This window comes from Cololabis saira, chromosome 17, assembly GCF_033807715.1.
Source record: "Cololabis saira isolate AMF1-May2022 chromosome 17, fColSai1.1, whole genome shotgun sequence".
In the NCBI taxonomy this organism is placed as follows: Eukaryota; Metazoa; Chordata; class Actinopteri; order Beloniformes; family Belonidae; genus Cololabis; species Cololabis saira.
The window spans coordinates 13,543,960-13,688,138 of record NC_084603.1 but is presented as its reverse complement, the minus strand read 5'-3'; the positions used below and the strand labels follow the sequence as shown (position 1 = coordinate 13,688,138).

The 144,179-nt window shown below is 43.8% G+C and overlaps 1 protein-coding gene across 1 annotated transcript; it reads right to left on the bottom strand.

Annotated features, from left to right (window-relative positions):
* Positions 1-54,267: 54,267 nt before the first annotated feature.
* slc30a6 (solute carrier family 30 member 6) lies at positions 54,268-135,964 on the bottom strand. Its single transcript, XM_061745453.1, is given in 16 exon segments — positions 54,268-55,787; positions 55,789-55,940; positions 59,365-59,433; positions 59,569-59,616; positions 59,703-59,805; positions 60,399-60,518; positions 67,950-67,998; positions 72,053-72,147; positions 75,643-75,678; positions 78,586-78,666; positions 85,759-85,824; positions 86,629-86,671; positions 115,316-115,400; positions 129,730-129,816; positions 131,650-131,696; positions 135,774-135,964. Coding segments are annotated over 16 exon segments (1,641 nt in total). The 5' UTR covers positions 135,958-135,964; the 3' UTR covers positions 54,268-55,411.
* Positions 135,965-144,179: the final 8,215 nt, after the last annotated feature.

Genomic DNA, 144,179 nt, shown 5'->3' with positions numbered 1-144,179 from the left:
AGCCAAATCCTCTGACTGCAATTTTTGGAATTGCTCCAGACTTGGATTTGCCCAAAAGCTAAACTCGGGGTTCTGGCTTTTGCTTCCTTATTGGCTCGACGAGGTATCACACTTAAATGGAAGGAGTTTATACCTCCTTCTGTCTCACATTGGCTTAGATAAATAATGTTATGCATGAATGTGGAGAAGATTTGATATACTATCCAAGGATCAGAGAATACATTTTACAGATTGTGGTGCCCCTTCTTGGAATTTTTTGAGAAACGCACAACGGTGCTTTTTGAGTAGCTTCACCCCCCCCCCCCCCCCTTTTTAATTTTTTTTTAAATTTTATTTATTTTTTCTAAATCTACTTAATTATTTATCTATAATTAGATGGGGGCTGATAAGGGGGAAAAAAATCTTCCTCATGTAAAGTTATTGTTTTATTCATGACTTTTCATTAATAAAAAGACCTCTGAAAGAACCGGTGTTTCAATTCCTTGGAATCGTTTGGAAATTTTGCAAACGATTCTCTTTTCGATTCCAGTGGGAAGGAATGACGTCATCAAGTACGTTGCATAAGTCAGCAGTCGATAGTATAGATGGCGCCCAAGTGATCAAACGCTGGACAGTCCGGTAACATTTAACATCCGGTAACACAAAAATGAATAACAAAATAACAAAAGTAAATACAAAATGATTAATACAACAAAGGTATAATACACATAGGCATGTACCTATGGACATGTGTATGTATGTGTGTGTATATAGGTATGTATATGCGTATGTATTTGTCTACACCTTTTAGTCCTTGGTTTTTAGTTAAAATTGTATATATATATATATATATATATATATATATATATATATATATATACATATATATATATATATATATATATACATATACATATACATATATATATATATATATATATATATATATATATATATATATATATATATATATATACCAAAACATTATATTTTTTTGTATTACACTGATGATTTACACCTGTACTTTGGGTTATTTGTGTTGTGGAAATTGAAAGGACCAATAAACTAAACTAAAACATTTCAGTAAAATAGATGACAACAACATACTAGCCAAGTCAATATTTCATCAAAGGGAGGAAATACTACCAACATGCAATAACAATCAATCAATGTCGCATTTTCAATCGTCTCCGGACCGACGTCAGTAACTCTCAACCCAGCAGCAACAACATTAGCATGTCCTTGGCTCACTCCATGTTACTGCAGGTAACTAATTGACGAACATGCTAGCGCCATTTGCCTCATTGATGTCCTTTTTCCCCAAATGAGAATTGATAAGGGAATCGATTAAGAACCGAAAAGTTAAGCAGAATCGAAAATGGAATTGGAATGTAAAAATCGTATCAATTCCCATCCCTAGTCTCTTCATGACCAGGTTGTTGGTTCAACCCCTGATGAACACATGACACGGTTAACTCCACCCATGGAGACGTCACCCTCAGGTTTGTCCTTGGTCCGGGTCGATTTCTGGGTGTCTCACCACCAGGAACGGCCCGTAAAAGTGGCCTTCAGGAACCTTAAACCTGCAGGTGCTCTGGTTGGCCGACAGAACTACGTTCCACCCTCTAACGGTAACATAAATCATGTGACCACAACTCATTCGAACCGTTTGGACCAGAGACATTTGGTGAAGTTGTAGACTACAAGAAAACAATTATAGATGGACCGGTTGTTCAGTCCTGGTCTTGTTGGTGTACTACGCCAGTTTAGAGGTCGATAAATGCAAGTAGCATCCATTGGTTTCTTCGTCTCTTTATCGTTTTGCCGGATTCTTCATTTTTGTCTCGTTTTCGAGGTTCCCGGTCCACCCAACTCAAATCACAAGTTTATCCGAGACCGGCTACTGAAATTCATGCCACAAGTGGGCCAAGTCTGGCCCGTTAAACGAATGCTCGGACACTTCTGGCCCACTGAGCACTTCACAAAGGTAGCCTCGATTAGGCCCACCATTACCCCTTACTACCACCAAACTGGTTCCAGTGCTGGCTCAGGACCAGTGCTGGTTCTGGTTCACAACTCGTTCAACTAGGAACCAGCTGAGAACCGGTTGCGTCAGTTGCGTTGCTGCGTTTGTGGGAAAGTTGAAGCAACAACAAGGTATTTGCTCTAATAGAGGTTCTGCATTGACGTCACTTCCCCACTGGACCAGCCCCCTTACTCGCACTGAGTGGCAAAAACTGCTGCAACTAGTGGAGAAGACGGGGTAACAGACGATTATCGGCTTAAATTAAAGGCAGTTGGACTTGACAGTGACCCGTACAGTTACCCCAAGAACAAGTGGTCCATGGACATAAATATTTGGTACAGTTACCAAGAACCAGTGGTCCATGGACATTAATATTTGGTACAGTTACCAAGAACCAGTGGTCCATGGACATTAATATTTGGTACAGTTACCAAGAACCAGTGGTCCATGGACATTAATATTTGGTAGTTACCCAAAGAACCAGTGGTCCATGGACATTAATATTTGGTACAGTTACCAAGAACCAGTGGTCCATGGACATTAATATTTGGCCACGAATCGAGTTTCCTGATATTTATATGTACTTAATTTCTACGCCGGGGAAATACACGAAGCAAAGCTTGAAGGCATAAAAAAGTCTTGACGCTTGGTCCGACTTCAAGGCAGGATTTGTTGGCGAAATTAAAGTGATGAGGACACCGAACTTTATGATTTGACCGTTTAACGTTAGCTACCCAAAAATCCAACATTACCTGATACAAAATGGGAACCGCAAATCCACGTTTCGGTGCCTGGAATCCAGTTGTTTCTGTGAATTGCAGCGATCCATTTGTCTCTCTTAAGCTTCTTTTTCAGCAGTCTGTAAAACGATAACTCCGATTTCTTGCTAAATCTATGAGTACAGGCGATTGCACAACAGCTCTTTCCCAGTTGCTCAAACTGAAAGTTTACGCTGCCACTCAGTCTTTCTGCCACTCAGTGGGCATAACCCGCTCTGAAGTTGCATTTGTGATGTAATGCGCATTGCCTCTATCGGTTCCTCCGAGATCACTGCTGATGTCTTCCTCTCTTAGCATTGTGTTACCACACCAAACATCTGCCCTTTGCTGCCCCCGGCTAACGATTAAAGAGCCTTTAATGAGCAGAACCTGGCTCCAGCCTTCCCTCTTAACGCCCAACAGCAGCAGTAACGAGCTATTTAGGGCTGAATGGTGTCATCTTTGGTATTTACATCATTTTTAAAAGAGATTATCCTCCGCGGTGTCCTGACATGTACAACCTGATGACTGAACGGGGGGGGGGTTCTTTGGTTTTCCCATGACTATATGCCTCAGCAGAGGGGGATTATCAGCATATATACCGCTGCATTAGATCACAGATTAGTTATCCATATCATCACAGTGTGGTAATCTGGCCTCTGATTCGTCTTGGTCGGGAGGTTTGGGGTTTAAAGCCCTGCCTGTCCTTGTTCTAGCGATCACTCCGCAGGGGATTTGTCCCGGGCAGGTCGGCCGTCACGCCTTGTCAGGCCTCCGTGTCGACTTTCCTCCGGCTCTGTTGTTGTTTCCACTGAGCCGTGTCTCGTGGGGGGGCTGCAGGTTCAAACCCCCCCCACACTCAGGGGTCCTTACGGCCCTCGGGGGGGTCAAGTTGAACACACAAAACTACATGAAACAAATACTTGACCGTAAGTGGTTTAGACGAGCTGGAACCAGGAGCTGGAACCAGGTTCCAGCTCCAGGTTCCAGTTCCAGTTCTCCTCCTGGTTCTTTCGTTCCAGAAGGCTCATACACTGTAAAACCTGATAAGTTAGTTGAACTCAAACAGTTTGAGGATTGCCTAAAACCATTTAAGTTTATTAACTCAAACAATTCAAGTGTAAAAAAATATTCCATTGAGGTTCAAGTAACTTAAATATTTATTGTTATGGTAACTTGGTTAAATAAATTGGATAGTACCATTTCATTCAGTGAACTGAACTTAAAACTAATACGTATTATACACTCATATGTAGTATTTCCTTCAGACTTATTTAAAAAGTGTTGATTGTATTCATTTGCATCAAGCCAGACTAACTTAATTGAATCTTCTTTACATAAGTGTTAGCACTTACGTTCAAGTTACTCAGTTTTATTCCTCTAAATTAAATTATCACATTCTAGTGGTCACAACTTCTAGCTCCTCAATTCATTTTAGGAAACCGATTGCCTTAAACCATTTTAGTTGTCATAACTTAAATAACTCAACTTTAAGTTGCTTTAACACAAAACAAACACAGACATCTTATACCAGCTTCAAACATTTATTTAATTCAATTTTGAGTTATCTTAACTGATGGCAATGAGTGACCACAACTTTTTCCAAAGTTTAAGTTATTTCAACTTACTTCTGTTATTAAGATGTACTGTTAGGTTTTACAGGAGACATCACAAGAGTTTTGACTTTGTTGTTTTATCTAATCAATCTATTGCACTGCAGCCTATTCCAGTTGCTATTTACTGAATGTGTTTTCATGTGATGTATTCTGTTTTTGATCTACTTGAACTACTTTTACTTCAATAGAGACTGTTGAATAAAACACTTATTATTCAGCAATTATTCAGCATATTTCCTGTTATTACTAATGTATTTGAAATAAAAATTGTAATTATTCAGCATATTTCCTGTCATTACTAATGTTGTCAAGTGGCACAACTGATGTCAGGTGGTGCGACCATATAAAATTTTCATTTAAACCAATACATAATAGGTTAAAATGAACAAATGGTTGATAACTATGATGTGAATAGCTATTGTATTAAATGCATTCATTTGTATGTTTGTATAATTATTTTTCTGTCTTTAGATATAAAATTGGACGCTAAAGATACTAAATACCTGGCCACTGGAATGCAATAATATAAAAATATTGTAAATACAAAACACAACGACAAAATAATAATGTGTTGGGCATTGTAGACACTCTAAGGGATGCTTGCCAAAAATTTCACTTAGAATAAATAGTAGTAAAATATATTTTTACAAATATTTGGTTGCGCCACCTGACATTTAATGGGCAGTGAAGTTAAAAATACATTCAAAAAATGAATTTAAACACTTTGAAATGTTATTTAAGAAATGAGACTTGTTTAAATACATTGTTCCAGATTTAAAAATATACATTACATCCATTTTGAACAGACTTTTTAAAAATACCTTTTTGGAAGCCTTATTTGTCATTGGCCCACATACATACACATACACACATATACATACACATGTCCATAGGTACATGCCTATGTGTATTATACATTTGTCTTATATGTATTAATCATTTTGTATTTATAGGTGCTTTTGAATTGTAATAACGTGCTACACATTTTCATTTCTGTATCTAAGCTGTTCCACAGATTAACTCCTGTCACTGAGATGCATCGTTGTTTAACATTGGTTCTTGCCTTTGTTTTCATGAACATATATATATTTAGTTTAAACGGTGGGTTCAATCCCTCCACCTGCTGCCGGAACGACACTTGAAACGAGTACTAACGAAGACACAAGGAGCGCCGGAGCGCCGACATGACAAACTTCACTGAGCTTCGTCCTCCTCACTCTAATATCAACTTTGATTCATTATTTTTGATTTATACTTTTATTTATCTAATTTTATTTAAAGATTTATCCACATGGCTCATTTGCAGAATTCCCACGTGCCCCACACTTTGCATACCAGGTCACCTCGGTGACATCCACATGGAGCCTAAAGATTTGGGGAGGATTTTCTTTCTTTTATCTCTAAAAAAGTCAAATCTTTTTTTGTTTTAGGTTTCTGAAAATGTAAAATTCTTCAGTGGCCCCAATCCTCTTCCATATAGACGAATCCGGCGACCGGTTTGTGTGCGCCGCCATCTTGCGGCGGCGCCATCGCTGCGGTGGCAGGTGTCAATCTGCCACCGCAGCGCTGTTATTGTAACCTGCTCTACAGCATCATTATAGCTGGATTGATGATGTTAGACAGTGGCCTTCCATAAATAATGAAGGTATCTTAAATTAATGCTGATGTTAATTTATAAATAATGATTTGTTTGAGCGATAAGCAGGAAAGAATAGAGGAATAGGGAGATAAGGGAGTGTATGATTAAACACTGTAATATAGCTCTCTCCACCTCCTCTCCTTACGAGGCACGTCTGCACAATTAAATATTACCTGTTTATGTTTTGTTTTATTTTACGTATCCAAGAATATTTTATTGATCGCCTGGCGTCCGATGACGAAAAAAAACGCAATTACAGGTCTCTAATTGAAGGGCAGAACTATCTCAGCTCCGGATGATACAGAATACATACATACATAACCCCAATCTGCAGATAAAACTAGTTTGTTGAGGAAAAAATATCAACTCTATTTGTAGCTGCAGAAGAAAAAAATTATCTCACGAGGAAAAGAAAAATATTGCTCACGCCATCGGAGCCTCTTCAGCATAAAAAAAAGAAAAGAGAAGTAAGAGTAATAAAAAAGATGTAGGCTACTGTATGTTGTTATATTATACTAATTTATTGAAACACATGGCGAGTCAAACATTTACCAAAGCAGCTGCCAAACACTAAACAAGGTAGTAAGACGGTGGTTCTGCAGAACTGCGGCAGTAAATCCTCATCGGAGCTTCATTCTTTAGTAGTGATTTCATATGAACCCAAACCGTTAATAATCATTATTTTCTCCATATACCGCTCCCTGGCTTCCTTGTTTAAGGTATCCAGGTAAATTCCAGTTCCTTTCCAGCAGTTTAACATCTTTTTTTGCGTTCCGTCTGTTCACTTGGTGAAACAGAAAAGTAGTTTTGAAAGTCCCTCCCGTCTTCATTCACTATCAAAACAAATGCACGTGACGGGACAGGAGTGTTCCGATGATACAAATACATTAAGAGAGCCTGGCAGGGAGCGGAGTAATAGATCCATACGTATATATGTCTATGGGCTGGAGCGGAGGAGCGCAGCCGCCACCGCAGTAATGGCGGCCGCTCGACTTCCGGGTTTCGCCGGATTCGTCTATAGTATTTAAGTTGAAAAGAAAACTGAAATCATGCGGGCAATCCTAAGTACCCCCAAGTTACATGCCGTCATGAGGTTTTAGTCGCCAGATACTTAGATGCCGCTATGATCAGTTGATATTTATGAAATAAGACATAAAATAAAATAGCTTTATATGGTAAACAAATGAAAATAAATGACCAGCTATGTTCATAATGACATAAAAACATGATTATTTAGAAACTGTTTAAGACGATGTGCACCATCGATCAGGTCAAGCTACGTTTCATCCATTGGCGGGAATATTAACAGAATGAATAGAGTGACGGAGAAAGGGGGCCCCGAGGGACGACTGACGTCAACAACAAAATAATGGATCTGCTTTAGATGCTGCAACGACAACGACATCAGAACCCCCCTCACGGGGCCCTTTCCAAGTCGTCACTGGCTAGTTGATAGTAGGGGGGCCCCGACAGACGACTGATATTGCTCCATATCATCGACACAACTTGAAACCCCCGTAGTCACTGCAATGACAGCCAGGAACCTCCCTAATGAGGCCCCATTACTAGCCAGCATCATGTGCAGCAAAATTCACAATTTGAAAAAAAGAAGCAAACATATCCCTCTGGACACACGAAAAGAAGAAAAACAAGAAGAGGATGGAAAGAAAGAAGGTGACATTGGTAAGAATGTGTAAGTTACGTCTGTTACATTATAAAAAAGTTGTGCTGCTAGCAGCCTGACCCTGCGTTCACACTGAAAGCGTCAAAAATCTCCCGACGCCAGCATCTCGCTGTTTGGAGCGTTCACACTGAAAGCGGCATGTACTGTCGACGCCTGCAGTGGGCGGGGCTAAAGCTGCAGTGGGCGGGGCTTCAGTTTCCTATTTCACCATAGATCACACTTTGGGACGCCTTCTTTATATTTTAGCGTTATTTCCACGTAGATAAGAGTGAGTTTGATGCTCCTTAACAAGTTTGGTCCGCGGATCAACATCAACCGCGAGAGCTCTTGCTCCCGGTGAACCATAAATCCGCCTAGGCTGATTTATGGTTCCGTGTCACACCGTACCGCGACCCTACGCCGTTGGCTACGCCGTCGATTTAACGCGGAACCATAATTCAGGCGAAGCTGCAGTCTGTCTGCGGTGAACACTGATACACCGGGTCGGAGCGGATTTGGTCATGATGTTTAACCTGTGTTTTGTGATTAATAAGCACGGTTTTTAATTATTTTTCGTTGGATCAATGTAGCACATAAAATAGTTCGGAGTCCATCCAGCTCCTCACCCATCAGATACGTGTTTCACATGAGCAGTTCAGGTAAAAACGGCAGTCAAATCAGCAAAAATGTCAGTTTGCTGGATTAAATATATTAATTCCTGATAAAATAAGTTTGTTAGTGCACAGCTATGCTCATGTATGCATGTGAATGAGTGTATGTTTGTGTGTACATGAAAGTACAATCTGCATTGAGGCTTCTCGCTTCGGGAATCCCGGTCTGTGATTGGACGCTGCCTCAGCGTCTCCGCTGCTCATTTGCATAAAGTTCAGATTTTTCAACTTCAAATTGACGCGCCGCTCCCCCCGCCCCCGCCGGTCCCGCCGCTGCCCGACGCGCGTTTTCATAGACAATGAATGGCAGCCGGTAGCAGTGTGAACGCAGGGTGACACTTTATCCCAAACTCCCATCATTCACCAAGTTTACTGCATTAAAGTTGTGTAAAGTGAATTCAGTGAATTTTTCTAAACACATTCACAGCCACATAATAAGTTACTGTTTGTGTAAAGTTTGCACTAAGATAGTTATGTTATTTATTTATATGTTTATTGTTTAATAAAAGATTTGTGGTCCTGGACTTCATTCATCATGATTCTGGGGGGCCCCATGGTCCCTCCTGCCCAGGGTCCCCAGGCGGTCTAGAAACACCCCTGCTGTCAGTGCTCAGGATTCCAGGGAATCGAACCGGGAACCTCGTCACTAGGAGCCGCCATCTGTTAACTTAGAGTCTGACGTGACTTTTGCTCTTCTGCTTTTGTTGGGTCTTTGTTGAGTCTGTCGTCAAGACGCCGGCTGGCAGGGATTCCTCCGGCCCTGCGACCGTCCCGGTGTAGGAGAACCAGCTCATCAGAGCCTCCAGCTGAGGCCGCTCCGGTCTCGGACCGCTGCTGATGATGAGGGAAACCGCTGACAGGCGCTGCGCGGCGAATGGAAACATCCTCCCTCCCGTTGGTGCTTCTACCCTTCCTCCTCTCGTCTTCCTCATTTCCATAAAAGTGACTTCACTGGTGGATGTGTGTTGATGGTCTGTTAAGAAGAGACGAATCACTGCAGACGAGTTTCCAAACGGCGGCTTCCGACCTGCGAACGGCGCTCCGCCTCCGGGGGGAACCGCTAAACAGCGATGCTGCAGATGTTTTCTCTGAGTCCTAAAACTGAACGATGTTTTATTCACAGAAGAAGACAGGAAACCGTCTAAACTAGGCCTGTGTTGAAGAAAAATCGATTTTCCGATTCTAAATCGATTCTCATATTATTTCCTAAAATTTGTATGTCTAAAGATCGATTTTTTTTTCATCATTACACTACAACTTTTGGTATTTTTTTGTTAATGTCCAAAAAAGGAATGTTTTGTTGGACACGAGAATAACTGGTGCCATGTTTTTGCCTTTAAATATGTTTAAAGGTATGAAAACATTAAAGTTTTCAGTTATAATTGCATACATTGTCTATATTTCATTACTTTATATACTGTCTTGGGGTTACATTTGCATAAATTGCTAAAAATCAAATTCTCGAAATAGACCAAAAATGGAAAAAATGTAAACGGAATGTGGAAAAAATTAAAACCGATTTCATCCGTCTCTGTTTGCTGCCCTGGATCTGTTTGGTAATTCTGACCCACATGATGTTTCTGAAAGCAGTTCTATCAGCATTCTGGGAGCTGATTGGTCCTCACAGCATCATTAGCTGCCAATACTTGCTGTTGAATCTCAATATAATACTAGTATTAACATGTTGCAGAACTACAGTCATATAATTCATGCAACAGCTCAAAAAAATTATTAATAACACTAACCCAAATCAATATCGAATCGAATCGGATCGAATCAAATCTTGACATTTGAATCTTTGTGGCGCTGTAGCGTCTTCTCTTCGTTTAACGACAGAACTTGAACATCTGGAAGTGAGGAGACCAGTTGACCCGGTCTGATGGAGGACTGCGATCCTGGATCTTTTGTACTTTTCCTGTTATGATGCTCCCAGTGTTTTGTGTTGGTGAAGGTTCTGGACAGCAGGCGGGTTAGTTGAGCACCTGGACTCATCTGATATGAAGTCCTGCTTTTAAGGATCCAGTATTCAGTCCGTACGTTTACATGCACTAACAGAACATCAAATTGTTGCCTGAATCCAACCGATATTGAAGTTTCAAAAGCCGTGTACACACCTGTAGTGGAACCCAACTGAAGCTCTTGAGTTAGTGCCAGATAATGCGTCCTAATCCGAGTTATTCCGGCATGTACACACTCCACACTTAGCCGAGCTAACGACCCTCCCTTCCTGGAAGTGACGAGCCGCGAAAGCAGGAATAACCGTCACAGCATCACAACAACCCGGTGACACAATAAGAAGATAAGGGAGACTTTGCTGCACCTTACATGATCAGCTTAGTATGTACGATATTTACAAAGCTGCTGCATCGTTAGCTCCATTTTTCACTATGTTGTTGTCCTCCTTAACGCTTTTTTACTTATTGTACCGGAAGAATGGCAATGCAAAAGTGCGCGTGGCGCCACCTAGTGAGGCGGAGTCAAACGCACCTCAATCAATAATAAATTGTCTTTTCACGCATGTTTACTTGGATTTCTGTGAAACTCCAGTTCGGTTCATGGCTAGGGTCGGATACAATGTCCCACAGGATTTGGTGCTAGGGTCGGCTACGGTGTCCCACAGGGTTCAGTGCTAGGGCCAAACTTGTTCAGTTTATACATGCAGCCACTGAGAAGTATAATCCAGAATCACGGCATCAATGTTCATCGCTACGCTGATGATACGCAGCTCTATATATCTATGCAGATGAAACAAAACCCTTAGCTAAACTTCAGGCATGTCTTAGGGACATCAAGGACTGGATGTCTTCCACTAGTCCATTATTTTTGGTCCCAAACACCTCAGGAAGAGATTAGAGGGTGTTGTGATGACCTCCAGTACAACTGTGAGAAACCTTGGAGTTATTTTGATCAGGAATTGTGGTTTAAACCCGTATATTAATCAGGTTTGTGAGACAGCGTTTTTCCATCTCCATAATATCTCAAAGATTAGGAACATCCTCTCGCAGAGTGATGCTAATTCAGGCGTTTGCTATAGAGCTACGCTGCAGGGGGACACCAACATGAAGTATTTCATAACCATCATTGTTTTCGATTGTTCTTGTAGTTTGTTGTGGGGGGGATAAAAGTCCGGAGTGACGGCAGGAAGCCCCGCAGGAGCAAAGAAGGAGGAGGAGTCGGACGTCTCGGTGAAGAAATGCAACAACAAACAAAAAGTATCTTCCCAATGAGGCAGAAAGAAGAGAAACACCTCTGCAGAAAACAACCGCTCGTTCTGGCGACTGACGCGTACGTTCTGATCCGATCTCAGATTAGATGTTGAACTATAAACTATAAACTGTAAATACGACGAACAGAAGCGGAGCGTGTGAATGACGATGGTACAAGACATCTGTCTTCAACATTTGCTCTAAAACGTGTAAATCTCATAAACACTGGAACACAGATAAGCTATCAGACGCTGAACGAGAAGTTCATCTTTCAACCACTTCATGAAAAATATCAGCTCATTTTTAATTTGATGGAATCAAAACTTCTGTTTCTGAATGACTCAACACGTCCAGAGACATGCAACTCTGTCCGAGACCAGGACTAGGTCCACTAACGCAGGTTAAAGCTCAAACATGTGAAGAAGAAGATGCGGAAGGTTTGGGCACCTTTCAGACGTCTGGCCCCATCCAGACATCTTCTTCAGGGAAGGTCCTGCATCTTTCAGCAAGACGTTGCTGAACCACATACTGGAATAGAGTCCAGGGGCCGGATTCACAAAACATTCTTAAGAAAAAATCTTCTTAAGTGTCATTTTTTTCTTAAGTTCAGTCTTAAGAAGAAAAAAGAGAAGAAGTCATTCTCCAAAAAAGTTCTTAAGTATTTTCTCAACTTTCTTCTTAAGTTTCTTCTTAAGAAAAAATGGTATTCTTGAAATAAAAGTTCTCAAATTTGTTCTTGACTTTTTTCTTAACTTTAAGACAACCTTGAGCTGTCTTAAAATTTCTTCTGTGAAAAGGTAATAACAATAATAATAATAATAATAATAATAATAATAATAAGCCTCTAATATCACCATTTTCAAAACATTTTAGACAAGTTTAGACTAGTAGGTCATAGTTTGAGCATATACTTTGTAATTAATTACACAAAGAGCCTGTTAACTGTTTGTTAGCATGTTAGTTAGCGTGGTAGTTAATTATTATTAATTTTCCCCAATAGTATGTTTTTTTCACACATTAATCTCATCCACCATAACCTTGAAAAGTTCCTGCATCTCTTTTTCTCCTTCTCCATGTTTAATGAGTGACTGACGGTTAATACACAAACTACCTATAAATGTTGTTTGTTGGCGCGTGCAATGCAATGACATATTTTAAGAAGTTCTTATGTAGGAAAAATAAGAAATTCGTAAGAAATGACAGTTCTTAAGACGGTTCCTAAGAAAATATTGAGGAATTGCACTTAAGAACTTTCTTATGAACTTCTTAATTTTAGATCTTAAGACATTTCTTAAGATCGTTCTTAAGAACATATTGGTGAATCCGGCCCCAGGTCCTGAACCGAGCTTCCTGCAGTCCAGACCTTCAACCGCTATGGTTCCTACATCCTGGTCACGGGATCTCCAGATCATTGCACCCTGATTTGAACCCCCTTCGCGGAGCTTCAGTCGTCCCGACCATTCACATATTTAAATGAATGAAAATCTGGTTGTTGTTGTTGTTTTCACAGCGGTTCTCTCACATTCTTCCGGTTTACTGGAGCAGAAGATAAATAAATCCCCTGCAGTATTTATTGGTGTAAATTATGAAACATTGTCCCTGTGATGTACAGCTCTGTTGTCCCCAAACAACCCAGAATGCATCACACCCAGGCCTCCTCTGGCTCCCACCAGGAGATTAATCGGGTTCATCTTTCCTCCTGTTTTCCCCAGAACCGTCCCCGTGAGTCCGGCTGGTCCGGTCTGCCTTCGTCTTTATCCGCCGCCCTCTGTTGTCTCCGTAGTTCCCTCCTGATTGGAAACAGCTCTAATCTCACGACCCTTGAGACCGACGGCACGTTTCTTCTGCCCCTGCGGCCGGTAATCCACACGAGAGGTCCGACTGCCCCCGACGGCTTAACGCTGAACGCAGAAACCTCTTAAGTGCGACGCTGGGCTCCGCTAATGTGGGAAATAAAGGATTACGTGTTTCCTCTGCAGAGTCGGGAGGCCGCGAGCCGCACGTTTGATCTCGGCGTAACTGCTGAATACAGCTGGTAGAGTTCTACCGCCGCTCTTTGTTCGGGCTCGCGGAGAACATTAACACCTGACCTGGAGGTGCAAATCCCACAGAGACTAATGTCTGAGTCACGCGGATTTACAAACACGATACGATGCCGCGGACGGTGCAGATGCGCTCTCGTTTTGCTGAAACCAGGTCTGCGAATCAGGCGAGATCTACAGAGACGAATGATTTGACGTGGTTGAGCTGCAAAAGGACGATGGGGGAGGGTTTAAAATCAGGGGGGTTCAGATTCGGATTCAACACATCTGAGCGAAAAGATCGAAGACACATCGAAGTTCACGAGTCTCCGACAGGAAATCCATGTAAGAGCGCCACGGTGGGACCCTGACACCCCTTTTCCACCAAACCGGTTCCAGTGCTGGTTCTGGTTCACAACTCGTTCAACTTCTGAACCAGCTGAGAACCGGTTTGTTTTTCCTCAGATCGGGTGCTAACAGGAGCCACGTCATTACATCACTGCAAACGTCACTTACGTCGTTGCATTTGCGTGAAAGTTGAAGCAACAACAAGGTATTTGCTCTAATAGGACTTGGTCCATGTAGCACCTCCGTGGACACATCTCTAAAAGACAGGTTGTCTCCTCCTCAGACCACTGCTATCATTATCTGCGGGAATTTTACACATCGTCTCCCAAAGAGTCCGATGGTAAAAATCTAACCTTTCTGTGCAAATTATGTCCACCAGCGCTTAGAAAACAAGTCCGAGCGTCTGCCTCGTCAACTTCAAATTTGAAACGTCATGTAGAGTTAAAGCATCCGTCCAGTGTGAGAAAATATCTTCAAATCCTTGATAATCAAAAAAAGTAATCAGGAAAGACCAAGAAGACCCAACAGCCCCAAACGACCCCAGTCCCACTGCTGAACCTTCAGGGGTTTGATTTCCCAGCAACTGGTAGACAAACTGATAATGGACTACATTTTTGGAGATTTACAGCCTCTGAATAAAGTTGAGAAGCCACTAGGACAAAACATGATTGTATACAGTGAACAGTTTTAGGATAGGGGGCGTTTTTTTTGTACTTCTGACCTAAAAATATTGAAATGAACTGAATTTGAACTAGTTCAAAGTGAAGATGGTGAACTATGAACGTGAACTATTCATTTTTAAACTATGTGAACTGAACTTTGAATTAGTTCATGAGAAGTATGAACTTGCACAACACTGGTACTCTGATTAGTGTGTAACATCTCCTCGCTGTCTTAGTGAGGACGGGGTGATTATTGGACGGCCAGTCCTGCAGCCAAGCATTAATATCACCATCTGCGCCGCAGGGAATTACTGAGGTTTACTGATCTTTACGGGATTTTCAGAGTTGTTTCCTGTAAACACAACCTAACACTGAAACGGTGAGCTCTGGGTTCGTGCTGCTGCTGCGGTCCGGGCGGTCGGTCGATGTTGCGGTGTTTCTGGGACGCAGTTGCAGTCGTGTTTCCAGAACCTGGCTACAGAGATCTGCTGGAGGCGAATGCAGTAAAACTAATCAGCTGGCAGCAGATTAGAGGCCGTCCACGCTCCATAGCAGCTCCTGAAAACATGTCAGCGCTGAAGTCGACTTTATGACAGTGAACCCGTAAATAAACCGGTCCTCTGCTGAAACACTCAACATTTGAAATCCCTCAACAGTTAAGGAGAAATAAGAGACGTTTCCTGTTAAATTAATAAATTATTAGTAGGAAAATTCCTTCTTTGATTTGATTTTATCCAGTGTTGTTGTCACTGACACAGCTCTGGTGTGCAAGTCGCCAATAAACAAACAGAGCAACGACCGTTTGATGTAAAAGTATTACGGATCAATAAATTGGTAAATGTCATTATTAAACAATAATAATGAGAATGTAAAAGCTAAAAACACAGAATCAAATGGGTTCTAGTCAAATCAGGTTTCTTATTCTGATGCAATCCAGAAAGTGGTGAAATGAACAATTTCTCTACCGACCACCAGGGTCTGGATCCAGACCTGCCAACGGCTACTCATCACTTTAGCTTCTGTGTAGACATATAGATTTATATTTACATGAGAACATGTTCTGTTGTGTTGTTACTAACAGGCCGCTAAGACCACTTTTGGGTTGGCCTGGAAGGGTCAGCAGACAAGGCTTAGCTCAGAGCAGCTTGCGCTCACGAGCGTCATTGATACGCGGCAGTCACCACCCCTGAGACGGGAGGTCCTGTCATACTCCTTTTCCACCAAACCGGTTCCAGAGCTGGTTCGAGACCAGTTCTGGTTCTGGTTCACAACTCGTTCAACTTGTGAACCAGCTGAGAACCGGTTTGCTTTTCCACAGCTCGGGGTGCTAAGAAGCGCCACGTCAGATACGTTGCTGCGTTGGCGTGAAAGTTGCAGCAACAACAAGGTATCTGCTCTAATAGAACTTGGTCCACGTAGCTCCTCCGTGGACACATCTCTAAAAGACAGGTTGTCTCCTCCTCAGACCCATGATGCTTTGCTGCATCCAGATTAATTCTTATTTGAAAATGTCTCCGTCTCCGACGTGACACCAACTGAATAAATGCCGAATGGAACAGTGGACTGAATAGAGGATCATCTCCAGACAGTTTGTTAATGTTACTATTATTGTTATTCTAATCTATAACTTGTTTGCAGTATTGCTTTGTTTTAGTGCTGTCCAACGATTAAAATTCTTAATCTTAATTAATCCATGATTTCTGTAATTAACTGCGATTAATCGCATATTTATTGCATATTTATTCACACATTTTGTGCTGTTCTAAATTACCTCAAGGTATTTTTTTAATGTTTTTAATACTGTTAACAAAATGAGAAAGGGCAAGCTGCTTTATGCCAATGTTTATTCAACTTTCCACAAAAAAATCTTTTGAATGTAACATTCCTTCATAAATGCAAACACAATGTAGTCCCCAACTTTACACTTGGAAATCCTAACTTAAGATTCACTTTTTGAAAGTGAACTTGCTGTTCAAAAGTCGCTTTTCATTCTCCATCTTTCAGTTCACCAGACTTTTCCTCGAACTACGGGTGCCGTCGAGCGCCTGAAATGATATGCACCTTTTTTTTTTCTTTTTTTTTTTTAATCGTGTGCGTTAAAAAAAATGTCGGCGTTAAGAGAACGTTAAGTTAACGCGTCGTTAACGCACTAACTTGGACAGCCCTACTTTGTTTATTTACATGTGAAAACATAATAAAAATTTAAGTTATAAAAAAAAAAAAAGTCTCCGTCTCCCAGTTTTGCTGTTGCCGTTGGTCTTAATAACTCCTTCTGCTTACGTAAGTGGTTCTTTCCTCTAGTCCAGCAAAGATTTGGTGCTACCTTGGAACCGGTTCTTCTGGCCCGGAGACAGTTCTTTGTCAGTGGAAACAGAAAACCCAGTTCCAAACTCAGCACTGGCCCAGAACCAGAACCAGAACCAGAACCAGAACCAGCCCTGGAGGCGGTTTGGTGGAAAAGGGTTTATCGCAGATGTTCGCCGGCACCAGTTCCTCCGGTTTGGATCAGCCGAAGGAGCTGGGAGCAACAGTGGATCATTTCAAGACCTGTTCAAGTGGAAGTCTCCTAGGACCGTCAATCAGTCCACAACTGGACCAGCAAACGGTACCTGGATGTTCCCTAACTGGACCTGCAGGGACCGTTCAGGAACCAGTTTATAGCATAAATCTGAAGCTCGCCACCTTCTGTTGCTCAAATCAGAACAAGTTATGATTTTCATGCAGAACAGATGTGTTTATACCGTCAACAGCTGGTTTTTACAGTCCGCCTGAAACTGACAAATTATCAGCGGGCCGGGTGGGGGGACGGGGGGGTGGGGGGCGCTGATGATGAGCATCTGGAAACCATGACAATCAGGGAGCAGGAAGGACTCAATCAATGACACGAGATACACTGAAACAGACACTATCAACGTTCACTCACCCCTGATGTTTAGAGAGTTTTACATTAGAAAAACACATGGAAACACCGGGGGGGTTCCTGGCCTTCGTCCAATCACAGCTCATCATTTACAGTCTGCATAGATAATAATAACAACTAAGAGCAGGAGATCAGTTTCACGGGACAAACCACTTCAACAGCAGAAGACGATGCCTATGATCCCGGGACCGAGGTCGTCCAGTGCCCCCCGCTAGTCTCCCCGCGGGTCTCCCAGACGAGCTTGATGCCCCTCACCCAGACCGGAGTCCCCCCAAGAAGGTGTGGGGCCTCGGGGAAGGGCTTGTGGGCACCTGGTGGCTGGGCCTTGACCGAGGGGGCCGGCTGGGCTCGGGGCCAACGGGTCACGCAGGTCAGGTGTCCATTTTTATATATAACTTTATTTATAAGATTTTTCAAAAAATTTTTAAGACAAACAACCCTACATATATCCCACCCTCCCCAGTTCCCACATACAAAGAAGATAATAGCAGTAAAACATAATATGTAAACAAGGAAGAAAAAAATAAAAATAAAAATAAAATAAAATAAAAAAAATAAAATATAATAAAGTACACTAATAAAATAACATTAGTAATAATGATGCTAAAATAAATAAATAGATGAATAACACATGGACGGTTAAGGGTTACACATTAGTCCAGTTGAGGGTTTCCACAAATCCGAGTAACACTGTAAACATGACCAAAATAATACTAAGCTACATCATCGAAACACAGCGTAAGGACGAATTCTAAAAAAGGGGACCAGGCTTTTATACATTTTTGGCGAGATTTGAATCTGCTGTATCTGAGCTTTTCTAAAGGTATAAAAGATATCACATCTTTGACCCATTCTGTGAATGTTGGGGTTTTGTCCGATTTCCAATTGCGCAGGATAAGTCTCTGGGCTAGAGAAGAAAGTGCAATAAAATTGGCTTGAGGAGGTAACTGGTGCACCATCCGTAGGAACTCTAAATATAGCAGTCATAGGGTTGGGTTCAATAATTATATGACAAATGGTCGAGAAAGCATGGGTGTCCATTTTTTATACCTACTTTATCCTTTGCAGGGTCACGGGTAAGGATTGGAATTCCATTTTCGATTCTGTTTAACGATTCGATTTTTTATCGATTCTCATTTGGAAAAAAGGAGAAAAACAGGTCAATTAGCATCAACTTTGTTTTATATCTTTGAACAAAAAAATACAAGTGAGGTCTTAAGATGCCCCCAGCCTTGGGCTCCTCGATGGTACCAGGGGGTCCCCACAAAATGATTTGTAATATAAAATATGTATTTAATATAAAATAATAATAATAAAATAAATATTCTTCTGTAGAAATTAACTAAATACAACAAATTATTCTGTGGCAATTACACAAGAATGTCCAGTAACATGTTCAACACCACAAACTTAGTCACTGCTTGGTGACATTCATCTATTCTGGCCTGATTCTCTTCCCTGCCTTGATGAAAGGAGAATCTAGCGGTAGATTCTCTCTTCTTCTCCATAGATGAGCTGACAAGCTACAGCTGTCCGCCGGAGCGCCCGGCTCGTCCTCGTGGCCACATGAAATGTCCACATTGCAAGTATTGTCGCCCTGTTGTCATCCTTTTTGGTAAAATGTAACCAAACTTTCGAGCGTTTATGCTGCTTTGTCCCCATGTTTTCCTGCTGGGCGCGAATGCGCACGTTGCATAACTACGCAACGTGCGTGGTGACGTCATTCGAATCGCGACCACTGGAATCAATAAGGGAATCGTTTGCAAAAAAGGCAAACGGTTCCAAGGAATTGAAACCCTGGGAACCGGTTCTCAACAAGAACCCGTTCTCGATTCCCATCCCTAGTCACGGGGGTCTGCTGGAGCCTATCCCAGCTAATTACAGGTGAGAGGCAGGTCCATCCTGGACAGGTCACCAGTCCATCGCAGGGCCACATATACAACCATACATACTCACCATCATACCTACAGGCAAATTATAATCATCAAATGGTCCGGGAATGCCAGCCTGTTGCCAACTTCTGGCAACAGGTTGCAACTACATTATCCTCGATAACAGTACAGAATATTCCAGTAAACCCTCAAACAATTATTTCAAATAATTTATCCACAATTAATGCTTCACTATGTCAAAAACTAATTTTGTTTGCTGGCCTTACAGCAGCAAAAAAGATAATAGCAGTAAGATGGAAACCACCAGACACGCTTAACATCTCCCATTGGTATTTCACTTTTCTTGATATTATCTATCTGGAAATATCTTTAGCCTGAATCCATAATGTAAAACAATAAAATATTTTATTTTGGTATATGGCAGCAGATCAAATTAAAGCCAAACTTGAAAGATGTATTTAAATTGATAAGACTACCTTGTTGTAGCTATCCTTGTCCAGTTTTTGATATTATTATGTTTTGCCTTTGTTTTATTTTGTTTGTTTGTTTTTTATTGTTGTATTATCTTATTTTTTCTGTTTTCCTTATTATTAATTATAAATTGTTGTCATCGAATGCTTAGGTCCGAGGGGTGGGTTTGGAAGGGGGAATGTTTGTTTGACATCATTGTGGATGCCACCGTTTATAATAAAAAAAAAATAAATATAAATAAAAACATTTGATCACAAAAACAAATCATCAATTAACCTATAATCCATGTTTTTGGACTGTGGGAGGAAACCGGCGTAACCGGAAGGAACCCTTGCAAGCACGGGGAGAACATGCAAACTCCACACAGAAAGACTGCTGCCAGGCCAGGGAGTTGAACCGGGAACCTTCTTGCCGTGAGGCAACAGTGCTAACCGCCAAGCCCTGCACTCATTTCAGGGGCTGGGAAAAAAAAACAAGCAAGAGACCCGTTTCGGAGAGCCGACTCTCTTAGATCTATGAGAGCTACAACGACTTTAACTCTGCTAACATTCCCTGAACCTTTAATGGTCGGTGATCATGAGGACAGTCAGCGAGGCCTCTGCCAACCTCACCTCCAACTTAACCTTATTACCAACCGTATCTGTAGCCCTACATGACATGTTTAAGTCCCATCTGATGCTCCTCGACACAACGTGGTCGAGGAACATCCAAGTGATGGCGGTCAGCCTCCAGAACCTCCTGATCTACGCCGAGAAACTTGATATTTTTGGTGAAATTATTAAACTATTCTATACTTTTAAATGTCTACCTTTGAAAATGAAAAAAATTATATATAATATAAAATAATAATAATAATCTTGCAGCCTAAAATTAAGAAAAATAAAAAAAACAAAAATAAAATGAGAATAAAAACAAAAAAAAACACTTCCTTGATGCCACGCTGGCATATGCATCCCACTTTTTTAACCTTTGAGAGGGCCAGGCGGAGCCCGATCAGTAGTGTTTGACTTCAAGTGCAGTTTGATGTTATAAAAAATGACCATGTGAGTCTACGAATAATTTAAAGTCTTAAATTTAACCCTTTATGACCGGCTGGAGTGCCGGCGCTCCCGTTTGCCTATTGATTTTCAAAATGTATGTACAATTACAACCAAATTAAACAGAGCAATCATTCTTTTTGTATGTTAAACAGGAAGAGTTTCACTTACACATCTTGTATTTAGTGTGTCCCAGAGTTTTAATCCATTAAATCGTTTGGAAAAATCACATAATAATCCAGTAAAATTGCGGAAATCTTTATAATTGACATTGCGGGTTATTTATAGATCAGGTACGTGTTCACAGCACGTCCTACGATGACATACGTTGACACGTACATCATCAAGTTGTCAGCGTGTCATCAGGTTGGATTTTTTCACGCCACACAAAGGGAGGTGACGTCATTCCCCCGGGAAACTAGTTGGTTTGAATTTGTGCTCTTGTTCGTGGTTTTTATCAGAGATTTTCACGAAAGATTACTCAGCGACACACACACCATACACACACTACACACTCACTATACAAGCCCACACAAATACATATTATGGATCCATCCACCAAAGTCTGTGCGTGCGAAACGTTATACCGTGAGCGAAGCAGAGTTCAGCGCCTGATGAGACGCGATATCTAAATGCGATATATAAAATGATATATCTCAAAAACTAAAGTATGAATTCATTCCAAATTCATTTCCTGTAGTTTGAAAGGCTTTGACAGTTTTGAGGAATCTAGCTATGGGATTTCTGTATTTAGAAAAATGGGTGCAATTAAAAAACGATTTCCATTTTTTGGGTAGTTATTAGCACTTTTTAGCAATTTATTTAGTTAGTATGGACTTGTAACATACAGTTATTAAAGATTGGCTTATATGGACTGTTTTGATGCATAGCAAATAAAAATACTCCATAAAATGGCAGTATAGCATGCAAAAAATGTAAAAATATGCTTAGGCGGACTTGTTCTACGGTGGGTCATAAAGGGTTAAAGCCAAAGTATAATTTAGGGTCCTCAGTTATTCTGTCCAAAGTATGATATTTCAAACGCCCAAAGCTCAGATGTTAAACATGCACGCACATAAAAACCACGCGCAAGCTTTCAGCCTAGTTTCAGCTGGAGACGGTGGAAACTGCAAAACCCAACAAACCCAACAGAAATCATAACAAACAAATGAGACAATTTTACAATAAGAGATTTGGTTTCTTATAATTCAGCTTTGCATATTATTTAACAGTGAGCACTGTCAATAGCTGGCTTATCTTCCAGCAGGCTTCTGCCCAACAACTTTCCCGTAAATACCTGAGTGGTCAGCGCTGATGTTTGTTCTTATGCAAGATTCTTAAATCTCTGCAGAGGAACATCCCTCCACCCAGATTACTCAGCAGATCCAGGAACTTCGTTGTGGTTCCAAACCTCTATTTTTACCTCCTCTTTATCTTCTGAAACAGAACATTGGCTCACACGTGTTTAATTACACGCATACACACACAAACACACACACATACACAGTCATGCATACAAAAATATACAAAGTTAAGCACAAGTATCACAAACGCATGAGGGTGGCATGTTTCGTCTAAACAAAAGGATTGTATGCCAAGAAGTAAAGGATGAGTCCTTTTGGATTAGAGAAAAAGAAGGTCAGAAGAACAGTGACTAACGTGGCTAAAAATAAACACAAATACTACTCTGTTAACACAACAAGTAGCGCTAATCCCGCGGCTGACTCTGCAGCTACAGATAATGCTGCTGTTAACACAACAACCATTAAAACTGCAGGTTGCGTGTGCAGCAGATCATCCCCGCCAAGGTCGTCACAGAACCCAGATCGGAACTCGTCGGGTCGTTGAGGGCGATGCTAGTTTGAGAAGGACGGATGAAAAGTCTCCTCGTTCCCATATGGCGCCGAAGTCTGCAAACAAAGGTCTGGAGTAACGGTTCGGATGATTCTGAGCCCAGTCTGTCCTGAAGGATCACACACCTCTCAACTAAACCTCCAGGATCCTGCAGCAGTTTGATGTTTGTTTCTGCACCGTAGAAGGAAAATAAAGCAAAACTCTTGCATTCTTTCTCTAATAAACACTGTTTTTAAACGCTTCAATGATTTTCTCTCACATTTGTTGACAGCGTGGAGATCCTCTGTCCATCTTCGCTCCTCAGGCGTAGAATTGTCAAATTGGTTTGATTCACCGCACAAGCACAGATTACTTTTGTAATACTTTGTAATTTTGTAATTTTTTTAATACTCTATTTGACCTGGTCTTTGTACATTTTGACCATATAGAAACGTAATTCTTGTCATTTTGTGTACCTGCTGTACTCTACTGCCCTTACTTTTTAACAACTTGTGCCTTTTATTATTTTACCTCTTTTCTTATCATTTAATTTCATTGTATTTGTTATTTACTGTGTAATTGTGTTGTTTTGTGATTTTAATGTTGTTGTTTTTTTTCCCCTTGTCTGCACATATATAAATGGTTAATACCATGCTGGTAAAAACCTAAGGCAGTGGTTCCCAACCTTTTCCAACTCAGGGCTCACTTTTATGTCTCAAAAATTTTCGCGGCCAACCTCCAAACTTTCTAATTCTCCCTGTTGCTAGCCAGCTTTCTATCTTTATACTCCAGTTTCAGGTATCAGCATCAAACGTAAATAAGTCAAGTGCAATGCAGTCCCGCAGCAAAGTGGTCCGACCGATAACAACAAAAGTTCCTATTGCTCATTTGCTTGTAACATGTCTAATACTTGAAGGAAAACAAAACAAAATAATGAAAATAATATTTAAAGATTTTTAATATAATTTTAAACATAACTGAGTTTTAACATTTAAATCATTATTCTGTATATTTTTATATAATTATACCCCCCCCACAAAAATCATACTTTTTTGGAAATGATTTGGCGGCCCACTTGTAATACCTTCGCGGCCCACCAGGGGGCCGCTGCCCACAGGTTGGGAATCACTGACCTAAGGCATATATATGTGCATTGTTACTATATTTCATATATATACACATATACGCATGCCGCTTTTAATGTTGATCTAAAGCACTTTGAATTACCTTGTGTTGAATTGTGCTCTACAAATAAACTTGCATTGCCTTGCCTTGCCTCAGACGCCTTTGACATATCCTGCTAACCGCTAACACTCGGGCTATGGCGGACACCACCGCAAGGCCCCGATCACACGGCGCGGTTTCAGCTGTTTCAGATGAAACATGATCAATCGTGGGGAAATCGAGCCATCGTAGCATAAAGAGAACATCCAACATCTCAGTCCGACAGGAGCAGACAGAAACCTGTGAAATCCTACAACTCTGTGTACTGACTCGCCAATTAAAATGCAATTTGAAATGAAGAATAAATGCATCCCAAATTCTTTTTAAGTAAAAGTTACTACAGAGCGGTTCATTTTCACCTTTTGTGTGTTTACCGCTCCGAATGCTACGCACTGCCGCACCAGGTCGTACCTACGCCGTTCATGATGCCTTGCCAAGATTAAGCAGATCGTACAGAATTAATCATAATAGGGCTGTACAATCCTCATTGTGTTGTTAACTGTACTAACAGACCACCACAACTGGACTTGAGTTGACCTGACGAGGCTTAGTTAAGCAGCAGGTGCCTCGGTTGAAGGTTGCCATCGCTGCTAACCAGTCAACAGCCTCTCGGTCGTTGGTTTCTTGCTGGAACAGCCAGCATCTTCGGCCAAACTATGGTCAGACTGAGTAACCCGGACCTCTGCCTGGAACCATCCCTGAAAAGCCCCAATAATTCAACTAATTAACCCGCCAGCTCATCAAGGATCTCACTGATGTTCGATCAGAGTCTCCCCAGCTCTCATGTAAATCAAGGAATTTGAATATGATGATGAGGATACATATCCATGGAAAACTGCTCATCCTAACAGAGAAACTTGCAAAAGCAAATGAAAAAATGAAATAAAACATCGACCGTGAGCTCGATACACTCCTGTGAGGAGTGGAGGCCTGAAAAATAATTCATTTTTGGCGGCATTTCCTCTGATTGAAGCTGTTAATGACAACAGAGTAGCATGCCGTACTTTGGTTGACCGCATTGCATTATGGGTATTGTTCCCTGAAGAGTTTAGGTTTTATTGTGTTGGTACAGGTTTGTGAATCTTTATATTCAGCAATAGGGCATCATCACACTCTTTTATCATGTTTGTATTTTAAGAATCGACACCAGAACTTAAGTTGGTGGAACGAAAAACGTATTAAATACTAATGGATTAAGCTCAATATACACAAGTTTTGAATCTTATAACTTGCAGAATACGTGTCCACGATCACTTCTCTCATAATTATAACAATGTGAACAGCATGAACTGATTCATTTTCTGCAGAAATAAAGACGAGTTGTTCCAACGTAAGAAAATAAGAACAAAGTCGTTGTAACTCGGAGTGTTGCAGCCGCAGGAGGAGAGACCAGCCGACCCGTTACCTAAACATTCAATAAAAACTATATTGCTGAGTCACATCAGTTTGTACCAACCAACCTTTTAGTGACATGTTTTATTTTCAAAGAAAGCCTTAGGGAACGGTTTTTTAATGTTTGTCAGTTCAGACAGACCTGTCTGTAGCTGAAAAGGCTCATGTTGGTCAGAACCGGAACGTCGCTGGGTCCAGTTTAGGACAGCGATCCAGAAGGATCCTCTTGCTGATGGTCCAGTCTTCATCCTGGATCAGCAAGTTGACGTGGTCCCTGAAGACTCCCTCCTGATCCTGCATCAGCAGGTTCCTCTAACAGAACCAAGGCGGCCATTGTGACTGACAAGGATCTTTGTTATTGACAGGTTCCAATGATGTAATTGACAGGTTCCAATGATGTAATTGACAGGTTCCATTGTTGTGCTCCTACTATGTTCATGTTGTTGATTGTGAGATGGTTGCAGTTCCACTCGTGTAACTTATCTGGTGATGTGAACCTCAGAAATGTGCGTACGCCAACCTTGATGTGTGTGTGAGGGACCGTAACTTTTCACGTTCATTTCACTTTTTGAGCACGTGGCGTACGCATGTTTTTTGTGCCCCGCCCTCTTAGTATGTGAGCCCCCTGGACCCCTAACCAGTACTCCCCTGGTAAGGTCTAGTCTGAGGAGTGTGATGCGTCTGTAGGTGGAGCACCCCCTTCAGTCCACTGGGCTTCTGCTTTTTGCAGATGATCAGCTGTCACCGGAGTGGTGCGTAGCTGGCATGAGAATCAGCACTTCCGTATTTCAGACCATGGCGGAGAGTCAGAAAAGGGTGTTGGTCCCTCTCCAGGTCAAGAAACAGTTATCGCCCAAGTGACGAGGAGCTCACCTTGGGAGCGGCAGATCGAAAGGCGGATCGATGCGGTGTCCGCAGTGATGGTCTACATTCCTGCCCTCTCCTTCTGTATTGTCACGAGCTGTTGGTAGTGACCGAAAGAGCATCTTTAGCTTCCTGGAAGCTTCCCTGGTGAGGTTTTCCAGGCATGTCCCTCTGGGAGATGAAATGGTAACAACTACGGTTGTGGACTGAAGTCCTGAGTTTAGACGTATCCGACCTCATCTACTGAACAGCTGATAAACAGTTCTGGACCATTTGGGTTTGATGTCTCACCACAATCATTATTCCCTGTTAACTCTCACCTCCTTTGTGTTTTTGGGTTTATTTATTACAATAAAAACCTATCATCACACTATGATATAACATTTGAAAGCATGCAGCCTTGTGGTGGTGAGTTGTTATCACACTTTCACCTGGTGTGGCGTTAATATCACCCTCCCTCTGCCTCTGTTAACACTAATTACAGCTAATCGCACTCTTAGCACTGCAGATGTGATTAATAAACACTCAACAGTGACACTACTGCTAAATACCACCAACATTAAGCATTAGTTTGCAGTTTTCACATAATCATCACTTCATTAACACATGGCTGATAGAGTCATTAGATAAGACTGTGTCAGTCCCGTGAAAGCTGTTTACTGGGATATTCTGCTGCTTTTTATGGGATTTCCTCATTACCACCCGTAGGTGGATCAAAAGGGACGCAGTCCTAAGTAAACAAAGACTCACCTGCTCAGACCGCAGGCCTTTCCCTGCTGTTTAATAGGTGCAGGCTGGGGATTCCTCCCCGCTGTTGATGGGATGCTGCAAGTGCGCCCTCTGTTGGCCGCCTCCCTCCAGAGGCAACTGCACATTTGTACTCTGAACCAAAAAGTTTGAATTTTATTATTCTGCCCCGAAGAACTGACCAACTGAACCAAGCAAGATGTGTCTGGATCGTTTAACATGTTTGGACCAATTCTGTGATTCATAAATAAGTGAGTGCAGAACTCAACATTCACACGGAGGCTTTGTCTTTAATCAGCCTTTTCTCTTAAACGGTGCAAAAGCAACAAAAGAAAGCAGGACAGACACGCTAGAGTCTTCCAACGCCTCCGTTTACACATGACAGCCACAGAAGCACACGCGAGGAGCCGCGGCGGCCGCCGCCGTTCCCAGTAGCACCTGGCCGGTTAATGACCGGAGAGGAGCTGACCACCAACGGACTGTTAATGACACGGAACTGAGCCAAACAATAGACTGTGCTTCTGCACGCAAACTCCCCACAACACACACACACACACACACATACGGCCTCCCCACAGTTTAATGAGACAAGATGGCCCCCGCTGCAGCGTCAACAAAGAGGTCGCCGGCGTGCGTGGAAGCGTACAAAAGGGAACAAAGAAAGCAGGCTGCGGGGGCTGTGAGGTGGTGCTGGGGTTCCCGCATGCATTCTTACAATCTTGGCCTCTCGGACACAAGCGAAGGCGGCGGCCGGGACAGAAGTTGACTGTTTACAAAAGTTTTACAACTGTGAAAAATAAAATGAAAAAGATTCAAGGGGACAAAATGGCCGTTGTGGCGTCGCCGCTGCCACGGCAACGCTGAGTCAGGTAGGTGACCCCGATGGCACTGTGTTGATGACTGTTTCTAACTCCGGTTAATCCGGGCAGGTTCAGCCGTGTTCGTTCACGATCGGCGGTTTCCTCACGGGGACGAATTTGTCCGGAGCGTCCTGGAAATCAAATCTCGCCGGGTCGGGTTCTGTCTTCAGGCAACGAAAACACAAACTCTACGCAGGTTTTGTTCATTTTTAAACTAAAATCATCTGTTATTTATTTTAAACCTACTGTTGCTTTTTTAAAAGCTCTAGTTGAAAAATCAATCGATCAAACTGCTACATAAAAATACGCTGTCAAAGTCATGTTTATAACGTTTAATATACATGTTTGCATATGGATGACAACGATATCTATATATCTATTATTTTATTTACACTCTTAGAATTAAAATTATAACTTAATTCCTTAATCACTTAAAAGAACACTCATATATAAATCAAATAGTGTCTAAAAATGTCAACCTTGGGGGCTATTGACAAATATTAATAACCCTTTTTTAAAAAGTGTTTTCTTTTTAAATTGTGTAAATGTCGACTGAAGTTACTAGATGGTGATTTTCCCATTACACAAATAGATAAATACAATTAATTACAGTTCAGTAACAGCTGTAATTGTTTTATTTTTTAATTTTGAATAAAAAAGTAGGTGATTTTTTTTACATCAATAATGGAAAAATAATATTACTGAACTTAAAGATGTTTGAAGCTAAGTAAAAATGAATCTTCATAAAATGAGCAGTGCAGTTCAGCTGAGGAAACTAAATAGTAATATTGTGCACTGTTTTTTTTACACAAATATTAAACATTTGATTTTATTATTTTTTCCCCCACAGAATTGACCCAAGTCACAATCTCAAATTTAGATAAACAGAAATCTTTCCTGATCACATCCAGGTTTTTGTTGCCTTTTTCAAAACGTGTTTCTGGTCAAATTTTACCTATTTATAAGCGCAAAGATTACGCCGCACATCGAAAATGTGTCATCAGTGAATCAATAAATGAAGTTTTAGCCCTTTACACCTCTATCTGATATTTTATGGCTGTGTGAATGTCTTAAAATTACTTTAGCAAATGCTTGCAGTTAATTTTCAAAACACAACTGAGCTTTAAACTTAAATATATTAAGAATTCGTATTTTTACCGTTATTTAATTTTATGTTTTGCTTAGATGGAATACAAACAACCTAAATGTAGGTTTTATTCAGCATTAGGAGTAAAAATATTTCTGTTTTTGCCTCAAATTTCCCCAAACTCTAAAAAGCTAGTTAGCAACAAGGCTAGTGCTTCAGTGAAAAACTTCTCAGAGACACCCTTTCTGTAAATCTCAGGTTGTAAAACTATTACACAAGTGGAACATTATTATTGATTCAGTGTGAGCTGACTGGTTTATGGTTGTCATCGAGTTTCTCGTCTCTCATGAACCAGAGCAGCCGGTTAGCTTCAGCCTGGCAAACATGCTTAGCTGAATAAACCCCTGTGAAACAAAAACAACAAATCAATAAAAAATAATAAATGCCAACTACTTCTTGCTGATTTGGATAATAGTTGACAAAAAAAACGGGTTAAATCTACACGACCAGCTGTGTGGATAGTAAATGTTTTAAAGTGCAGCTAAAGACGATTAGCAGAACGGTGGATTGCTAATGTTTTCAGACAGTCTTTGGCTAAACAGGGCAAATGCTCCTTGAACTGTTCGAGTTTTAGTTCTCAACTTATCAACTTACAAGCGTGTCGACTGGTAAGACATGTTTTAGGACAAAAAATGTGTTGTTTCTATTTCTTAGTTTTAGCTGAGTCCCACTAGGACAAATGTTTGCCTTTCCTCAATAATTCATAAGGAAATGGAAGCGCTAGGAAATGAGGGTGTGGGGAACTTCAAAGAAACTGCCACTCAGGAATGATGTTCAAAATAAAAACTGATCTTCAGCTGCCTCCTCCTCTCTGATTCAACTGTATCAATGACCGTCGCGAATCCATCGCATCCCTTCAGGGGAAGTCTCGTCTGATTTCGGAGTTCGCAGGTTGTCTGCTGATATTTATTTGGAGTTGTGGGGTCAGAGGTTGCTGTTACCAGTTGGCAGACTCCGTCCCTACCTAGGCAGAGAAAAAACCCACCGGTGCTGTCACAGAGCATGCAGCTAATCCTGTCAGAAAAAGCTTCAACGGGAAAATACCTTCAACACTGAGCAGAAGTGTGAAGGCCAAGTTGTGGTTCCCCGTCCGCCCACGTCCCAAAGCTTGGGGGGGCTAAACTTAGTTGACTGCACCAGTCTGTGAAGGTTTGCCAGGTTCCAGGTGTGCAGGTTACTGTTTTCAACCCAAAATCTGTCTCCGCACAATTAAATTACACGAGTTTGGAGAAATCTACCATTTAAAAAAAATCCAAACACAACAGAATACACGGACAATGATAAATAATAATATGGACGCTTGTTACGCACACAAAACTTTGCTGAAGACCTCCACATCTACAACAGGAGATAGACCGAAGGGTCGAGATGTTCAGTGTTGGAGAGGATTAAGGGAACGTTCTGGGGTTAAATCGGCCGGAGCTCAATTAAAAGACGGGGAAGGAGTGTAAACGTTTCTTGGGGACCAAACCGATGAATCGAACCAGTTTCGAGTTTAAATGAAATAAGTGTTAACGTTAACACTCGGGGCAATCGACCTACGCCAGAATAAACTGACAAATGGAAGTAATTTGAACTTTCTAGGCCTACAGAACTTACGTATATAAAAAGAATCGCGTGTCCACGCAGGTTCTTACATGACCTCTTCTTAAAGACTTTGTGACCCTAGGGGACAGGCAGTAAAGAGGGTAGGCTGGGATTTGAACCTGCGCCACCTGTACGAGGCCGTTGTGCTCTGCATATGTGGTGCCTTAGCCACTGAGCTCTCCGGGGTGCCACCGGTCGTCGCCATCTTATGTCTAAATAAATCAACAAATGTCGTGCAAACTACTGTCAACAGAGACAGAAGAGTTCGTGGCCTGAGCTTCCATGTAGCTGGATCAATATTGATCCAGTTATATAGATAATTAATAGGTGAATGTTAGAAGCAGAGGTCATGAACTCGCCTTCTTTTGCATTAATTGACAGATAATTGTGCAACATCAGTAGTTAACTTGAACGAACTCATGACAAGGTGGAAGCGACCAGACAGAGATTTCTTTGGAAAACCGACTTTTCATACGCTTTTTGTACACATATAAAGTTTATCTGTAAGAACCCCACCCACACTATATTAAGTAACAAAAAAATAGCCATTTCTTATAACGTAGCTTCATTTCCTTTTGTGCCCATAATAACTTTCTTTTTGTTGCAGTATTTAGGGAAGGCAAGGCAAGGCAAGTTTATTTATATAGCACACACAAAGTAATTAAAAGTGCTTTACATCAACATTAAAAGCGGCAAGACACAATTAAAGAGCAAATAACAAATAAAATGAAATGAAATTATGAGAAAAGAAGGTAAAATAATAAAAAAGCACAAGTTGCTGAAAACTAAGGGCAGTAGAGTACATTTATTCTATTGGAATGCAAAGGTTGTTTTGATCTTTCACAAAGGTTCATTTACGTAAGGTCCCGGGACATATTCAAGGACCACTCAGTAAGGTTCTTTGTTCTTTGATTTCTCCGTCGTAGTGAGTCCTTCATCATCCAGCAATATCCTTAGCTGCCCTTCTGTTTGAAAACCTTTTACGGACAACTGATTTCATCTTGCATTTTCCAGGTTTTCTTTGTTGTTTCTTTTTTTTTTTTGCAAATTATTTCAAATTAGCAGTAAAATAACATCACATTTGAATATTTGACACATTTTTTTTATTTTAGATATTTCAGAGACATTCACACATAATTAATATCGTTAATGAATTTCTTTTAGCTGTTTTAGTAGCAAGTGCCTCCGAATCAAAGCCAAACTAAAATACTTTCAGAGACAAATGTACCACCTATTTTTATCGAATTAGGGCTTCTTATTTAAAGTATTTTGGGGCTCCGTGGACTTGCATGAGTCCGTGGACTCCGTGAGCCCACGGATGAAAACAAGCACTTTTGTCAAACTCTTTCTGCACCATCATTTGTCTGAATGGATTCAAATAATAGAAATAAAAAACTTTATCCCAACTGTCAGTGTTTAGATACCATTGATTCTCCTTTTTAACCGTAAAGATATTTTCATTTGAAAATAAAGTAAAACACTTTCAGTAATTTATTTTAAAAGGATCTGCTTAAAATTGAGGTAATGAAAATTGTTCTTGCAAAGATTTAAAATCTAAAAACTGTAGATTCATTTGTATGTGTTGTTTGAATATAATTTACTAACTGAATCAATGATAAACCCTAAAATTGATTGTAATTATGTATTTTATACCTCAATAATTCATGAAATCTTAAATTTAGCAACAAAACGTGTTCTCATTGTAAAGGAGAATTTGCTTCTCAATTAACTTTAAAATTAAAAGATTGAAACAAATAAATAAAAATACCCGGAGCTAGATTCTTTTTTTTACTATAAAATATTCCTTTTCACTGTAAAAAAAAATTCTAATTAATAATAAGTAATAATTATCCACTTTGACTTTCTGTTCCTTGGTTTTCTTTTTTCAGGGACCTGAAATTAAGATTGATTTGCTTATTTGCCTTTTTTTTAAGTCATTTGATCTGAAATTCAGTTTTGTTTTACTTATTTTTTTTAAAACCTTCTAATGTATTTATTCGGATGTATTTATTTGCTGTTAAAGATGACGGCCTTCTGTTCGACGGGACAGCATTTTTACAGTTGTTTATATGGAGCCGAGGGATCCGAAGGTCTCACCGGATAAAAGTCTGAGTCGTAATTGATCTGAAGGGACGGGAATCCCTTCAAGGAGCCCGATCTGATGTTACTCCCCAAAATGTACCAGGAACAGGACCGAAAGGGGACCCAAAGGCATGCGGGATCATTTTGGATCAGTGGTTTCATCAGCGTCCAAAATTAAATTATCAGTAACTTTCATGAATAAAGTGATAATAAATAAATCTGCTAACGCCACAAAAGAAAATGCAGTATTCCCACATTTTGAGCTTTCAGGACTTCAGGTTTATGTGTTTAGGCCAGTTCGGTAACTTCATGAAGATAAACAGTGTACAATAAAGCCTCTGACGTACAGATGTAATCCACGACTAAAACTGCGAGCAGGTTTTTCTTCAGGGTCACTGGCAGCAGCAGGGGGAAAGTTTCCCAGACAGACGGACAGAACGAGCGTAACGGGATCACTGGTTCGTAGCGCGCTGTTCCACCTCTTAATCTTTCACCTGCACAACATTTTGGGATCCCAGAGCTGCTCTAATCTCGTTAACAACAAACCCAAAGTCTGAGATCCAGCCCTGATGGGATGCGGGTCTTTGTGCCTGTTTGAACAATGTTTTTAACCTCGTCAGAGGTCAGAAGTTGCAGGTACATCAAACGATATTAAATATAATTAACTGTCCCCCTCCCTGTAATTTTGGTGCAAACACAGACAGCGAGAAGGGACCGAGCTCTGCCCGTCGGACGTCCAGCAGGGACTCTGCTGCCCCCTCATGGATCCAGGACTAATTCAGACTGGTGCGTTCGCTCAGTCACAGATCAGATATTCCTCCCAGAGCTTCGCAGCAGCTCCTTCCTGCCCCAAAACGTCCACGACAGGAGAGAAACAACCAACCAGCCGTAAAACTGTCACAAAACAACCCACTTTGTTTACATCCTCGTCAGCCGTCCTGAATCTCTTCTCTTCAACGCAGATATTTATCCTGGTTCCTGTGGGTTTGACTTTAATTTTCCAGGCGGTATCGCCAGGTGACGCGGTAAAAACTGCTCCTGTCGATCCCAGAGATGCCGTCCTGGCGTAAAAACCTCCTGACACGGGGTGTTTTCAGCATTTCTTTGTGAGAAGAACAGTCTTTCCTTCTTTTTCCGCGGGAATCTTGACTGTTTTGAAGAGTAGCTCATCAACGTTCCTTTGCAACTCACCAACCCTCCCTGTTGTGATTGGTTTGGTACGTTCTGTACCAGTGGAAATGGCTATTATTAAGTATTTCTAAATTTAATCCGGTTTTCATGGTAGTTTAAAAGTCTGAGGACATGGAGGCAGATCCGCCTGACCGTCTCTACACATCTGACATCTGACGATGTAGGCTGCTGTGAACATGACTGAGGTGGGAATGGGCTAAAGTTCCTCCACAACCATGTGAGACCAGTTTTATCCTTCGCAGGGTCACGGGGATCCGCTGGAGCCTTTCCCAGCTCATTACAGGCGAGAGGCAGGGGTCCACCCTGGACAGATATACCACATATACAGACAGACAACCATGCATACTCACACTCTCACCTACGGGCAATTTTATAATCATCAACTAACCTAGTATGCATGTTTTGGGACTGTGGGAGGAAACCCACGCAAGCACGGGGATAAACATGCAAACTCCACACAGAAATACTCCCGCCGGGTCCGGGGAGGCACCGATGACTAAATCCCATAAATATTAGCGTCATATCATTAGAAAATATTGTATTCCCAGGTGGTTAATGTAAAGTATAACGTTGTAATGGCAGCTCACCAATCCTCCTGCACTCATGTTGTATGAATCACAGTTTACGGCTGGGTGACGATAATCAAGCGTCACGTTGAGCTGTTGGGGGAGACTTATGTCCTCGCCTTTCATAAAGGGTGTTCTAGTTTTTCTATAGAAGTTGTATAATAAAGGAGGCATTGAGGCGCCTTTCTTCAGCATTTACAGAATTCTATCAGCTCTTATCACAGCTGCCACTCCGATGTTTCCGGGCCGCTGAGCTCAGTGAGGGACTTCCCAAAGTTAAAAAGGCCCCTCAGCCCGAACCTGGGGCCTCATGGCAAGGGTTCTCGCCAGGGGAGTAATCCAATGTAGAAACACTCCTGCATGATTTACATTTCATCTGATGTCCTCTTAAAGACCACCGGCTTCATGGGGACTGATGTCTTACTCCCTTTTCTTTAACCCTTTCCCAGCTACAGTAGGTGTACAGTAATTCCTCGCTATGACGCGGTTCACCTTTCACGTCTCGCTGCTTCATGGATTTGCATTCTGCATTGTGTACTGCATTCTGATTGGCTAAACAGTCTTCCCGCTTCTTCACTTCGTGTGTGTCAATAACATTACGGTTTAATATGTACTGTACATGTACATGTACGTAAAACAGTTTGCCAAATTTAAGTTTGCAAATTTTCTCCAAAACCTATAATGTCGACAAAACCTTCTGCACCGATTCTCCCATTCAAATCCAATTACTCGGGTCGCAGTGGAGCGGTGCTGATCTCCGCAATTTGAAGCCTTGTATAAAAATTGTAAAAAGAAAAAAAAAGGTTACTATTTCACTGATTTCACCTATCACAGGTTCTTTTTGGAATGTAACCCCAGCGAAAAGCAAGGGATTACTGTATAGCGTCAGTACCGCCGGAGCCACCGGAGCCCCTCCAGGCTTACCTACAACCAGTCACGGTGGTCATTAATATTAACAACAAAACTCATCCTCTTTAAAATATAAATAATTGACCCTTTGTCAGTCTTGACCGATCAGAAACATCATTCTCCGCTACATCCGGTCAGAATATCCGGTTGGACAATACAGGCGTCTCTCTTGTTCACATCAATGGAAAAATCTTAGTTTTTACTTGCCTGGTATCGAAATTTAAATCACTGGATTCTTTTTTTAAACTTTGTATTAGTAAAAGGAACACTTACAGTGTAGTGAGGGTGCAGCGTATTTATATCCCCAAACTGGCAGAAATCCGATCCGTACTTCCAAAACAAAGTTGGCTCATCAGCAGCTACAACCCATAGTTACAACCACGTACCTGAAGTGTTTTTTGCTTTTTTATTTATATCTAGTTGCTGTGGATTTTCTTTGGTACAATAATCACAAATAAAGTGATGCAAACCCTGTTTTTACAATGGCAGTGGACGGGAGAGATGACAGTTTTATCTGACCTAGCAACGGGGGCGGGGCTTGAGAAAGGTTCAATTATGTTCTTTTATGTCCAATCAATTGTTTTTTTTAATAGAAAACGTTACCTGATAAGACATCAAAGTTGTTGTGGCTGTAAATATGTCTACTTTTGACATTTTTTTTAAATTTAAACATTGTATCACAGAGATCAATGGAGATAAGCCCACATTTGAAATCCGCCCCTAGTGGTCAGTAGAGGAACCGCTTATGATGGATTATTAGCTCGGAGTTTCATCAGTTTAAGAACGTATTCTGTTCTGCACAAAACGGTACAGTTCCTCACAAAAGGGTTGTGTCGCTGCTAATGTCAAGTGGTTGCTGCTAAGGCTTAGTGGTTTGCTGCTAACGTCAAGTGGTCGCTGCTAATGTCAATTGGTCGTTACTAATATCAAGTGGTCGCTGCTAATGTCAAGCTGTTGCTAACATCAAGCGGTCGCTGCTAACGTCAAGTGGTTGCTGCTAACAACAAGCGGTTGCTGCTAATGTCAAGTGGTCGTTACTAATATCAAGCTGTCGCTGCTAATGTCAAGCTGTTGCTAACATCAAGCGGTCGCTGCTAACGTCAAGCGGTCGCTGGTAATATCAAGTGGTCGCTGCTAACATCAAGCGGTCGCTGCTAACGTCAAGCGGTCGCTGCTTACGTCAAGTGGTCGTTGCTAATATCAAGTGGTTGCTGCTAACGTCAAGCGGTCGCTGCTAACGTCAAGCGGTCGCTGCCATCGGCTGTAGAAACGACAGATTTAGCATCAGGTCAGGTGACCCACAGGTTTCTGAAGAGCAGTTTTGAAGCCTCTCTTTCTTCGCACCAAGGGCGGTCGTGGTGCCCGGGAAGCTGATGGGATCACACCCGTCGTATGACAATCAAAGTTAGCTGTGACTTCCAGCTCCTTGAGCCAAATTTGGACTTATTAAAAGATCAGCGACTCGCCTCCAGCAGCCCGTCAATGAGCGGCAACAGTTTTTATATCCTTGTGGGATTCCACCCGGAGGTCAGATGCTTGGCGCTCGGAGGTGGACTGTTGTCAGAAGAGCCGAGGGTCCGATCCACCTCAGTATCCAACAACTGAAAGAATTTCACTTCTCAAAACGCCTCTAGTTGCATTAGCGACGAGCCAACTCATCCATAAACATCCTTACTTCCTTGGACCTCACAGATCCAGGCCACCACGCCGTCTTAGACGGTGTAGCATGTGACCGTCCTGCGGTCTGCGTCTTACCTTCTGCCTCGGAGTCATCTGAACAACCTCTCGGTGGTGGTTTTGTCTCCAGAATCCAGTTAGACGACCAATCAGAGAGCAGCGTGCGGTGGGGTCAGCTGGTGCCCCACGGTTTGGGGAGAGGACCTGGACCTGAGGTCCGTCAGGTCTGCTGGTGCTACACCACAATCCACTGGAGGCATATGGGCAAAGAAGTCCAACCAGAAAGGCCCACCCCATCTCCCACACACACACACACACACACACACACACACACACACACACACACACACACACACACACACACACACACACACACACACACACACACACACACACACACACACACACACACACTCACACTCACACACATATACACACACACACGCACACGGCCACCACAACTTTGTGTATGTGTGTCAGTGGGAAACAAAAAGAAAAGAAAGAGGATGAGGCCCCGGGACGACTGAGCTCCTGGAGGAATGTCTTAATGACCGTCTGTTTATCCAAACTTCCAGTCTGAAGCATTGGTCCTCGCCATGCGGCACGGTGGGAGGGTGGGTTCCAGGGTGATGGCGCCCGCTTCCACCTCGACCCATGTCCACATCAGACCAAATCTTCGAAGTGAGACCTTTGTTTCAACCATGTCGTGGCGAGTCTTGGCTCGCTTTAAATGTGCCAGCAAAACAATAACGTTAGCAGCCTTTAATTAGGCTAATCGGCGACGAGTACGTGATACGTGATTATTTAAGGAGCATCTCAGGGAGGCCGAGGTCGTAGAAGTAAAGATGGACGGAGGTCCACCAATCTGAGAAAACTGTTGAAAGTCAGTGAAACAATTTCAGAATAATGTTCCTCTAAAGATATTTTTATATTTTATAAGTGTAAAGAATATATTGATTATTATATCTGTAACAATGAATCCTGATCCATATAAACTTCAGCATGTGCAGGGCTGTGGGGGTTGGGGGAGTGGGGGGGTTGTGATCTCCAACGTCGTCCGACTCCAGCAGAGCAGCCGTCCTCGTACTCCCACCATTAGGGTGAATATGTCTTTGAACCAGCGCATGCAGTTCCTCTGCTGGCCACCAGGGGCTCGAAAAGCGAATAAAACTTGTGCTTTTAGTTTCCATAGTTACATTTCACTTCCGTGACAACTGGAGCCTCAAATCTCAGTGGCTACTTAACACCTTTGGTCAACTTGTCCTCTGAGTTGTGATAAAACACCTAAAAGAGCTTAATTGTTCTTATTTTAAAGATAAGATGGTTTGTTGTGCTGTTGACTGTATGAACAACCTGCATTAAACTTTACTGTACATGTAAATCATTATCTTAAAGCAAAAAAAAAAAAACATACATGAAACATTGCAATATACAGTAAATGATCATCTAGGCCATGAAAATCAGATCAAAAATACACCTTACCCTGTCCAGTATGTATATGTATCTGTATAAGTGTGTGTGTGTGTATTGTATCCTATACATATGATATTCCAAGGTGTTTCTTAATTTGCTTTTTGAATTTTGATTTCTGTGTTCATTTAGTCGTAGATTTCCATGATTTCATTGATCTATATTCTACTGTATGCTTCAGAAAATTAGTGTTTGGCTTAGGAAGTGAAAACCGGCCCTTTGTTGCCTGTCTAGTGGCGTATGTATATGACTCTAGATTGTGTCTTAACTGATTATACGGATATAATGGAGTCCAGTATTCATTCTGTCCTCAACTTTTAACCATGTAGACAGAAGTGCCTGCTGTTGATACTGGTGTTGTATGGACACTGGAGAACAAGGCCTTGTTCTGAACCAGCTGGAGTTTATTTAAATCTTTTTTAGATTTGCCCATACTATTTGGCAGTAGTCAAGCTGTGACCGAACTCCTCACCCTATCTCTAAGGGAGAGTCCACCTGCGGAGGAAACTCATCTCGGCCGCTTGTATCCACGATCTTGTCCTTTTGGTCACTACCCAAAGCTCACGACCATAGGTGCGGGTAGGTGCGTAGATTGACCGGTAAATCGAGAGCTTTACCAAGACCCCGGGATACTTGAACTCCTCCACCTGAGGCAGGACTTCTCCACCCCCCCGGAGAAGGCACGCCACCCTTTCCCGGTGGAGAACCATGGCCTCGGTCTTGGAGGTGCTGATTCTCATCCCTGCCGCGTCGCACTCGGCCTTAAACCGCCCCAGCACATGCTGGAGGTCCGGGTCCGATGAAGCCAACAGGACAACATCATCCGCAAAAAGCAGAGATGAAATGATTTTTTTTTTTTACCTGAATCCATGAGCGCATTTAAACATGAATCATTAACACAAAACTGGACGCTAAACAGAACATGGACAACAGAACATGAACAGAACACGGAATGAGAATATAATTTTTGTCAGACGAGGGGGTGTTTTTCACGGCAGGGGTGCTGAATACTGCACAACACCGGGGTATGACTGCAGAACAAGTATAGGCGCACAATGAGAAACACTTTTTTCTCCATGAAAACACGTGATTTATTTATTATCACAAATAAAAAAATGAATGTGCCTCCTGTGGCAACCTTTTGCTGAATAATACTCGATTTAACATTCAAATAAAATATTTCTCCTTTTGCATGTGGAGATTAGCACCTTCCTTTCGAACGTATTAAATACAGACGCAATCACAATCCACGCAAAAACTTTCAGGCTTGGTAAATCTCATTGCGCGTGGTAAATGGACCAATTTGCATCTTTCCCTCCCAGTATTTAGCGATTTCTAGCGGGTACGCCCCATATTGATTATTCATCAGGGCAAAAGTACTAAATGAACAGCGTGTGCTATTTTGCGCATTTGAGAGATGCAGTCCTCTTTGCACGCTGTTAGTAGATCAGCTGGCACTTTGGTTTGCGGGTGCTGTCAAGTTTGCACACGTTTTTACGCACGCAAACCTTTAGTAAATCGGGCCCTTAGTCTGGCCCGTCACCTAGGACCTGTTTGCCATGGGAGAACCTACCAGGGGCGTAATGCCCCCGACAACATAGCTTCTAGGATCACTCGGGCACACAAACCCCAGTTGTTTTGGACTCCAGCAACATATAAATGTTCCCACACACTGTAAAGGCCATATATTGGACCATATCTGCTCTAGTGTCATCCCATCAGATTACTACTTCTGCTCTGCCAATCTCTGACAACATACTAATCCCTTTCGCTGCTAATCTAACTCCTCAGCCACGTACCACCTCATTTTGTTACATTAAGGGCCTTCGTTTATCAATGTTCCCTGCTGGTATTGGCTGTCGCTCCTGTGTTAGTCCTCTCTCTCTTTCAGATGAACTGGTTCCTCATTACAACAATGGCCTCCACAGTCCTCTCAACTCCCTGGCTCCACTCAAATCCCCAACGGTTACCTTTAGTCTGCACCGTAGTTTACTCTAGACCTCATCAAATGAAGGCAAGGCAAGTTTATTTGTATAGCACAATTCAACACAAGGTAATTCAAAGTGCTTTACATCAACATTAAAAGCGGCGGACACAATTAAACAGTAAATAACAAATAAAATAAAATCATAAGAAAAGAGGTAAAATAATAAAAAGCACTAGTTGTTAAAAAGTTAGGGCAGTAGAGTGCAGCAGGTACATCTCATTCTTACAATGGCAAGAATTATGTTTCTATAAGGTCAAAATGTACAAAGACCGAGTCAAATACAGTATTACAAAAGTAATCTGTAACAATTCGTACGGTGAATTAAATCAATTTGACAATTCTATGCCACAATTCCTGTTTCCAGGTCTTATTTCACACAACTGACGAGAATTACGTTTCTATACGGTCAAAACGTACAAAGACCGGGTCAAATACAGTATTACAAAAAATGAAAGCTAAGTGTCGCCAAGTGGAAAGAATTTGGTTGCTTTCCTCCTTCTCTGAGTTGGCAAGCTGAGGGGAGACCACTTTATATATGTTAAAGCAAGATAAAATGTGTTTTTCATAATAGGTCCCATTTAAGCTTTCCTGTGGTAATAAATGTGTGTACATCACAACTTGCAGTACACCAACAAAGACAACAGCAGACATTTCACTCTCCTGGAGTTGATACAAGTTGTAAACAATAAACCTTCCTATGGAAAAAGGAATAAATCTTAAAATAAAAAATGTATTATGAATTATTATGGTTTGCTAAAGCTTGTATATAAGACTGTATATATTCTGGTATAACTCTGGCGGGATTTCAAGTGAAATAATTACGATGCAGCGGCGCGCACTGCAGATCCGGTTTGTTGTTGTAAACGTCATTGGATCGGCCAGCTTTGAACTATTATTTTGAGAACGCCGATCAAAACCGATAGGGGCGTTATCGGCCGATACCGATCGGTTGCCCATCGATCGGTGCATCTCTACCGACCAGGGGGATGCGGTTGTGTCCAGAGCTGGTTGCACATTTGTCTTCCCTGTAAAGGTGTTTTCACTCCGTTACGGTTTAGGTCGAACCAAAGGATCTCTGGGAATAAGTACGGTTCACTCGTACCGAGACCGCTTTGAGGACCTGGTCTCAGTACAGCTCTCAGAGAACTCTGGTGGTCTTTTGTGGTGTGATTAAACAGAAAATGGATAAATATGTTATTCTAAGAGGAGAAATAGCTAAAAATATAGTTCAGAAAAACTAGAGGCAGAACAATTTATGGAAGTAAAAAATAGATTTATACATTTACTTGATTCAACTTTTACAGCATGTGTCTAAAGGTTGGTGATTGTAATATTATGTCATGTATTACAGTAGAAGCTAGTGTCGTAGGTGTGGGGACGGAGGGCGGGGCAGCGTTTGTTGTTGCCGTCGCCCCCCAGCTCAAAGCCCTGGCTCAGCATCCAGACAGTTTGGTGGGCAGCCAGGAGTCCAGAGACGTCTCGAAGAGTGACCCGGAGACCCCTCTGTCGCCCCAAATGAGTGTCAAGCGCACACACATACACACATGCGCGCACACACACACACACACACACACACACACACACACACACACACACACACACACACACACACACACACACACACACACACACACACACACACACACACACACACACACACACACACACACACACACACACACACAGCTGCTAGTGCAGTGTAGTCGATTGTGCTAGTCTGCGATTGTTTGAAACTCCAGGTGATGGAGAGTCTTGGAGATAAATATTTTCTTTTGTTTTCAGTCTGTCGCCTTCTCCCTTGGCTTGACCAATCAGAGATCGGCAACATGCCATTTGTATGATTAACTCTTGAAGATGTGTAAAATTCAACCAAATGAGTACGTCAATAAAGAAAATAAAAGGTTTGAGGCAAAGTTAATAGATCTGATGCATTGATGAAACACAGCGACCTGACTACAGCCCACAAGCAGACATCCTGACTTTCTGTACCTGGATCTGTCCTGACCTCCTGGTCCTGGATCCGTCCTGGATCCTTCCTGGATCCATCCATCCTGGATCAATGCAATAGAAAAACCTCTGGGACACTATAGGTGTGTTTCCGCTAGCAGGAGTTCTGGGTAAATCTGGCCGACAGGAACCACTACAGGGTCGACCGTCTCATTGGCCCCTTCAGCGGGCGTTTGTTTATACTAGATACTTCAGCGTCCGAGATTTTCCAGAATCACAGTCGTAGGAGTAAACAACGTACATCAGCTCACATGTTCCTACTGTGTTAAAGAGAACCTCCCTGAAGGTTGTTGTGATCCAGGAGCTGTCAGATGCGTTTAATCAGTTTTTATTTGGATATCGTGCTGACCCCCTTATTGACCCGCCACATTATTGTGGTGGAGGGGTTTGTGTTGCCCGAATGATCCCAGGAGATATGTTTTCTGGGGCACTACGCCCATGGTAGGGTCTCCCATGGTAGGCAGTGCCTAGGTGATGGGCCAGAGTTAGAGCCCATGGGACCCGGTCGGGCTCAGCCCGAAACGGCAACGGGGTCCCGCCTTCAAGTAAGTTCACCACCCGCAGGAAGGACCGTGATAAGCTGGTAAAAAAAAAGAGAGGAGACCGCACACTTTTGCTCCCTAGTGCAGATTTATTTAGCACATCAATCGTCGTTACGTTTCGATCGCATTTTGCTCTTCTTCAGACTGATTTGGATACAATAGATGCCCCATTTTAAGCCCTCCCCAGGGGGTCACATGGTATAGAAAAAAATTCATTCAAAACACCTGGTGTAGAATAAAATACAAAATCTAAATATAACATACAGAATACATGTATCAAGATATCCGAACATCTTATAACTAGTTAAAGACAACATCAGGCCAGCTGGACGTCATACATATCTAGTGATAAAAAGAAAAAAGAAAAAAAACAAAGGCGCCTCTTAGTTTTAGGATGGCAAAATTTTAAAGTTTGTACAAGGTTATGTTTTTTTTAAAAGATTTAACACATTTAAAAAAAAGACTTACTCATAAATTAGAGTTCAATTCCTTATATCCTTGATATGGACAAAGGACAAGTCCACCCATAGATAATCGACAATAGATAGGAAATCATTATATAGAAGCAAAACATGCAAATGATCAATAGGTAGGATCCCCCCATGTGAAACAGAAATCAAGACATGAGAGTTAACTGATGACGGCCAGCTGGCCTGGTGTTGCCTTTATCTAGTTATAAGATGTTTGGATATCTTGATACTTGTACTATTGTACCCATACTATTGTATCCAAATCAGTCTGAAGAAGAGCAAAATGCAATCAAAACGTAATAACGATTGATGTGCTAAATAAATCTGCACTAGGGAGCAAAAGTGTGCGGTCTCCTCTTATTTTTTCCTGCATCCATGTTTTGAGACCAGCACCTGTTGATAAATTGGATGTGCGCGACCTATTTCATCCTTTGTTTCATGATAGGCCGGTGCCATGTGGACTGGGTAGCAGTTGTGGCGGGCCCTCGATGACCCAATCCCCGGACTAAAACCCTCACAGTGGGGACATGGAATGTCACCTCGCTGGGGGGGAAGGAGCCGGAGCCTGTGCGTGAGGTTGAGAGATACCGGCTAGAGATAGTCGGGCTCACCTCCACACATAGCTTGGGCTCTGGAATCCAGCTCCTTGAAAGGGGCTGGACCCTCCACTACTCTGGAGTTGCCCAGGGTGAGAGGCGGCGGGCTGGTGTGGGCTTGGTTATAGCCCCTCAGCTCAGTCGCCATGTGTTGGAGTTCACCCCGGTGAACGAGAGGGTCGTTTCCCTGCGCCTTCGGGTCGGGAAAAGGTCTCTCACTGTTGTTTGTGCCTACGGGCCGAACAGCAGTGCGGAGTACCCGGCCTTCTTGAAGTCCCTGGGAGGAGTACTGGATAGTGCTCCAACTGGGGACTCCATTGTTCTACTGGGGGACTTCAACGCTCACGTGGGCAATGACAGTGATACCTGGAGAGGCGTGATTGGGACGAACGGCCTCCCCGATCTGAACCCGAACAGTGATTTGTTGTTGGACTTCTGTGCTAGTCACAGTTTGTCCATAACGAACACCATGTTCAGGCATAAGGGTGTCCATCAGTGCACGTGGCACCAGGACACCCTAGGCCGGAGGTCAATGATCGACTTTGACACTCAGGTGAAGGGATGGGCTGAGCTGGTTTGAGTTGGATACGCTGGCAGAGGACGTATTGTGAGGGTCTGTTGGGAACGTCTGGCCGCCGAACTTCAGGCCCGTCTTGGGGACATCAAGGACTAGATGTCCACTAACCTTTTGCTTCTAAATTCAGATAAAACAGAGATGATTATTTTTGCATTTATTTAGGAAGGGATTCGATGGTGTTGCGATGACCTCCAGAACAACTGTGAGAAACCTTGGAGTTATTCTGATCAGGATTTTTGGTGTAAACAGCAGATCAATCAGGTTTGTAAGACAGCGTTTTTCCATCTTCGTAACATCGCAAAGATTAGGAAAATCCTCATGAGGAGGAGTTCAAGTATCTCGGGGTCTTGTTCACGAGTGAGGGAAACGACTGGAACAACGTGGTGAAGAAGGAGCTGATTCAAAAGCTCCCAAAAAACCCTCACCTATGGCCATGAACTTTGGGTAATGACCGAAAGGACAAGGTCGCGGATACAAGCGGCCGAGATGAGATGAGTTGATGTTCCTTCACATTGAGAGGAGTCAGCTGAGGTGGCTTGGGCATCTCCATCGGATGGACGCCTTCCTAGAGAGGTGGTCCAGGCACCAGGAGGAGACCCGGGGAAGAGCCAGGACAAGCTGGAGAGACAATGACTACTTTACATGCAGTCAAAATTGGGGTTAAGGTCAATATTCCGGTTACTGAAACATTCGGAATAATCTGTTTACATGCGTGAGCAAACAGGGTTATCCCTGTATACATGGTAATTAATCATTTGGGATCTGGATCAAACCAGCGACGCACAGAGAACGTTATGACGCAATTCCCGTCATTTCCGCTTTTTCTTCCTGTATCCAAATCCAAAACAACAACAATAACAGCAGCACGGCAGATAATCAACAGCCCAATTCCTGTTCCTTTTGATGGGGATATTCCGTTTGGCGTTTACATGACTAAATATTCGGGTTAGAAAAGGAGTAACCCAGGGCTCATATTCGGGTTTTTAAAAACCGGAATATGAGCAAATTCCGGTTATTCAAAGGGGTTATTGGTGTTTACATGGCCGTGCGCAACCGGGTTATTGCTTATATTCCGGTTAGAAAAGGGTAAAGCTGGGCATACACTGTGCGATATTTTAAATCGTATGAGACAGCCCCATCTCAAACTGCACGACTAGATTGCGGAGTTCAAAAGTTCACAGTCCACGATTTATGTTCTCACACTGTACGACCCGATGCTCGGATGCGACCCGTCTGCTCACACTATACCATCATAATCCTCCCGTCAGACCTCTGTGTACTGGAACTCGAGGCCGGTTTTGAGGCAGGGGTGGGCTGTTCCACCCAAACGTGCGTCCTGCCCACCTGATCAAAGGTTATGGGGATCCTTTATTTTTTTATAATTTTATTTTTATATATATATATATATATATATATATATATATATATATATTAAAAAAATCCCAAAATATCTGTACCGTTCCTGATTGGGTGGGCACAGCGCACCATTTTTAGACACAACAATGAACGCATACAGCAAAAGTTGTGTCTCGGCGGAGGAACCCGACGTCCCAGCAAAATGAGCAACACAGAAGAGAAATGTTCAGAAAAGTGCAGAGCGCACACTGTTAAATAGCAACATTTATAAGACGTTATAAATAACAGGGGGGCTGTGCCTGGGCCGGGACTCGTGTTTGCAGGGGCAGATTGTGACTGCTTTGCCCTGAAGGCTGATTTATGGTTCCGCGTTACACCAACGCAGAGCCTACGGCGTAGGGTACGCGGCGACCCGCACCGTACGTGGGAAATGCGGTCTTTTTTTCTGCTATTAAAACATGATTTGTAATGTGAATTTGCACATTACAAAACAGCAGATCCTGGTCGCTCCTTCACGAGGAGCGACCAGGATTTCAAACACACTTGATTTTCTTGCGACCTCACGATTTGTGATCGGGAGCTCGTCGTGAGGTGTTAATCTCTCTTCGTTACCCCACGTACACTGCACGAGGCACGAGCAACGATTGGGTCAAAATCGGGCCCGATCCAAAAAATAGTCGCACGACTGGAAAATCGTCTCAAAACGAGCCGATAATCACACAGTGTATGCCCGGCTTTATTGACTGCATGTAAACATAGTCTGTGTCTCTGGGCTGGCCTGGGAACCCTTTGGACCCCCCCTCCTGGGAAGAACTGGAGGAGGTGTCTGGGGGTGAAGGAGGTCTGGGCGTCACTGCTCAGACTTCTGCCCCCGTGACCCGGTTCTGGATAAGCGGGAGACAAAGGATGGATGTATGTATATATGTATGTATGGATGTATGTATGGATGGATTTATGGATGGATGGATGGATGATGTATGGATGGAACCTCATGAGGAAATCTGCTTCATATGTCACAGAATTCCCTCCCATTTCTTCCCCGAGCCAAAGCCTGACCTTCAAACCGCTGATATTTAGGTCACATGTTAACGTTTTCATGTATCTGGGCTTTATTTACTTGTTTCCTCCCCGTTTCTCTCTCGCTCACGCCGACTTCCCCCCCCAGCCTCCGGCGCTGTGCTGTTGTATGGAAACACAGCTGACCCTCCTGGCCTCTAAGTGTTCCTGCTAAACCAACCAATCACTCCATCCGTCCATCAATCCCTCCGTCCATTCATCCGTCCATCTGCGCTCCGCTCATTATCGAATGTTTCAGCTGTAATTAGCAGGAATCTTTGACTCGATTTGGTAAAAAAAACTCCACTGTTTCCTGATCTCTGACAGCTGGGAGCTGAAAACGTGGCCGAAGCTGAGAAGTTGAATTTAATCATTTAATCAGCCAACAAAGCTGATCTTCAACCCTTCTTGGGTTTAATGTTGCTTTTGTGAACCTTCACTGCTTTTTTTTAGTTTCTTTTACCTCACAGCAACATGAAGACCTGAGTCTCTGGAACCAGCGCTGATCTCTTCCCCTTCTGGCGTTGTGTCAGCGTGAAATCTTCACCATCTTTCCCAAGGGAGAGTTTAACTAGTCCTGACAGAGTTTAACTAGTCCTGACAGAGTTTAACTAGTCCTGTCAGAGTTTAACTAGTCCTGTCAGAGTTTAACTAGTCCTGACAGAGTTTAACTAGTCCTGACAGAGTTTAACTAGTCCTGTCAGAGTTTAACTAGTCCTGTCAAAGTTTAACTAGTCCTGTCAGACTTTAACTAGTCCTGTCAGAGTTGAACTAGTCCTGTCAGAGTTGAACTAGTCCTGTCAGAGTTTAACTAGTCCTGTCAGAGTTTAACTAGTCCTGTCAGAGTTTAACTAGTCCTGTCAGAGTTTAAACAAGTCCTGTCAGAGTTTAACTAGTCCTGTCAGAGTTTAACTAGTCCTGTCAGAGTTTAAACAAGTCCTGTCAGAGTTTAAACAAGTCCTGTCAGAGTTTAACTAGTCCTGTCAGAGTTTAATTAGTCCTGTCAGAGTTTAACTAGTCCCGTCAGAGTTTAACTAGTCCCGTCAGAGTTTAACTAGTACCGTGAGAGTTTAACTAGTCCTGTCAGAGTTTAACTAGTCCTGACAGAGTTTAACTAGTCCTGTCAGAGTTGAACTAGTCCTGACAGAGTTTAACTAGTCCTGTCAAAGTTTAAACAAGTCCTGTCAGAGTTTAACTAGTCCTGTCAGAGTTTAACTAGTCCCGTCAGAGTTTAACTAGTCCCGTCAGAGTTTAACTAGTCCTGTCAAAGTTTAAACAAGTCCTGTCAGAGTTTAACTAGTCCTGTCAGAGTTTAACTAGTCCTGTCAAAGTTTAAACAAGTCCTGTCAGAGTTTAACTAGTCCTGTCAGAGTTTAACTAGTCCCGTCAGAGTTTAACTAGTACCGTGAGAGTTTAACTAGTCCTGTCAGAGTTTAACAAGTCAGTGTTTAATTAGTCCTGACAGTTTAACTCAGGGGTAATAATAATAATAATAATAATACATTTTATTTGAAGGCGCCTTTCTAAACACTCAAGGTCGCCGTACAATGGTTAAAAACAGTATAACACAATAATAAAAGCTAGGGGGTAAACAAATACTCAGATTAAGTTAAAAAACCACGACAACGACACAGTGGAAGTGGGGTCAGAGGGAGAAGGCAGTTCTGAACAGGTGGGTCTTCAGTTTGGGTTTGAAGTGAGGGAGTGAGGTGGTGTTCCTGAGATCCGGTGGTAGGCTGTTCCAGAGACTGGGAGCAGAGTGGCTGAATGCTCTGCTCCCCATGGTGGCAAGACGGGCAGGTGGAACAGTCAGGTGGATGGAGGAGGAGGATCTGAGGGTGCGTGAGGGCGTGGCGACGTGGGGGAGGTCCGACAGGTAGGGAGGGGCAAGGTTGTGGATTGACTTGAATGTTAGGAGAAGGATTTTGAAGTCGATTCTGTGTTTTATTGGAAGCCAGTGGAGCTGTTGTAGGACGGGGGTGATGTGGTGGATGGATGGGGTCCTTGAGATGATGCGGGCAGCTGAATTCTGGACTAACTGGAGTTTGTAGAGGAATTTGTGAATGACACAATGACAGAGGAGAGAGTTACAATAGTCAAGGCGAGAAGTGACGAGGCTATGCACGAGAATAGAAGTGGTGTGGGGGTGAGGGAGGGGCGGAGGCGGTTGATGTTGCGCAGGTGGAAATAAGCGGACCGGGTAATGTTGTTGACTTTGGACACTCCTGGTTTAACTAGTCCTGTCAGTTTAACTAGTCCTGTGAGAGTTTAAGATAAGATAAAATAAGATATCCATTATTTTCTCCCTCAGTGGGGACACTTATTTCCGTTGTCAGCAGTACACTTAGCACACACATGCAGGGGAGGGGTAAAAAGACTGAAAAGTCAGAAATAAAAAATATATAAAAATACAAAAAATACATACAAAATATGTATAATCACAGAATATGAACAGTATATACAGTTGGTTGAAAGAAGAAACGGTGCAGAAAAAGCAGGTGGAGTGTTGTGAGGTAAACTGGCAGATTGGCAGATATTGCACATCTTATTGTCATAACTAGTCCCGACAAAGTTTAACTAGTCTTGTCAGACTTTAACGAGTCCTGACAGGGTTTAACTAATCCCAACAGTTTAACCGTGGCAGCACGGTGGCTTAGTGGTTAGCACTGTTGCCTCACAGCAAGAAGGTGTTCTCCCGGTGCTTGCATGGGTTTCCTCCGGGTACTCCGGCTTCCTCCCACAGTCCAAAAACATGCGTAGTAGGTTAATTGATGATTCTAAATTGCCCGTAGGTGTGAGTGTGTCTGGTTGTTTGTGGGGACTGCGGGTGGAAACCAGCATTTCTGCTAAAACCTGATGTATTTACACTGCTTAATGTAGTGTTCATTAATATGCATTGTCCCGTCTAAATAAACTTTAAAACTAGTCCTGTCAGAATAACAGTGAGCCGTTTACTGAAGCCAGCAGTCAATCAAAAGACTAAAACCATCCTAATTATTCATCAATGTGGCTTTTTTTCATAATTTTACCTGATTTGGTATTCAATTTTAAAAAGCATCACCTTTTCTAGAGGTCTGAAGACCTGCTGGTGATCAGTTCATCAATGATGATGATCATTGATCAGTTCATCATGGATGGTGATCAGCATCACCTGCTGTATCGTCCCTCTTAAACCCCTAAAAGGGACATTTTAAATGGGACATAAATAATGTCCCATTTAAAAACTGATGTTTTTATTCGGAAGTCGTATTTGAGGAACACTGAGGTCAGATATTTATTTTGTTTCTTTTCCATAATTTTTACCAGAGAGAGAGAGAGAGAGAGAGAGAGAGAGAGAGAGAGAGAGAGAGAGAGAGAGATCACAAACAGTGAGGCGACATTTCCTGGATGATCGAATCCGGCAGTCGAGCTCTGAAAAGCCGAGCGGCTTCACACACACACACACACACACACACACACACACACACACACACACACACACACACACACACACACACACACACACACACACACACACATACACACACACACACACACACACACACACACACACACACACACACACACACACACACACACACATGCATTGTTAATGGCGGTGAGGCTCTCAGTGTTTGACTGCGCTGAGCGACGAGGCAGCAACACGTCAAACAGCATCAACGTCAAGATGAGAGTCGGAGTCCGGCTCAGCGGCGCCGCCCTGCTGGAGGAAGAGAGGGAGGAGAGGAGGAGGAGGTGGAGGAAGAGAGGGAGGTGGAGGAGGAGGAGAAGAGGTGGAGGAGGAGGGGAACCGCAGTTCCTGCTCCACCTCCACTTCCACCTTCTTCTCCTCCCTCTCCGCCCTGCTGGAGGAGGAGGAGAGGGAGGTGGAGGACTGCCGCTGCTAGTGGTGCTGCTCCACCTCTTTCTCTTCCTCCTCATATTTCTCCTCTTCCTCCTTCTTTTTCTCCTCCATCTCCTTCTCTTCCTCCACCTCCAACTTTTCCTTCTTCTCTTCCACCTTCTCCTCTTCCTCCTCCACCTCCTCCTCCTTCTCTTCCTCCTCTTTCTCTCCCTCCTCATCTTTCTCCTCCAACTCCTCTACTTCCACCTCCTTCATTTTCTCCTCCGCCTCTTCCTTCTCTTCCTCCTCCACCTCCTTCTCTTTCTCCTCCTCCTTCTCTTCCTCCTCCTTCATTTTTTCCTCCGCCTCTTCCACCTCCACCTCCCTTCATCTCCTCCTCTTCCTCCTCCACCTCGTTCTCTTCCTCCTCCAAGTCCTTCTCTTTCACCTCCTCCTTTCTCCACCTCCTCCTCCTCCACCTCCTCCTCTTTCTACTCTTCCTCTTCCTTCTCCTCCTCCTGTCTTTTTCCTCCACCTCCTTCTCTTCCTCCTCCTCCACCTCCTCTTTCTCCACCTCCTTCTCCCCTTAGTTCTTTTCCTCCTCCACCTTCTCCTCCAAGTCCTTCTGTTTCACCTCCTCCTTTCTCCACCTCCTCCTCCTTTCTCCACCTCCTCCTCCTCCTCCACCTCCTCCTCTTTCTACTCTTCCTCCTCCTCCTCCTCCACCCTTTTCTTCTCTTTCTCCTCCTTTTCCTCATCCTTCTCCTCCTCCACATCATCTTCCTCCTCCACACCCTTATCTTCCTCCACCCTTTTTCTTCTTTCTCCTCCTTTTCCTCATCCTTCTCCTCCTCCACCTCGTTCTCTTCCTCCTCCAAGTCCTTCTCTTTCACCTCCTCCTTTCTCCTCCTCCTCCTCCTCTTCCACCTCCTCTTTCTACTCTTCCTCTTCCTCCTCCTCCTCCTCTTTGTCTTTTTCCTCCACCTCCTTCTCTTCCTCCTCCTCCACCTCCTCTTTCTCCACCTCCTTCTCCCCTTAGTTCTTTTCCTCCTCCACCTTCTCCTCCAAGTCCTTCTCTTCCTCCTCCAAGTCCTTCTGTTTCACCTCCTCCTTTCTCCACCTCCTCCTCCTCCACCCTTTTTCTTCTCTTTCTCCTCCTTTTCCTCATCCTTCTCCTCCTCCACATCATCTTCCTCCTCCACACCCTTATCTTCCTCCACCCTTTTTCTTCTTTCTCCTCCTTTTCCTCATCCTTCTCCTCCTCCACCTCGTTCTCTTCCTCCTCCAAGTCCTTCTCTTTCACCTCCTCCTTTCTCCACCTCCTCCTCCTCTTCCTCCTCCACCTCCTCTTTCTACTCTTCCTCTTCCTCCTCCTCCTCCTCTTTGTCTTTTTCCTCCACCTCCTTCTCTTCCTCCTCCTCCACCTCCTCTTTCTCCACCTCCTTCTCCCCTTAGTTCTTTTCCTCCTCCACCTTCTCCTCCAAGTCCTTCTCTTTCACCTCCTCCTTTCTCCACCTCCTCCTCCTCCACCCTTTTTCTTCTCTTTCTCCTCCTTTTCCTCATCCTTCTCCTCCTCCACATCATCTTCCTCCTCCACACCCTTATCTTCCTCCACCCTTTTTCTTCTTTCTCCTCCTTTTCCTCATCCTTCTCCTCCTCCACCTCATTCTCTTCCTCCTCCATCTCCTTCTCTTCCTCTACATCCTCTTCCTCCTTCTCTTCTTCCTCCACCTCCTCTTCCATCCTCCACCTCATTCTCCTCCTCCTCCTTCTCTTCCTCTTCCACCTTCTTCTCTTCCTCAATTCAATTAAATTTTATTTGTATAGCGTCTAATACAACAGATGTTGTCTGTAGACGCTTTCCAGAGACCCAGAACATGAACATGGGGGGACCGGGACCGCAGGCCAGAACGCAGCTCCTGAGGCTCCGGCCTGCAAACATGCACAAAAGAGAAAAAAGGGGCCGGCACAAGAAACTACAGGAACGATGGACAAAAACGATAACTATGAGATATTTATAATAAATAAAAATGGAAATGGAGAAGACAGAAAGGGAAAAGGAGAGGAGAAGAAGGATGAGAGGCACCGCCCAGCGGATCATGTAGGTCCTCCACCTCCTCCACTTCCTCCACCTCCTTCTCTTCCTCCTCCTCTTTCTTCTCTTCCTCTTTCTCCTCCTTCTCTTCCTCTTCCTCCTCCACCTCCTTCTCCGGTGTGGACTGCAGACCCCCCTGGGACCCGGACCCGGGTTCTGGAGGTTCTGTGTGAGGGATCACCGGGTCAGCGGGTGTAACCGACCCGTCTCCGTGGCAACAGCTGGTTCTGAGTGAGTGGATCAGCAGGATTATTCCTGAAGTGTGAGGTCCGGTCTGATCCGGCCCGTCTGAACACGGCGTTCCCTGCCGGCGTTACGCAACGCTCCCCCGGGGGGATTATCGCCGTGACGTCAGCGCGGCGCGGGGGTCGCCGTGGCGACGCACCGGTGACATCACGGGCCCGACGCGTTTTCTGCTCCAGTTAGCACAGCAACGCCGCTGCGACCTCTGACACCACAGAGCTGCTGCTGCTGCTGCTGCGACCCCGAGAACCGGATCAGGACCCGGATCCCAGTCCAGGACTGGGATCTGGGTCCAAAGGGTTCCTACGGGTGCTTGAAATCCTTGAAAGTGCTTGAATTTCAATGTTGTGTTTTCAAGGCCTGAAAAAGCGCTTGAAATTGTAACTCTGTCTTTCACAAAATTGGGACCAGACTGTATAGTTTAGTTATTACAAGGAGAAATAAAATCAGTAAGATGAAACATAACATAACCATAAATAATTACTCCAGCGATAAGGTGCTCGGAGATTTTGAAAATGACCCTTGAAAAATGTGTAGGAACCCTGAGTCCAGGACCCGGATCCTGATTAAAGCGCTGGTTCCTCCCAACGTCCCGGTTTTTCTTTAATCCTCAATAATTTAGTTGGAAAGTTGGAACCAGAGACCACCAGGATCCAGACCTGGACCTGCAGTTCTTCTAGGGCAGTGGTTCCCAACCTTTTCCAACTCAGGGCCCACTTTTATGTGTCTCAAAAATGTTAGCGGCCCACCTCCGAACTTTTTAATTCTCCCTGTTGCTAGCCAGCTATCCATCTTTATACTCCAGTTTCAGGTATCAGCATCAAACGTAAATAAGTCAAGTGCAATGCAGTCCCGCTGCAAAGTGGTCCGACCGGTAACAACAAAAGTTCCTATCGCTCATTTGCTTGTCACATGTCTAATACTTGAAGGAAAACAAAACAAAATAATGAAAATAATATTTTTAATATCTTTTAAACATAACTGAGTTTAAAACATTCTGTATATTTTTATATAATTATACCCCCCCCCCCCCCCCCATACTTTTTTCGAAATGATTTGGCGGCCCACTTGCAATACCTTCGCGGCCCACCAGGGGGCCGCGGCCCACAGGTTGGGAATCACTGCTCTAGGACTATTATGCCGCGTTCCATTTGTCCTCGGAAGTGGGGATTTCCTAGTTCCCAGTCGGAATTTTCAACTGGAACGCCCCTCGAAGTGGGATTTCCCACTGCGAAAGTGGGAGAGTCTTCACCACCCCCGAGTTCACATTCCAAGATGGCTGTCCCGGTTGTAAACAGTAGAAGAGAGCTCCGTAAAAATTCGTAGCACTTCATTCTAGTTTTGGTCACACTAAATCAGTTGTATACAAGTATTGTTCGGCATATATATGCTGCTATAGTGTAATTTACATTTTTCATGTGGTATATGCGAACTACAAACTTGTTTACCTACTTTACCTACTGTAACTGGAACGCTGATAACTCGGCTGTGACGTCATTCCCAGTTCCGAGTTACGACTTCCGAGGTAAATGGAACGCAGCATTAGTTCCTGGATCCAGACCTGCAGGTCCCTTACCCGTTTAGTTTGTGGTTTTAATTTATAAAGCAACATATCAGCGTATAATTGGGTGGTCTAGTTGCGTGTGGTTGCTAGGCCAGGAGAACCGGCTTGACGCCAGGAAGTAACATGAGAATCTGGTGAATTTTCAAAATAAAAGCGCTCCGACCCGACTGAGACTGCGGTTCTGTTCTGAAAAAAATTTTTATTTGACACATTTTAGACTTTTAACAAAAACAAGGAGACGAACACGTCTGGACCTGAAACCGGCGCCGAGGCGCTTCTTAACCGGGCCGGTTGGACCCAGTGGAACCGTTGGAACCGTTGGAACCGGGTCTTAGCCCGGTTTTAACAGGTCTTTTTTCAGTGGTTCTTCGGGAACGAGTTTTTAAAACCAAGTTTCAGGTCCCGGTTCTGAGTTTGTGTCCTGGACTCGAGGTCCGGCTCGGTTCTGGACCTCCTGCAGAACTAATTCTGCCGTAAAAGTCGTTTGTTTTCATGTCGTGAGACGGGCCGAACCCAGAGTTCCGCTTTCCCCCCAACGGGTCGGTCCAGACGGGTCGGTCCCATCAGGACCAGGTTGGTCCCGGGAGCTGAGCTGGATCGGTTCTGATTCTGATGTGGGACGGGGATGTCGGGCCCGTCAGGGCCGGTACTGCCGGTACTGCGACTGCGGGCCCGGCGGGTTGCCGGTTCCGAACCCGAGCGGCGCCATGGAGCCGGTTCTGTAGCCGCCCAGGCCCGGTCCGAACCCGGCCAGTCCCTGGGCTCCGTATCCCAGCCCAGAACCGGGCCTCGGGGCGGCGCCGGGACCCAGCATCGCGGCGTAGGGCGCGGCGCCGGCGCCGTACGGCGGCCCGAGCCCGGCGTAGGCCCGGTGCTGGGCCGGGCCCGGCAGGACCACGGGCTGCAGGTTCCGGCCCGGCGTGTCGAAGGAGAACTCCGGCGGAGGGCTGCTGGGCTTGGACGGGGTCGACGTCAGCGGGTCCGGGTCGGAGTGGGCGTGGCCTTCCCCGGGGGGGCGGGGCCACGGCCATCAGGGGGCGGGGCCAGTCGTCCTTGAAGATCTGGACCGACAGAACCGACACCAGCGGCAGCAGCCGGTTGGTCACGTGGGCCAGAACCAGCTGCTCGTTGGCGTCTCTACGGATACGGACGTGGGCGGAGCCGGCCTGGAACACACAGGGGGCGGGGCCAAGGGGAGACGGACAAGATTGATTGATAATATAATCACAAACATTTTAAATACCAAACTTGAATCAGGAGTGCTTTTTTCTAATATTTCCGACCATCTTCCAATTATACTGTTTTTCATCCTTGCTCTAAATCTCTGGTCCCCAACCTTTTCTGCACCGCGGACCGGTTTAATGTCTGACAATATTTTCACGGCCCAATCTAAAGGTGTAGCTGATAAAAACTAAATAAAATGACAAGATCGGTATTAAAAACTGTGGTATTTTCTCTATAGTAATAATAATAATAATAATAATAATAATAATAATAATAATAAATAATAATAATAAAACATTTTCGAAAAAATTAAATAAAATAATGGAAATTGTAAATTACCTATAATATTATGGAGCCAAATCAAGGCCAAAAGTTTTGCTAATTTGAAAATAAAATTTGAACCTGAAAATTCTTTTTTACAGTTTCAATTTTTTTTTTCAATATCAGATCTTTTTTTCAGTTTCAGAACTTTTTATTTCAGTTTCAAATCTTTTTTTTAGTTTCAGACCTTTTTTTTTCAGTTTCAGATCTTTTTTTTTCAGTTTCAGAACTTTTTATTTCAGTTTCAAATCTTTTTTTTAGTTTCAGATCTTTTTTTTTGGCCCTGTGATGGACTGGTGACCTGTCCAGGGTGTAGCCCCTGCCTCTCGCCTGAAAATAGCTGGGATAGGCTCCAGCAGACCCCCTAAAAGGATAAAGCGGGTATAGATAATGGATGGATGGATGGATATTTTTTTTTCCAGTTTCACTTCTTTTTTTTTCAGTTTCAGACTTTTGGCCCCGATCTGGCGTGGGGGGCGTTGCCTCAACTGAGAGGGGCGTGGCATCATGAGTGACAGCAGAACAGAGAAGGCGGGGGACGTTCCTCAGTCATGTTGCGTTCAGGAAACGTAGGTTGCAGAAGATATCAGTAGAAGTATGATTCAACACTGTATATACTAGGGGTGTAACGATACACTAATCTCACGATACGGTACGATACACGATATTGAGGTCACGATAACGATACGATACGATATTATAGCAGTATTTTTTTTAACAACTTTGAATGAGGAACATATGACTGGAAAAAAAATTATTTTATTTGAAAGACACAAAATACAAAACAATACTGTACGTTTGCCCTATTGTTACAGTTTGTAATGCTTTATAACTGTTTAAGTTTTAAAGAGAAAGCCAGGCCAACCATTTTCCACAAACTGAACTAAAAGTAAATGTCAGGTTTGCATTAGGCATCTTCAGTTTCATACAAGTACAAATATTTTGCCACAAACTGAATAGTTTCTCTCATGTATGATTTGACTTTCTTTCTTTTCCAGAAATTTAACAACTAAAATTAAATAAATAAATAAAAGTAAATACATACAATTTTACATCATAAAAAAAATTTGATTCATGCTCACCTTATAATATATAAGTGTAAGAAGAGATTTATTTTTGTTAAGGTTATTTTGGTAATTCAGGGTTCATTATTTTATAAATATATTCTTTATATTCTGTAAATCAGGGACTATAATTACACTAGTCGGTTTATCTGTAGAGTTTAGTATGTTTTATATTGGGCGGAGTGATACAGCACTCGGTGCTGTGTTGATGTCCTAAAATCCTACACTGTTGAGGGACATTAAAGTGCACTCGAACTCACGCAGAAGTTGTCCCCTGTTTATCCTACTCACGACCAGAAAAAGGTTTAATTTAATAAGGTAAGGCTTAACTCTACACCAGACTTACATAAGTAAAGGTTCAGAGCTCAAAACGGGACCGCAAAACGGTACTACTTTCTTCTGAGCGGAGTAAGATTTTGGTCCGCGCGGTCGCGGCCGCGGTCGGATGCGCGTTACTAGTCAACACAATAGATTAATATTAATAACCTAATATCGCGATACAGTTTGTCACCTCCACGACACGTATCGTGACGTTTTTGTATCGCGAAATTTCGTATCACGATATATTGTTATAGTATATACACCATATTCACGTGATTGGCAGTGGAAAAAACTGATATTAGTGACACATTTCTGTTTAAAAAGCTGTTTTAGACCGTACTTGGCACCAATCGCAGTATAAAAGCAATAAACTATGCCAGACTGTATGTGGAAGTGGGAAATGTCAAACTTTAAAGTGTGGCTGTTGAACTGTACAATCTGGCAGATCAGGGCCAAAAGTCTGAAACTGAAAAAATGATCTGAAACTGAATTTTTTTTTTAAATTTAACTGTAAAAAAATAAGTTCATGATCAAAACTTGAATTTTCAGGTTCAAATTTTATTTTCAAATTAGCAAAACTTTTGGCCTTGATTTGGCTCCATATCGCCAGACGTGTTTTTCCAATGGAGTGAGGCGTCTCACTTCAATACAATCTCTGCTGAGAGTCACGCATGCACGACAGCGTCTCAGCAGCTGCAGGTTATAAAACTTCAAAAGTTTGGGAGCATTTTAGCCTCGATACCCCGAATAAAAAGATGACTTGCAGGGTTTGCAAAGCCGACGTTGCTTTTCACGGGAGCATGTCGATAACACATTTGAAGAGAAAGAACGTCAGAGTGTTGAACGTAACGGACTCGCCTTGGTAAGATACTAAGCCTATTTTTTTTTTTTCATTCGCTTTGTTTATTTCATGTTATTTATTAGTTTTATTTGAGCCACTCACAGCTATTCTCGTTGCCTGTGATGATGACAATGATGGATTTGCATCTGACTTTCAGTCAGGTAACTATGAACTGTTAATCATCCATCAAGCTCCACAATTATCATGTTAACATTAAATCAGATAGATTTGTCTGGACTTTTCTCTTGCGGGACGGGAGAAGACACTAAATCAATGCATCTCTATTATTGTGCGGCATGAATACTCAGAGTTTTGTGGGAGCGGGCGGGAGCAGGATGAAGAAAACAGTCCCGCTATAGCAGGGCTCTAGTACCATCTTTCTTGTGTTTATTATCATTTGCCACATAATTAAAACAACCTCATACTAAATTTAAAAAAAATTACTAATTATCTGATTAGTCGACTAATCATTTCAATAGTCGGTGACTAGTCGACTATTAAAATAGTCGTTAGTTGCAGCCCTAGTCCAGAACCGGTCCCCTGCAGAAACGCTTCCTCTACTGACTATTAGTTCCTGCATCCAGACATTTAGTTCCTTTAGGAACCACTAGTTCCTGGATCCAAACCTCCAGGTTAAAATATTTACCGACTCCGTGGTCAGACTTCACATCTGGTTCTGGGAACCTTCCTGCACCTCATCAGGTAAAGTAGGTGAAGCAACTCATTTATGTACGATAGGGGGAAACAGGAAGTGATGTCGTTCAGACGCCAGACGGACGATAAACACAGACGACATCATCGGGGGGTGAATGAACGTACCAGAGACCCGAACCCGACGGTCCAGAAGTGCTCGTTCCGGACCTCCAGAACCCCGTCCAGAGTCGACACCTGGGGACACAAACACCGTCAGGTGGAAAACAATCGTAGCACCAGTTCAGCACCGGTTTGTCCCAACGAGGAACCAATCACTTGATCAGCTGACCGGGAACCTTTACCCCCCCTGGGGGGAACTAATCATCTCACCTCTCGCAGGAGTTTGTCCAGCTGACCGATGACGTGGGAGGGCGTGGTCTGTGGGACAGGAAGTGACACGTTAACAGGGTCACGGCAGGGGGAGGAGTCACGCGTGGAACCGCAGAACAAGAAGAAGAACTGACCTGCAGCAGGACTTTACCGCTGTAGACGCTCATGGGGTACATGGTGCCGAAGGTCATGAGGGCGATGGCCACCGCCGACGCCGTGTCCACCGCCGTGAAGTTGCTGCACACAAACAACATAGGAACCGTTGGCACCAGGGGTGGGACGGTACGGGTAACTTACGATTCAATACTGTGGAGATATGTGCTCCACGATAACGATAATATCACGATAAACGATATCTACGATATTCCATATATTGTAAGAAATTTCATCAACGATATATATCACGATATATGTGACTGAAAAAGAAAAAATACCCATAAAAAGGAAAACGTCTGTAGTTATGCATTTATTCAATGCCAAAACTTTATTCAATGTACAAAAAAAGTGCATTTGTATAATTTGTATAGTACCTCACTGCCTCCTAGGCTTGTAAATATAAACACTGTACAGCTGGACTAATTAAGGTGCATGAACATTATAAATCCATTGTGTGTGTTGTAATAAACTATTGATATTTGCCATCAGTTTATCGATTATTTATTGCAACAGAGAGCGCAACAATATATTGCAATATCGATTTTTTTCCCCAACACTAGTTGGAACCAAGGTGGACCACCGAGGAGGACCTGGCCTCAGGTCCAAGTCCTCCAAAAGGATAGCTCTAAAAGCCCCGACCAATCAGAATCCAGCCTGCGGTTCCCGGTACTCACTTGATCTCGATGAGCATGTAGGTGATGCAGAGAGCCAGAGCTCCGGCCACGTTGACCAGGACGAACGGGTTCATGCGGGGCAGCAGGACGCTGCTGAGACCCGGGACGATCCCGCACAAGCTGCACAAAAACACACACAAACACAAACACACAGGGTTAGGGCAGGACTCGGAACAAAGAGAAAACAAACAAAGAGAAACACGGTGTCCTGGTCCGACCAAGCAGCGGGCGACTGAGGGAAGAATAAACCCGGGAAGAACCAGCTACCGCTTTATAAAACGCAGCACGTTGTGTTTTGTGACCCGTATCGGTAGCAGGAACTTGATATCCTGCAGCTTGAATTCTGTTGATGTCAAACTGCAGAAGTTCTGTAGTTCCTGCAGGTTCCAGTGACCCAATGAAACTGAACCACACGACAAGGAGAGCTGGTTCGGACAGAGGACTGTCAAACCAGTCGAGGACTAGGAACCTTCATGGTTGTGATTATCTCTGCTGCTGCTTCTCCGTCAACTTCATAAAGTTCCTACAGCAGCAGGAACTCTCAGTAGATGTTTCTCCTCCTGTCACATGAGTCTCTAGAAGACTCTGGTCCACAGGAGAGTTCCTGATTGACTCCAGACCACCATATTGTATATGGGTCAATGACGAATAAGGACTTTCAACAGGTCAATTTTAAAACAATAAAAAAAATAATATCTATTGCAGTAGGTCAAACATTAAGAATGTTGTGTACACAAAAATTCATATAAAAATCTTAAATTAAGTGATTGAGTTTTTTGTCAAGATGAATTGGCACTAGCCTTAAAAAAGGTCATGTGGTGCATGATGATTCATATTAAAATAAATTAATTTCCTTAACATCTTTTTTTTTTTTTACAAGTTTTCCGTAATATACAAAAATTGTTGTTTTTTTAATGGTCGCACCACATGATATTTCATAAAATGGACATCAGTCAAACTTTGTTTGTATATTATGATGGAAATATAAATACAAATGTGTTGCAATCTTATACACTACAAGACACTTGGGAAATCATGCCAGATAGGGCAGAAGATCGATTTAAATACATTTAGAGTGATTTCAAAAAAAGTTTTCAAAACATTAGTCATGGTCGGACGGTCGCGCCACATGACATTTTGACACTTAAAACAACAAAATCACAAATAACTAGTATTTTTTGTAAAATTCAAGTGAGTCCATATGTGGGACAGGTAGGTCATATATATGGTATTTTTTTTATCCATTAAAAACTTTTTTGAATTGAAAAAAAAAAAGTTTTTCAGAAAATATAGGCGTCACGTCATTGACCCAAATACAACGTATATTTTATATACAATATACATCATTGCATTTTGTATATACAATATAGCATATACAATATTGTATTTAATTGTGTGTGTATATATATATATATATATATATATATATATATATATATATATGTATATATATGTTAATCTGTCTATTTACTGTTTGCTACTATTTAAATCTGGGTTCAGTGAGCGAAATAAAGAAATAAAGAGTTAAATTCCCCGTCTGATCTGTTCAAAGCTGATTCTGATTAAGACTTTTGCTGATGTCTTTCCTGCTTGGCATTATGTTAACTCACGCACCTGAAAGCTGAAGAGCAGGAAAATGATGCAACATTAGTCTTTTATCTTCTAATACTTAGTTTTTAAATCTTCTGGAGACAGTAAGGGGGTACTTAGGATTGCCCACATATTTCTTCTTTTTTTTGTTTTGTTTTTGTTAAATAAATATAAAGCCTCACTATGATCAGATTATTTTTTATGGTCCTTTTAAATGCAATAAAGACATTTTAATAAAGATTTAAGGAGGTATTAACTGTTCCATCCATCCATGTTTAACGTCGGGGACCGCCCTCCTACACGAGCCGGGGTTGCCGTGGCAACGCGAGCGTGGAGCAGGCTGCTCCGATGAATATTACATCCCGTACTGTCCGCCGCCGCAGCCGCAGGTTACCCGGGGCGACAGCCGGGAGAGTTGCGCAACAGTGCTGCGCTCTGATTGGCTGAGAGGGCAGAAGTGAACAGGACGTCCCAGCCTAGTTTCAGTCTGTGACTGTCGGCTCGTACAAGCGCGTGTGTGAGAGTGTGTCAGCGTGTGTGCGAGTGTGTGTGTGTGTGTGTGAGAGTCTGAGTGTGTGTGTGAGAGTCTGTGTGTGTGCGAGTGTGTGTGTGAGTGTGTGTGTGAGAGTCTGTGTGTGTGAGTGTCTGAGTGTGTGTGTGTGTCAGTGTGCTAGCGACGCTCCGTCCCTGTTTAACCTAAACGAGGTCTGGGGGCCAACTAGGTTATATAAATCTGCTGAACTCACCAGCAGGAGCCCCAGACCTCCGTGTGTGTGTGTGTGTGTGTGTGTGTGTGTGTGTGTGTGTGTGTGTGTGTGTGTGTGGCCCCTCAGGGAGGCGGATTTAAAAAGGAAATACGTCGTGTACGAGATAAAATTAGCAGCTCTGGATCGTCTGGACATCCTGCTCCTCCTGTCACTTCATCTGCAATCAGGACTCAGCAACCCCCCCTGGACCAGAACCAGGACCTGGATCAGAACCTGGACCAGGACCTGGACCAGGACCAGGACCAGGACCTGGACCTGGTGGACCCTAGTGGTCTGTAGAGGACCTGCAGGTCTGGATCTGAACCCTAGTGGTCTGTAGAGGACCTGCAGGTCTGGATCTGGACCCTAGTGGTCTGTAGAGGACCTGCAGGTCTGGATCTGGACCCTAGTGGTCTGTAGAGGACCTGCAGGTCTGGATCTGGACCCTAGTGGTCTGTAGAGGACCTGCAGGTCTGGATCTGGACCCTAGTGGTCTGTAGAGGACCTGCAGGTCTGGATCTGGACCCTAGTGGTCTGTAGAGGACCTGCAGGTCTGGATCTGGACCCTAGTGGTCTGTAGAGGACCTGCAGGTCTGGATCTGGACCCTAGTGGTCTGTAGAGGACCTGCAGGTCTGGATCTGGACCCTAGTGGTCTGTAGAGGACCTGCAGGTCTGGATCTGAACCCTAGTGGTCTGTAGAGGACCTGCAGGTCTGGATCTGGACCCTAGTGGTCTGTAGAGGACCTGCAGGTCTGGATCTGGACCCTGGTGGTCTGTAGAGGAACTGCAGGTCTGGATCTGGACCCTAGTGGTCTGTAGAGGACCTGCAGGTCTGGATCTGGACCCTAGTGGTCTGTAGAGGACCTACAGGTCTGGATCTGGACCCTAGTGGTCTGTAGAGGACCTGCAGGTCTGGATCTGGACCCTGGTGGTCTGTAGAGGAACTGCAGGTCTGGATCTGGACCCTAGTGGTCTGTAGAGGACCTGCAGGTCTGGATCTGGACCCTGGTGGTCTGTAGAGGACCTACAGGTCTGGATCTGGACCCTAGTGGTCTGTAGAGGACCTGCAGGTCTGGATCTGGACCCTGGTGGTCTGTAGAGGACCTACAGGTCTGGATCTGGACCCTAGTGGTCAGTAGAGGACCTACAGGTCTGGATCTGGACCCTGGTGGTCTGTAGAGGACCTGCAGGTCTGGATCTGGACCCTAGTGGTCAGTAGAGGACCTACAGGTCTGGATCTGGACCCTAGTGGTCAGTAGAGGACCTGCAGGTCTGGATCTGGACCCTAGTGGTCTGTAGAGGATCGTCATCACTGCAGTCATCGTTTATCGTAGGAAACGGACCAATCACAGACCTGGGAGCTGAGCGGGACACGCCCCCCTCCCGTCAATCACAGTTAGCTACTTTAGCTCGGCTGACTTAGCTCGTGCTAAGCTACGATGCTAACTAACGTTACGTTATGCTGTTGCTTGGTTACGCCGCCCCGCCCGCCAGCAGGGTGGAGTACAGACTTCCCAACGGTCCAGCTCTGACGCGTCGCCGCCATCATGAGTCGATGTTTGTCACAAAAACGTTTCTCCATCATAATTTCTGATAAATTATAAAAAAACTGCTGCGTTTATTAACTTGTGAAGCAGTTAATGAAGCGACTGAACTATTTACTCTGCAGGTTCCACAACTATGTCAGAAGAACGGGAGGAGGAACGGTAGATAAAACACAGATGCACAAGAAAGATGAAGCAGAAAGACATAAAAGCATGAAATGGAGAAAGAGAGAGAGAGAGAGAGAGAGAGAGAGAGAGAGAGAGAGAGAGAGAGAGAGAGCAAATAAATGAAGGAAGGAAGCAGGAGAGAGCGAGAGAATAGAGGATCAGCCCGACAATCCCAGTGATCCTTTAATCCTGCTGATGCACTGATATTATTTGACATAAGACTCTGTGTGTGTGTGTGTGTGTGTGTGTGTGTGTGTGTGTGTGTGTGTGTGTGTGTGTGTGTGTGTGTGTGTGTGTGTAGAGTTCTCTTTTGTCCCGGTGATCCGATCACACGTGCACAGCTGAGCGAGACGTCCGTTACCTGGACGGTGTCAGCTGGGCGACTCAGCAGAACCTCGCTGACTCGGGTCCAAGCGCGTCAGCGCGTCACCTGACGTCTCACCTGACATCTCACCTGACCCGTCACCTGACGCATCTACCGATCCACAGAAACCCGGACGTTCGAGTCCGTCTGAACTAGGGCTAAAACGATTCATCGAATAATTTGAGTAATTCGATTACAAAAAATTATCGAGGAATTTTCTCTGACTCGAGGAATCGTTTAATTTCACCAGCTCAAAGCAGGTATTTCGCCCGGACTACATTTAATGCAGCACATCGTGCTGACGCACGCTAAAGGTAGAAGAAAGAGGCGGCGGGATATGTTTGGTTTTAGTAACATGCCATGCACAGGCAATAAGTCTTCAATGGCCCAGACGGGAGACACATGTACTGTACATAGGTTCTTCTAAACATCTGTTCCCGCTACAGTTTTAACTAAAAGAAAATGTGCTCCAATACAGCAGGGCTCATAATTTTATTTTGAACACTGCCAAAACTCAAAATCTTAAAGACTTTAACTGAAAACTTAATTAGAACTTAAAATTAGCTTGACACAAATGAAAGTTCAATTGAAACACGTGGGAAAAACACCTAACCTTTTAAGGGATGTGTGTTATCAGGTTTAATGGCATTTTTAGGTTAGAAATAAGAACATTTCTTGGTAAATCCTTAGTTATTTGAGTGAAGGCAGTGAATTTGGTCAACTGGAGTAAGTTCAGGGTTTTTAAATGCACAGCCATGAACCTACTGTATTATATAATTTAGTCTTAGTAATGTCAATTAACATCTAACATCTTATGTATATTTATAATAGCTCTTTAACTAAACAAAAATATGTTTTATCCGATTAATCGATGGAATTTTCAGTAGAATACTCGATTACTAAAGCCCTAGTCTGAACTCTCAGGAGAAGCACAACGAGGGGAACACGGTGTCTCGGCTCCTCTCTCAGTTTCATGACTCAGCTTTTTCCTCGGGAACACGGTGTCCTGCAGTGTGACATCATCGTTACTCAGCACTGATGATGTCAGCGCCGTCTCCTCCGTCCTGGTCTCCGCTCTTCCTCTCCTCTTCCTCCCTGCAGCATCACGCCGCCTCCGACTGACACGTCTGACATTAATGACGTGTCGACGCCTCGTCACTGTTTTGTTTTTAAACACCGAGTTGTGACAGACGCCTCACGGCGCCGAGCCGCCGCTCGTGACACTATCGCCGCCGCCGCCAACCGAGGAAGCCTCACAGTTCCGGCTCTTAACGGATCAGAAATTCAAACTGACACGTTTGGTACCCAGACCGGTCGCTGTTGGGGTGTCGGGGGGGGGGGACAAAATCTGGCTACTGGTTTACGCTCAGCATCCTCGGGTCTCCATGACAACCCGCAGCTTTGGATGCTTTTCCGGTTCCGGTCCGTGAAGCAGTAATGAACTTTCAGCGCTCTTTTCTCTGTGTGTGTGTGATTTTTTTTTGGGGGGGTTGTTTTGCACAATAGTTGTCCTTATCATTTGGTCGCAGATTTCTGCCGGCCCCGTTTAACTTCTGTATTTATTATTTATTTAGGTATTTACTTATTTATTAATGATGTTTATTTATGATGTATGATCATATATCATATTTATGATTATGTTTTAATGTCTATGCGGGGGTGGGGGGGTATTAATGTGAGGCAGGGCCGCCGCAAGGGGTGTGCGAACGGGGCCTCGCGCTATGGGCCGTTTTTTTTTTCCTTTTTTCCCTTATAAATATCAACAGTCACGTTCCATTACAGACCTAAATGTGTACTAGTCTGTGCATATCAATAAATATATGTGCAATGATGCGCGTGTCTGTTGTTCAATACAACTGATCAGACCAAGCGCAGACACAAGCTGCTCTGATCCAGACGGGTGGAGTTGGAACAAACTGTCACACAATGTCGAGAGAACGAGACAGATTCAGGAAATTTCCATCAGGGAATGAAAAAAGAAAAAAACGAAGGAAAATGGAAGAGTTTAATGCCTCTCTGAAAGGCTTGTTTGATAAATTTGTTACAAAAATCACCGATCCGACCGGGTCTCAACACCCGTGGGGCCCCGCGTCGAGGCAAGAGATGATGATGAGGCAGGGGAAGGTATCCAGTATTTTGCTAATTGGTGAGTTAAAATTGCGCATATAGACACCCGATGCGACCCGAAAAACCCCCCCCCCGGCCATTTCGCACAGGGCCTCGCAAATCTCCCAGACGGCTCTGATGTGAGGATGTGTGTTTTTAACCACAAGTGTGAGAGTTTTTCTATGTTTTTTTTGGGGGGGTTGTTTTGTTAGTTAACTTCTGTTGAGAGGAGTTGCCATGACGACAGAGAGTTTTTTACACATGAGAGCCAGATTCAAGTTCCCTCGTTATGCTTTTCCTGACTTTCAAGAGTTCAGACGGGCCTGGACTCGGACCTGGACTCGGCACCTCTGCATCCTCCATCATCAGCTCGGCTGTTGCCAGGCAACAGACCTGAATCTTGATGATCTTTGGAGATTTCAACCGATCTACTTTCTAACAGTTTCTCTGATTCCTGACCAGATCAATCCGGGCTTGTTGAGTCCAAACTAACGTCTGCAGTTAAACTAGCAAGTCGAGAGTTTATATCCTCAGAAATCAGATGGTTGAAGGTTTGAAACCCGTCTGCTCCGCCAAGTGTCGTTTTACCAGAATCTCTGATGACTCCAGCGCAGATGCCGGGACACCGGACCCCGAGACCCGGGTCAACCTGGGGGGGGTGAGTGTGTGTGTGTGTGTGTGTGTGTGTGTGTGTGTGTGGACACTGTACTCTTCAGGAAACCTCCAGATCTTACAGCTGTTTTCCAAGAGGCTCGATCAATGAGCCGATCAGGTGGCCTGCAGGCCCCGCCCCCTCTGACCCCGGGGCCCGGTGACCTCTGACCTCACAGGAAGACCATATGTGCTAGTAAACACACACACACCTGGATGTGCCGACGCAGGCTGGGATACAGGATGTGTGTGTGTGTTGAGTCAGTGTAAGAGGATCCTCAGCAGTCAGATCTGCTGATGAAGGACAGAAGCTGGAAACAGCGAGGAAGAGGAGGAGGAGGAGGAGGAGGAGGAAGAGGAAGAGGAAGAGGACGTTCTTACCTTCTGCTCAGGTCAGCCACGTGTTCCTGAAGCCAACTGCTGCTGGCCGCTGAGGAGACACAGAGACTCAATCAAGGAACTCAATTAATCAATCAATTTCTTTATTTGTCCCCAAGGGGGCGATTAGTTTCGCGACAGGAGAAGCACACAATGTTAAATATACATAAAATATACATAATAAGTTACACATCGTAGTATAGACCTAAGCTTAAGAGGGAAGGCTTTTTCACCCACTACCTTTTTCTTCCGGCATTTAAAAGAACAATAGCGGAGGAACAAAGGAGTGTTTATATCGGTTTGTCTTTGCAAAAGGGAGTCTAAGCAGTAACTGATGGTAGAAACTGAAACTGTTTGTGTAAGGGATGTGAGCTATCAGACAATATGGAGTTTGCCTTCTTGATCAGCTGTTTTTTATAAAGTTCTTGTTGAACCGACCCAATGATTTAACTGCTTAGACTGACAACCTTATTGAGTAGATTTCTGTCTTTGACCTTCAAGGATTGAAACCAACAAATGAAAGAAAAAGTGATGACGGATTCGATGAAAGAACGATAAAACATAGACATCAGGGAAGAATTGACCTGGTATTTAGAAAGTTTTCGGAGACAAAGAAGGCGCTGCTGGCTTTTCTTATACCGTATTTTCTGGACTATAAGCCGCTACGTTTTTCATAGGTTTTCAACCATGCAGCTTATACAAAGGTGCAGCTATTCTGTGGATTTTTCTTCCACCACTCGGGCGCTCTAACCGGAATTAGAATAAAAACTAAGACAAAATAAATGCAAAGAAGAATACGCTACTTCTTCTTTAGCAGATAGAAGTAGGTAGAAACAGATTTCAAACAGGTACATAGATAAATAAATACCGGTTATTTTCTCTTGGTTCTGTCCAGTTTTAATCAGCAAAGTTGCTGCCGTGTTAAAAGACACTGTTAGGAAAGGATCTATTTAGGTACAAACATGTACATCATTTACAGTTCAAAATCCTTCTGTACATGTAGTAAATATCTAATCTAACAACATAAATATCTGCGGCTTGCATATCTTTTTTTTTTTTAAATAGAGCGGATGCGGCTTATATACAGTATATATAGTCCAGAAAATACGGTATATTGAGTCTGAATTTTTTCCAAATGACAGTTTGTTGTCAATAATAGTGCCTAAATATTTATAAGACTCAACAATTTCAACTTCTTCACCCTCAATCACTTTACTTACAGGAGAGGGCTGCATGCGTCTGAAATCGATACACATATCCTTTGTCTTTAAGACATTCAAAGATAAAAAAGATTCCTCGCACCATTTTAAAAAGTATTCAAACACAGGACCATGTGAAGTCTCAGTACTTTTCAGCAGGCTCACTAGAACAGTGTCATCTGCAAACTTCAGTATGTGACAGTTTTCAAAAGTGCTACAGCAGTCATTTGTATACAGTATGTACAACAGAGGAGAAAGGAAGCATCCTTGAGGTGAGCCAGTAGATATTACAGATAAGTCAGAGAGCTGCCCATTTACTCTGACTCTTTGCATTCTGCAAGTCAGAAAGTCTAAGATCCAGCCAACAATACTGGCTTTCAGACCAAAGTTGTTTCTCAGTTTTTTTTCTCAAATCAAGTTTCACTTAATCCAGCAGGTTCTGGATCCAGACCTGATTTTAGTTTTAGTCTAGTCTTTGGGTCCAGCCATCATTTGAGTTTTTATCAGTTTTAGTCACGTTCCTTCTCCTTTTAGTCGTGTCAAGTTTCAGTCGACTAAAAGTCTGAGCATTTTAGTCTTATTTTAGTCAGAATTATCCAGGACCATTTTAGTCTTGTTTTAGCCAAACCCATTTTACAATTCAAACAAGGTTATCTTATAATTATATTATTGTTACCTTGTAGACTCAAGAATACATTCATTCCAGATACAGAAGAACCTCATTTGAGTTTACAACATATTTTTTTCCGCATCTTTTTCTTTTTCAACGACACATTGGGTTTTCTTTTCCACGTCTATGTAGGAAAGTGGATCCAAAGACGGTCTCTTCTTCTTCCCCCAGCCCCAGACATTTTAGTCTGGTTTTTATTCCTCTACGATATTGCATTATATATTTAATTATCGTTATCGTCACATGACGACAATATTTAGTCATAATTTTCGTTGACGAAAGCAACTTTAGTGTGAAGGTTACGACCCCCAAACATTCTGTTTTTATTAGCTTCATCACCATAGCAACCACGATAAAACTGTTTATCAACGTTTCAGACCAAGAAAGTTTTTTTGTAATTTTTTTATTATTATTATAATTTTTTTTTTAAATTATGTATTTGGGTTTATTTTAATGTTCTTCTTACTGTTTAATATGTTAACTGCAGAGCTTTTTCCCCATCAGGGACTCTGTCTTCTCGAGGGACACTGTCGAGCCAGGTATTCATTATTTATTTAGGTAATTACTTATATTTATTAATGATGTTTATTTATGATGTATGATCATATATCATATTTATGATTACCGGTATGTTTTAATGTCTATGTGGGGGGGGGGGGGGGGGGTACTAATGTGAGGATGTGTGTTTTTAACCACGAGTGTGAGAGTTTTTCTATGTTAAATGTTATTTTATTATGTAAAACACTTTACGATTGTATGAAAAGTGCTTTATTAATAAAGTTTGATTTTATTTGATTTATTCTGAACAGAAAAATTAGTACTGATAATTAGACAGCAGGAAAACTGTTCCTCGTTTTCTCCGTAAAACCAGAAAAGAGCCACAAATAAGGAACCAACAATCCCCGGGTCAAAGTTCAGCTTCAAAATCAGAAACAGATCCAGGATCTCCAGCAGAACCAGAACCGCCTGGTGGTTCTGTTCGGTGATTAAACGCTGGGTCGCCGGCTGGAGGCCGAGGGTCCCGATCTCTGCGGCCCCAGATGGAGACGATGACGGGAAACGTGTTTCTGCTCTGATGCAGCATGAAATATTGAGGCGGCGTTCCCGCGGCAACGCCAGCACCAGTGATGCACTTACAGTGTGTGTGTGTGTGTGTGTGTGTGTGTGTGCCGGGCCCCTCCCCCCCCTGAGATGTCAGATGTTAAGTGATGTTGAGACCTCTGTGAACGGGAGTCGCACAAACACACACTCGAACACGGCGACCTCATTCACGGGCTGGGGGCGCGAAATCCGCCGGAGAATTTTAACCTCCTTTTCACTAAAACGCTCCGAAAGTGAAGAAAACAAGCTGCTACTACAACAACAGGGACCCCCCTGAAGTCAGAACCACCAGAGCCCAGGAGGGAACCAGTATCTCAGAAGTCCATCTGCTGCAGGACCAAACTGTTCTCTGTTAACCCTTTTCCACCAAACCGATTCCAGTGCTGGTTCACAATCGGCCGCCTCTAATCGAGGAAGCCCAAGTTTACTTTCCGCATTCCCTCCAAAGAGACGGAGAAACATCTGAACTGATCTGTTTTTAAACTGATTGTTAAAGCTGTTCGAAGCAGAATCTGTTCTTCCAAGAGCTTTTATTTACCTTTAAAACCTAAAACCTAAGGCTGGACCACTTTACAAAGCTCCTCTTCACCCTCAGTCCCACATACAGGACTGTCTCAGAAAATTAGAATATTGTCATCAATTACGTTGCTGTGTTGGCGTGAAAGTTGCAGCAACAACAAGGTATCTGCTCTAATAGGACACATCTCTAAAAGACAGGTTGTCTCCTCCTCAGACCCATGATGCTTTGCTGCATCCAGATTCATTCTTATTTGAAAATGTCTCCGTCTCCCAGTCTTGCTATTGCCGTTGGTTTTAATAACTCCACCCCCTCCACTTACGTAAGCGGTTCTTTCCTCTAGACCAGCAAAGAGTTGGTGCTACCTTGGAACCGGTTCTTCTGGCCGGGAACCAGTTCTTTGTCCGTGAAAACAGAAAATCCTGTTCCAAACTCAGCACTGGACCAGAACCAGAACCAGCCCTGGAACCGGTTTGGTGGAAAAGGGGCATCACTCACTCACTCATCAGAGGCAAAGGATCTATCCCACCCCGACAGAAATACACAACACCCCCCGACTGCGCCGTCAACAACACTTGGGGACAGAAGAAGAAGAACTGGACTCGGTGGAGGACGGTACCTTCTGAGACGTAGGCGAACGGTTTGTTCCTGACGGACAGTAAAGTCAGCAGGTTGAAGAAAAGCGCCACGAAGGTCCCGACCAGCAGACGACCCCTGCAAGGAGAAGAAACCAGGATGTTTGTGAGAACATGTAAAACCTGGACCTGATTTAAACATGAGGTCCAGACCAGGTCAAGGTGGCACCAGGTCCTGGGCTACAACCAAGAAAAATAGCAGTTCCTCTATGGACCACTAGGGTCCGGATCCAGACCTCAGTGGAAAACTATGGTCCTGGGGCCTCATTTATAAAAGAGTGTGTAGGATTCATACTAAAAGTGCACGTAAACCCAAAAACTGAAAATGGCGAGTGCTAAAAAAATCCAGATTTATAAAACCGTGTGCACGCACATCGTCACGCAATGTTCGCTTTATAAATCACAGTCGAGCTGGAAGGTTGCGCAGGTGAATTTGCATATCCCGCCCTCTACACGCCCACTTTCTACCATAACTGGGCAATGCAAACTGCATGATGAATGTGTGTGTATATTTGCATATAAATGAGCCTGCTGAGCATGCGCAGCGGCTCCTGCAGTCTGTTTCTGCTGTGCGTCAGGATGAATGAGACGCGTCGACCGAACGTGCCACTAAATTTCACGGAGACTGAGATCGAGATGTTGTGGATGAGGTGGAGGCAGGAAAACTACATTATTTGGTGGTCACAGTAATGGCATCACTAACAAAAATAATGCGAGTGAGTTGCCTGCCAGAATCTGATTTCTGGCTGCGGAAGCGCGCACAGCAGCCTGTTGAGCGTTAGCGCTGAAACGTCAGATTTTCATTATGAAGCTCAAGAATGAGATCAAATCATATTTAGGTAGAAACAACCTTTCATTAACTGTATTTGGCCTTCAATCATTTTTTGGCAGGTAAAAAGACCCATTTTCAGGGGAGAAATCAGATTCTGGCAGGCAATCACTTTTTGGCATGACACCCGCGGTGCAGGACACGCCGTGCCGGTAGGATGATTTGACAGATGAAAATACCCCGTCATATCACGCTTCCACATAGATATCAACATTTATCTATGTGGAAGCGTGATCTGACTTTTTTTTTTTCCCGCCGAAACCCCGTCGTACACATAGATCTATGTGAAACACTTTCTGACTTCCTGCTGTTAAATCGTCTATTTGCATGAAAAAGCCTTTGAAAAAAAAAAGAAACTGAGATAAAGAAACGGGGATCATACAGTAGTATTCTCTGCCGAGGTAGGACACCTCGGCAGAACACCGGCTTGGGTGTACATGGATCTATAAGTCTGATATGTGATGACATTAAGAGTATGACATGAATCTGGCTTCATTTCACCACCTCACCGTCTGCGTCGCCAGTTCCCCATATCTTCAAAATGGTCGTGCGCCAGGGTCAGGGTTGGCGTAGAGATACGCACATTTTTTGGTTTGTTTTTTCTTTTTAAATCCCAACCTTTGCGTAGAAGGTGGCTTGCGCATCTTTCAAGCCCTGTTTTGTGCCCAAGCAAGCTTTATAAATGAGGCCCCTGATCTGGACTTCAGTTGACAACTATCGTCCGGATCCAAACCTCAACAGACCACTAGGGTCCGGATAAAGACCTGTACGGACCACTAGGACTTATGCTGAACGCAGTAGTTATTTTCCTCTGAGCTCCTCCGGTGGGGGTCGGGGGGGCTCCGGAAGACCCTTGAGGACTCCCCAGGACTCCTCAAGACTCAGGAGGACTCAGGAAGACTTAGGAGGACTCAGGAGAACCTGTGAGGACTCATGAGGACTGGTGAGGATGCCACCGCCAGCGTCCTCATACGACGTCCTCACGACCGGATTAAAACCTGCAGACTCACAACAACGTAGCCGGGACGATCCAGTTAAGAGCCTAAAAACCCGTCCAAACAATCAGCGGGAGGCTGATGGCGAGCCAACCTTCCCAAATCTACCCCCCCGCCAGGTCCAGTCACAGATTACAGACGGAGACGTGGAGACAGACACCTGTCCTCCTGCCAGCGTCTGTCTCTCAGGCCGTCCAATCACATCCCTTCAAACGGAGGGGGGGGACAGGGAAAGTCCCGGGGTGATGGGGTGATAATCTAATCACAGGAGGCAGGTTAAACCTCGCTGTGCTGCTGCTTTCAGTCACTAATCTGTTTTATAGCGGAGACAGAAACGAGTGAAAACTGTCGTAAGCCCCGCCCCTCCGACGGAGACAAGCCAATGGCTGTTGAGTATCAGATTTGCAGCGTCGGAACCAGTACTGGAGTTGTAGAAAAAAAATCAGGGGGGATGGTGGATTTTATCATATGGGGACAGATAATTATTTATATAAGGTTATTTTTTCTCATGTTTCACTTATCAGAATAACCCCTTTGTTAGTAATTAATTTAAAATCAATGTAACTAAAATGTCCATCGGCTCACACTGAAGGAAGGTCAGCTCTTATCTGCAGGACGTATGGAGACGATTAGAAGTTAGACAAGGAATGTGTTTGGTGCGTTGTCTCTCTTCTTTAAATACTCATTGGGAACACGTTGGGCTAAATAAACCAACAATTAACCAACAATTACCAACCAACAATTAAATATAAAATGATGCCTACACACAAGTTGTAAAAATAAATCAGGGGGGATGGTGGATTTTATCATATGGGGACAGATCATTTGTGCTGATTACAAATAATATAATATATTACAAATAATAGCACTGACCAAAACACCTGCAGAAATACTGCAGGAATGACATAGCAGCAGTTAAATGCAGCCTTCTGTAAGCTTTAAATATCCACTGGGCTTACATCAAATACATCAAAATACAACCATAAAAAACAGTTTTCTGAACTTATAAATATGACTCTGTCCTTCACAGGATAAGTAAAATGGATCACTGCAAAAACTCAAAATCTTAACAAGAATATTTGTCTTATTTCTAGTTAAAATGTCTCATTTTAGTAAGAAAATGTCATTACACTTAAAACAAGACTCATCACTGGATAAAACAACAATTTTCACCTGTTTCAAGTAGATTTTCACTTAAAATAAGTAGAAAAATCTGCCAGTGGAACAAGATTTTTTTTGCTTGTAATAAGAAGATAAATCTTGTCCCACTGGCAGATTTTCCTACTTATTTCAAGTGAAAATTTACTTGAAACAGGTGAAAATTGTCAAATAAGTTATTTTTCTGGTGATGACTCTAAATGTTGAAATAGCAGTAAAACCACATTCATTGATGAAATGACATAAGGATGGAAAGGGGGGATGATTTTGACCGTTTTTATTTCAGGGGGGATGCCATCTCCCCTCATCCCCCCTCAACTCCAGTACTGGTCGGAACCCTTCACGGACCGACCCGAGGCCCGTCACGGAGACCAAAACACCAGTTCTTGTGTTATTTTGAAAATCTACATCTCGGCTCCAGTTTGAGTTCCTTGTTGCCACGGAGACTGTAAAGATGTTTACTGGACATTTTAACCTGCAGATCTGGATCTGGTCTAGTAGAGAGGTGTGTGTGTGTGTGTGTGTGTGTGTGTGTGTGTGTGTGTGTGTGTGTGTGTGTGTGTGTGTGTGTGTGTGCAGGGGTGAGACTCACGTATGGACCTCCGGCTGCTCCACGAAGCGTTCCACACTAGAAAAACACAAACAAACAGTAAACAACAACACCCAGGTGGGACTACGCCGATGCTCTGTGTGTGTGTGTTTTTGTGTGTGAGAGAGAGAGTATGTGTGTGAAGCAGTGAGGGATTGATGGAGACAAATGAGATGAATGAGAGAAGACAAGGAGTGAACAAACGGAGAAAGGGACAGGAATGACACACACGCACACACGCACACACACACACACACACACACACACACACACACACACACACACACACACACACACACACACACACACACACACACACACACACACACACGCACACACGCACACACGCACACACGCACACACGCACACACGCACACACGCACACACGCACACACGCACACACGCAGTCAAAATTCGGGTTAAGGTCAATATTCCGGTTACTGAAACATTCGGAATAATCTGTTTCCATGCGTGAGCTAACAGGGTTATCCCCATGGTGATTAATCATTTGGGATCTGGATCAAACCAGCGACGCACGGAGAACATCATGACGCAATTCCCCTAATTTCCAGCTGCTTCCAACTCCTTCCAGCTGCTTCCAACTACTTCCAACTACTTCCAGCTGCTCCCAACTACTTCCAACTACTCCCAGCTGCTTCCAACTACTTCCAACTACTTCCAGCTGCTTCCAGCTGCTTCCAACTACTCCCAGCTGCTTCCAACTCCTTCCAGCTGCTTCCAACTCCTTCCAGCTGCTTCCAACTACTTCCAACTACTTCCAGCTGCTTCCAACTGCTTCCAGCTGCTTCCAACTCCTTCCAGCTGCTTCCAACTACTTCCAGCTGCTTCCAGCTGCTTCCAACTACTCCCAGCTGCTTCCAACTACTCCCAGCTACTTCCAACTACTTCCAGCTGCTTCCAACTACTTCCAACTACTTCCAGCTACTTCCAGCTACTCCCAGCTGCTTCCAACTACTTCCAACTACTTCCAGCTAGTCCCAGCTGCTTCCAACTACTTCCAACTACTTCCAACTACTTCCAGCTGCTTCCAACTACTTCCAGCTGCTTCCAACTACTTCAAACTACTTCAAACTACTTCCAGCTACTTCCAGCTTCTTCCAATTGCTTCCAGCTGCTTCCAGCTGCTTCCAACTGCTTCCAGCTGCTTCCAACTGCTTCCAGCTGCTTCCAGCTGCTTCCAACTACTTCCAACTGCTTCCAGCTACTTCCAGCTGCTTCCAACTCCTTCCAGCTGCTTCCAATTACTTCCAGCTGCTTCCAACTACTTCCAGCTGCTTCCAACTACTCCCAGCTGCTTCCAACTACTCCCAGCTGCTTCCAACTACTCCCAGCTGCTTCCAACTACTCCCAGCTGCTTCCAACTCCTTCCAACTACTTCCAGCTGCTTCCAACTCCTTCCAGCTACTTCCAGCTACTCCCAGCTGCTTCCAACTACTTCCAACTACTTCCAGCTAGTCCCAGCTGCTTCCAACTACTTCCAACTACTTCCAACTACTTCCAGCTGCTTCCAACTACTTCCAGCTGCTTCCAACTACTTCAAACTACTTCAAACTACTTCCAGCTACTTCCAGCTTCTTCCAATTGCTTCCAACTGCTTCCAGCTGCTTCCAACTGCTTCCAGCTGCTTCCAGCTGCTTCCAACTACTTCCAACTGCTTCCAGCTACTTCCAGCTGCTTCCAACTCCTTCCAGCTGCTTCCAATTACTTCCAGCTGCTTCCAACTACTTCCAGCTGCTTCCAACTACTTCCAGCTGCTTCCAACTACTCCCAGCTGCTTCCAACTACTCCCAGCTGCTTCCAACTACTCCCAGCTGCTTCCAACTACTCCCAGCTGCTTCCAACTCCTTCCAACTACTTCCAGCTGCTTCCAACTCCTTCCAACTCCTTCCAGCTACTTCCAGCTGCTTCCAACTACTTCTACTTCCAGCTACTTCCAACTCCTTCCAACTACTTCCAGCTGCTTCCAACTCCTTCCAGCTACTTCCAGCTGCTTCCAACTACTTCCAGCTACTTCCAGCTGCTTCCAACTACTTCTACTTCCAGCTACTTCCAACTCCTTCCAACTACTTCCAGCTGCTTCCAACTCCTTCCAGCTGCTTCCAGCTGCTTCCAACTACTTCTACTTCCAGCTACTTCCAACTCCTTCCAACTACTTCCAGCTGCTTCCAACTACTTCCAGCTGCTTCCAACTCCTTCCAACTCCTTCCAGCTGCTTCCAGCTGCTTCCAGCTACTTCCAACTACTTCCAGCTACTTCCAACTACTTCTACTTCCAACTACTTCCAGCTGCTTCCAACTCCTTCCAGCTACTTCCAGCTGCTTCCAACTACTTCCAGCTACTTCCAGCTGCTTCCAACTATTTCCAGCTGCTTCCAGGTCATTCCAGGTGTTTCCAGTTTCTCCCAGACGACAGCAACGACAGCTCGACCCTGGAGGTCCCTGGAGGAACTGCATTTTTCAGCATTTAAAACGATTGTTTTGGCTCGATGTTTCTCAGTGAACCTGCAGTTTATTCCCATAATTTCCATCACACACACACGTACTCTGTGTGTGTGTTCACCCTCCCTGCCCCGGGGGCTGACCCCGAGACAACCCCACACCTGACGCCAGGAGGTGTGTGAGAATGTGTTACGATGACGGACAGGCGGAGCCCCCCCACCCCCCGACACACACACACACACACACACACACACACACACACACACACACACACACACACACACACACACACACACACACACACACACACACACACACACACACACACACACACACACACACACCCCGACCCATTTGGACGCAGGACAGAAACAACTGGACCTGCTGCCCGTCCAGCCGTCTGGAGAGTAATTGAAATTTTAATGAGAAGAGACGGAGAACCAGAGGACGAAGACCAGGACCAGGACTACATGGGGGGGGTACAGACCTCTCCTTCAGGATGAACAGGGCCCCCAGCTGGACCAGGACCGTGGAGGCGAAGACGGCCAGAACCTCCAGCCTCTCGAACCTGCGGACGACGTCAGAGGGTCAGAACATCTGGAGACATGCAGGGACCAGGACCCGGTTCAAGACTCTAACCCAGACCCTAGTGGTCTGTAGAGGACCTGCAGGTCTGGATCTGGACCCTAGTGGTCTGTAGAGGACCTGCAGGTCTGGATCTGGACCCTAGTGGTCTGTAGAGGACCTGCAGGTCTGGATCTGGACCCTAGTGGTCTGTAGAGGACCTGCAGGTCTGGATCTGGGGCCGGATTCACAAAACATTCTTAAGCAAAAAAATCTTCTTAAGTGTATTTTTTTTCTTAAGTTCAGTCTTAAGAAGAAAAAAGAGAAGAAGTCATATTCTCTCTCTTCTGTGAAAAGGTAATAATAATAATAATTAAAAAAAAAAAATAATAATAATAAGCCTCTAATATCACCTTTTTCAACACATTTTAGACAAGTTTAGACTAGTAGGTCATAGTTTGAGGATATACTTTGTAATTAATTACACAAAGAGCCTGTTAACTGTTTGTTAGCATGTTAGTTAGCGTGGTAGTTAATTATTATTATTAATTTTCCCCAATAGTATTTTTTTTCGCACATTAAAAGTTCCTGCATCTCTTTTTCTCCTTCTCCATGTTTAGTGAGTGACTGACGGTTAAGACGCAAACTACCTGTATAAATGTTTGTTGGCGCAATGCAATGACATATTTTAAGGAGTTCTTAAGTAGAAAAAATAAAAAATTCGTAAGAAATGACAGTTCTTCAGAAGGGTCTTAAGAAAATATTGAGGAATTTCACTTAAGAATCTTCTTATGAACTTCTTAATTTTAGATCTTAAGACATTTCTTAAGATCGTTCTTAAGAACATATTGGTGAATCTGGCCCCTGGTTTTCATACATTCGTACGTCTCTCCTACCGCCGTGTCATTTGTGTTCATACGGTTGCTAGGCAACTCATCCACCAGGGGGCAGCGGCGAGTCGACCAAACAAACATGCGACTTTAGGAGAGTTTTATTTTTCGCTAAACTTACAAAGTTTCAGTCCTTTGGGACGTCCACCAGTCTCTTTGATGGTCGTCTAGGAAACCGGGGCGGCGCCACAGTTTTTGCACGCGAACGTGTAAAAACTGCCGAACGCGGCGGTTCATTGGGCTGGAGCGGTTGCTGACCCTTGACCCCAACATACGGCGAGCGGCTTTGTCTCCAGGAGCTAATGAGCTTAAACAACACCGACTCCGATCTAATGGCCCGCATGAAATGGAGTGAGGAGCTTGTGTCCACGCCAAATGAAGCAGACGCGGTCGTCCACGCGAGGGGGGGATAAGGACCGTCACGTAATGTAAAAGGAAAACCGCCGGGACGACGACGGGACAAAGACGCTCTGTGTGATGTTTGACTTTCAGCGTTTCTGGGTCAAGTTCCCCCTTAAAAACGGGCCTGGACCAGATAATGAGACACAGCTCCGCACAATCGAGCCTCTTCACCTCTTCATCTGGTCCAATCCTGCGCAGGACGGGCTGAACCGCCTGGGCGAGGGATCCGATGGTGGTTAATCTCCAGGATCACCGTCAGCAATCTAACAGACCACCTAAAGCTGCAACTTAAACCAACCGAGGGTTAATACGAATGTAACAAATGAAGGCTGAAAGTTTCACGAAAAGACATTAAAAAAAACAAAAAAAACAGAGCAAGGTCGGTTCGAGATATCCGAACAAAATAACCCCAAACTTGTTTGTCAGGTGACCAATCGCTCGTCGTTGGTGCCGGAGACCGAAACCTCAACAAACGTCCACCGGTGTGTAGCCTTGATGCGTCCTTATGCTGACGACGTTATCGTCTCCATGTGTTACCGTAGCGATGGAAACCAACAGGCCGCTGGTATAAACGTACGTGTGGAGTCAAATGCAAAACCACAAGTGGATGTCATGGAAAAACCCGTTAAACGCTCTTTAACACGTTATTTCCAACCAGGTGAATAACTGGACTGAAACTGAGCGTCTCAGTTACCGAGAACTCAGATTTCAGTAGATTTAGTTGCATGTAAACGAGTCAAAACTTACATGAGGCGTCTCGATGCAGAATGACGATGAAACAAAGGTATGGAGAGAAAATCGACTCAAAACACGTGTGTGTGTGTGTGTGTGTGTGTGTGTGTGTGTGTGTGTGTGTGTGTGTGTGTATATTCTTAATTAATAATTACTAATTCAAAAAGCCTCCTACACACAAAAATGGTTAAATACGCAAGAATCGCACAAATCTGTAGCCACGCAGTCCACCAGTCCTTAAATGCACCATGTAGGACGAATCTATGAGGCTTCTTGGAGAAAAGAGTCTCAAAACCATTTGTGCGTATCTATAGCTTTGTGCAATTTGTGCGTATTTAACAATTTCTGTATGTAGAAATCTTTTTGAATTTGTAATTAGCGTTTTGTCCGTAACAAACCTAATAATACGCACAAATGTTTTGAGTCCATTTTCTCTCCATACAAAGGAAACAATGATTTTTAGGCATAAAGGATGATTCATTCTTACGATTCAAGCAGACAAAAACATTTTTAAGGTCATCATTAATCTTTTGGGGCAGAGTACCGGCCTGTACTTAGTCGGGCCAAGGATACATTTTCCATCACAGTGGATTCGTTGCTTAGCTACCACATGAATTCAAAGGATGGGTGGCGGTATGTACGGAAGAGATGGAAACGACATTTGCAACAGGCAGATGTACGAACGCACGAAAATGGAGCATAAACAAAGTTTCAGTGTTTACAGAACCCTCCCCCCCGTTCTGACACGATTCAAACTAAATATGAAGAAACCACCAAGAAGACAATTGGAAACCATTCAGAACAGGGTAGGCCCCGCCCCCTTAGTTACTGTCAGAGGTGGGTAGTAACGAGTTCCATTTACTCCGTTACATTTACTTGAGTAAGTTTTGGGAAATGTTGTACTTTTAGGAGTAGTTTTGAATCACTATACTTTTTACTTTTACTTGAGTAGATTTGTGAAGAAGAAACTGTTACTCTTACTCCGCTACATTAGGCTACGTTGAGCTGTTACTTTTCTTTTATCCCTTTTTATCCGCGTACGCGTCAATCTCATGACATCCAGAGTGATTCTTTGGGGAAAATGTTTGTTTTTGCATGTTTTGTCACATTTACACAGACTCAAAAAAACACAGTTTCTATGAGTTCATGGGCTTGTTCTGGTTCTGCCTGGTTAAAAAAGAAAAGTACAAAGGCTTGAAATTTTGTGCTACTTGTGCTTAATTTTTTTTTTATTCTGTTATTATTGTATTTATTTTATTATTTATTAAAGTACTTGAATTTACTTTAAGATTATTTTAATTTAAGCTATGTTTTATTAATTTTAATTTATTTTATTATTTTATTGATTTAATTTGCCTGATGATGATTATTTTGTACTTTTGTCTGTTTGAATGGTTGTGTTAAAAAAATAAATCAGACGTTACTCAACAGTTACTCAGTACTTGAGTAGTTTTTTTCTCCTAGTACTTTCTTACTTTTACTCAAGTAATTATTTGGATGACTACTTTTTACTTCTACTTGAGTTATATTATTCTGAAGTAACAGTACTTTTACTTGAGTATAATTTTTGGCTACTCTACCAGCTCTGGTTACTGTTGCCTTTCATGCTCATCATTGCTGTTTCACGACGTCGACGGCCTTCTGCCAAGCGTTTTCTATCGGGTTCAGACAGAAAACGACCAGTGTTCATCATTCAGACGGGGCTTGGATACGTCATGGAGGGAAACCTGGGAGATCCCACTCCCAGACCTTTCTACGCCATCAGGTCAGAGCTGAGAACGAGCGTCAGACTTCCACATTGATGCTACAATATGAAAACCTTTGACTTCAGTCAGGACACAACGACGCCATGAATCGAGGCACAGCAGGCGCCGCGGGGGATTTATCACGCCAGTGATCTGACAGTACACGCTGAACTGTTGGCAAACACTGACGACCTATTAACCCGCAGGTGTCTGCTCCCCGGATTAGCGGCCGCTTTCACAGCAGAGGGAACAACGCTTCTGAGGTTTGTCCTCAACCGCCGCCCTGAGCTTCAAGAGTTCCAACCAGGCCGTCAACCAGGGCTGGAGGTCCTCAGGCGTGGATCCATCACTATGTTCTGGTGAGAGATGGGAGTCCCGGCTGATCTCTTTAATCATTTCATCATCTTCATCATCATAATCACCTTCATCTTCATCATCATCATCTCTGACACCTCCAGTTCAGTTTCCTGTCCGAGCCATCACTCAGCGCGGTTCCACGAACATCTAAATCCAGTTACTGGCAACCATCCAGCTCCGGATTAAACTGGAGTTTCCAAGAAATCCTAATATACATGCGCGAGAAGACGATTATGGAGTTCGATACCACCGATTTCCTTTCCGATCTGAAAAAAAAATAGCGCATTATATAATTTATGGTGGTCGATGGCACCCGTAGTTTCAGGAAAAGTATGGTGGATTACTGCGTGAACTTTTTTGAAAAGCGAGGAAAGATGGAGAATGAAAAGGGACTTTTGAACGGCAAGTTCACTTTCAAAAAGATACAGATGGTTCGCTGGACAAAACTAAAGTTATTTGCATGTCGATTTGAAATGAATTACCATCGAAGTACATTGAGTCTCAAATACCAGAGAGCGCCGCCCCCCCGTCCAAAGCAGACAACGCTGAGAGATCTGTTCCAAAGAATCTGAAGTATTAGCTAATTATACCCAACTGCACTTTATAGGTTGAGTTTCACTCCCTGCTGTTACTTTATTCGTTTGTAATTTATTTTTTGTATCACCCTGTTTTGATCCCACTTGGGAAAAGGGGATATTTTTTATTTTTTGAGGCTTTTATTTTCCTCCATATGAGGTTAGACATAATTACATGGAGAATTTAACTGACCAATGCACTTCCTGTACAATGTTTGTGATGCATATGGTTCATTGTTTTACATTGAGCTGCTTAAAAAAACAAGGAATCTTAAGTGAGTCTTTACAAGTGTAAAGTTGGGGACTACATTGTGTTTGTATTCATGAAGGAATGTTACATTCAGGTGAAAAGCCTTTTTTTTGTGTAAAGTTGAATAAACATTGGTATAAAGCAAGTATTTTTGCCCTTTCTCATGTTGTTAACAGTATTAAAAACATTAAAAAAAAATACTTTAAGGTGATTTAGAACAGCAAAAAATGTTTGAATAAATATGCAATTAATATGTGATTAATTGCGAGTTATCTATGGACAACATGCGATCAATCGCGATTTAAAAAAATTATCGTTTGACAGCCCTAGTAAATAGTAAAGAATTTCATAACATGTCACCGTACTAATGTTGAATTATTGTTCAGCTTTGGTCATTTGATGGGTGGAGCTCCGTCTTCCTGCATTCAAACGCTTTCCGCTCGTACGTTGATCCCGTGCACGTACAAACGCGTTTACGTAGCAACCGTGCTCTCTCTGCAAACACTGCATTGCGCGGTAGCGGCGTCAACAGGCGGCGTGTTTAACGTCAGCAGCAGGAACCTTCAGTAGATGGTTCCTCTCTGACTTCATGGTTCTCCAGAACTCTAGTCCGTTATTCTTCACAATATATCTTCAGTTTGTTGATAAAACTAGTCAAAAGTAAAGCTGTACGAACAGTGTTATGGCGCTTTTACACTAGTACCTACTCAGCGCGACTCGACACGCCCCCGTTTTGCGCTTTTACATTACGGGTGGGGCCGTGCCGAGTAGATACTTTTTCTGTATCTATTCTGCCGAGGTTCTAAACGGCTGAATCGGGCTGTATCTGATGTCATCACACTACAGGTCACCGATTGGTCGGGGGAAGGCCAGACGTTTGAATCAGGAAGCGGGATATCAGCGCAAGAGCGACTCGCGTTCATTTTATTCGACAGGCAATGGCAGCGCAAACGTCTGTTTGGTGATCCAACTCTGAGGTGCAGATGTTCATAAACCTGGTGGCTGAGGAGAGAATTAAAAAGGGATGTTTTTTCCAGGATTCTGATTGGCTGGCATGACGTTAACAGCGTTTTCATGCGAGTCCGTGTAAACGAGGATATTTTTGAAAACGGAGAGGGGAAAATATCCGTTTTTGTAAATACCCGGCTACGTGTAAACGTGGCCTTAGTGTTGTTGTCTTCTTCCTTTAGATCACACAATCAAATACGTCACAGCAGCTTCGCTCCAAACTCCTACTTCTGATCTGCGTGTCTAAAAACAAACGATGCGTGGCGAGTCGAGTCACGCTGAGTAAAAGTGTACTAGTGTAAAAGCGCCATTAATCCTGGATGCTGTGACCTGTTGCCATGACAACCCCTCACCTCTATTTACATATTTAAAATGATCTGATTGTCGATGAAAGATGGTCGTTTTGTGTCCAAAGTTAGTCTGAGACGTCCTCGGACAGAGACGGTGACGAGGCTGACAGCGTCTGGGTTAGCAACAGTAACTAAGGGGGGGATGGGTCAATTCCATCAACTTTATACACACAGACATAAAAACATCAAATCCACCGACGTACCAGAACACAACAGCAAACACTCCTCCCCTACGGACGGCGCTACAGAGCTCTGTACGCTAAAACCTCCAGACAGAAGGACAGTTTCTTCCCCCGAGCTGTTGCTCTGATTAACTCTCACAAAATAATAGAGTCTCAGAGAAACCAATCAATGTGCAATAACAATAATAGCAGTAATTATAATAACACTATCACATTCTGTAACAATGCACCTTCCAGCAACAATCATGTCTGCCTTATTCTGCTGCACCTTTCACTAAAAAAAAAAAAAAAAATGTACATATGTTATTTTATTTAGAGCCGTCATTTTTCTACCTCATACTGCTGCACCTTTCAGTTCTCTAATTGTATATATGTTAATAAGTGCCTACATTTGTGTATTTACTTTACTGTTTGCTATTTTTAAATCTGGGTACAGCGAGCGAAACAACCAGAGTCAAATTCCCTGTTGGACAATGTTCAAACTTGGCCAATAAAGATGATTCTGATTCTTCTGATTCTGATTTGACCTTTGATTGATGAATTCTAATTTTAATTAGATGTTTAAAGAATCTGCAGTAAATGTGGGAGGAGCAGCGGCGACTCACCCGAAGGAGTAGAGCTGACTGGGCTTCTTCATGGTCGTCCAGGAGCTGATGAGACAGGTGATCAAACTGCAGAGAGGAAGCAGGGGAGGACAGGTGATGGAGGGAAAGAGAACCATGAGGGATCGACGGAAGGATGGAAGGAGACGGACGAGAATCGAGAGACAAGTGGCGGATGAAAGAGAGAGAAACAGGAGAGAGGTCAGCTGAAGTTCACCTCTGAACTCCACTTTCATTCATTTATTCTTGTTTATTCATTTATTTATTCTCTGCGTGAAAACAAAATTTAGAGAAATTCAGGAATTTAACAAAAATTTTAAACCACTTTGTTTAGTCTGGGAAGTAAAAAACAAAGTATTTTGACAACAATCCCACGGAAGAGTATTAGGGCCATGCAGGAGAAAAAATATTTGAGAAGGAAGATTTTTTTTATTGTGCACTTAATTATTAATATTGAAATACAATTTCAAGAATAAAGTTGAACTTTCGCCTTTTTCAACATTTATTCACGAAATTTCGACTTTTTTCTCGAAATTGTACTTCAACATTAATCTCGACATTTCAACTTTTTTCTCAACATTTCAACTTTTTTCTCGAATTGCATAATGAAAAAAAAACCTTCCTCTAAAATATTTTAATTTTTCTCCTGCCTGGCCCTAATACTCTTCCGTACAATCCTGATATAAGAAATAATAATAATAAGACACTGAAAAACAACATATGTGTTTTACATATGGTAATTCTGTTTATTTTATTTATTTATTTTGAAGATACTGGGCCGTTCTGAGATTTTCTGACGGCCGAGGAGACGTCATTTAGTCCAAACATCAACAACATGCTGGTTTTAACAGGACGAGGAAGGAAAACACTCACCTGAACAGGTCAAAGATGGTGAGGTACGTGTAGGCGGTGAGAGCTGGAAGAGAAGAGAAGAGAAGAGAAGAACCATCATGACCCAGAAGAACCATCATGAACCGTTCGGATGTCGATCTGCTGCTGTGTTTAGGATCATTTCCTGTCACATGACCCAGTTTCACACAGATGACGTCACGATCTCTGGAAGTCAGACCATAGTGGTCAGCAAAGAGGGTACGCTGCTTAAGACCTGTAGACGCCGCGGGCCGAGTCATGGGACTAGATTCACTGAGTCATGCGACTAGTTTCCGGCCTGAGACATGACTAGTTTCTGAGTCATGTGACTAGTTTCCGGCCTGAGTCATGTCACTAGTTTCCAGCCTGAGTCACGTGACTAGTGTTGCCGAGTCATGGGACTAGTTTCTGAGTCACGGGACTGGTTTCCGGCCTGAGTCATGTGACTAGTTTCCGAGTCACATGACTAGTTTCCGAGTCACGTGACTAGTTTCCGAGTCACGTGACTAGTTTCCGGGTCACGTGACTAGTTTCTGAGTCATGGGACTAGTTTCATGGCCGAGTCATGGAACTAGTTTCTGAGTCACGGGACTAGTTTCTGAGTCATGGGACTAGTTTCTGAGTCACGGGACTAGTTTCTGAGTCACGGGACTAGTTTCTGAGTCACGGGACTGGTTTCCGGCCTGAGTCATGGGACTAGTTTCTGAGTCATGGGACTAGTTTCTGAGTCACGGGACTAGTTTCTGAGTCATGGGACTAGTTTCATGGCCGAGTCATGGGACTAGTTTCTGAGTCACGGGACTAGTTTCTGAGTCATGGGACTAGTTTCTGAGTCACGGGACTGGTTTCCGGCCTGAGTCATGGGACTAGTTTCTGAGTCATGGGACTAGTTTTGCTGAGTCATGGGACTAGTTTCTGAGTCATGGGACTAGTTTCCGGGCCGAGTCATGTGACTAGTTTCTGGGCCGAGTCACGGGACTATTTTCACAAAGTCATGGGACTAGTTTCCGAGTCATGTGACTAGTTTCCGGCCTGAGACATGTGACTAGTTTCCGGCCTGAGTCATGGGACTAGTTTCACAAAGTCATGGGACTAGTTTCGGAGTGATGGGACTAGTTTCCGAGTGATGGGACTAGTTTCCAGTCTGAGTCATGTGACTAGTTTCCAGCCTGAGACATGTGACTAGTTTCCGGCCTGAGTCATGGGACTAGTTTCACAAAGTCATGGGACTAGTTTCACAAAGTCATGGGACTAGTTTCACAAAGTCATGGGACTAGTTTCGGAGTGATGGGACTAGTTTCCAGTCTGAGTCATGTGACTAGTTTCCAGCCTGAGCCATGGGACTAGTTTCGCTGAGTCATGTGAATAGTTTTGCTGAGTCATGGGACTAGTTTCACTGAGTCATGGGACTAGTTTCACTGAGTCATGGGACTAGTTTCACTGAGTCATGGGACTAGTTTCCAGCCTTCCTCCTGAGCAGGCTGTCAGCAGCACTTTCGCTGAGTCACGTGACTAGTTTCCGAGTCACGTGACTAGTTTCCGAGTCACGTGACTAGTTTCCGAGTCACGTGACTAGTTTCCGAGTCACGTGACTAGTTTCCGGGTCACGTGACTAGTTTCTGAGTCATGGGACTAGTTTCATGGCCGAGTCATGGGATTAGTTACATGGCCGAGTGATGGGACTAGTTTCTGAGTCATGGGACTAGTTTCTGAGTCATGTGACTAGTTTCCGGGCCGAGTCATGTGACTAGTTTCCGGCCTGTGTCATGAGACTAGTTTTGCTGAGTCATGGGACTAGTTTCTGAGTCATGGGACTAGTTTCCGGGCCGAGTCATGTGACTAGTTTCTGGACCGAGTCACGGGACTATTTTCACAAAGTCATGGGACTAGTTTCCGAGTCATGTGACTAGTTTCCGGCCTGAGACATGTGACTAGTTTCCGGCCTGAATCATGGGACTAGTTTCACAAAGTCATGGGACTAGTTTCACAAAGTCATGGGACTAGTTTCGGAGTGATGGGACTAGTTTCCGAGTGATGGGACTAGTTTCCAGTCTGAGTCATGTGACTAGTTTCCAGCCTGAGACATGTGACTAGTTTCTGGCCTGAGTCATGGGACTAGTTTCACAAAGTCATGGGACTAGTTTCGGAGTGATGGGACTAGTTTCCAGTCTGAGTCATGTGACTAGTTTCCAGCCTGAGACATGTGACTAGTTTCCAGTCTGAGCCATGGGACTAGTTTCGCTGAGTCATGTGAATAGTTTTGCTGAGTCATGGGACTAGTTTCACTGAGTCATGGGATGGGACTAGTTTCACTGAGTCATGGGACTAGTTTCCAGCCTTCCTCCTGAGCAGGTTGTCAGCAGCACTTTCGCTGAGTCATGTGACTAGTTTCGGAGTCATGTGACTAGTTTCGGAGTCATGTGACTAGTTTAAGAGTCATGTGACTAGTTTAAGAGTCATGTGACTAGTTTCCGGCCTGAGTCATGTGACTAGTTTCGGAGTCATGTGACTAGTTTCGCAGAGTCATGGGACTAGTTTCCGGCCTGAGTCATGTGACTAGTTTTGCGGAGTCATGGGACTAGTTTCGGAGTCATGTGTATAGTTTCGGAGTCATGTGACTAGTTTCCGGCCTTCCTCTCGAGCAGGTTGTCAGCAGCGTTTTCGCTGAGTCAAGCCCAGAGTCCAGAGCCCTGGAGAGCAGCCAGCGGGGGGTCGGGGGGGTCAGCTGGGTGGAAAGTGAACCACTCAGTCAACAAGACAACAAATTAATCAGTCGGTTAACCAGGCAGGAGCAGAGCCCGGCTCTAATACTCCTAACCTGCCGTCCATCTGCCCGTCCTGCAGGTCTGTCCATCCCTGAACCAGTAATCAGGCTGAGCGGGGGGGCGGGGGGCGGATTAGACCGGCTTTGTGCTCAGAGGAACATTTTGTTTCCCCACCACCAGCGTCCATGTTGGCCAACCCGACGCCTGTAATCCTGACAGACACCAACACACACAACGGAGGGAGGGAGGGACGGAGCGATGGATGGATGGATGGATGGACGGACGGACGGACGGACGGGAGGAAAGAGGCCGAGTGACAGATCAACAGCCCGGGAGAGAGAAAGAGAGAGAGAGACAAAGGAGCTCAGAGCAGGACAGATGGATGGATGAGAGATCGAGGCAGAAAGACGAGGAGAGACGTCAGCAGACGAGTGACGGATGAGTGACGGACGGAGAGAGAGTGAGTGAATGAAAGACTGCCGGAAGAGTGAAAGAGGAGAGTAAAGTCATGTGCACTTCACCGCTCAGAGATCACAGCCACACAACAGCTGATCAGACTCCGCCCACTCACCAGAGGCCCCGCCCCCAGCAGCAATAAACACACCTGGTTAAGGTTTTTAATTTTATTTATTTATTTTACCTTGTCTGCATATATATATAAATAATGAATAATAATTATAAATTTTATTTATAAAGCACTTTATATGACTAAAAATCTCAAAGTGCTACAGTTTGATAATTAAATGGAAAAAGAAATAATAAAATCAAGGTATCAGAATCAGAATCAGAAAAGGGTTTATTGCCAAGTTTTCACACGAGGAATTTGTTATGGGGATTGGTACAACACAATACAAATATAAAAACAAATATGAGATAAGTTTTAGAAATTAATTTTGAGTTAAAGGGGACCTATTATGAAAAACACATTTTTTCTTGTTTTAACATATATAAAGTGGTCTCCCCTCACCCTGCCAGCACAGGGGAGACAAAATACCATGAATTTCTGCAAGCTCTCTGACCCCCGCCGGACTGAGTCCCCCAGTGTCACGTGGTTTTTTTTGAGCCGATTAGAATCTGCTCCTGTCGTTACGTAACGACAGGAGCAGATTTCCATAGGTTCAGCCTCCGCTGCTGAAACCACGCCCACAACCAGCTCTCTCCGCAGCTGGAACGTTATATAATAGATCCATGAGCTGGAGCGGTGCTTCCTTCAGCCAGTCGGACGCGGCGCCGCAGATCCGGGTTAAATCATCCAGGTTCCCGGGTGATTTGGGAGCTGGGTCCTCGGGGATCTGTCCCAGGCTGGACCAGCTTCACCCTCCGAGATTTTCAGGCAAATCTGTCGGTTTGATCACCGGTAACGGGAGATGCGCCGCGGATGCGCTCCGGAGCCGATCTGTGCGCCTGCCGTGGGGTTGCAGCGCCCGTCGCGCAGCATCCGCCGGGCAGATCCGGCTGAAATTCCGCTGGTCGGTCCCCGGGAGTCCCTGCTACCAGTCCAGGCCGGTTCCTGCGGTCCCGGCCGGTCGGAACCGGTCAGATTCCCCCGTTAAAGCCGCGGTGATGCGCGCTGCTCCAGCAGCGCTGCTCCCGGGCGCCCGGCGTGGCTCCGGGGCCAGCGTTCAGCATCCGCCGGGTAGATCCGGCTTAAATAGTGCATAAATGTTATTTATATACAACTCATATTTTATTTTTTTAACAATAAAGTTTCCATTTGTGAAAATTCAGTGTTGTGATAATTTACAGGCTCGGGCTGCTCTGGCGGAGCGAGGTTTATGCTCCTCCCCTGCTACACGTCATTCAGGGAGCCAATCAGCACAGAGCCTCATTATCATACCCCCCCCTTCCCTAAAAATGAGGCGCAGAAAAAGAGGTTAGAAGCGGTAAAACTAGTGACAGGGCCCACAGGCTGGATTTCTGATTTATGTAGAAAAAACAAGCTTTAGATTGTTTTTAAGACATTCAAGGCCTGTTTAAAATATACATTAAATGCCATAATAGGTCACCTTTAAGCTCCAGTTTGTATTTATTAAATGATACACTGGATCTTCAGTTAGACCGGAAAAAAAGGATATTAATTATGATCACATAACTTTTACTTTGGAAAGACGATTCTCCTCCAACTTTCAAGTTCTTTTTGGATCAAATGTCAGTTTTTTTACCATTGGAAAAATACAACTGTGGTCATATCTTTCAAGAATTTTGGTCTCCATTATTGTCAAAACTGGAGAACTTTTCCAAGGGGGACCAATGAGTATTTCTATTTTCAAACTTGTAAAGATGTATGTATACAGTATGTATGAGAAAATAAGCATGTACTGTATGTATGTATAGTATATTGATATCGCTTTTGCTGCCATTTTTTTATTTCTTTTTTTTTATATATATTTATTTAATTTTGTTCTCCCTTAATGTATGATTTTTTTTTCCCCCTGGGCAATTATGGGGAGGGTAGGAATGTGGGTAAAATAGAAAATGCGAATGTGAAAATGTGAATTGTGAAAATGATAATAAGATATATTAAAAAAAAGATAAGAGATAAAAGGGATAAAAAGTCAAGACATGGCAGAAAAGAGAATAAAACAATTAAAAATAGCAACTAGGGAAAAAAAAACAGCATTATTTAGTGATAAAACGTTTTGCTAAAAAGAAGGTTTTTAGTCCTAGTATTTTTATTTTGGCTTCATATTTTTAAATAATGTAAAACTTGTACTCTTTGTCTCTGTCCATGTACAAAAAGAAACTTCAGAATGCTCTGCTCTCTAAATTATTGGATTTAGAATAATAGGACCCTATTTTTTTTTACTTTTTCCTTTACAGGAAATGTTCAGTTTGTGCATTTCATATGTAATTGTGATGTTTATATTTGTTAATATTTTAACTTTAGTATATTGTTCGGGTGTGGTTTTCATATAAGCATATATAGGCTTCTAACCTACTCACACATATTTCTTCTTGTTGTCATTCTTTTGTTTTTTTTAAAAATATTTTCCTTATGTGAATTTTTTCTTCTGTTTTTTTTTCTTCATCCTTTTAATTTATTTTATTTTCTACACATAAACGTGGCGCTGGAAAGACTGACTTTTGATCGCTAGCGAGCATCTTTATCTCGTCACGCTTGTTTTTGCTGCGTCCGTCCGTTATTGTGATACGCGGTGGCTCGTTTTATCCGCAGGGATCGATGGCGTTGATGTCATCGTGTTGTGTCGAATTAAAAGCTGCAGACAATAAAAGCAATAATAATACAAACGCTGACATCACAGTGACCCTGAAACGGGTCCGGACCGAATCAATGGCCCGGATGAAATTTCCCCTGGCTGTGCTGGGATAAGCTTACATGTACGCACACACACACACACACACGCACGCACCAACACACACACACGCTCGCGGAGACAAACGCAGGTCGATTCCTTCATCAGTCTCCAGCTTACAAACACTGACACCCAGAGGACGTGAGGATGTGATACCAGAGAAACAAACAGCAGACGCAACATTATTCATCTGCAGAACGAACACACACACACACACACACACACACACACACACACACACACACACACACACACACACACACACACACACACACACACACACACACACACACACACACACACACACACACACACACACACACACACACACACACACGTCTGTGGACGATGACGTATTTGATGATTTAACCTTTCAACACCAGAAAGGATCCGTGATCAAAGTTTAAACTTTTTTGTTTAATTTTAACTTACAGAGTTTAGTTTTTAAGAAGTTGAGACATTTTAGTGACGGTACTGCCGAGGTCAGGGGCGGAAAAGCATTTGGATGAACAGACCGTCCAGCTGTAGTCGGTCGGTCCAGCTGTGGTCCTCTACTTCGTAACGTCGAGAAAAATGAAGCAGACCTAGTTTGAACCTGTTAGACACCCAGTCGGGCTGCCGGCCCATAGACTGGACTGGATCTCAGTGACGTCTCCCAAGATTCAGTTTGAAACCCGCCGTCTCCTTTAGCGGAGCTCGCCATTAGTCCAAGACAGACTCCGCCCCCTGGTTAGCTATTTTAGCTCGTTACGATGCTAACTACCGTTACCCAACATTAACTCTGATTGATCGAAGGTCCAATCGGACCGGACCTTCGATCTAGACCAGGGGTGGGCAATCCTGGTCCTCGAGGGCCGGTGTCCTGCATGTTTTAGATGTTTCCCTGCTTTAACACACCTGATTCTAATTAATCATCGTCATCAGCTTGTCATCCAGGGCTGCACAATTCTGTTAATGTCACTTGCATCATGGTGCAATGAAGCAGGGAAACATCTAGAGCCTGCAGGGACACCGGCCCTCGAAGACCAGGATTGCCCGCCCTTGATCTAGATGAACCAACGTTGGGTCCCTGAACTTTTCAGATCTGTATTCAAACGGAGTCGGTCCAAATCCACCGTTTGGTTGGTCCAACTTAGAAGGAGGGATCTTTATTTTATCACATAACAAGATAATTATTATTAGTATTATTAGTAATTATTCAGCTGGCTGTCTTGAAACCTCTTAAACTGAAGTTAAAAGTCCAAAAACCTCCAGACCCGACTTCACGATCCAGAATGGAGCCCGGGTCCAGTTTCTGAGATTTTAATCAACATGTAAAAAGAAAACAACCAAAAAGAGGAAGAATTAAACACATTAACGGAGGAAGAAACAAGGAAAGGGGGAAGAGGAGGAAGAGAGGGATGAATGAGGAGAAACACGAGCAGGAGGATGAATATTTAATGATGTCTGAACAGGAGCAGACACACCCACGTGCACGAGCACCGAGATGAATCATAGACTGCTTAAAACAACAGACACACATGTTTATATTAATTATGTATATATATTATATATATATATATATATATATATATATATATATATATATATATATATGAAAAAGCATTAGAGATTAGATGATATATTAAAATGCATATATATGCTTTAGGTTTTACCAAACTGGATATTAACCATTAATATATATGCAGACAAAAAAATAGATATATAAATAAAACAACGGAGGAATCACCGGGTCACATGACCAGACCTGCAGGTCCTCTACGGTCCACTAGGGCTACAGTAAAGTATAACTGCAGTACTTTCAACAAAGCATGTCATTAAAACACCAGGAAACTTGTGTTAAAGTTGTCATCCAAACAACCAGAACTGAACCAAGAACCTGGACCAGCACTGGTCCAGGTTCGGACCTTGATCCTAAAGGTTGTGCAGCAGGAATCATCATTAGTGGGTTAAATAAAAACATATTAATGTTTCAGGTTTGGTGGTTCTGTCCTCAGGTGTTGAGGAAAACACAGACACGGGTCGGTACGCAGCTCGGAGAGTCGGTGCCGACCACAGCAGACGCCCGGCCCGGCCTGCGGTTCCGGTAAGCTGAGACCGAACACTCAGGTGGGTGGAGGTGTCGGCTCGGCTCGCTGCTGCAGATGTAAACTAAAAGCTTCAATCGAACGGCTCAACTGCTGCGGTGAGGACGGTCCCCGAGGAGTCAGTAAGGAGAGAAGGATGGAGGAATCAAGAGAAAGGAGAGAAGGATGGAGCAGGACAAGACATTTTTTTTTTTTTTTTTTTTAAATACTAGTATTTAAAGAGTATTTAAAGAACCTGAACGTTTTTTGTCCGACAAAAAGAATTAGCAAATTCAATTAAACGGTTTATGAGATGAGAGTTGGAGCTGATAAAATTTGACTATCAGACTTGAAAACAATTATTAAATGCGGAATAAATTTCAAGTCATACGCAAATGAAGCCAAAAAAAGTTCAGGCTCCAAACAAAGACTACAATTAAATTCAGTAGATTAAAGCAAATAGAATATCATTGAGTTTATTGTCGGTCCAGGTGTAGTTTTTTACTTTTCTCTGCCATAATGTTATGTTTGTTAATAATTTCTCCTAAATATTTAGTAAAAACCAGGAAAAGCAGCAAAAATTTTATCAACCCACCCAGTCCTATATTCTTTAGCCCAAAGTCAAATGAAGCCAAATTGGGCTGAAACCCTCCCAATCTGGCAACACTGACTGAGGCGTTGTCAAGCAAGGGGGTGTTTAACACCAAGTAAACCTCCTTAAAACGATTTAATAAACTTTTCCCTTTTCAAAGTGTAAGACAACTTTTTAATGATGATGCCATAATGAAAACTTCTTTGTTGATAATTTCTCCTAAATATTTAGTAAAAACCAGGAAAAAGCAGCCCAAATATATATTTTTCAGCCCAATTGGGCTGGGACTTTTCTCTGCCATAATGGAAGCTTTTTTGTTAATAATTTCTCCTAAATATTTAGTAAAAACCAAGAAAAGCATCCCAAATATATATTTTTTAGCCCAATTGGGCTGAAACTTGCCCAACCTGGCAACACAGATTTAGAACCTCCGCAGGAGATTCTCAAAATGATGAAATAAACTTTTTAATGATGAGTCGAAACATTCCCTCTAAAATTAAGACCCTTGGATTGAGATTTAAGACAAATTAAGATATTTAAAGGCCTTATTTGAAATTTAAATTTCAAATTAAAGACTTTTAAGGACCCTGTTTATGTCTCGTCTGTTTGAAAATGATTCAAACGTTCAGCTGGACCTCAGATTGTGTATTTGTCATAGACAAAGACCTATGTCTTCTGATTCAACACCCAGTTACATCATTTATAAAACACACACACACACCAGGGTGGATGAAACCGGACCGGAGCGCCGCTGCATCCATTTGCGAGCTGAAACAGACCCTCGGATCTCAGAGTGGTATTTGAGCGGCAGCTGGCGGTGACATGCTAACCGCCCCCCGTAACCCCCCCCCAACGACCCCCGAGCCCCCCGAGCCCTGACCCGGACCCCTTCACGACCTCCCGCTGATCACAATCAATGTAACATCATCCATTAGGACAAAAGTGCCACCAGGAAACTAATTACTGCTTTGTTAAAGGAGATTCCTGTTGACCCGGGAACAAAACCACCCGCGACCGGCAGGAATGCCGGAGCGGGTCCCGAGGAACCTCACTTATCTCCAGGAAATCCTATATTTTAATAGATCCAGAGGAGCTTGCGGGAAAGATGGATTTCAGAAAACCCGCCCAAAGTCTTGTTGGTATTCAGAGATGATTCAGATCAGGTTTCTGCTCCACCGCCAGTCTGGTGATAGTCGGCTTTTGTTGGGTTTACATTCAGATTTAAAACCCGTGGCCACTGTACGGTCTGCCGTACACACATCTTTTTGGGATGAGGTACAAAAAAATGATCATATATCTAGTAAAAAAGTAAGTAAATAAAAAGGCCAAAACAAGGCGTTGGCTTCGTAAGGAACATCCTACTGTCAACGAATGGACAAATATAATAAGCAACATTCAAAATATGGAAAGGTTAACCTTCAGTCTGAGACTGCAAAAGGACAAGTGATGCTTCCTGGAGAAAATGAGACGATTATCATATGTAAAGAGGAGACAACCTGTATTTTATTTGAAATATTTTGTTTACTGAATGTAACAATAACTCTGCTATAAATGTACTAAATGTAGCAAGACTGGGAGACGGAGACATTTTCAAATAAGAATTAATCTAGATGCAGCAAAGCATCATGGGTCTACGGAAGAGTATCAGGGCCAAGCAAGAGAAAAAAAATTTGAGAGTGGGAGATTTTTTTTTTATTGTGCACTTCGAGAAAAAAGATGAAATGTCGATTAATGTTGAAATACAATTTCTTGAAAAAAGTCAAAATTTTGTGAATAAAGTCGAAATTTCGCCTTTTTCTCAACATTTCGATTTTTTTCCTCGACATTTCGACTTTTTTCTTGAAATTGTACTTCAACATTAATCTCGACTTTTCGTCTTTTTTCTCGACATTTGGACTTTTTTCTCGAAATGCATAATGAAAAAAAAAAATCTTCCTCCTCTAAAATATTATTTTTTATTTTTCTCCTACCTGGCCCTAATACTCTTCCGCATGGGTCTGAGGAGGAGACAACCTGTCTTTTAGAGATGTGTCCACGGAGGAGCTACGTGGACCAAGTTCTATTAGAGCAGATACCTTGTTGTTGCTTCAACTTTCACGCAAACGCAGCAACGTAACTGACGTTTGCAGCGACGTAATGACGTGGTTAATTTGATGCGAGTTGGAGTTGATAAAAGTTGAGCATCAGACTTGAACACAACAAAGAAGAAAAAGTGGCGGGAAATTCAAAAACAAAAACTACCAATCACGGAGAGTGTGACTGCGTTTACATGCATCAATAACCCTTTTAAAACCCGAATATTGGCAATAACCCGAATTTGCTCGGCCATGTAAACACCAATAACCCCTTTGAATATCCCGAATTTGCTCATATTCGGGTTTTTAAAAACCCGAATATGACCCCTGGGTTACTCCTTTTAAAACCCGAATATTGGGTCATGTAAACGCCAAACGGAATATCCCCAAACGGAACATGAATTTGTTTTCTGCGCATGCTCTGTTCGCAAGGAATCCTGGTCTTTGAGTCCAGGAAGTTCTTATAAACATGGAGAAACACAAGACCACGCCACACTTTTGGAGTGAGGAGGAGACTAATCACTTCATAAATGTAATGAAGGATATGAACATTTTGGCATTTGTAGACGGTAGAAAGTACGGGGATAGCGAGATTTACAAGAAGGTGAGCGAAAAGTTGCGCAAAGCAGCATTTGTTTTGAATTTGGATACAGGAAGAAGAAGCGGAAATGAGGGGAATTACATCATGATGTCGCTGGTTTGATCAACATATTCCAAATGATTAATTACCATGTATACAGGGATAACCCTGTTTTCTCACGCATGTAAACAGAATATTCTGAATGTTTCAGTAACCGGAATATTATCAATAACCCAAATTTTGACTGCATGTAAACGTAGTCCGTGTGATGCTGTTACCTTTTTCACCATCAAGCAAATACTACTACTACTGTCATTTAGCAGACGCCTTTATCCAAAGCGACTTACATATGAGAGAACACCACAAGCAAAAAAAAAAAAAAAAAAAATCCCATAGGAGGGTCCAGCTGGATCAGTGCTGGTCAGACTGGGGAGAGTCCAGTTGGACACTGGTGCTGCCATGCCGTTTGTCGTTGTAGAAGACATCGGGTTTAGCCGCGTCGTTAGCAGCTTGGATCCCGGTACGCGCTGCTGGGCCGTAATTATTTCACCGATGAATGTCTGCCAGAGTTATACCAGACTATATACAGTCACATCCAACCCCTAACCCTCACTAACCATCACGCAGGACGACAATCATGTCAGTCGCTTCACGAGTGACATTTGGAGTTCTAGTGTGAAGAGTTTCCTCCCACGCGGTGAATGCTATCGCTAAAGCTTAAGCAAACCTTAATTCATAATTCATTTTAAGATTTATTCCTTTTTCTTCAGAAAAACTAAGGTTTACAGGAATGTCTCAGAAAATTTGAATATTGTGATTTTCTGTAATGCAATTACAAAAACAAAAATGTTATACAAATCAACTGAAATATTGCAAGCCTTTGATTATTTTAATATTGCTGATCGTGGCTTACAGCTTAAGAAAACTCAAATATCCTATCTCAAAAAATTAGAAAATTCTGGGAATCTTAATCTTAAACTGTAAGCCATAATCAGCAATATTAAAATAATAAAAGGCTTGCAATATTTCAGTTGATTTGTAATGAATCCAGAATGTATGAAATTTTTGTTTTTTTTAAATTGCATTACAGAAAATAAAGAACTTTATCACAATATTCTATTTATTACCACAGTTAAGCTTAAGTTAATAAGCTACATGAGTCTAAGTCGTCTCTAAGAGTCTCTAGAGTGTGAAATATTGCACATTGCCTCAGCCTGCAATAAAACATTGGTCAATTCATGATACTTTCTCATTTCCTAATTTTTGATACCTAATAATACAATGTCAGTGTTGTGTACATGAGATAAAAATATTGAAGAATTTATAGATTTCACGCTGTGATCGGCCCTCAAAATCCTGATCAGTGCATCTCTAGTTTTAAAGGTCATTAAAAGCTCTTAGAAGAACAGATTCTGCTTCGAACAGCTTTAACAATCAGACAAGAGCAGCGAAAAAACACAGTTCCGATGTTTCTCCGCCTCTTCGGAGTGAATGAGGAAATTAAACTTTGGCTTCCTCGATTAGAGGCGGCCTATTTGAGCGAAGCGCCGGATCCTTCGGGAGCTCGCTGGCAAACTCGGGCAGAGTCTCCGGCAGATGTGGCGGCAGCTCTGGGAGGACGGGCAGCGGCTCGTACGGCGAGTCTGAGGGTGTGTGTTGGCGGCGCCGAAGCCCCCTGGGAAGGAATGCTTCACCAGCTGTGTTCTGACACACGGGAACACCGAGGGCCCGGGGCCACACACACACACACACACACACACACACACACACACACACACACACACACACACACACACACACACACACACACACACACACACACACACACACACACACACACACACACACACACACACACACACACACACACACACACACACACACAGGACACGTGTGCACTGAACCGTCGCTGCATCAGAAGCAAACAAACTAATGGATATGCATACAAACACGCCGACGCAGGACTCCACGAGCATGAGCTAATGTTCACAGATATTTTTATCTTAAACGCTCAGAGCTGCATCCTTCCTCGCTTCGGCCTCGATTCACACATCTATTCATCCCTCCGTTTTTGAGACGTAACCAGAGTTTACACACAAACTACAACAGGTAAACAAACAAACACACATTTCAGGATGTACGATTCCCGGCGACGGAGAGCAGAGATGGAAAAGGCAGAGCGGAAGATGAGGAGGAGGAGGTGTGTTTATTCATCTGTGGTTCAGACACTTGACCTGGTTTCTCAGAGCTGCTGTGGGCTGGAAACAGCCGACACACACACACACACACGCACACACACACACACACACACACACACACACACACACACACACGGACACGCACACACGCTCCACTGACGGCGTTAAAAACCCAGACAAACCACCTCTGATGTCACTCAGACGTTTCTGAAGCCTCTTTCTTTTCGCGGCGTGGTGCCATGCTGGCAGGAGCTGGCTCCGCCCCCAAACCCCGGTTAACCAATAAGCAGGCCTGGAAGACGGCCGCCATAAATCAGGTACTGCAAGCTAGCCGTGGATATCACGATATGAGATGGTGAAGGATTCCAACGTTAAGACGATCTTCCAAACATCAGAGATCGTATAGGGCACATTCTAGAAATTACAGCTCTATGCTGATGACTCACCAGACGTAGTGACGTCGTCAACCTGACCGACCAATCAGAGCGAAGTACTGGCAGTGACACCAAAGATACTCTATACAGAAGATAGCGCATTACCGTTACTGCCAATGGTATGAAATGGTATCCACTTCCTGTCTCCTAAGTGAGCGTGGTCGCCCCTCTCCCCACATCGTTTTGGAACATACAACACTAGATACAGTACAACTTCAATATTTGCGCCTTATTTTGCCACGTTTTTTTTTAATCTGCTACCTTTTACCTGCCGCCATCTATCTGCTCTGCTTTATCTGATATCAACCCAGTACAAGATCATTGGATCAGTCTGATATTCTTTTTTCCCTTCCAAAAAGACTTCAATAATAACAATAACAGTATTATTACGCAAAGAAGCAAGTTTTATTTTAGTTTTAAACTTCATTTTATCCGATGGGAAAACGACTTTGGCAGTTCTGCAGTGACCGACGACTCTGAGCAGAGCTGTGTATTATTATTATATTATTATATAATATATATTATATGGCTTTTGAAAAATGGGTCCCATATTTACTTAGGTTACTATGGGGCGAAGGAATTGGTAATAATCTGTGCTCACGTTCACTTCTCCTATAGGACTCAACAGACTCAGGACCTGCTGTTAGTCTGCTAAAGGGGCGGGGCAGTGGGGAAACCCACGTGGCACAGATACAGGAAACCGAACCGTAGTGGGCTTTCTCGTTTATAGAACGTCTATGGCGACACGCTTTCCTACCCTCCTCCTTGTGTGTGTAGCGGTAGCGCATGGAGAGCGACGGCTAAAGCCAAACGGAGTTGGTCACAAAAATTATTCCACTTAAATTATCTGGAATCGGTTTGGATTTTCCGCAAGTTATTGAGCTCAAGCTAGTTTAATTTGCACAGTTTGTACGGTAAGTTTGCACGGAAACCATTCGCACGTCGGGTGGCAACACAACAAAGTTGTTTAATCCCCGGAAGAAGAAGTACCGCGAGCAGACGAGGGCTAAGCAGCGAGTGGCCCGGCGGCTCCTCGGTCAGCAGCTAGCGTGAGACCAAAACAGACGACATCAATATTTGACAAGTCAAGTAAGCGATGAAAGAGGAAACAGAAGCCGTTTTATCTCGTAAAGGACCCGATACCGTTACAGACGGTAGAAAAGTGAGGGGTTCAAACGCCTGCTGAAAGTAGCTGACCTGCGCTACGGGCTGCCGTAAATAAATTCAATTGTCTGTTTTTCTTTTTTCAATTTTAAATTGTGATAAAATCGAAAGATTGGGATTTTATTTTTTTTAAATTGTGATATATTTTTGTCATATCGCCGCCCCCCCCCCTCAGCCTGAAGTCACTGGTTCACTAACGTTGATGGGACTCCAACCAGGTGAAGAGGTTTCCCCTCGTTCGTCCGTCTTCAGAGCCAAAACTGGAAAACCTTCCCAGAATCTCTCAGATGGAAAACTGGGAGGTCCGGTGGAGGACGAGAGTGTGTGAGAGAGTGTGTGTGTTTCTGAGAGAGTGTGTCTTTGTGAGTGTGTGCTGGTGAAAGAGTGTGTGAGAGAGAAAGTGTCTGTAGGAGAGTGGTTGTTTGAGAGTGTGTGTGTTTCTGAGAAAATGTGTGTTTGTAGGAGAGTGTATGTTTGTGAGAGAGTGTGCGTTTGTGAGTGTGTGTTGGTGAGAGAGTGTGTTTCTCAGAGAGTGTGTTTGTAGGAGAGTATGTGGGTGTTTGTGAGTGTGTGTGTTTCTGAGGGTGTGTGTGTGTGTGTGTGTGTGTGTGTGTGTGTGTGTGTGTGTGTGTGTTTGTAGGAGAGTGAGTGTGTGTGTTTGTGTGTGTGTGTTGAAGACATCAGGACTGGAATGATGATGTTTGTGTTCAGTCAGCCGGGAGAAAAGAAGCTGATGTCTTTGCTTTGTAAAAGCCTGAAAACCGATCCAGTTGTCCGACTGCACAATTTGATACGGGAGGACGGGCCCGGACACACACACACACACACACACACAAGTACTGTAGAATCATCATCGGATCCTGTTTCAGCAGCAGTGCAACAACAGCATCAACACACATGGAAACAACCCAGCACACGCCAGAGTGACGACTCGGATCAGAGGACAGTCTTCACCGAACTCAAACACATCAGTGACCGAAGGCCTGCGGTACGACCACAGAACGCAGCTAACAGACTTTGGAGCACGCCCACCTCGTGTCGATCGGAGTTAGCCGTTTTAGCTTGGCTGACTTTAGCTATGATGCTAACGAATATGACTTTACATTCATTCTCATCAATCTGTCTGGTTTTGTCCCAGAGACCACCATTATAACCAAGAAGCAACTCGAGGACCACTGCTTTTGGGGATGTTTGTTTTATTTTGCATCTTGCTTTTAAATAAGAGTATGGGCCTATATAGGGTATTTATTTGCATCAGTATCTATTTTTATTTGCACCTTTTACTATAAAAAAAAACAAAAAAACAGTCAATAAAAAGTTCAATCTCACTCATTTGACATAATTTGGATGGGTAAATTATTCACAAAAATGAATAGTAAATGGAAAATAAATTGAGTCTAAAGAACAAATATATATTTTATAAATGATTGTTTTCCATTTACAATTTCACGGACCACCGGCAATACCGCCACGGACCACCAGAGGGCCACGGACCACCGGTTGAAAATCCCTCCCGTAGAGGCCTGAGGGAATCTCCTTCCCGTAGAGGCCTGAGGGAACCTCCCTCCCGTAGAGGTCCGGGGGAACCTCCCTCCCGTAGAGGTCCGGGGGAACCTCCCTCCCGTAGAGGTCCGGGGGAACCTCCCTCCCGTAGAGGTCCGGGGGAACCTCCCTCCCGTAGAGGTCCGGGGGAATCTCCTTCCCGTAGAGGTCCGGGGGAACCTCCCTCCCGTAGAGGTCCGGGGGAACCTCCCTCCCGTAGAGGTCCGGGGGAACCTCCCTCCCGTAGAGGTCTGGGGGAATCTCCTTCCCGTAGAGGTCCGGAGGAATCTCCCTCCCGTAGAGGTCCAGGGGAACCTCCCTCCCGTAAAGGTCCGGGGGAACCTCCCTCCCGTAGAGGTCCGGGGGAACCTCCCTCCCGTAGAGGTCTGGGGGAATCTCCTTCCCGTAGAGGTCCGGAGGAATCTCCCTCCCGTAGAGGTCCAGGGGAACCTCCCTCCCGTAAAGGTCCGGGGGAACCTCCCTCCCGTAGAGGTCCGGGGGAACCTCCTTCCCGTAGAGGTCCGGAGGAACCTCCCTCCCGTAAAGGTCCGGGGCAATCTCCTTCCCGTAGAGCAGAGGTTTTGAACTGGTTTTGTCCCAGTCCCACCATTATAACCAAGAAGCAACTCGAGGACCACTGCTTTTGGGGATGTTTGTTTTATTTTGCACCTTGCTTTTAAATAAGAGTATGGACCTATATAGGGTATTTATTTGCATCAGTGTCTATTTTTATTTGCACCTTTACTATAAAAAAAAAACAAAACAAAAAAGAGTCAATGAAAAATGAACAATAGGAAGCCAAGAGGGCTTATAATCTTACAAAGTTCACTCTCCCTCATTTGACATAATTTGGATGGGTAAATTATTCACAAAAATGAATAGTAAATGGAAAATAAATTGAGTCTAGAGGTCTGGAGGAATATCCTTCCCGTAGCGGTCCGGAGGAATCTCCTTCCCGTAGCGGTCTGGAGGAATCTCCCGTAGAGGTCTGGAGGAATCTCCCGTAGAGGTCCAGAGGAATCTCCCGTAGAGGTCTAGAGGAATCTCCCGTAGAGGTCTGGAGGAATCTCCCGTAGTGTTTTTGTTGCAGCAGATCTGAAGACCCCTCTGACTGAAGACGTTCTGTGTTGTGAAAAGGATGTTCAGGGTCGTCCAGGATCCCGGTTCTGAAGTACCCTCCTTTTCACAATGACAGGACTCAGCAGTGGTAAGAGTACAGTTCCCTGTGGTACTCCTGTGCTAGTGACCACCTGGTCAGTAATCCAGGTGATTGTGTCCACCTGTGTCTTCTGGAGATTCTGACGTAGTAATGCAGGCTGGATGGAGGTAAACGTACCGGAGAACTCAGAGAACCTGTTCCTCACGGTGCTGCTGCTTCGTCCATATGCTAACTCACTACTGTAAAACATCAAATAGTCCCAATTATCCACCGGGTGTAGCAAAATATTTTTTTTTATGAAACAGCCATCGCAAATAAAGGCCGGGTCAAATATTGTTTTGAAAAGTGTTCGACTATTTATTCAATTTTAGAGACATCATTGATGGCATGTTATGAAGTTGAGTAGCTCGTGTATCAAAGAGAAAGGCATTTCAGCACCACGGACAGCAACAAGGCTTCTCACAAGAAATATGATGTTCAATTTAAGTTAAATGTAGTTCAATATACAAAACAGCGGAGAAGCAGTGGTCGGAGAATTCGGGGTGGACAGCAAAAGAGTGAGCGGGAAAAAAAACAACTAAAAACTCCAAGAGTTAGCTACGGAAAACAGCAAGCGTGCGAGGCTACATGGTGGCATGAAAAAATAAAAGCTACAGGCTAAAGTTGTGAGTAGCGGAAGATGATACGAGTAGAGTAATCCCTCGTTTTTTACGGCGGTTACGTTCCAAAAAGAACCCGTGATACAGGGGTGAAAACTGATAAGTAGTAACATTTATTTATTTTTTTTACAATTATTATACAAGGCTTCAAGTTGCAGAGATCCACCACTCGTTGCAGCCGGTCTGCGGGCAGCGCATCGCTCATCCACCCGGTTTTGGACGTTACACACAATTAATAAACGCAGGTCACAAATAAACACCTGCTGATTTGAGCGATTTAAGCAAATTAACCAGAGCCTTTATTTGGTATTTTACGGTACATGGCCTTGGAAATGTATGCTTGGACCTAAAGTTGCTTTTGTCAACGAAAATTATGACTAAATATTGTCGTCAACGAACCTTTATCACCTGAGGAAAACGAAACGAGACGCAACGAAAATGCTGGTCATATGATAACAATAATTAAATATATAATGCAATATCGTAGAGGGATAAAAACGAGACTAAAATCTAGATTACAAAATAAAAACTCTGCTAAAATGTTTTTGTTGACCAAAACGAGATTAATGTTGAAGTATCAATTTCAAGAAAAAAGTCGAAATGTTGAGAAAAAAGTCGAAATGTTGAGAATAATGTGGAAATACAATTTCAAGAATAAAGTCGAAATATCGTGAATAAAGTCAAAATTTCGAGAATAAAGTTGAAATACATTTTGACTTTTTTCTCGCAATTGTACTTCAACATTATTCTCGGCATTTCGACATTTTGATTTTTTTTTTCTCGAAGTGCATAATGAAAAAAAATCTTCCTCCTCTAAAATATTATTTATAATATTATATATATATATATATATATATATATATATATATATATATATATATATTATAATATAATATATATTACCCTAATACTCTTCTGTAAAAACGAGACTAAAATGTAGATTACAAAATAAAAACTCTTCTACCAAAGATTCTTAATCTCCATGTTTTAAGTAGTTTCCTCTGGTTTAGTCGCTAGAATTGACTAAACTAGAATTTAAACAAGTGGCCAAAAACACCACTATGGGTTAGCCATAGTCTAGGAAGGTGCAGCCAAGTCCTCTGGCCGGGCGACCCGAACCCCCGACCATGTCAAGACTCCTCCAGGTCGAAGGTGGAGCAGCTGTCACTCAGAAAAAGCTACGCCTAAATATCTGTAAATGTTTGGTTCATTTACCTGAGGAGGTGCATAAATGTTCCCCCGTTCGGATGTCATGGCTGTGAAACCGATTTTATTCCAGAACTGTAAATATGTTTATTTCTGATGTAAAGTGTAACATTTTAACCTGCAGGTCTGGATCCGGACCCTAGTGGTCGGTAGAGGAACTGCAGGTTGAGGTTATAGATAACTAACCCAGCGATCAGTCCACTGAGGAAGCGTTCTGGGCTCCAGCTGCTCCAAGACCCCGAGCTATTTTGAAACAGATGGATCTGAGGGGAGGAGATTCGTTGTTTTGACTCTTCCAGAAGTGGCGATTTCTCCCAGAAGGCAAAGCGATTTCATCGCTGCTTTCGACCAGAGCCATAAAAGAGCCGACGATCTCGACCCCTTCGGTTGACATCAGTGGCATGGATCTGTTTGAGCTGGAAGCAGCAGCGGCGGTCGGCTGCCCGAGCTGCACAGAAGTGTGTGTGTTTATGTGTGTGTGTGTGTGTGTGTGTGTGTGTGTGTGTGTGTGTGTGTGTGTGTGTGTGTGTGTGTGTGTGTGTGTGTGTGTGTGTATTCAGATGAATGTTTTATAAAGCTCGGTTGTGTGTTTGTTTTGGTTTAAGCAGAGCAGTTGTTGCACTGTTCCTGAAACATAATCTGATGATTTCCGCCTTTTAAATGAAGCATGAGCCACATGGACGCCAGTACCCACACACACACACACACACACACACACACACACACACACATACATAATCACACACACACACTCACACACATAACACCACATATGGCCTTGTTGACCTCCATTTGCAAGTGTAATACCTCGTTGTGGAGCAACACACTCACATGCACCGTACGGGTGTTCAGACACGTACGACTCCATCAGCTGATGAATACGACGCTGTGATGTCAGAGATTGTCCAAAGACTCTGGTCCAAGTAGTATTATTTTTGTTTTTGTCAACCTGTTTCAACCTTAGTTTTACTCTAGTCTTTGGGTCAAGCTATCTTTTTAGTTTTTATTAGTTTTAGTCACGTTCATTCTCCTTTTAGTCGTGTCAAGTTTCAGTCGACTAAAAGTCTGAGCATTTTAGTCTTATTTTAGTCAGAATTGTCCATTTCAGTCTAGTTTTAGTCAAATATTGTATTTAGCCAAACTCATTTTACAATTCAAACAAGGTTATCTTATTATTATGTTATTGTTGCCTTATAGACTCAAGAATACATTCATTCCAGATACAGAAGACTCTAATTTGAGTTTACAACATGTTTATTTTTCCGTATTTCTCCACGTCTTTTTCTTTTTCAACGACACATTCGGTTTTCTTTTCCACGTCTATGTAGGAAAGTGGATCCAAAGATCTAAAGACGAAACTGGTTTAAAGACTAAACGAGAAAAAACAACTTAAAACAAGGAGATTAAGGATCTTAATCGTTCAGGAAGGCTTTCCCTGGTCTTTCATAGATGTCTTTATTGTCTTGATTTTATTCCTTTTTGTTTATTTTGTTTGTTGGTTTCTGCAGCACTTTGAGATTATTTTATTTAAGTGCTTTACAAATAAGATGTATTATTATTATTATTACTAAACGAGAGGAAACTACTTCAAACATGGATATTAAGGATCTTTGTTAGAACATTTCGTCTCGTTTTGGTCAAAGAAAATGAAGACACATTTTAGCAGTTTTTATTTTGTAATCTACTTTTAGTCTGGTTTTTATTCCTCTACGATATTGCATTATATATTTAATTATCGTTATCGTCACATGACCAGCATTTTCGTTGTGTCTCGTTTTCCTCAGGTGATAAAGTTTAATTGAAGACTATATTTAGTTTTGAGGACTAATCCTCAGACTGAAGTCTTCACCTCTTCAAGCCTGAAAAACAGATATTTAAGTTTATTTTTTAAGCATTTGGAAGTCAGGAAAAGCTTAACACGAGGCTGTTTAAGACTCAACCGTTTTATTTCAAATCTGGACTTTCAATGCAAAACGACTGAAAACTGATGGGTCAACCGTCCAGAGAGAGACGTCGTCCCTCCGTCAGCGGCGCCGACATCTCACTCTCAAACGTGTGAAGGTCAGAGCGCGCTAACGCTTACGAGAAATTGCATGTTTCTCCCTGGAAAACACGTGTAAACGCCGTCGGCTCCGCTCAGACTCAGAGGTCCTGACGGGGGTGAAGTCGCAGCGCAGCGTGACCTGATCCCCTGATCTCTGGAGTAACGGACGCAGAGAGGAAACGACCTCGGAGCAGCTGGTCGGCACAAGCGGCGCCCTGATTATCCGCCGGCCGCCTCGCTGGTCGAGCGAGGAGGCCGAGCGCTCAGCGGAGCTGGAGCTGGCTGCACGGCGGCTTTAAGCCGTTAGTCATGAGCTAATGGGGCCAGCGTGTGCTTGTGCATGTGTGTGTGTGTGTGTTGCTGCACGAGTGCTCCCGGTACATCGTGTCTGAACGAGGCTCTGTGTGCGTCAGGCGCTCGGGAACATGGTATTACATCCAGAGGAGGTCAGCGGGTGCGTTTGCTAGAGCGACGTCGACGCTGCGTCATGCAGACTAAAGGTGGACGTCCTCCGCCGGCGCCGGGTGAGAAGCTGCTGCCACTGGAGGACGAGACTGAAACACAGGAATCACCGGACGGGTCAACTGGAACGGGTCCGTCTGAGGGGTTTTACTCGCTCTAGGAAGCAGATGTAAGATATATACGGGAATTAAAACAGAAAAACGTTCATCATCGATGAAGAGGCCCAAGAACGAGAGTTGGGTATCGATTCAGATTTCCAAATCAACTCGATTCAAAAGGCCCCATTCGATTCGCGATGATATTCAATTTGATTTGGGATTATATTCAATTTGATTTGCGATTATATTCGATTTGATTCGCGGTTATATTCGATTTGATTCGCGGTTATATTCGATTTGATTCCATTCGATTTGCGATTATATTCAATTCGTGATTATATTCGATTCAATTCGCCATTATATTCGATTTGAGTCGATTCGCAATGATATTCAATTTGATTTGATTTGCGATTATATTCAATTTGATTTGCGATTATATTCGGTTTTATTCACAGTTATATTCAATTTGATTCCATTCAATTCGCGATTATATTATAATTGATTTGCGATTATAGTCGATTCACGATTATATTCGTTTCAAGTTGCGATTATATTTGATTTGTTTCGAGATTATATTCGATTCGATATTATATTCAAATTGATTCATTTCACGATTATATTCAATTTGATCTGATTCGTGATTATATTCGATTTGCAATTACATTCGATTTGCGATTACAATTGATTCAATTTGCGATTAAATTCGATTCAAGTCGCGATTGTATTCGATTCAATTTGATTCGATTGTATTCGATTCTTTTTTCGATTCAGGTAAGGATATTTCAGAGACGTACCAATTTTACTTGAATATGGAAGAGATTCTCAGAGAACTAATGCTGTAAATTGTAGAAACAAACTATAACTTTGTACTTGTACTATCAAAAATATTAATGTTTACATTAACAACTGAGCTCAAAGCAGGTGGAGGTGAATGGAGATGGATCGGGACCCTAGTGGTCAGTAGAGGAACTGCAGGTCTGGATACAGATCTTAGCCCACCTTCCTTCAGTCAGAGGAGAGGGAGAACATTTTGTTCTCACTGACGCAGCGAAGTCGTACAGGAATGAAATATAAAATCACTGAATCTATGAGAACGATGTCCACGTACCCACAACGCGCACGTGTGTGTGTTACAGCAGGCTAATGAGGTGGAAGACAAACACTCGGTGCTCTGCATCATCAGGGTCTGTAGCCAACAGCTATGGACATGAAGAGATCTCATTAGCTCTGGCACAAGTGGACACACACACACACACACACACACACACACACACACACACACACACACACACACACACACACACACACACACACACACACACACACACACACACACACACACACACACACACACACACACACACACACACACACACACACACACACACACACAGTGTGACTGACGGGAGAGAATGAAGATAATGAGAACACACTTCAGTTCGGTCTGTTTAAATAAAGGTGGCGGCGGCGTCCAGTCAGGTCTCCTGACAACAAACAACCGTGATCTGCTGCTTCCCCAGCGAAGCTAAAACTATTACTTACTCCGCCTTTATTAATCAGACCTTGGAATGAGCCGAACCGTCTTGTCCAAGCGCCTCGAGATCATATTTGTCTGGATATGGAGCTACGAAATAAAGCTGAAGTGAATTAAAGTTTCACTTCAAAGATAAAAATCTAACTAAAACTCATCTTGTTATAGATTCTCAGTGTGAGCAAGTTCAACCGCAAATCATCAACAGCTTATCGATAAATAAATCATGTGGCCAATACCAAGTTGCTGCAGCTAGGGCTTGGCGATATGGACCAAAAGTCATATCTCGATATTTTCTAGCTGAATGGCGATACTCGATATATATCGATATTTTTTCTGTGCCATAATTGGGGTTTCCCCCAAAGCATTATAGCATAGCATCTCTGAAAAAAAACAGTCAGTTTTAATACAAATCCTCGTGCCAAATGTCACACAGGTACCTTTATTAACAGAGGTCTGTCTCGATATCTCGATATATCGCCCAGGCCTAGCTGCAGCCTTGTGCTGCTCATCATTATCATCGTTTATGAAGCTGAAGCTTCCGCAGTTTCTCGGTTCGGAGCCTTAAACTCCACTCCAGACCATCATCCCTCCACCCCGTGCTTGAAAGTGGGTCTGAACAAACAAACCTCACAGCAACAAAGTCCTGTAAAAAAAAAAAAAAAAAAAAAACACCCTCAAGTCCTCAAAAGTATGTGAATACTTAAAATTTAGTCCCAAACACCTTCTGGAGTTGATACCAGACCAGCATGTTGGAGCATCTGAAGCCCCGCCCCCTTGTCTCTCGTGGGCGGGACAATAATAATTGCAAAATATAATAAGCAAAATATTTGTAAAAACGTCACATGATCAAATTATGGTCTGGATCAGCTCCGACTTTCTGGTCATAACTCCGTTTACTGGCATGAAAAATGTTTTTTTTACCGGTTAGCAGAAGCTAAAGTGCCACCGGAAAACAATTTTTTTTTTTTTGGTTTCATCCACCATTGAAAGGTTCCTTTCGTGATTAGACTTTTTAATGTAATAAATATATCATTTAGTGCGAAACAGTGCCCTGTTTTATCCAAATATCCAAATTTTGGATAATATGCAGTTCAACAAAACATTGTGCACGGCAGTGTTTCGTTGGACTGTAAGTTGTATAATTGTATTCTATATTTTTATTTTGCTTTGCAAATTTGTGTTTAATAAACGATATTTTAAGGATTTTTTATGTTTATTTGATACATTATATTTTGTATTATTCAAACAACAAAATAATCAATAATCAATCTAACTCTACTAACGATGGATAAAGTGGGAGGAGCTAACTAACGGTGGATAAAGTGGGAGGGGCTAACTCACTAACGGTGGATAAAGTAGGAGGGGCTAACTAACAATGGATAAAGAGGGAGGGACTAACTCTATAATGGATAATGTGGGAGGGGCTAACTCTAACGGTGGATAAAGTAGGAGGGGCTAACTCTATAATGGATAAAGAGGGAGGGACTAACTCTACTTATGATGGGTAAAGTGGGAGGGGCTAACTCTCGGTGGGCGGCTTAACTCATCGCTTCGAGTCACAAACAACAATTAAACCCCGAACAAACAAGGTATGATTGATGATTCAGACCCGGAGGTTTTAGGGCTGGAAGGTTGTCATGACGATGGCGGAAAGACGGGTCAGGAGGTCATGTGATCACACACTCGTCTAGTAAACACAAACAGGATTAAGGATCACACGATATCAGGACCTACAGATCTGGATCCAGACCCCAGGGGTCGGTAGAGGAGCCGTCCCGCCCATTGGTCTCTTTATGGACTAACCGGAGTTGCTGGCAGGCCAGGGCGATATATCGATATATTTTCAAACGCGATATGGTACGAGACAATATCGTTTATATCGATATAGCTTATTTTGCGACAAATTGATTGTACATCAACTCTGACCCCTCGCGCTGGCAAAAAAGTACCTTTGTGTGCTGAAACCTGGCACAAAATCTGTAAAATGTACAGTAGTTGACTTGTTGTAATTATTTGAGATTTGCTCAAAGAGATGCAATATCTGTTTACATGTTTTATTTGAGATTTGCACAAATGTTTTGTTATTTGCACAACTGTCAACCTCAGTGGAAAAGTCTGCCTGTTACTGTCTACATTGTATTAATTGCACAGTGTATTTTAATTTAATTGTTATGCAGGAAAGGGATATTTGTTTTATTCAAGAAGCATTTTTATTCTATATATGCAGGCAGTTTATTTTTATTTCATTTGTTTTATACATTTTGATATTTCGCAGACCTCTGTTAATAAAGGAACCTGTGTGACATTTGGCACGAGGCTTTGTATTAAAACTGGCTGTTTTTTTAAGGGTTTGCCTCAGAAAAAATGAAGCTAACAGAGATGCTATGCTACGATGCTTTGGGGGAAACCCCAATTATTGCACAGCAAAAATATCGATATATATCGACTATCGCCATTCAGCTAGAAAATATCGAGATATGACTTTTGGTCCATATCGCCCAGCCCTAGTTGGGGGCGGAGTCTCGGACCAGTCTGACCTCATCCCGAGGAGGAACCTCGCAGGGCCGAGTCCGGCCCGCCGTCTGTCCCGGTCGCTCTCACCGGGGTTTGAGTATCGACAGCGGCGTCGCCTTCTCCCATTTGCTCGATACCTCGGGTCTCCACTTCCTGTCTGCATGACACCCGACGCCACCCGTGTGTGTGTGTGTGTGTGTGTGTGTGTGTGTGTGTGTGTGTGTGTGGCTGCATGGATGAGGTTGCAGGCTCCTACTTTCATGGCGGCGTTTTCCTCCCCGAGAGGATCTCAGGTTGACGGCCGCGAGCTCGCCTGAAGGCGGGGCTCTGCGTTCACGACTACAGCGATATCTACGTGTTTATACTAAAATTCATTCATGATGCACACAAACAAGACAAAGTGGCCTCTGCTCCACCTCAGCGCCGACAAGCTGCCGGGTCGCTACGGCAACTCTCCCCCTTTAACGTTTCACTTACTTTCACTTCCTTCACTCACAACAGTGATGAGAGGAAAAGGAGGGAAGGATGGAAGGATGGACAAAGAGTGGGACGAAGCAAGAGACAAGCAAACGCATAAGGGAGGAGGGAGGAAAGGAGGAAAAAAGGGAGGAAAGATGAGAGGAAGGAGACAGGGAGGTAGGAATCAACAACTGAACAAAAGCGAGGATGGGGGAGCAGGGGATGCACAAACGCAGGGAGGAAAGGAGGAAAGAAAGTAGGGAGGGAAGGAAGGAAGGAAGGAAGGAAGGAAGGAAGGAAGGAAGGAAGGAAGGAAGGAAGGAAGGAAGGAAGGAAGGAAGGAAGGAAGGAAGGAAGGAAGGAAGGAAGGAAGGAAGGAAGGAAGGACATGATCAGCTAAATAGGGCTGGACGTCCACTCCTGGGTCATGTGACAGGAAATGATCCCAAACGCAGCAGCAAATAATGATGACAAAGTCTGCCCAGAGTCTTGTCCCGAGTCTTCTCCCTAGTCTTTACTGGAGTTTTGTCCCGTCTCAGTCTTGTCCCAAAACTTCTCTAGACTCTTGTCCTGAGTCAATTTGAAGTTGAAAAATCTCAACTTTATGCAAATGAGCAGCAGCGACACCGAGGCAGCGTCCAATCACAGACCGGGATTCCCGAAACAAGAAGCCTCAATGCAGATTGTACTTTCATGTACACACAAACGTTCACTCATTCACATGCGCACAGGAGCATAGCTGTGCACTAACAAACTTATTTTATCAGGAATTAATATATTTCATCCAGCAAACTGACATTTTTGCTGATTTGACTGCCGTTTTTAACTGAACTGTTCATGTGAAACACGTAACTGATGGTTGAGGAGCTGGATGGTCTGAACTATTTTATTTGCTACATCGATCCAACGCAAAATAATTAAAAACCGCGCTTATTAATCACAAAACACAGTTTAAAGAATATGACCAAATCCACTCCGACCCGGTGTGTCAGTGTTCACCGCTGATAGACTGCAGCTTCACCGGGACCAACGATGATGGTTGATGTTGATCCAGGACCAACCTTGTTAAGGAGCATCAAACTCACTCTTATCTACGCGGAAATAACGCTAAAATATAAAGAAGGCTTCCCAAAGTGTGATCCATAGTGAAATAGGAAACTGAAGATGTGCACGCTATATATAAATATATGTAGGTTATATACACTTTGTTCGCTCCAGTTCTGCAGCACAGCTTGAAGCCCCGCTCACTGCAGGTGTCGACAGCTTTCAGTGTGAATCTACCAAGCAGCGCGATGCTGGCGTCAGGCGTGTGAGTGCAGGGTTAGAGTATTTTCCTAGCCCCGATCTTGTCCCGAAACTTCTCTCGAGTCTTGCCCCCAGTCATGCCCCAGTCTCACTCTGCTGTGCCGCTAAGATAAGATAAGAAATCCTTTAATAGTCCCCTGAGGGGAAATTTGCAGGCAGGGCAGAGGGGGCGGGGCCTACCTGACAGGTGTGTTCAGCCTGAACCCCGATGTGGACCGGCTTCCTTACGATGTGTTCACAGTGTGTGTGTCAAGCTGGAGATACTACACACACACACACACTCACTCACACACACACCTGTCAGTCTGTGTTTACCGTGTGTGGACGAGGATCTGTGCCTGTTAACGTCTGTGTCCAAGTCCTCAAGACCGAGTGTGTGTCAGTCCGTGTGTAGCTGTCAGATCGCATGTGTCCGCCTGCGAGAGTGTGTGTGTGTGTGTGTGTGTGTGTGTGTGTGTGTGTGTGTGTGTGTGTGTGTGTGTGTGTGTGTGTGTGTGTGTGTGTGTGTGTGTGTGCTCACCCATGCTGTTGGTGGAGCTGCACCACATCAGCAGACAGCCGGTACACAGCAGGTTGAAGGCTCCGAACAGCAGGATCCTCCACGACTGAGAACCACAACAAACAAAACGGTATCAGTTCCTAACTGAGTCGAGTGGCTCCACATCTGGATCGGGGCCCCACGGGGGGCCGGCGGGGGGCCCGGCTGGGGCCCGGGACACCCACGAACAACGCCTGAGGAAGGAGGAGCAGACATCCTCCGACTGACAACACAAAAGTGACGACAGTGATCGATCGATTGGCCGTGCCAGCCACCAATAACAAGTCGGAACACTATACTATACGACTATAAGTAGCGTTTTTTTCCATAGTTTGGCCGTGGGTGCGACTTATACTCTACACATTATTACCGGTTTATCATTTCACATGCTGTTTTCACACTAAACCACAAGAGAGCGCTCTAGGCAGCGCTGCATCTTCTACCTCCGGAGTTAGCAGAGTTGTTTAAAAGTGAAACCAAGGATGAAGATTTCATTGGATTTTTGTTATTTGGAGAGACATGGATGGTTTGGTAAACTTCTTAGCGTGTTATTTATGCTATAGTTATCTGAATAACTCTTAACATGTTATGTTAACATACCAGGCACGTTCTCAGGTGTGTCATGTAACATTAGCAAACTGTACAATTATTCAGCCTGTTGTTGCCTTTATTCTAGTTTTATTTTAAATTGCCTTTCAAGATGACATGTCTGTTCTTGGTGTTGGATTTTATAAAATAAATTTCCCCCCAAAATGCGACATATACTCCAGTGTGACATATATGTTTATTCCTTCTTTATTATGAATTTTATGGCTGGTGCGACTTGTACTCCGGAGCGACTTATAGTCCGGAACATACGGTACTTACTTTTGTTGCTTTATATAATTTTACAGAACCAGAACAAAGTCGTTGTGGATGTAAAATGTATTATGAACAAAACCACCACCAAACGTTTACATGGTTCATAGTCACATTTCCTGCCGGTTACGTGATTAATGTATTTTGCGGACCGCAGGCGCACCGGGTTTTAAGACGCACGATAAAACATATATAAAGTGAAACAAAACTTTATTCAACTCGTTCACAATAACTCGGAATATCGTTCAGTTGTAACTAAAACAGAAAAATACATTTTAAATCATTCGTCTTCCACGAATCCATAAATAAAAAGTGGAGGAGGTAAGAGTCCTGTTCTCTGATTGGTTCATCGTTGCCAGCGATAGCAGACACCTGAAGTGAGTGTGAGGTTGGAACAACGTTGTATTCCAACATTTGATTATAATTAAATTAGGATACAGATTTGAAAACTGGGTTTACGTTGAAAACCTGACGTTGACGTCTAATTACAGAAAGGTAACGTTGAGAAGATGTTGGACGATGGTTGCTTGCAGCGCTACATAATTAGTCAATTCTTTTTTTTTTTTTTTTTAATACTCTTTTTATTGGTTTTTCAAATTTATAGGTACAAACATTAGAACAGAACAAAATGAAATACAACAAAACATAAAAATAAAATTAAAAGAAAAAAAAAAACCCACCCCAAATCAACAGAAAGCGCTGCGCAGCACATATGCATAAAATGAATATAATTAGTCAATTCTAACGATGTCTGGCGGTGCAAGCCGTATCAAACCAAGGACCGACTTTAATGTGTCAGTTGAATGGTTAGACCAGGGGTGTCCAAAGTCGGTCCTCGAGGGCCGCAGTCCTGCATGTTTTAGTTGTTTCCCTGCATCAACACACCTGATTCTAATTAAAGGTCGTCATCACTTTGTCATCAAAGTCTGGATAGTTCTGTTGATGACCAAGCTCCTTGTATCATGGTGTTAAAAAAAAAGGGACACATCTAAAACATGCAGGACACCGGCCCTCGAGGACCGACTTTGGACACCCCTGGGTTAGACCATCAATAAAGCAGAGTCACTACCAAAGTCACTGAAACTGCACTATTTCTGAGCTCAGTGACATAAAACTGGTTCGAGGTCAGTAAACACAACAACACAATACATAAGGGGCCCCGGATTATAGGAAACACTGCCGGTTTTTGATAAAATTTAAGGATTTTAAGTGCCTGCGCAGGTTCTGAGCGGCGGCTTCACGGGCTTGAAGTCGGCCTCTCTCCGACGGCCGGTGCCGCCGTCTCCGCAGAAGTCATGGCCGTAATCTGAGCGTTAGCTGCCGGGTCCGGCGAGCGTCCTGCCCAGCAGTCACCCGGCTCCGGCGAGAGGTTGAGGTGAATTTTCTGACCCAGCGAAGCTGGATGAGTCCGCTGCGCTCTGAATCAGCCGCCACACAGAAACGCCGGCCCGGGGGAAGGTGACCTTGAGAGCCTGCCAGAGCAGGAAAACGGGCTTGGAGCTGGAGAAGAGCAGCGCTTCCCTAGTTTACCTCACTACTGACCACTAACGGCTACCTCCTACTGTAAAATATCCCACAACACGGGATTAAGTCTCAGATTTAGACACCGTCAAACAGAGATAATGACAAAAATATCAAAATTACTGAGGAGAAAATACTGAATTTAACAATGTTGGCACCTACAGCCACTTCCCGCACCCAAAAGGGGGCGTGGCCATCTTGTAATGACATGGAAGAGTTAAAAGTCTAGAAATTTTTTTTTAATGGACTAGCATCGCCACAGTAATGCTTTTGAAAGAGAAAAGTAATGCGCGTAGTCGCAGGATGCAGACGCACATTTTGATGTATAACACACTTGGGGGCACGTTACGGTTCGGGCCGTATTAACTGCCGAAGGAATGGCATAAATTTAGCCAAAATGACGATTAATTCAAAATGGCCGACTTCCTGTTCGGTTTCGGCCATGACACCAAGAGACTTTTCTTTAAGTTGGGCCATGATACAGGTGTGTAGCAATTTTCATGCATGTACGTCAAACCGTATCGTGGGGCTTGAGGCACAAAGTTTTCAAGGGGGCGCTGTTGAGCCATTTTACCACGCCCATTAATGCAAACCATTAAACATCAAATTTTTCGCCAGGCCTGGCTTGCATGCATTTGGTGACTTTTGGGGCACGTTTAGGGGGGCAAAAAGGCACTCATTTCGTCAGAAGAATAAAGAAAGAAAGAAGAAGAATAACAATTCCTACAGATACAATAGGGCCTTCGCACTGTAAGTGCTCGGGCCCTAAATATGCATAATTTTGGTCTCAATGGATAGCTAAGACCTCCCAGCATACATTCCCAGTGTCAGAGAAATTGTGAATGTTCACATGCATGAGAAAACTGTGACAAACCAAAGAAAAAAAAGAGAAACTTTTATTCTCGTCTAATTTTTTTTTAGTTTGCACAGTGGAAAACACCATGATAGCAATGCATATAATTATAAAGACACCACTGCCTGGACTCAGCAACTCCTTGACTACAACTGTACCAAGTTACATGAGAATAGCTTAAAGCACATAGATTTTATAAAGGTTTTAGTGTGGATAGGACAAGGCGGACTCTATTTATTCTCTATACTGGTCCAAAATGTGCCAAATGTGTTTTTTACCCTTTTTGAAGGAAATATGGCTATAAAATACTTTGATGATACATGATTTCGTAAATGTAAAGTCTCAATCCAAAAATCACGTCGCTCTGTGCGGGTCTCTCTATGCGCTGTGCAACTGTGCGTCCCAGAGCCAAGATGGCTGCCGCACTCCAAAGTTTACGCGCACAGGCCTGATGGATGATGTCTCGTTCAACTGTAATATTTCGTTTGAAAGCTTGCGACATGTAGAATGTCAACAAACTTTATTTAAATTCCCAAAAGCCACGAGGAGTCAACAAAATGGCCGCGACCGGCAGGATATGAGATGACGGCGGATGAAGCAGTTTCACTACTATCAAGGATTAAATGGTGAATTATCTCCTATAACCACCGTGTCCTCGTTTGACCCGGATAACGAGGATAACGAGGACAGCTGAACTTCCTTTGGGGTTAATCTGAGTCTCTTTAATTGATGGCAGGTGTGAACCGACTCTGCTGTAATTACACCGTAATTCAGTCAGAAGCTGCTACAACACACATGAATTCATGTTTTATCCCCCTGACAGTCGTTTGTTTTACAACTTTACACGTTACAGGTCACATTATTAAAGGGGACTTATAATGGCATCTAATACCTATTTTAAACAGGCCTTGAATGTCTTAAAAACAAGCTTTTGATTGTTTTTTCTAAATAAATTAGAAATTCAGCCTCTGAGCCATGTCTTTATCTTCCCATTCTCTAACCTCATTATCTATGTGGGATTCTGAGTGGGCGGGGCTATGATAATGAGACACTGTGCTGATTGGCTGCCTGAATGACACGATACACCGCTACGAAAAAATGGTGGAAGCTCCGGCCAGCGGAGTTAGTTGTTAGTGGTTTCACGCATCGGAGGCCAACCGATGTAAATCACATTTTCCTTAAGTAACGACGGGAGCAGAATCTGAACGGCTCGTAGATCCACATCACACTGGACGGCTCATCCGGGCGGCTGTACAGACACTGCAGAATTTGGTTGCTTTCCTCCTTCTCTGAGTTGGCAGGCTGAGGGGAGACCACTTTATATACAGTAAAGCAAGAAAAAACCTGTTTTTCATAATAGGTCCCCTTTAATTATTATTAATTATTATCCATCCATCCATCCATTATCTATACCCGCTAATTATTATTATTATTATTATTATTATCTGTTGGAAGTTTTAAAATGATTAACTGTGATTTAATTTTATAACATCACAAAAACATGGTATTTTAAAAAGATTTTTTCAGGTTTTTTTTTCAGTCGTCATGGATATGAAACCAAACCATGGAGACCAGAACTGTGTTTTTAGGGCCAATCCCAATGTTCACCCTACTCACTACCACTAGCCTTCAAAATGAAGCCACAAGGGGTAGGGCTTTGTAATGTTCCCTAGGGATTGGGACACCACTTGCTACGTCACTGCGTGGTTTACGTTCGGGTACGTAAGCGACTGCGTAGTTACGTTTGCACATACATCACACCATATCAGGAAGCCGAGAGCTTTAATTTCCGCTATAGCGCTGTTAATATGCCACTTTATTAAGTTTTAATATTTTTTCAGGCGTAAAAGTAACCGTTAAGATCCCCAACCTGGGCTCAGTTTGTCCAAATAACGCCTGTTAAGAAATTTGCTCCGATGTTTTCGGGGGATGAGAAGAGCCGCCGGCGATTTATGGTTCCGCGTTAAATCGACGCAGAGCCTACGGCGTAGGTTACGACGCCCGTCGCCGCGTAACCTACGCCGTAGGCTCTGCGTTGGTGTAACGCGGAACCATAAATCAGCCTTTATTCTGGCGAGATCTGAAGATACAACGCAACAACGAGCAAGCGAATGATTATGTACATTCACTGAGTGAATATTATGAAAGTAAAATATATATTTCTCGCTAGAAATGTAATCAAAACGCATTTTTATGCAGAAACTAACTCAAAATATTGATTTTATTCACTAAAAATGAGAAATGTCCGCCATGTTTTTTTTGTTTGATTCAGTCTGCAAATGATGACGTAAAGCATTCTGGGAAATGTATTCTGGCCCTCGGTCGGTGTGTCAGCATCTGAAATCCCTAGCTTTTAAGGGCTAGATTCATACGCCCTAGCCCTCGTTATGCCCACTAGCCCTACATGCAAAGAGGAATTGGGACACCACTACCCTCACAGGAACGCGCAAAGGTAGGGCTGAAAAGTAGGACTAGGGGGAGATTGGGACTGGCCCTTTGTTCCAGACAGTAAATGTGGACATTTAATCAAGCAAGTCTACAAATCAGGACCCTAGTGGTCAGTAGAGGACCTGGAGGTCTGGACCTGGACACTAGTGGTCAGTTTTCTTAATTTCCAGATAAGTGTGGCCTTCAATCAAGGCGCCCACATGCTGTTTAAACGTAACAGTTCTAGTTTCTTCTCAAACCCACCACAGACTCGGGGAGGTGGTTGTGTTTCTTCACTCGGTGTCGGAGGATGTTTCCAGCAGCAGCTCTTTAGTCTGGCACAAGTGAAGGATTGTGGTTAAAAGACACCGGTATCGACTGTTGCAGGGTGCCTGGATGTAAACCAGAGCCTACCCCGACCCCCCCCCCCACCCCATCCAGAGGTTTAGTGTGACAGTCCATGAAGGCATGAAGGTGACCCTCCCTTCCATCTCTGCTTCCGAGACGGAGCCTTCATTACCCACAATCCCCAATGTCTGCCAGGCCGAGGATGACGTCGGTGGACCACCGTGGTCGAGGGATGGAGGCATCAGCAGGACTCATCAGAAGGTTGTGTCTGTGACTACGTTTACATGCAATCAATAACCCTTTTCTAACCGGAATATTAGCAATAACCTGGTTTTACACGGCCATGTAAACACCAATAACCCCTTTGAATAACCGGAATTTGCTCATATTCTGGTTTTTAAAAACCCGAATATGACCCCTGGGTTACTCGTTTTCTAACCCGAATATTTGGTCATGTAAACGCCTAACGGGATATCTACGGAAGAGTATTAGGGCTAGGCTGGAAAAAAATGTAAATTATATTTTAGAGGAGGAAGTTTTTTTTTTCATTATGCACTGCAGTCGAAATGTCGTGAAAAAAGTCGAAATGTCGAGATTAATGTTGAAGTACAATTTCGAGAAAAAAGTCAAAATGTTGAGAAAAAAGTCAACATTTCGTGAATAAAGTTGAAATATTGATTTGAAACATATCACACATATGCAATTGCATAACTTCAGAAACGTACCGTTAACGTTCCACTCCAAGGATGTAAGTTAGTTAGTTACGGCTGCTGCTGCATAGCTGTCAGTCGCTCTGCTAACTGGTTTTGATGGACCAGAGGAAACATTTTTACTTTATTCACGAAATTTGACTGACTTTTTTCTCAAAATTGTATTTTAACATTAATCTCGACAATTTCAACTTTTTTCCTCGACATTTCAACAATAAAAAAAAAAATCTTCCCCTCTGAAATATTGTTTCTCCTGCATGGCCCTAATACTCTTCCGTAGATATCCCCATCAAACGGAACATGAATTTGTTTTCTGCGCATTTTCTTTTCGCAAGGAATCTTGGTCTTTTGAGTCCAGGAAGTTCTTATAAACATGGAGAAACGCAGGACCAGGAGGAGACTAATCATTTCATAAATGTAATGAAAGATATGAACATTTTGGCATTTGTAGACGGTAGAAAGTACCGGGATAGACAGATTTACAAAAAGGTGAGCGAAAAGTTGCGCAAAGCAGGATTTGTACGAACGCCAGACCAGATCAAGCACCGCTGGAAGACGCTGAAAAAGGTGAACTACAGGGCCAAGAAACAAAACTACATTCTACTGGGCTGTTCATTATCCGCCATGCTGCTGTTATTGTTTTGGATTTGGATACAGGAAGAAGAAGCGGAAATGATGGGAATTGCATCATGACGTTCTCCGTGCGTCGCTGGTTTGATCCAGATATCCCAAATGATTAATTACCATGTAAACAGGGATAACCCTGTTTGCTCACGCATGGAAACAGATTATTCCCAATGTTTCAGTAACCGGAATATTGACCTTAACCCGAATTTTGACTGCATGTAAACGTAGTCTGTGTGAGGAGATGTGTGCTGGTGTGTCGGGGGGGGTTGGGTGGGGTGGGGGGGGCGGCTGTCACTTCGCGTCGGAGTCATATGCCGTTCTGAGGAGAGCCGAGTGCTGTGAAATCTACAATTACTGTGGTGTGCCGTGTTATGACAGCGCCGCGGCGTCTGGTGACGGCGCGGACCAGCGACAGGCCCGCGGTGTGTGTGTGTATGTGTGTGTGCAAACATGGAGAAAGCGCTCGGCCCAAAACATCCTCAACCCCCTTTAACATGCACACAAACACACGCGGCGCCCGGGGGTGGGGGGTTAGTGGGGGGTGGTGGGGGGGCTGCACGGCGGCGCTCTGCTGCCCCCGTCCGGCCGCCGGCGGAGACGCCGCCTCATCCAGCAGCACAACAACAACCGTGTCCTCCCAGGACCCTCTCGCCTTCACGTGAGGCGTGGCGGTCGGAGGTGATCCTTCACGCCTTTACTTCCTCTCGTTTGAAGGAAAGAGACGTCTGTTATGGGATTGTGTTAAAGTGGTAGTTCCCACCCCCATGGGATGGAAATGGTACTGAGAAGCAAGAAGTGCTGTATTAAGTACTGACAGTACTGGAAAAACTGACTTATACCGTCCATGACAATGTCGAGGGATTTATCAAGATATGGCAGCCCGTTCTGGACAAAGTGGACCCCGTCGGAGTGAACCTTGGTTTACCTAGCTAACATGATGTGAAATAATTACAGCATGTCCTAGCAATTCGGACATCATTATGCCAGTCTGATGGTGTGTGTTTTGTTTTGTCTAGTTTTTTTTATTTCCGTATTTGTCTTACTCTGCCCCACTACTACTTTTTGTTTTGTGTTGGGTTGTGTTATTTTTTTTTTTTTTTTTCCTTACTGGGGTATTATGTCTGTTTAGTGTGTCCAGCTGAGTTTTGTTCTCCCATTAATATGTAAAATTTTGGAGAGGAAAAAAAAAAAAAAGTGGTTCTATAAAAGTGCTGAACAGAAATACTTGTAATGCTGTCAGAACCTCAATAAAGATAAAGAAAAAAGAAGTGCTGTGTTGTTGATTACTCCGGTGCAAACTCTCAATACAGTTCATGTGATAGACACGCTCCATGTCTCCTCTCCATTTATTATATACAAACATGGTGTCAGAAGTAAATAATAGTTTAAAAAGTTGAATAGCCAACTAACACAGAAGAAGACATCAGCATCACGATGGCGTCCACAATACCACCACGGGGAGACATGGAATTGACCGGCAATGTCGCAAACAACTGGGAAGAATTCAGGTCGGAGTTAAGACTACATGTTGGCGACAGGTCTAAATGAAAAAGAAAATTATGTGCAAGCATCAACACTGTGACGGGTGACAGTCAGTGAGTGTTGACACATATATAAACACAATTTGGGACTTTGGGCGGGGCAGGCGAAAGGCCCCATAGCTATCCTTGACGCTTTGGAGGCGCATTTCAAGCCAGCCAGGAACGTGATATCTGAGAGATTCATCTTCAACAACTGTAAGCAGGACGAGGGAGAACCCATTGATGCATTCGTAACGCGCCTACGAGAGAAGGCTGCGTCCTGTGAGTACGGAGACATTAAAGAGGATCTGATAAGTCTACAAGCCGACCAGAACGAGACTCCTGACGAACACGAGAGACGAGCCCCGACCCCCGTTCTCAGGTAGTCTGGAGGTCTAAACCAACAGTGAAGCTGGATGTCATCTGCATAGAAACGTATAAAAGGACCGGGTTAGGAACCAGAACTGAACCCTGAGGTATCCCACGTGACAGGGTCGAGGATTCTGACACGATCTGGTTTACAAAGACACTGAAAGGCAGGAATGACGGCACTTAAAGGGGACCTATTATGGCATCTAATGTCTATTTTAAACAGGCCTTGAATATCTTAAAAACAAGCTTTTGATTGTTTTTTTCTAAATAAATGAGAAATTCAGCCTCTGAGCCATGTCTTTGGCCCTGTTTACACGGAGCAAAAACTGAGGCGTTTTCATGCGTTTTGGCCGTTCGTTTACACGAAAACGGAGGTCAAAGCCCCCAAAAACGATCATTTCTGAAAACTCCGGCCAAAGTGGAGATTTTCAAAAACTCAGTTTTCACGTTTGCGTCTGAACAGAGGAAAACGGAGGAAAACAGAGGAAAACAGAGATTTACGTCACATTATGCCACAGAAACGTCACCAGCAGCGTCATGAGGGCGACCTGTGTTTACAATTTGTTTGGCCACCGTCAAAATTTTCTTTTATTTTACCTATTTTAAATTCTCTCAGACTCTCGTTCCGTCTTGGAAGTAAAGCCTGAATTATGGTCCCGCGTTAAATCGACGCAGAGCCTACGGCGTAAGGTACGCGGCGATGCGCGCCGTACGGTGTGCGTCGCCGCGTACCCTACGCCGTAGGCTCTGCGTTGGTGTAACGCGGAACCATGAATCAGGCTTGACTGGAAGTTACACGTGTCATTTGTTGATGTTTTTTCCAGGATTCTGATTGGCTGGCATGACGTTAACAGCGTTTTCATGCGGGTCCGTGTAAACAAGGATATTTTTGAAAACGTAGAGGGGAAAATATCCGTTTTTGTAAATACCCGGCTACGTGTAAACGTGGCCTTTATCATCTCAGTCTCTAACCTCATTCTCTATGAGGGATTCTGAGTGGGCGGGGATAATGAGGCTCTCTGCTGATTGGCTGCCTGAATGACGCGATACACCGCTACGAAGAAATGGCGGAAGCTCCGGCCGGCGGAGTTGGTTGTGGGCGTGGTTTCACGCATCGGAGGCCAACCGATGTAAATCGCATTTTCGTTACGTAACGACGGGAGCAGAATCTGAACGGCTCGTAGAAGCCACATCACACTGGATCGCTCATCCGGGGGGCTGTAAAGACACTGCAGAATTTGGTTGCTTTCCTCCTTCTCCGAGTTGGCAGGGGAAGGGAGACCACTTTATATATGTTAAAGCAAGAGAAAACGTGTTTATCATAATAGGTCCCCTTTAAGGAAGCTGGGGGCGGCGCCCCGACGGCGCACAGGACCAGTGGAGGGTCTCGTTTTAACCAGCAGAGACAAGATGTCATGTAATGTCACGATGTCACGGCTTTAAAACGAGGTCAATGAATGATGGGGGGGAGGGGGACAATGTGTTCCCTCTGACGTTCTCAGATACAAAGATGTTAAAGAAATCATTACAGTCAGCCCTGGAAGGGGACATAGACCCATAGACCCTTTTCCACCAAACCGGTTCCAGGGCTGGTTTTGGTTCAAATACGTTCAAATATGAACGAGTTGTGAACCAGCACTGGAACCGGTTTGGTGGAAAAGGGGTATGAAGGGGCCGGGACCGAGGAGAGTGTGGGGAAACAACCATAATAATAAAGGAATCAGTTTGCGTACATTCGTAATAAAACATAATATCACTATGATAACTTTATATGTTCTAGTATTACTATCATTATGGAATAATTATTTTATCAGGAAACTTTTAACTAAGGTCACTGTTTTACACGGGTTCTATTGTTCATATTACTCCACAGATCAGATAGTTGGGCGGCTTTTGATTCATTTTTATATGTATTTATGTTTGTCTTCTTAAACCTGTAAAGAACTTTATCTTGTATGAAAAGTGCTTCATAATTAAAGTTTGATTGATTGATTGATTGATTGATTGATTGTTTGTGAGCCTCAGTCTCAGACGCCCCGGTCGAGCGTTTGGAGTGAAAGCGAGTGAAGAACAAACAAACGGCACCAACATTCACCCACAAACACGACTTGAGTTGTTGACATGAAAAGCGAACTCTGGTCGGCGCGCGGCGGCGTGTAATCCAATCCCACGCTCCGAGGGGAAGCGAGAACCCCCCAGTTTAATCCACTTTACCCGGTGTGTGGCCAAAGTGGATTATGGGACAATAACGCTGACGGAGACGTCCCCCATTCAAGTCTGCCGGGTTCTGCTGCTCCACATCTGTCACATCTGTCCCCGTGTTGTTGCCACGCTCCGACAAACAACGTTCCTGCGCCGCTGGACGCCCGTTTAACTCGGGGTTTCTTTGCTGCCGCCTGGAGTAACACGAGTTCCCGAGTCAGAGTCCAGGTCCAGAGTCCAGGTCCGGAGTCCAGGTCCAGGTCCGGACCTCCAGTTTGAAGATGCACATCTGGGCTCCTTGGGAGGTTTCCGGAGCGCCCAGGTTTAAGGAGGGTCCCGGTTTCTGGAATGTGTAAGTTCCTGGAGCGTCCCGGTTTCAGGAGCGTCCCGGTTTCAGGAGCGCCCCGGTTTCAGGAGCGCCCCGGTTCAAGGAGCGCCCCGGTTCAAGGAGCGTCCCGGTTCAAGGAGCGTCCGGGTTCCTGGAGCGTCCGGTTCCTGGAGCGTCCGGGTTCCTGGAGCGTCCGGGTTCCTGGAGCGTCCGGGTTCAAGGAGCGTCCGGGTTCAAGGAGCGTCCGGGTTCAAGGAGCGTCCCGGTTCCCAGAGCGTCCCGGTTCAAGGAGCGTCCGGGTTCAAGGAGCGTCCAGGATTAAGGAGGGTCCCGGGTTCCTGGAGCGTCCCGGTTCCTGGAGCGTCCGGGTTCAAGGAGCATCCGGGTTCAAGGAGCGTCCGGGTTCAAGGAGCGTCCGGGTTCAAGGAGCGTCCGGGTTCAAGGAGCGTCCGGGTTCAAGGAGCGTCCGGGTTCAAGGAGCGTCCCGGTTCCCGGAGCGTCCCGGTTCAAGGAGCGTCCGGGTTCCAGGAGCGTCCCGGTTCCAGGGGCGTCCCGGTTCCAGGAGCGTCCCGGTTCAAGGAGCGTCCCGGTTCAAGGAGCGACCGGGTTCCTAGAGCGTCCAGGTTTCTGCAGCGTCCCGGTTTAAGGAGCGTCCCGGTTCCTGGACTGTCTGGGTTTCCGGAGCATCCGGGTTTCCGGAGCGTCCGGGTTCAAGGAGCGTTCAGGTTTAAGTCTTTCGGACCGGGGTTCGGGGTTTGGACTTGAATAACTTTTTAGGGTTAGGGTTAGCAAGTTTAAGCAAGTTCTGCAGGTCTGTCGCTCCGTGACTTCCCCTAAATACGAGCGTTTAATATTTCCTGAAGTCGTGAACGCATCAAAATAAAATACACACACAAGTTCTGAGAGCTTGATTAGGAACCTCTGATCTGAGCTGGATGAGGTCCATTAAAAGGTGATGACATGACTACAAGATAAAGATCTATAACTATCATTAATATTAAAAAGGAAACACTAGCAGAAATGAAGGGATTACTAAAATAATAATAACCCAATAAATCTCAACAGAATTGAGAAAAAAAAGGAGATTTTCCCATGAACACGTCTTCTGTGGTTCTACTGTTATTCAATATTATGAACATAAATCAATATTGATCCAATAACCGGAGAGATGATGTATTTCTGGAGCGTTCATGTTTCCAGTTCATGAATCCAAACAGATACGACCTCTGAAAGTGGGGGATATCATCGTATTTAGGAGGCAACGTTCACTTCCTGTCACCCGTCTGCTGAGATCTGACCTCATGTATTCAAATGTAGAGAGGTTGTTTTACAGCAGGAACGTAAAAGGAAATGGGTTTAAATCCATCCACGACGCTGAACGTCAACTTAAGGAAATAAAGAAATAAATAAAGGGGGTGAGGTGACCCTCCAGCAGGCCTTCTGCAGGACTGACCAAGTTAAATTTGAGACATTTTAAGACCATTTTCAAACAAAATTGAACACCAAAAAGACAGTCACACACTTTGAACCATCTAACAGTTGAAACATGAGCTCACTTGTGTTACTTGAAGCACTTGACACAAAACTCTTTCACAACTCCACGAGAAACTGGAATATTTTTTTTAAATTTACATTTATCCATATGTGCTAGTCGGGTCTCGAGACTAAGCCAATCCAGCGCTGAGGTCAAGGTTGCCAGATTTGACAGGTTCCAGCCCAAAGGCGATGAAAAACCCAGCGAAATAATGAAAAAAAACAGCCCAAATCAAACATTCTTCATATTAAAACTGTAAATTATTAAATGCATTATACATTTCAAGCTTCACAACACCACTAGATAGCCAAAAGAAGTTAATGCTCCAAACAAAGACTACAATTAAATTGAGTAGATTCAAGCAAATAAAATATCAGTGAGTTTATTGTGTACGTTTCTACTTTTCTCTGCCATAATGGGAACTTTTTTGTTAATAATTCCTCTTAAATATTTAGTAAAAACCAGGAAAAGCAGCCCAGATTTTATCAACCCACCCAGTCCTATATTTTTCAGCCCAATTGGGCGGAAACCCGCTCAATCTGGCAACCCTGACTGAGGTGTTGTCAAGCAAGCGTGTGTCTAACTGGTAAACACATTTATTTCTCCTCAAAAACGATTAAATAAACTTTCCCTTTTCAAAGTGTAAGAACACTTTTTAATGATGATACGATAATGGCAACTTCTTTGTTCATAATTTATCCTAAACATTTAGTAAAAACTAGGAAAAGCAGCCCAGATATATATTTTTCAGCCAGATTGGGCTGAAACTTGCCCAACCTGGCAACACAGATTTAGAAACTCCGCAGGAGATTCTCCTCAAAACGATGAAATAAACTTTTTAATAATGACTGGATACATTCCCTCTAAAATTAAGAGCCTTGGACTGAGATTTAAGACAAATTAAGACATTTAAAGGCCTTATTAAAGGAAAATGGTATTTAAGACTTTTTAAGGACCCTGTCCAGGTCCAGATCAACGAGCTCACCAATGACGGCCTCCTGGGAAAACTGGATCCTCAAGTAAGGTGAAAATGGTTCTGACTACTGAAGGGAAACTAAGAGGAGGCTGAGGTGATTAAAAACGGGTGGAAACGTACCCGTCTGTCGGAGGAGACCAGCCTGAACTCCTGCAGCAGCTTCCCAAACACGCCCCTGTGAGACCTCCTGAAGGGATGGATGGTTCCCTGCAAGAACAAACAGAACAAGTTAAAAACTGCTGCCACCAAGTACGAAAATAAAGTTTAAATACAGTCAGGCCCCTTTAACCCCCGTGAGAGCCAGCGGTTACCCCTCAAACACAAGTCCTGCCGTATCTTTGCTCTGATTGATCCTTCAGGGCCATAAAACTCCTCAGGATGCTGGAAACTAACCAGAAACGTCCAAGTTGAACAAGCGAGAACTGAGACGCTGAGGTGGAAGCAAAGCTTGGCCTACGCCGCCCCCCGGTGGCGGGTTGAGGTACAACTCCAGTTCTGCTTTACAGGAACCAAAACTGTCTAAAACAGTCAATAAAAGCATGGAAATGTTCAGGAAGGTTACAGGAGGATAAAGACTCCTTCAGATGACTGAGATCAAGAAGTAAAACTAGTGTCCATCCTACAGCTGAACATTTAAGCAACATGCTGGTTGGTATCGTGGTGTCACCTTTCTTATAAAACCTTTCACAGACAAGTGAACGTTACAAGGGGCTTCACAAAGAATGAACACAACAACATGAATGTAAAAATGCAATAAAAATGAGAATTTACGGATAAAAAGTGACTTAAATTGGGTCCAAATGTCAGCACCAGGACTTTGAAGTTAAAATGAAAAAGGGCCGGGGAGCCAGTGGAGAGTTTTTAAAATTCCCCCCGTTGAACCTGGACATGGACCAGAGACACCAGAGGAGACAGAAGTCTGAGGAGACCAGGAAGAACCTTCTAGACCGGCATGGTGAAGACTAGAAGACTGTCTCCAAGCAGCTGGAGGTCCCTGGGACTATAGAGGGACAGTAACAGGACTGGAGACAACCTCCCTGGACATGGATACAAGATGACAACTGAGGACAAACTCCAAAAGAATCAAAAAACTAAAAAAAAAAGTCTAGAACAACTTCCAAAGAGAGATTCAAGGTGACCTCGAAGGTCCAGGTCCGTCACCATCAGTGTTTGGACTAACACGTTATTTAGTAACGCCTTACTGTAACGCTGTTAGTTTTGGCGGTAACTAATACTATAAAGCATTACTTTACTTAAATTCAGTAACTCAATTACCATTCCAAACGGTGCGTTACTCTGTTATTTCTGCAGCTACAGTGAAGCTTTTTTTCCCCACACGCTGAGACCAGAGGAAACGTAGTTGGTGTGTAGTAGTGCATTCAAAAACATGAGCGGTCATGGCGAGCCAAGAGAGCAAGGAGAGTTTCGCAACGTGGAGATATTGTCATTATTTTGGTTTTGTCGACCGGCACAATGACAAAAACATTTCAGTGGAGTTTAACCGAGGGACCTCTGTAAGCAGGTCCAACTTGACAAAACAATTGCACGGTATGTCGTAGAAAACATGCTACCTATTTCTATAGTGGAGTCATCTGCAGCTAATTAGCATGATACCAGGCCCAGGTGGCACACGGCAAATGGGACGGAAAACTCTTTCGAACTACTTGGATAAGGAATATACAAAAATGGAAAATGAGCTAAAGAAGACATTGGAAGGGCTGGACTACATGTCGACCACCAACATGTAGTCCAGCACTTTTGCACTTTTATTCTTCTTTGTCAGTGGAAACAGAAAGTCCGGTTCCAAACTCAGCACTGGCCCAGAACCAGAACCAGAACCAGAACCAGCCTTGGAACTGGTCTGGTGGAAAATGGGTAATTGATTTTCAGAGTTCTTCCCAACATCCAACACTAGAAGCTCATAGACCTCCACCACAAGATCCCCTCTAGGGATCATGAACCGGCCCGTCGTCCTCTGAAACCCGCCGGGTTTGTGGGTAAAGGTGCAGTAAAACCCCATGAAACCCCCCAGAGACTCACCAGGACGTAGGTGTCGTGCTCCTGCTTCTTCCTGTGCAGCTGGATGTCTGTGGAGGAGAAGGAACCATCGTCATCATGGAGGTCACACCCACGAACAGAAACTACCTGACTGACTTAAACCCGAGAACTGAACTGGTATCAGAGCGTCTCAAACATATTTTATATACGGTAACATTCCTGTGCATGAAGGAATTCACAGATTGCTTTTAACCGTGTGGAAGGGAGGGTTATTAAATTAGGACTTGTCTTAAATGCTGCCGAAACTAAACTAATGATATTCTCCAATGGCAGGGAAGTATCGGTGTCTCCTCCCAGGAAACGTTGTGATATTGAACTTCTGACCTGTTACAAGTATCTCAGCATTTTAATTGATGATCGGCTTTCTTTTAAACCACATGTAGGAAACCTGGTAAAAAAAGAACTGAGACTTAAACTGGGATTATTTTCCTGTCACAGATCTTGCTTTTCTTTTTCTACTAGGAAAAAGTTGGTTGCTGGCACTTTCCTCCCTGTACTTGACTATGGCGTTGAAATCTGGAAGTTTACCACCGGCTCAGAGTATCAGACACCAGCATGTTATTGTTTCCAGAGTAAATCTGTTTTCGGGATGTAGGAGGTTACGAGAAATTGCTGCCTACAATGAGAGTAATGGCGCTTTTCCACTAGAACCTACTCGGCTCTAAACATCTCAACTCGGCCCGGTTTCTTTTCCACTATAATCCAGCACCTGTAGCAGAAGTTGGAGGTTGGAGTGAAGCTGCTGTGACGTATTTGATTGTGTGATCTAAACAAAGAAGACAACATCAGTAAAGATGTAGAACCTGGAGGAGATGATAGATGTGCTGCTGGGTCTGTGGCTTATGTGCAATATCAAGTTAAAAAATGAGAGTGAGAGAAGCTTCAAGCTTTTTAATTTTCTTTAGTTTGTGTCGGCGCTGCTGAAAAGTCAGCTGGAGCCGAGAGCAGCTATGAAGTGACAGAGCTCCTGGTAGATCTGGTCGTTCCTTATCGCCCGTCTAGATCCATTTTTAATTCTCTCCTCAGCCACCAGGTTTATGAACATCTGCACCTCAGAGTTGGATCACCAAACAGACTTCTGCTGCCGTTGCTGCTGGAATAAAATGAACAGAAGCCGTCAGAGTCACTCTTTCTCTGATGTCACATCCTGACTCAGACGTCTGACTCCAACCCCCCGACCAATCGGTGGCCTGTAGTGTGATGACATCACAGCCGGACTCAGCCGCTTAGAACCTCGGCAGAGTAGAAACAGAAAAAGTATCTACTCGGCATGTTATGGCCCTTTTTGTCTAGTACCTACTCTGCGTGCTTCTACTTGCCACGCCCCCGTCTTGCGCTTTTCCACTACGAGTAGATACTTTTTCTGTACCTATTCTGCCGAGGTTCTAGCCCTGGATCTGACGTCATCACACTACAGGCCACCGATTGGTCGGGGGGCCGTCAGACGTTTGAATCAGGAAGCGGGGAGTCAGCGCAAGAGCGGCTCGCAGCTTCCTCATTTTATCCGACAGGCAATGGCAGCGCAAAAGTCTGTTTGGGGATCCAACTCTGAGGTGCAGATGTTCATAAACCTGGTGGCTGAGGAGAGAATTAAAAAGGGATGTAGACGGGAGATAAGGAACAACAAGATCTACCAGGCTCTCGGTCACTTCCAAGCTGCTTGCGGCTCCCAACTGAAGGCTGATTTATGGTTCCGCGTTACACCAACGCAGATGCTACGCTGTCGACTTAACGCAGAACCATAATTCAGGCGTTATTTCTCATCAGCCCCGACGAAAAAAAAATAAAACGTTGCCGCTTGAAGCTTCTTTCACCCTCATTTTTTAACTTGATATGGAACACAAGCCACAGATCCAGCAGCTCATATATAGCATCTCCTCCAGGTTCTACATCTTTAGTGTTGTTGTCTTCGCTGTTTAGATCACACAATCAAATACGTCACAGCAGCTTCGCTCCGCCCACTTCTCACCTGGGTGTCGAAAAACAAACGAGGACAAAGCGAGTGGAGGCGAGACAGGCCGTCCCGAGTCGGGGCGCGCTGAGTAGGTACTAGTGGCAAAGGGCCATTAGACCCCTAGTGGGAAAGAACCAAACCGAGGAGAGTTGAGTGGGGCTGAGTAGGTACTAGTGGAAAAGTGCCTTAAGTGGGAGATGCCACATTGCATGGGTGTTATTGATATATTTCAAGGTGTTGTAGAGTGAAAAGGGAAGTCCTGGAACATATTTGCTGTACTGCTCAGTAGCTTGCATGATGCTAAGGTCCTGATCTACTCAGCAACGGTTAAGCCCCTGGTGGAAAAGCGCCAAACTGAGGCCAGGCGGGGTGAGTAGGTCCTAGTGGAAAAGCGCCATTAGAGGTGCTTCAGAGAAGAGAAGCCACAGGACACTCTGATCACACTAATTCATCCCAGCTAAGTTATAAAATCAAGCCTCTCCTACTATAATAACAATAATAATAATGATAATAAGTTGTAAATGCAACCAAACAACTATTTTCCCACTATTTCTGTGACCATTACAATAATGAAGAAATAATAAAGATTTATACTCAATAATAACAAGTCTTGGGCATAAAAAAGTGGATAATTAGGTCACATTTACTGAAAAACCTGAATCTCTAGATGCCATTTAGGTTTAGAGCAGGGGTGTCCGAAGTCTGTCCTTGAGGGCCGGTGTCCTGCATGTTAGATGTATCCCTTTTTTATCAAACCGTGATACAAGGAGCTTGGTCATCAACAGAAATATCCAGACTTTGATGACAAGGTGGTGACGACCGTTAATTAGAATCAGGTGTGTTGATGCAGGAAACAACTAAAACATGCAGGATGTCGGCCCTCGAGGACCGACTTTGGACACCCCTGGTTTAGGTCATCTGCATCTGTCATCTGGATCTGGTTTGTTGTGGTTCCCAAGAACCAGAACCAATCAAGGTGAGACAGCGTTCAGTTATTCTGCTGCTCACCGGTGGAACAAACTTCCTGTAGACCTGAGGTCTGCTCAAACTTTTCTTTTCATTTTATTTGTTATTTAAGCATAATCTTAATTAATCTTAAATTAAATACTTTTTGAAAACCGCGTAAGTTATGGATAAGCCCTGAATGCAGGCATTGTGACGTAGAATTGTGAAATTGGTTTGATTCACCGCACGAATCAACACAGATTACTTTTGTAATACTTTATTTGACCCGGTCTTTGTACGTTTTGACACGTAAACGTATAGAAACGTAAAAGGTGACCGAGCTTTTGCGGTGGCTGCCCCTAAGCTGTGTAATAGCTTGCCACTAAACATTAGATCTGCTCAGACCCTAGAGGTTTTTAAGTCTTCTTTGAAAACGTATTTCTTTTCTTTGGCGTTTGGTGTACGGTAAATAGTGGCCTACATCTGTGAGAAGTGATTGTGCGCTTTGTGTGTCTGTTCTTTGCCGTCTATTTTCTATTTTTTATTACTATTTTATTAATCATCCTAGCACGTTAGTGATTTTACTGTTTTTAGACTTTGTACTGTATTTTCTTTTGGTATTGTTTCATCTCAAATGTATACTGTACAGCACTTTGGTCGACCTCTGTCGTTTTTAAATGTGCTATATAAAAAAAATTGACATTGACATTGTAATTCTTACCATTTTAATAATTAGATGTTTTCCTGCTGTACTCTACTGCCCTTACTTTTTAACAACTTGTGCTTTCTATTATTTTACCTCTTTTCTTATAATTTTACTTCATTTTAATTGTTATTTATGATTTAATTGTGTCTTGCCACTTTTAATGTTGATGTAACGCTCTTTGAATTACCTTGTGTTGAATTGTGCTGTACAAATAAACTTGCCTTGCCTTCATGTTGATTGTTTGACAGTTTGTTTGTTTACATGTAAAATCAAAACCAATAAAAAGTAAGGACACCTGTGCAGGTAATGAATGAAACACAAACAAGGAAGTTGTCCACGTAGAAACCAGCTCAGTCCGGTTTAACCCGGTCCACAGACACCACACAGGACCAGGAGTCAGAGTTAAGACTGACATAGTTGTTAAATAAAACCACAAACTGGTTTAAAGTGAAGCCCCTGCAGAAACAGCTGTTAGCCCGTTAGCCCGTTAGCACAACACACCTGGGTCCTGCAGGCTAATAACGTCCACAGAAACCATGTCAGGCTTGTCCGTCGGTCCCACCTTCCGCTCCGTCACCCCGGACGGAACCACGTCCGGCTTGGGGCCGAACTTTCGGGGGTAATAGTCCCCCGCATGGCTGTAAGACAGAGCCGCGGACGTGGAAGACGCTCCGTCCATCGCCATCTTCAGCCGCGCACCGCGCATGCGCCGCATCCGTCGCATCCGTAGACCTGTGACGTCACTTCGCCCGACCAGAGGAATATCCTTATTTTTTATTTTTTTATTTATCCTTTATTTATACAGATAAAACACTTGAGTCCGAAAACTCATTTTCAAGTGTGACCTGTTCACATCCACACAGTTGCATAAAACATAAAAATGAGACATGACAAGATATGACAGGACATAACACTTGAAACTGATGCAGAGTGGAAATGACAATACACTATAACCGTTAAATAGCTGGAAAATAGAGATATCAGGTTAGTACACTAGCCCCAGACAAAAATAAAACTTGTAGAACACAGACTAGCTTATGTGCTTTAAATGCTTAGCTGCGGCAGAGGTCATCTATTATTATGTAATGTCTTAAAGACGGAGGCTATTTACACCAGAAATCCTCAAATAAATATGCAGAGTGTAACTTTGGGGCTTTTCTTTAAAAATAAAATGTCTACAGTCGTTTCTTAGAAATGAGATCTGGTTTGCTGTATTGAGCAGAGCAGTGTTTTTTTTATTTATTTATTTTATTTGATTTTGTTTCACACAAATACAAGGATGAAGAAAGAAAAAAAAACAAGAAAAAATTAACTTAAGGAAAATATAGAAGAAATATATAATATAATATATATATATACGGTATTGTGGCAGGATGAGGCTCGACTCCAGAGGTTGGTAAAACACGTCTTTATTCCGTGACAGCGGAATCCAACTGACCAAAAGAAACTGTCAGTTGACAACTGTAAACAAACACACGTTGCTAAGCAACCAAATAAATGCTTGTGACCACGCCCCCTTCCATACAGTCCTGATGGGTGCGAGGTCCGTTATTGTGTCCGCCACACAGCCCCCCCCAGAACACCCAGAAGGTTGTCCTTGGAAGGGCCCATCAGTCCCTCACTGGTGGCTTAATCAGCCGACCATAACGGCTGCGCCGTCCTTCCTGTACCACCACAGGAGCATCAGTGTGAGCAGGATGCTGCGGAGAAAAAATAACAGTCTTCGGTGGTAAATTAGAACGTCCATCCTTTGCAGCATCGACAGGAGGTCTCAGTGGAGGGCGTCCACGACGGGGGACCTGGGCCGGGACCACAGCTTCATCCGCTACAGTGTGTGCGGGTTTAAGCCTATCTAGTGCCACGTGCTCTTTGCGGCCACCTAGGTCTAGCAAAAAAACCTTAGGGCCTCTCTCGAGGACTCTAAAGGGGCCGTCGTATGGAGGCCGTAGAGGAGAACGATGAGCATCATGCCGCACGAAGACAAACTGAGCCGACTTGAGCTCCGATGGAATGAATGTTCGCGGAAAACAGTGGTGAATGGGCCCCGGGGTCAAAAAACGATTTGATGCGAAGGGACCGCTTGCTGGGTGAATTTGCGGAGCCGAGCTTTCAGGCAAAAATTCTCCAGGCACACGAAGTGGCTGACCGAACACGAGCTCTGCGGGCGACGCATTTAAATCTTCCTTCGGGGCCTTGCGCAAACCGAGCATGACCCACGATAAGCGGTCCACCCAGTTACCATCCGAGAGCGCAGCACGCAGTGCTGCTTTGAGGGACCTGTGAAAACGTTCACAAAGGCCATTAGCTTGCGGGTGGTATGCAGTAGTACGGTGTACCTGCACTCCCAAAGCTTCTGCCAACGACGACCAAAGTTCTGAAATGAACTGGGGGCCTCTGTCAGACGTGATGTCAGACGGGACACCAAAACGAGAGACCCAGGCACCCAGGAAAGCACGCGCCACATCTTTTGACCCTGTAGAGGAAAGGGGCACTGCCTCGGGCCACCTGGTGGTACGGTCCACCATGGTGAGGAGGTGCGTGTAACCCTGCGATGGAGGAAGAGGGCCCACCAGGTCGATGTGGACATGGTCAAACCGCCTGGCTGGAATGGGGAACGGTTCCAGGGGCGCCTTTGTGTGCTGGTGAACTTTAGCCCGCTGGCATGCTACACATGCAGCTGCCCACTCCTTAACCTCCCTGCGGAGGCCGGGCCAGACAAACTTGGCCCCAACCAGTTCCACTGACGCCCGGATGCCAGGGTGTGAGAGGGAGTGTACGGAATCGAAAACCCGCCGGCGCCAGGAAACTGGGACCACCGGACGGGGCCGACCAGTGGAGATGTCGCAGAGAAGAGCTGGACCTCCGACCTCTACCGCCAAGTTCTCTAGTCTGAGACCGGTACCAGCTGACCTAAGAGTCGCGATGTCCTGGTCATCAGCCTGGTCAGCAGCCATAGCAGAAAAATCAACTCCCAGGTTTACAGGGCACACCAGCACGCGTGACAGGCAATCGGCCACCAGGTTTGTTTTACCCGCGACATGCCGAATGTCCGTGGTAAACTCTGAGATGGACGCTAGATGGCGCTGCTGGCGAGCGGACCACGGCTCTGTCACTTTAGACATTGCAAAAATCAACGGCTTATGGTCTACATATGCCGTGAATGAACGGCCTTCTAGAAAAAAACGAAAATGACGGGTGGCGAGGTACAGCGCCAACAACTCACGGTCAAAAACACTATACTTTCGCTCACTGTCACGTAGTTTGCGGCTGAAAAATGCAAGAGGTTGCCAAACTCCTGCCACCCGCTGCTCTACGACTCCCCCTACTGCTATGTCCGAAGCGTCGGTTGTCAAAGAAATGGGGGCCGAAGGTGATGGGTGAGCTAAAAGTACTGCATTGGCCAGGGCAGACTTAGCATCCTCAAAGGCACTGATGCGGTCAGGTGTCCAGTCCACTGGGTCACAGCCTTTCTTTTTTTGCAAGGCTCCACAAAGCGGCTGCAGGAGGTGGGCGGCGCGAGGGAGGAAACGGTTATAAAAATTAATCATACCCAAAAACTCCTGCAGCGCCTTAACCGAGGCCGGGCGGGGAAACTCTGCCACCGCTTGAACCTTAGACGGCAGTGGAACTGCACCCTGAGCTGAAATCCGGTGCCCTAAAAAATCAATAACCGGCAGGGCGAACTGGCATTTAGCCGGGTTGACAATAAGGCCGTGTTCATCTAGCCTCTGGAAGACCAGTTTGAGGTGTGCCAAATGCTCTTCTGTTGAGGAACTGGCCACCAAAATGTCATCGAGGTAAATGAACACGAACGTGAGGTCTCGCAACACAGAGTCCATCAACCTCTGAAAGGTCTGCGCTGCCCCCTTCAGGCCAAAGGGCATGCGCAGAAATTCAAAAAGCCCAAACGGGGTAATTACAGCGGTCTTAGGCACATCCTCTGCTCTCATGGGAACCTGGTGGTAACCGCGTACTAAATCCACCTTTGAAAAGATGGTTGTCCCTGCTAAATGCGCGGAAAAATCCTGAATGTGTGGGACTGGATAGCGGTCGTGCACCGTGACGTTGTTAAGACGGCGAAAATCCCCACACGGGCTCCACGAACCGTCTGCCTTGGGCACCATGTGAAGCGGTGAGGCCCAGGGGCTCTTGGAGCGTCTAACTATGCCTAAACGCTCCATAGAGGCAAACTCCTCTTTAGCAATGGCTAATTTCTGTGTGTCTAACCGACGAGCACGCGCAAACACCGGGGGCCCGTGGTGGTGACGTAATGCTCGACGCCGTGCCTGGTTGTCGCGGTGGAAAAAACAGGTTTGATCAGCCGCGGGAATTCTGCCAGCAGACGTTGGAACACGTTACCTGCTGCTAAAAAACTAGCGTGTGCTAGCGGTCCAGATCCCCCAGTCTCACACGGGAAAGTCATAAAAGTCACTGCGTCGATCAATCTGCGGTTTGCAACGTCCACCAGCAAACCGTTAGCACACAGAAAATCAGCACCGATGATAGGAACAGCAACACTGGCGATGACAAAGTCACTCTCGAACCGGCGTCCGTTGAAACAAACAGTCACTGACCGGGTCCCGAAAGTGGTGATGGAGGAGCCGTTGGCGGCGCTTAACGGCGGTCCGTTACCTCCGGTCGACCGGTCCGTGGCGGTCGGCGGGAGGAGGCTCAGCTGTGAGCCTGAATCTACCAGGAAACGTTTTCCTGATGCAGAGTCTGCAATAAACAGCAGCTCCTGACCGCCGATCGCTGCCACTGAGCGCCGGTTTCCCGGTGGCTCCAACTGACACGGAGGGACGCAGCGTCTCGCCTTGGCGCCGAACCGTTGGTGGAAGAAACAGAGATCTGTCCCGCGTCGTCTCTGGGTCTTCACGGCAGCCACCACCGCTGGGTCGTCGATCGCTGGGCGGTTGTTGCGACGTGGTGAACGGCCAGACTCCGGGTAGCGATCAGGACTCGATCCGCTTCCTCAGCCAAGCCGCGGTGGTCGCCCGTTACAAGGCAGCTGGAGTTCGCCAGCGCGGCGCGGACGGGCGGCGGCAGTTGGCGCAGGAAAAGATGTGGAAAAAGAAATCCACCATCGTCCTGGCCCAGCAGTAGAAACATCTGGTCCATCAGCTCCACCGCCGACCCGTTACCCAAGCCCGGCAGGGAGAGGAGTCTGTCCGCTCTCTCCGAGGCGGAGAGGCTGAACCTCCGGAGCAGCAGCTGTTTAAGCGCAGCGTACTTGTCCCGTTGCGGAGGCGCACGGAGCAGCTGCAGAGCCCGCCGGGTGCACTGTTGGCCCAGAGCGACGACGACCAGATGATACCGGGAATCATCATCAGTGATTCCCCGTAGCCGGAAAAGCGCCTCGATATGCTGGAACCAGGAGCCGGAGTCCTCCTGCCAAAATTCAGGCAGCCTCAAAACCGCATCGGAACCTGCGGGCTGCGGAGGCTGCTGATATGAAGACGATATGTCTTCTGTTTCTTCAAACATGTTCAAACAAGGGGTCACCAATGTGGCAGGATGAGGCTCGACTCCAGAGGTTGGTAAAACACGTCTTTATTCCGTGACAGCGGAATCCAACTGACCAAAAGAAACTGTCAGTTGACAACTGTAAACTAACACACGTTGCTAAGCAACCAAATAAATGCTTGTGACCACGCCCCCTTCCATACAGTCCTGATGGGTGCGAGGTCCGTTATTGTGTCCGCCACAGTATATTATATATAATAATGATTATATTGTTTATATGTGTGTATATATATATATATATATATATATATATATATATATATATATATATATATATATATATATATATATATATATATTATTTATAATTGCTCTGGTATATCATTTATTTATATCATTTATTTATTTATTTAATGCTCAGGTATATTTATATTTATAATGCCCAGGTGTATTTAGGATGCTCAGGTATAATATTTATAATGCTCAGGTATATTTATATTTATAATGCCCAGGTTTATTTAGGATGCTCAGGTATAATATTGCAATGAAGTGCTGTAATATTTTTATAATGTAATAACAGGTATATTTTTTGAGAAATAGTAGGACCCCATAAGTTTTTTACTTCCTCCTCCTTTTCAGGCATGAAGGTTTATTTCCCTTTGATTTGTTTAATGACTGTTTATTTGTATTCTTTTCTGATTTTTTGTGTAATTTTTGTTTTCAATCAATCAATTATTTGTGAGGAGGTTAGAAGCCTATATAGGCTTATATGAAAACCACACCCAAACAATAGACTAAAGTTAAGATATTAACAAATATAAAAATCACAATTACATATTAAATGCACAAACTGAACATTTCCTTTAAAGGAAAAAGTGAAAAAAAAATAGGGGGTCCTATTATTCTAAATCCAATGATTTAGAGAGTAGAGCATCCTTAAGTTTCTATTTGTACATGGACAGCGAAAAAGATAAATCAATTAAACGTACATAATTGTTCCACATGATAACTGTATGGTATTTAATAGAAAACTGACCACAGGATGTTTTATACAATGGAAGATAAAAGTTTCTTAACCTGTCGGGTTGAATAATTATATGAACTTGAGAGTTATTAACAAAATATGATTCACTTTAAAGACAAATGTACGTTTCTGCAACAATAATATGTTCTGCAAATAAGATGGAAAGGTACTTGACCAAACAATATTACAGTATGTTAAATATGGATAAATCAAAACCCGCATCAAAGTTTCCCTGTACCAACACACCTGATTCTACTATTATTATATAGTGAATGCTCAGATTTCAGGGTCCTGAGAAACGCTTCCTTCTGGAGAGCTTTTTCCAAGATTCTTCCTCTGTGACATCATAGAGGGCGGAGTTTCCTTGTACGATCGTGTGCTCTAGCAGGAGCTGCAGCCGTTGTTGATGACATCATATCTTCTTCAATGGAATTGATGAGTCATAACTTGATGACATCATATCTTCGATGGAATCGATGACGTCATAACTTGATGACATCATATCTTCTTCAACGGAATTGATGACATCATAACAATTAAGTGGGAGAACTTGCACAGTTGGTGGCTGACTAAATACTTTTTTGCCCCACTGTACGTATATTGTAGTATTGCTGTTGCATTAGTCACTAATATAAGTCACTATATACTGTAAGAGTATATAATAGTAGATATATAATAGTATAGAATCTATACTATTATATATCTACTATTATATACTCTTATATAGTTATTCAAGTACTGTATATTGTTATACCATTGCTGTCTATTGTTCTCTATTATATTGTAGTATTATAGCCAACCAAACTCACCGACAAACTACAACTCATTCAGAACTCGGCCGCCTGGATCATCACCCGCACCAAGTCATCTGACCACATCACCCCCGTCCTCATCCAACTCCACTGGCTCCCAGTCCAATACCGCATCATCTACAAAAACCTCCTCCTCACCCACAAAGCCCTTCACAACCTAGCCCCCACCTACCTCTGTGACCTACTGAAAGAATACACCCCCTCCCGCACCCTCCGCTCAACCTCTGCTGGACTTCTTTACACTCCCACCTCACACCTCAGCACCATGGGTGCCCGAACTTTCAGTTGCTCGGCACCCAGACTCTGGAACTCCCTCCCCCCACACATAAAACAAATAGACTCCATCACCACATTCAAAACGCAACTCAAAACTCACCTGTTCAAACTTGCCCAATCATTATGACCGGACATCACGCACTACTGTACTTCCCACCAGTTCATTTGTTTACTGTTGTGTTATTTGTATTGTTGCTTTTACGGATGTTTTATTGTATTTTTAATTGTATTTCTTGTTTTTATTCTGTAAGGTGACCTTGGGTGACGTGAAAGGCGCCTCCAAATAAAATTAATTATTATTATTATTATTATTATTATAGTAAAGTAATGATAATGTAATACTATGCATTATAATTACTTCTATACATACATAGTAGCACAACTTAATGATGGGCGTTTGTTTTGTTTTCTTTTGTTTGCCTTCATTTGTTTGATTTTGACTATATTTATATATACATATAAGTGAGTATTATATCACTGTATAGAACAGTTATTAAAGTAGGTATGGGTGTTTTATAACTAAGCTTATTGAAACTCGTCTTATTATATGTAAGAATGTATATATTACATATTTTGTTGTCGCCGGTTGCCATGGTGAATCATGGTATCAGCGCTCTACTGATGATGGCTTTTTATTTCCCTCACGCACGCGCGTAACTCCAGGTGAAACTACTTAGAGTTGAGTAAATTACCTCAAATCCGCTGTTCTGGAACCAAAAACTCAGAGTTTCCGATCTCAGAGTAGATCAACTAAGAGTTCAGGATTAGACTCAGAGTTTGTTGAACCTGCTTTGTGAAACGGACCCCAGGTAAGTCAGTTGAGAACAGTTTCTCATTTACAATGATGACCTGGGCAAGAGGCAGCACAAAGAGTCGTGCACAAACAATCAGAGTGAAACAAACAATCAAACACCATATATAAAAAACACATACAAAAAAAAGATCTCATCAAAGATCTTCGGAGGAGGACGAGAAACCGTGACTGATGGTCTCGTACTTCCGTGTAAGGCGTCCGGGGGCCCAGCGGTCCGATGTAAAGAGGCTGCACACAAAACCCGGAGGGTCTTCTGTCCGTCACCACGGCGACAAAAACCAAGCTCCCAGAATGCTTGGCATCGGGACTGAGGTCACTTCTTCCTCTCCGAGCCACGGGAACAGCAGGGGGGGGGGGGGCTGCAGGGAAGTAATCAAGCATCAACTGTATAAAAGAACTGCCCCTCCACCGTGACACCATCACCATCGGTAGAGCCTCTTTTTCGTCTCTTCACTGCCGGAACTGGCTCCGCCCAGTCCAAAAGGGGCGGAGCCATTTGGAGCCCACCCACCTTTTAG